This window comes from Lonchura striata, chromosome 5 (assembly GCF_050655825.1).
Source record: "Lonchura striata isolate lonStrDom1 chromosome 5, ASM5065582v1, whole genome shotgun sequence".
NCBI lineage: Eukaryota > Metazoa > Chordata > Aves > Passeriformes > Estrildidae > Lonchura > Lonchura striata.
Window position 1 is genome coordinate 23656237 of NC_140707.1, and position 121896 is coordinate 23778132.

The following is a 121896-nucleotide window of genomic DNA, read 5'->3' on the forward strand; positions in this document are numbered from 1 at the left end:
TCTGATGAGACAGTGCCAGAGCATTCGCGGAGATGAGAAGGGCAGGAGAGAGCAAATGCCAAGCAAGATTTTAAGCTGTGCCAAGGGAAGTGTGGGTTGGACATTAGGAAGAACTTTTGCCCAGAGAGGGGCATCATGGATGGGAATGGGCTGCCTGGGCCAGTGGTGGGGTCCCCATTGTGGGAGGGGTTCAAGGAAAGGCTGGGCGTGGCCCTCAGGGCTCTGCTGGGGTTGCCATGTTGGGGAAGGGTCCCCAGCTGGGCTCAGTGATGTCACAGGGCTCTCCCAAGGCAATTGATTCCACGGTTCTGTGACATCACAGCCTCTGGGGCCGGCAGGGTGGCGCGGAACTGTCCCCAGCCCAGAGCAGGATCCGCAGTTGCTGCGGAGACACGGCCAGAGTGGTGCTGCGGTGGCAGCTCAAGCTACAGCAGCACCATGGCTGGCTACGGCTCCTGCTGGCTCCTGGGCGCCTGCGTGCTCCTGATGCTGGTGCAGCCCCTCAGCCCTTCCAGCAAACCTGAGGGGGACCTGGGCACCTTGAAGGAGCTTCCCCAGGTCACGGAGCAGCAGGTCGCCAGCCCTGAGACGACCCCCTGGTGGGTCACGGCGGTGGCAAAGGCTTTGGTCGCCTCAGTGGTGGAGATGGTGCTGACAGCCATTGTCCACAGCCTGGGCGGAAGGCTCTGGAGATGGTGGAGAAAGGTGAGGGAGGGGTGTCAGGCAGCTGGGATTGGGGCAGGGCTAAGTATGAAAGATGGCCTTGAATCAAGGCTGCATCGGGTGAGGCACGAGAGCCTCCATGGAGGAGAAAAGCCGGTCAGATCCCAAGGGTCCTGGCCCTCTTGGGCAGCACTTTGCCCAAGGCCCCAGGGCAGAGGGGGACTTGCGGCCCAGGGAGGGAATCAGGGCCAGGGGCTGAGCCCCAGGCACACCAGGCTGAGCTGCTCAGAGCTCTTCCCCCTGCAGCCTCAGCCCTGGGCAGCCGGGCCAGGCCAGAGTGTCTTTTGGGGCGTCCAAAGTGATGGCAAGAGGGCTCAGCCTCACGCTCTCCCCGTTCTGTGTCTTGCAGGAGAAGCGCCAGAGCCCCTCGCTCTCTGCAGGGCGGTGCTGCTGCCAGGGACGCGGCTGCAGCAAGGAGCTGCTGCAGCTGCAGAGGCAGAGCCGTGCCCTGATGCGGCTGTGCCTGCACCTCAGCTCTCGGCAGAGGCGCCGGCAGGAGAGAGCGGCAAAATGAAGCTTTTGGAAGAGGAGGCGGCTGCACTTCTCCCCTCAGCTCGGAGGTCCCCAGCTCCAGCTCACCTCTGGGCTGGCAGAGCCGAGCAAGGGGATGTGAGAGCAGTGCTCAGCCTGGGCACTGCCACGTCCCCCACATTAGGTTTTAGATAAGATCCCGTTTTTTATTCATAGCCTCCCATAGTTTAGCCCTTAGTTCCCCAAAACCTTTTTCCTAAGATGTAGTTTTTCTTAGCATTCTAGTTGTTAGATGTTGTCAAGTTGTTTTAGGTATGAGGTTATCCCCATGTAGGTTTCCCAATCCATAGCTATAGATGTTTAGAGTAGTTCATTTGAATAAAGTTCAGCTTTTATTCCACATTGTTGTTTTATTTTCTTGATATTGCATCCACGTAGGGGCAGAGTGACTGATGGTCATACGTGGTAGTTCCAGCCAAGCTGGAATGGAAAGTCTGAGTGTCCCAGCAGGGCTTGAGAGAGTATGGAGGGCATCTGGAAAGAAAAGGGGGTGGGCAGGATCAACCTGCCTACAACTTCCAAAAAATCTTTGCTTATGCTGGGGGCCCCAAAAGGTGGAGGAAGGTGTGTGGGGTGGCCTGAGAAGGTGCTTGCAGGACCAGTGAATCTCTCTGGGCTGGCTTAAAAGTGGCTCCTGGCCAGGCTCAGGCTGTGCCAGACATTGGTGCTGCATCCCTCCTGTTGATGCCCCTGGGTGCAGGAAGTGTTTCCCAGGGATCAGTGCAGCAGGGCCCAGTCCTGTTGCATCTCTGTCCTGAGTGTGTGGTTGAGGGTCTGAGTATCCCATGAGGAAATGGGTGAGGGCACCAATTGGGCTGGGAGCGTGGCGTGCTGGAGGGTGGGAAGGCTCTGCAGGGGCACCTGGCCAGGCTGGCTGGGCCGAGAGCAGTGGCAGGACGTTCAAGAGAACCAAGGGCTGTCTCCTGCACTTGGGCCACAAGAACCCCTGCAGCTCCAGGCCAGTCCTTGCTTCCTGCTGGGCTCTGGGTGAGGCTCCAGCTCCCTCCTGTGCCAGGGTCACTTGCTCCACCTGGCGCTGCCACCAAGGCCTGGGGCTCACCCCTGGCATTGCTGGGCAGCCTCAAGCATTCACTGAGCACCATTGCCGTCTCTGGGCCTGCACTGTGCTCCAAGTGCCAAGATGCCAGAGACATCAAAGAAAAAGAAGAAGCAGCCCCTTGGGATGGTCAGAAAGTTAAGCAGCAACCATGGGCCAAGCCTCTTCTCCTGCCTAGAGGCAACTTTCTGATGAGACAGTGCCAGAGCATTCGCGGAGATGAGAAGGGCAGGAGAGAGCAAATGCCAAGCAAGATTTTAAGCTGTGCCAAGGGAAGTGTGGGTTGGACATTAGGAAGAACTTTTGCCCAGAGAGGGGCATCATGGATGGGAATGGGCTGCCTGGGGCAGTGGTGGGGTCCCCATTGTGGGAGGGGTTCAAGGAAAGGCTGGGCGTGGCCCTCAGGGCTCTGCTGGGGTTGCCATGTTGGGGAAGGGTCCCCAGCTGGGCTCAGTGATGTCACAGGGCTCTCCCAAGGCAATTGATTCCACGGTTCTGTGACATCTCAGCCTATTGCGCCAGCAGGGTGGCGCGGAACTGTCCCCAGCCCAGAGCAGGATCCGCAGTTGCTGCGGAGACACGGCCAGAGTGGTGCTGCGGTGGCAGCTCAAGCTACAGCAGCACCATGGCTGGCTACGGCTCCTGCTGGCTCCTGGGCGCCTGCATGCTCCTGATGCTGGTGCAGCCCCTCAGCCCTTCCAGCAAACCTGAGGGGGACCTGGGCACCTTGAAGGAGCTTCCCCAGGTCACGGAGCAGCAGGTCGCCAGCCCTGAGACGACCCCCTGGTGGGTCACGGCGGTGGCAAAGTCTTTGGTCGCCTCAGTGGTGGAGATGGTGCTGACGGCCATTGTCCACAGCCTGGGCGGAAGGCTCTGGAGATGGTGGAGAAAGGTGAGGGAGGGGTGTCAGGCAGCTGTGATTGGGGCAGGGCTAAGTATGAAAGATGGCCTTGAATCAAGGCTGCACCGGGTGAGGCACGAGAGCCTCCATGGAGGAGAAAAGCCGGTCAGATCCCAAGGGTCCTGGCCCTCTTGGGAAGCACTTTGCCCAAGGCCCCAGGGCAGAGGGGGACTTGCAGCCCAGGGAGGGAATCAGGGCCAGGGGCTGAGCCCCAGGCACACCAGGCTGAGCTGCTCAGTGCTCTTCCCCCTGCAGCCTCAGCCCGGGGCAGCCGGGCCAGGCCAGAGTGTCTTTTGGGGCGTCCAAAGTGATGGCAAGAGGGCTCAGCCTCACGCTCTCCCCGTTCTGTGTCTTGCAGGAGAAGCGCCAGAGCCCCTCGCTCTCTGCAGGGCGGTGCTGCTGCCAGGGACGCGGCTGCAGCAAGGAGCTGCTGCAGCTGCAGAGGCAGAGCCGTGCCCTGATGCGGCTGTGCCTGCGCCTCAGCTCTCAGCAGAGGCGCCGGCAGGAGTGAGCTTCAAAATGGGGCCTGTGGAAGAGGAGGCGGCTGCACTTCTCCCCTCAGCTCGGAGGTCCCCAGCTCCAGCTCACCTCTGGGCTGGCAGAGCCGAGCAAGGGGATGTGAGAGCAGTGCTCAGCCTGGGCACTGCCACGTCCCCCACATTAGGTTTTAGATAAGATCCCGTTTTTTATTCATAGCCTCCCATAGTTTAGCCCTTAGTTCCCCAAAACCTTTTTCCCAAGATGTAGTTTTTCTTAGCATTCTAGTTGTTAGATGTTGTCAAGTTGTTTTAGGTATGAGGTTATCCCCATGTAGGTTTCCCAATCCATAGCTATAGATGTTTAGAGTAGTTCATTTGAATAAAGTTCAGCTTTTTTTTCATCTTGTTGTTTTATTTTCTTGATATTGCATCCACGTAGAGGCAGCATGACTGATGGTAATAAATGGTAGTTCAAGCCAAACTGGAAAGGAAAGCCTGAGTGTCCCAGCAGGGCTTGAGAGAGTATGGAGGGCATCTGGAAAGAAAAGGGGGTGGGCAGGATCAACCTGCCTACAACTTCCAAAAAATCTTTGCTTATGCTGGGGGCCCCAAAAGGTGGAGGAAGGTGTGTGGGGTGGCCTGAGAAGGTGCTTGCAGGACCAGTGAATCTCTCTGGGCTGGCTTAAAAGTGGCTCCTGGCCAGGCTCAGGCTGTGCCAGACATTGGTGCTGCATCCCTCCTGTTGATGCCCCTGGGTGCAGGAAGTGTTTCCCAGGGATCAGTGCAGCAGGGCCCAGTCCTGTTGCATCTCTGTCCTGAGTGTGTGGTTGAGGGTCTGAGTATCCCATGAGGAAATGGGTGAGGGCACCAATTGGGCTGGGAGCGTGGCGTGCTGGAGGGTGGGAAGGCTCTGCAGGGGCACCTGGCCAGGCTGGCTGGGCCGAGAGCAGTGGCAGGACGTTCAAGAGAACCAAGGGCTGTCTCCTGCACTTGGGCCACAAGAACCCCTGCAGCTCCAGGCCAGTCCTTGCTTCCTGCTGGGCTCTGGGTGAGGCTCCAGCTCCCTCCTGTGCCAGGGTCACTTGCTCCACCTGGCGCTGCCACCAAGGCCTGGGGCTCACCCCTGGCATTGCTGGGCAGCCTCAAGCATTCACTGAGCACCATTGCCGTCTCTGGGCCTGCACTGTGCTCCAAGTGCCAAATTGCCAGAGACATCAAAGAAAAAGAAGAAGCAGCCCCTTGGGATGGTCAGAAAGTTAAGCAGCAACCATGGGCCAAGCCTCTTCTCCTGCCTAGAGGCAACTTTCTGATGAGACAGTGCCAGAGCATTCGCGGAGATGAGAAGGGCAGGAGAGAGCAAATGCCAAGCAAGATTTTAAGCTGTGCCAAGGGAAGTGTGGGTTGGACATTAGGAAGAACTTTTGCCCAGAGAGGGGCATCATGGATGGGAATGGGCTGCCTGGGCCAGTGGTGGGGTCCCCATTGTGGGAGGGGTTCAAGGAAAGGCTGGGCGTGGCCCTCAGGGCTCTGCTGGGGTTGCCATGTTGGGGAAGGGTCCCCAGCTGGGCTCAGTGATGTCACAGGGCTCTCCCAAGGCAATTGATTCCACGGTTCTGTGACATCACAGCCTCTGGGGCCGGCAGGGTGGCGCGGAACTGTCCCCAGCCCAGAGCAGGATCCGCAGTTGCTGCGGAGACACGGCCAGAGTGGTGCTGCGGTGGCAGCTCAAGCTACAGCAGCACCATGGCTGGCTACGGCTCCTGCTGGCTCCTGGGCGCCTGCGTGCTCCTGATGCTGGTGCAGCCCCTCAGCCCTTCCAGCAAACCTGAGGGGGACCTGGGCACCTTGAAGAAGCTTCCCCAGGTCACGGAGCAGCAGGTCGCCAGCCCTGAGACGACCCCTTGGTGGGTCACGGCGGTGGCAGAGGCTTTGGTGTCCACAGTGGTGCAGATGGTGCTGACGGCCATTGTCCACAGCCTGGGCGGAAGGCTCTGGAGATGGTGGAGAAAGGTGAGGGAGGGGTGTCAGGCAGCTGGGATTGGGGCAGGGCTAAGCATGAAAGATGGCCTTGAATCAAGGCTGCATCGGGTGAGGCACGAGAGCCTCCATGGAGGAGAAAAGCCGGTCAGATCCCAAGGGTCCTGGCCCTCTTGGGCAGCACTTTGCCCAAGGCCCCAGGGCAGAGGGGGACTTGCGGCCCAGGGAGGGAATCAGGGCCAGGGGCTGAGCCCCAGGCACACCAGGCTGAGCTGCTCAGAGCTCTTCCCCCTGCAGCCTCAGCCATGGGCAGCCTGGCCAGGCCAGAGTGTCTTTTGGGGCGTCCAAAGTGATGGCAAGAGGGCTCAGCCCCACGCTCTCCCCGTTCTGTGTCTTGCAGGAGAAGCGCCAGAGCCCCTCGCTCTCTGCAGGGCGGTGCTGCTGCCGGGGACGCGGCTGCAGCAAGGAGCTGCTGCAGCCGCAGAGGCAGAGCCGTGCCCTGATGCGGCTGTGCCTGCGCCTCAGCTCTCGGCAGAGGCGCCGGCAGGAGAGAGCAGCAAAATGGGGCCTTTGGAAGAGGAGGCGGCCGCACTTCTCCCCTCAGCTCGGAGGTCCCCAGCTCCAGCTCGCCTCTGGGCTGGCAGAGCCGAGCAAGGGGATGTGAGAGCAGTGCTCAGCCTGGGCACTGCCACGTCCCCCACTCTAGGTTTTAGATATGATCCCATTTTTTATCCATAGCCTCCCATATTTTAGCCCTTAGTTCCCCAAAACCTTTTTCCCAAGATGTAGTTTTTCTTAGCATTCTAGTTGTTAGATGTTGTCAAGTTGTTTTAGGTATAAGGTTATCCCCATGTAGGTTTCCCAATCCATAGCTATAGATGTTTAGAGTAGTTCATTTGAATAAAGTTCAGCTTTTTTTTCATCTTGTTGTTTTATTTTCTTGATATTCCATCCACGTAGAGGCAGCATGACTGATGGTAATAAATGGTAGTTCAAGCCAAGCTGGAATGGAAAGCCTGAGTGTCCCAGCAGGGCTTGAGAGAGTATGGATGGCATCTGGAAAGAAAGGGGGGTGGGTAGGATCCACCTGCCTACAACTTCCAAGGAATCTTGGCTTATGCTGGGGGCCGCAAAAGGTGGAGGAAGCTGTGTGGGGTCGCCTGAGAAGGTGCTTGCAGGACCAGTGAATCTCTCTGGGCCGGCTTAAAAGTGGCTCCTGGCCAGGCTCAGGCTGTGCCAGACATTGGTGCTGCATCCCTCCTGTTGATGCCCCTGGGTGCAGGAATTGTCCCCCAGGGATCAGTGCAGCAGGGCCCAGTCCTGTTGCATCTCTGTCCTGAGTGTGTGGTTGAGGGTCTGAGTATCCCATGAGGAAATGGGTGAGGGCACCAATTGGGCTGGGAGCGTGGCGTGCTGGAGGGTGGGAAGGCTCTGCAGGGGCACCTGGCCAGGCTGGCTGGGCCGAGAGCAGTGGCAGGACGTTCAAGAGAACCAAGGGCTGTCTCCTGCACTTGGACCACAAGAACCCCTGCAGCTCCAGGCCAGTCCTTGCTTCCTGCTGGGCTCTGGGTGAGGCTCCAGCTCCCTCCTGTGCCAGGGTCACTTGCTCCACCTGGCGCTGCCACCATGGCCTGGGGCTCACCCCTGGCATTGCTGGGCAGCCTCAAGCATTCACTGATCACCATTGCCGTCTCTGGGCCTGCACTGTGCTCCAAGTGCCAAATTGCCAGAGACATCAAAGAATAAGAAGAAGCAGCCCCTTGGGATGGTCAGAAAGTTGAGCAGCAACCATGGGCCAAGCCTCTTCTCCTGCCTAGAGGCAACTTTCGGATGAAGCAGTGCCTGAGCATTATCGGAGATGGTAAGGACAGGAGAGAGCAAATGCCAAGCAAGATTTTAAGCTGTGCCAAGGGAAGTGTGGGTTGGACATTAGGAAGAACTTTTGCCCAGAGAGGGGCATCATGGATGGGAATGGGCTGCCTGGGGCAGTGGTGGGGTCCCCATTGTGGGAGGGGTTCAAGGAAAGGCTGGGCGTGGCCCTCAGGGCTCTGCTGGGGTTGCCATGTTGGGGAAGGGTCCCCAGCTGGGCTCAGTGATGTCACAGGGCTCTCCCAAGGCAATTGATTCCACGGTTCTGTGACATCACAGCCTCTGGGGCCGGCAGGGTGGCGCAGAACTGTCCCCAGCCCAGAGCTGGATCCGCAGTTGCTGCGGAGACACGGCCAGAGTGGTGCTGCGGTGGCAGCTCAAGCTACAGCAGCACCATGGCTGGCTACGGCTCCTGCTGGCTCCTGGGCGCCTGCGTGCTCCTGATGCTGGTGCAGCCCCTCAGCCCTTCCAGCAAACCTGAGGGGGACCTGGGCACCTTGAAGGAGCTTCCCCAGGTCACGGAGCAGCAGGTCGCCAGCCTTGAGACGACCCCTTGGTGGGTCATGGCGGTGGGAAAGGCTTTGGTGGCCTCAGTGGTGGAGATGGTTCTGACGGCCATTGTCCACAGCCTGGGCGGAAGGCTCTGGAGATGGTGGAGAAAGGTGAGGGAGGGGTGTCAGGCAGCTGGGATTGGGGCAGGGCTAAGTATGAAAGATGGCCTTGAATCAAGGCTGCATCGGGTGAGGCACGAGAGCCACCATGAAGGAGGAAAGATGGTCAGATCCCAAGGGTCCTGGCCCTCTTGGGAAGCACTTTGCCCAAGGCCCCAGGGCAGAGGGGGACTTGCGGCCCAGGGAGGGAATCAGGGCCAGGGGCTGAGCCCCAGGCACACCAGGCTGAGCTGCTCAGAGCTCTTCCCCCTGCAGCCTCAGCCCTGGGCAGCCGGGCCAGGCCAGAGTGTCTTTTGGGGCGTCCAAAGTGATGGCAAGAGGGCTCAGCCCCACGCTCTCCCCGTTCTGTGTCTTGCAGGAGAAGTGCCAGAGCCCCTCGCTCTCTGCAGGGCGGTGCTGCTGCCAGGGACGCGGCTGCAGCAAGGAGCTGCTGCAGCTGCAGAGGCAGAGCCGTGCCCTGATGCGGCTGTGCCTGCGCCTCAGCTCTCAGCAGAGGCGCCGGTAGGAGAGAGCGGCAAAATGGGGCCTTTGGAAGAGGAGGCGGCTGCACTTCTCCCCTCAGCTCGGAGGTCCCCAGCTCCAGCTCACCTCTGGGCTGGCAGAGCCGAGCAAGGGGATGTGAGAGCAGTGCTCAGCCCGGGCACTGCCACATCCCCCACTGTATGTTTTAGATATGATCCCATTTTTTAGCCATAGCTTCCCATAGTTTAGCCCTTAGTTCCCCAAAACCTTTTTCCCAAGATGTAGTTTTTCTTAGCATTCTAGTTGTTAGATGTTGTCAAGTTGTTTTAGGTATGAGGTTATCCCCATGTAGGTTTCCCAATCCATAGCTATAGATGTTTAGAGTAGTTCATTTGAATAAATTTCAGCTTTTATTCCACCTTGTTGTTTTATTTTCTTGATATTGCATCCACGTAGGGGCAGAGTGACTGATGGTCATACGTGGTAGTTCCAGCCAAGCTGGAATGGAAAGCCTGAGTGTCCCAGCAGGGCTTGAGAGAGTATGGAGGGCATCTGGAAAGAAAAACGGGGTGGGTAGGATCCACCTGCCTACAACTTCCAAGGAATCTTTGCTTATGCTGGGGCCCCAAAAGGTGGAGGAAGGTGTGTGGGGTGGCCTGAGAAGGTGCTTGCAGGACCAGTGAATCTCTCTGGGCTGGCTTAGAAGTGGCTCCTGGCCAGGCTCAGGCTGTGCCGGACATTGGTGCTGCATCCCTCCTGTTGATGCCCCTGGGTGCAGGAAGTGTTTCCCAGGGATCAGTGCAGCAGGGCCCAGTCCTGTTGCATCTCTGTCCTGAGTGTGTGGTTGAGGGTCTGAGTATCCCATGAGGAAATGGGTGAGGGCACCAATTGGGCTGGGAGCGTGGCGTGCTGGAGGGTGGGAAGGCTCTGCAGGGCACCTGGCCAGGCTGGCTGGGCCGAGAGCAGTGGCAGGACGTTCAAGGGAACCAAGGGCTGTCTCCTGCATTTGGGCCACAAGAACCCCTGCAGCTCCAGGCCAGTCCTTGCTTCCTGCTGGGCTCTGGGTGAGGCTCCAGCTCCCTCCTGTGCCAGGGTCACTTGCTCCACCTGGCGCTGCCACCAAGGCCTGGGGCTCACCCCTGGCATTGCTGGGCAGCCTCAAGCATTCACTGAGCACCATTGCCGTCTCTGGGCCTGCACTGTGCTCCAAGTGCCAAGATGCCAGAGACATCAAAGAAAAAGAAGAAGCAGCCCCTTGGGATGGTCAGAAAGTTAAGCAGCAACCATGGGCCAAGCCTCTTCTCCTGCCTAGAGGCAACTTTCTGATGAGACAGTGCCAGAGCATTCGCGGAGATGAGAAGGGCAGGAGAGAGCAAATGCCAAGCAAGATTTTAAGCTGTGCCAAGGGAAGTGTGGGTTGGACATTAGGAAGAACTTTTGCCCAGAGAGGGGCATCATGGATGGGAATGGGCTGCCTGGGGCAGTGGTGGGGTCCCCATTGTGGGAGGGGTTCAAGGAAAGGCTGGGCGTGGCCCTCAGGGCTCTGCTGGGGTTGCCATGTTGGGGAAGGGTCCCCAGCTGGGCTCAGTGATGTCACAGGGCTCTCCCAAGGCAATTGATTCCACGGTTCTGTGACATCACAGCCTCTGGGGCCGGCAGGGTGGCGCGGAACTGTCCCCAGCCCAGAGCTGGATCCGCAGTTGCTGCGGAGACACGGCCAGAGTGGTGCTGCGGTGGCAGCTCAAGCTACAGCAGCACCATGGCTGGCTACGGCTCCTGCTGGCTCCTGGGCGCCTGCATGCTCCTGATGCTGGTGCAGCCCCTCAGCCCTTCCAGCAAACCTGAGGGGGACCTGGGCACCTTGAAGAAGCTTCCCCAGGTCACGGAGCAGCAGGTCGCCAGCCCTGAGACGACCACCTGGTGGGTCACGGCGGTGGCAAAGGCTTTGGTCGCCTCAGTGGTGGAGATGGTGCTGACGGCCATTGTCCACAGCCTGGGCGGAAGGCTCTGGAGATGGTGGAGAAAGGTGAGGGAGGGGTGTCAGGCAGCTGGGATTGGGGCAGGGCTAAGCATGAAAGATGGCCTTGAATCAAGGCTGCACCGGGTGAGGCACGAGAGCCTCCATGGAGGAGAAAAGCCGGTCAGATCCCAAGGGTCCTGGCCCTCTTGGGCAGCACTTTGCCCAAGGCCCCAGGGCAGAGGGGGACTTGCGGCCCAGGGAGGGAATCAGGGCCAGGGGCTGAGCCCCAGGCACACCAGGCTGAGCTGCTCAGAGCTCTTCCCCCTGCAGCCTCAGCCCGGGGCAGCCGGGCCAGGCCAGAGTGTCTCCTGGGGCGTCCAAAGTGATGACAAGAGGGCTCAGCCCCACGCTCTCCCCGTTCTGTGTCTTGCAGGAGAAGCGCCAGAGCCCCTCGCTCTCTGCAGGGCGGTGCTGCTGCCAGGGACGCGGCTGCAGCAAGGAGCTGCTGCAGCTGCAGAGGCAGAGCCGTGCCCTGATGCGGCTGTGCCTGCGCCTCAGCTCTCGGCAGAGGCGCCGGTAGGAGAGAGCGGCAAAATGGGGCCTTTGGAAGAGGAGGCGGCTGCACTTCTCCCCTCAGCTCGGAGGTCCCCAGCTCCAGCTCGCCTCTGGGCTGGCAGAGCCGAGCAAGGGGATGTGAGAGCAGTGCTCAGCCTGGGCACTGCCACGTCCCCCACATTAGGTTTTAGATAAGATCCCGTTTTTTATTCATAGCCTCCCATAGTTTAGCCCTTAGTTCCCCAAAACCTTTTTCCCAAGATGTAGTTTTTCTTAGCATTCTAGTTGTTAGATGTTGTCAAGTTGTTTTAGGTATGAGGTTATCCCCATGTAGGTTTCCCATCCATAGCTATAGATGTTTAGAGTAGTTCATTTGAATAAAGTTCAGCTTTTATTCCACCTTGTTGTTTTATTTTCTTGATATTGCATCCACGTAGGGGCAGAGTGACTGATGGTCATACGTGGTAGTTCCAGCCAAGCTGGAATGGAAAGCCTGAGTGTCCCAGCAGGTCTTGAGAGAGTATGGAGGGCATCTGGAAAGAAAAGGGGGTGGGCAGGATCCACCGCCTACTTCTTCCAAGGAGTCTTTGCTTATGCTGGGGCCCCAAAAGGTGGAGGAAGGTGTGTGGGGTGGCCTGAGAAGGTGCTTGCAGGACCAGTGAATCTCTCTGGGCTGGCTTAAAAGTGGCTCCTGGCCAGGCTCAGGCTGTGCCAGACATTGGTGCTGCATCCCTCCTGTTGATGCCCCTGGGTGCAGGAAGTGTTTCCCAGGGATCAGTGCAGCAGGGCCCAGTCCTGTTGCATCTCTGTCCTGAGTGTGTGGTTGAGGGTCTGAGTATCCCATGAGGAAATGGGTGAGGGCACCAATTGGGCTGGGAGCGTGGCGTGCTGGAGGGTGGGAAGGCTCTGCAGGGGCACCTGGCCAGGCTGGCTGGGCCGAGAGCAGTGGCAGGACGTTCAAGAGAACCAAGGGCTGTCTCCTGCACTTGGGCCACAAGAACCCCTGCAGCTCCAGGCCAGTCCTTGCTTCCTGCTGGGCTCTGGGTGAGGCTCCAGCTCCCTCCTGTGCCAGGGTCACTTGCTCCAGCTGGCGCTGCCACCAAGGCCTGGGGCTCACCCCTGGCATTGCTGGGCAGCCTCAAGCATTCACTGAGCACCATTGCCGTCTCTGGGCCTGCACTGTGCTCCAAGTGCCAAGATGCCAGAGACATCAAAGAAAAAGAAGAAGCAGCCCCTTGGGATGGTCAGAAAGTTAAGCAGCAACCATGGGCCAAGCCTCTTCTCCTGCCTAGAGGCAACTTTCTGATGAGACAGTGCCAGAGCATTCGCGGAGATGAGAAGGGCAGGAGAGAGCAAATGCCAAGCAAGATTTTAAGCTGTGCCAAGGGAAGTGTGGGTTGGACATTAGGAAGAACTTTTGCCCAGAGAGGGGCATCATGGATGGGAATGGGCTGCCTGGGCCAGTGGTGGGGTCCCCATTGTGGGAGGGGTTCAAGGAAAGGCTGGGCGTGGCCCTCAGGGCTCTGCTGGGGTTGCCATGTTGGGGAAGGGTCCCCAGATGGGCTCAGTGATGTCACAGGGCTCTCCCAAGGCAATTGATTCCACGGTTCTGTGACATCTCAGCCTATTGCGCCAGCAGGGTGGCACGGAACTGTCCCCAGCCCAGAGCTGGATCCGCAGTTGCTGCGGAGACACGGCCAGAGTGGTGCTGCGGTGGCAGCTCAAGCTACAGCAGCACCATGGCTGGCTACGGCTCCTGCTGGCTCCTGGGCGCCTGCGTGCTCCTGATGCTGGTGCAGCCCCTCAGCCCTTCCAGCAAACCTGAGGGGGACCTGGGCACCTTGAAGAAGCTTCCCCAGGTCACGGAGCAGCAGGTCGCCAGCCCTGAGACGACCCCTTGGTGGGTCACGGCGGTGGCAGAGGCTTTGGTGTCCACAGTGGTGCAGCTGGTGCTGACGGCCGTTGTCCACAGCCTTGGCGGAAGGCTCTGGAGATGGTGGAGAAAGGTGAGGGAGGGGTGTCAGGCAGCTGGGATTTAGGCAGGGCTAAGCATGAAAGATGGCCTTGAATCAAGGCTGCACCGGGTGAGGCACGAGAGCCTCCATGGAGGAGAAAAGCCGGTCAGATCCCAAGGGTCCTGGCCCTCTTGGGCAGCACTTTGCCCAAGGCCCCAGGGCAGAGGGGGACTTGCGGCCCAGGGAGGGAATCAGGGCCAGGGGCTGAGCCCCAGGCACACCAGGCTGAGCTGCTCAGAGCTCTTCCCCCTGCAGCCTCAGCCCGGGGCAGCCGGGCCAGGCCAGAGTGTCTCCTGGGGCGTCCAAAGTGATGGCAAGAGGGCTCAGCCCCACGCTCTCCCCGTTCTGTGTCTTGCAGGAGAAGCGCCAGAGCCCCTCGCTCTCTGCAGGGCGGTGCTGCTGCCAGGGACGCGGCTGCAGCAAGGAGCTGCTGCAGCTGCAGAGGCAGAGCCGTGCCCTGATGCGGCTGTGCCTGCGCCTCAGCTCTCGGCAGAGGCGCCGGTAGGAGAGAGCGGCAAAATGGGGCCTTTGGAAGAGGAGGCGGCTGCACTTCTCCCCTCAGCTCGGAGGTCCCCAGCTCCAGCTCGCCTCTGGGCTGGCAGAGCCGAGCAAGGGGATGTGAGAGCAGTGCTCAGCCTGGGCACTGCCACGTCCCCCACATTAGGTTTTAGATAAGATCCCGTTTTTTATTCATAGCCTCCCATAGTTTAGCCCTTAGTTCCCCAAAACCTTTTTCCCAAGATGTAGTTTTTCTTAGCATTCTAGTTGTTAGATGTTGTCAAGTTGTTTTAGGTATGAGGTTATCCCCATGTAGGTTTCCAAATGCATAGCTATAGATGTTTAGAGTAGTTCATTTGAATAAAGTTCAGCTTTTATTCCACCTTGTTGTTTTATTTTCTTGATATTGCATCCACGTAGGGGCAGAGTGACTGATGGTCATACGTGGTAGTTCCAGCCAAGCTGGAATGGAAAGCCTGAGTGTCCCAGCAGGTCTTGAGAGAGTATGGAGGGCATCTGGAAAGAAAAGGGGGTGGGCAGGATCCACCGCCTACTTCTTCCAAGGAGTCTTTGCTTATGCTGGGGCCCCAAAAGGTGGAGGAAGGTGTGTGGGGTGGCCTGAGAAGGTGCTTGCAGGACCAGTGAATCTCTCTGGGCTGGCTTAAAAGTGGCTCCTGGCCAGGCTCAGGCTGTGCCAGACATTGGTGCTGCATCCCTCCTGTTGATGCCCCTGGGTGCAGGAAGTGTTTCCCAGGGATCAGTGCAGCAGGGCCCAGTCCTGTTGCATCTCTGTCCTGAGTGTGTGGTTGAGGGTCTGAGTATCCCATGAGGAAATGGGTGAGGGCACCAATTGGGCTGGGAGCGTGGCGTGCTGGAGGGTGGGAAGGCTCTGCAGGGGCACCTGGCCAGGCTGGCTGGGCCGAGAGCAGTGGCAGGACGTTCAAGAGAACCAAGGGCTGTCTCCTGCACTTGGGCCACAAGAACCCCTGCAGCTCCAGGCCAGTCCTTGCTTCCTGCTGGGCTCTGGGTGAGGCTCCAGCTCCCTCCTGTGCCAGGGTCACTTGCTCCAGCTGGCGCTGCCACCAAGGCCTGGGGCTCACCCCTGGCATTGCTGGGCAGCCTCAAGCATTCACTGAGCACCATTGCCGTCTCTGGGCCTGCACTGTGCTCCAAGTGCCAAGATGCCAGAGACATCAAAGAAAAAGAAGAAGCAGCCCCTTGGGATGGTCAGAAAGTTAAGCAGCAACCATGGGCCAAGCCTCTTCTCCTGCCTAGAGGCAACTTTCTGATGAGACAGTGCCAGAGCATTCGCGGAGATGAGAAGGGCAGGAGAGAGCAAATGCCAAGCAAGATTTTAAGCTGTGCCAAGGGAAGTGTGGGTTGGACATTAGGAAGAACTTTTGCCCAGAGAGGGGCATCATGGATGGGAATGGGCTGCCTGGGGCAGTGGTGGGGTCCCCATTGTGGGAGGGGTTCAAGGAAAGGCTGGGCGTGGCCCTCAGGGCTCTGCTGGGGTTGCCATGTTGGGGAAGGGTCCCCAGCTGGGCTCAGTGATGTCACAGGGCTCTCCCAAGGCAATTGATTCCACGGTTCTGTGACATCTCAGCCTATTGCGCCAGCAGGGTGGCACGGAACTGTCCCCAGCCCAGAGCTGGATCCGCAGTTGCTGCGGAGACACGGCCAGAGTGGTGCTGCGGTGGCAGCTCAAGCTACAGCAGCACCATGGCTGGCTACGGCTCCTGCTGGCTCCTGGGCGCCTGCGTGCTCCTGATGCTGGTGCAGCCCCTCAGCCCTTCCAGCAAACCTGAGGGGGACCTGGGCACCTTGAAGAAGCTTCCCCAGGTCACGGAGCAGCAGGTCGCCAGCCCTGAGACGACCCCTTGGTGGGTCACGGCGGTGGCAGAGGCTTTGGTGTCCACAGTGGTGCAGCTGGTGCTGACGGCCGTTGTCCACAGCCTGGGCGGAAGGCTCTGGAGATGGTGGAGAAAGGTGAGGGAGGGGTGTCAGGCAGCTGGGATTTAGGCAGGGCTAAGCATGAAAGATGGCCTTGAATCAAGGCTGCACCGGGTGAGGCACGAGAGCCTCCATGGAGGAGAAAAGCCGGTCAGATCCCAAGGGTCCTGGCCCTCTTGGGCAGCACTTTGCCCAAGGCCCCAGGGCAGAGGGGGACTTGCGGCCCAGGGAGGGAATCAGGGCCAGGGGCTGAGCCCCAGGCACACCAGGCTGAGCTGCTCAGAGCTCTTCCCCCTGCAGCCTCAGCCCGGGGCAGCCGGGCCAGGCCAGAGTGTCTCCTGGGGCGTCCAAAGTGATGGCAAGAGGGCTCAGCCCCACGCTCTCCCCGTTCTGTGTCTTGCAGGAGAAGCGCCAGAGCCCCTCGCTCTCTGCAGGGCGGTGCTGCTGCCAGGGACGCGGCTGCAGCAAGGAGCTGCTGCAGCTGCAGAGGCAGAGCCGTGCCCTGATGCGGCTGTGCCTGCGCCTCAGCTCTCGGCAGAGGCGCCGGTAGGAGAGAGCGGCAAAATGGGGCCTTTGGAAGAGGAGGCGGCTGCACTTCTCCCCTCAGCTCGGAGGTCCCCAGCTCCAGCTCGCCTCTGGGCTGGCAGAGCCGAGCAAGGGGATGTGAGAGCAGTGCTCAGCCTGGGCACTGCCACGTCCCCCACATTAGGTTTTAGATAAGATCCCGTTTTTTATTCATAGCCTCCCATAGTTTAGCCCTTAGTTCCCCAAAACCTTTTTCCCAAGATGTAGTTTTTCTTAGCATTCTAGTTGTTAGATGTTGTCAAGTTGTTTTAGGTATGAGGTTATCCCCATGTAGGTTTCCAAATGCATAGCTATAGATGTTTAGAGTAGTTCATTTGAATAAAGTTCAGCTTTTATTCCACCTTGTTGTTTTATTTTCTTGATATTGCATCCACGTAGGGGCAGAGTGACTGATGGTCATACGTGGTAGTTCCAGCCAAGCTGGAATGGAAAGCCTGAGTGTCCCAGCAGGTCTTGAGAGAGTATGGAGGGCATCTGGAAAGAAAAGGGGGTGGGCAGGATCCACCGCCTACTTCTTCCAAGGAGTCTTTGCTTATGCTGGGGCCCCAAAAGGTGGAGGAAGGTGTGTGGGGTGGCCTGAGAAGGTGCTTGCAGGACCAGTGAATCTCTCTGGGCTGGCTTAAAAGTGGCTCCTGGCCAGGCTCAGGCTGTGCCAGACATTGGTGCTGCATCCCTCCTGTTGATGCCCCTGGGTGCAGGAAGTGTTTCCCAGGGATCAGTGCAGCAGGGCCCAGTCCTGTTGCATCTCTGTCCTGAGTGTGTGGTTGAGGGTCTGAGTATCCCATGAGGAAATGGGTGAGGGCACCAATTGGGCTGGGAGCGTGGCGTGCTGGAGGGTGGGAAGGCTCTGCAGGGGCACCTGGCCAGGCTGGCTGGGCCGAGAGCAGTGGCAGGACGTTCAAGAGAACCAAGGGCTGTCTCCTGCACTTGGGCCACAAGAACCCCTGCAGCTCCAGGCCAGTCCTTGCTTCCTGCTGGGCTCTGGGTGAGGCTCCAGCTCCCTCCTGTGCCAGGGTCACTTGCTCCAGCTGGCGCTGCCACCAAGGCCTGGGGCTCACCCCTGGCATTGCTGGGCAGCCTCAAGCATTCACTGAGCACCATTGCCGTCTCTGGGCCTGCACTGTGCTCCAAGTGCCAAGATGCCAGAGACATCAAAGAAAAAGAAGAAGCAGCCCCTTGGGATGGTCAGAAAGTTAAGCAGCAACCATGGGCCAAGCCTCTTCTCCTGCCTAGAGGCAACTTTCTGATGAGACAGTGCCAGAGCATTCGCGGAGATGAGAAGGGCAGGAGAGAGCAAATGCCAAGCAAGATTTTAAGCTGTGCCAAGGGAAGTGTGGGTTGGACATTAGGAAGAACTTTTGCCCAGAGAGGGGCATCATGGATGGGAATGGGCTGCCTGGGCCAGTGGTGGGGTCCCCATTGTGGGAGGGGTTCAAGGAAAGGCTGGGCGTGGCCCTCAGGGCTCTGCTGGGGTTGCCATGTTGGGGAAGGGTCCCCAGCTGGGCTCAGTGATGTCACAGGGCTCTCCCAAGGCAATTGATTCCACGGTTCTGTGACATCTCAGCCTATTGCGCCAGCAGGGTGGCACGGAACTGTCCCCAGCCCAGAGCAGGATCCGCAGTTGCTGCGGAGACACGGCCAGAGTGGTGCTGCGGTGGCAGCTCAAGCTACAGCAGCACCATGGCTGGCTACGGCTCCTGCTGGCTCCTGGGCGCCTGCGTGCTCCTGATGCTGGTGCAGCCCCTCAGCCCTTCCAGCAAACCTGAGGGGGACCTGGGCACCTTGAAGAAGCTTCCCCAGGTCACGGAGCAGCAGGTCGCCAGCCCTGAGACGACCCCTTGGTGGGTCACGGCGGTGGCAGAGGCTTTGGTGTCCACAGTGGTGCAGCTGGTGCTGACGGCCGTTGTCCACAGCCTTGGCGGAAGGCTCTGGAGATGGTGGAGAAAGGTGAGGGAGGGGTGTCAGGCAGCTGGGATTTAGGCAGGGCTAAGCATGAAAGATGGCCTTGAATCAAGGCTGCACCGGGTGAGGCACGAGAGCCTCCATGGAGGAGAAAAGCCGGTCAGATCCCAAGGGTCCTGGCCCTCTTGGGCAGCACTTTGCCCAAGGCCCCAGGGCAGAGGGGGACTTGCGGCCCAGGGAGGGAATCAGGGCCAGGGGCTGAGCCCCAGGCACACCAGGCTGAGCTGCTCAGAGCTCTTCCCCCTGCAGCCTCAGCCATGGGCAGCCTGGCCAGGCCAGAGTGTCTCCTGGGGCGTCCAAAGTGATGGCAAGAGGGCTCAGCCCCACGCTCTCCCCGTTCTGTGTCTTGCAGGAGAAGCGCCAGAGCCCCTCGCTCTCTGCAGGGCGGTGCTGCTGCCAGGGACGCGGCTGCAGCAAGGAGCTGCTGCAGCTGCAGAGGCAGAGCCGTGCCCTGATGCGGCTGTGCCTGCGCCTCAGCTCTCGGCAGAGGCGCCGGTAGGAGAGAGCGGCAAAATGGGGCCTTTGGAAGAGGAGGCGGCTGCACTTCTCCCCTCAGCTCGGAGGTCCCCAGCTCCAGCTCGCCTCTGGGCTGGCAGAGCCGAGCAAGGGGATGTGAGAGCAGTGCTCAGCCTGGGCACTGCCACGTCCCCCACATTAGGTTTTAGATAAGATCCCGTTTTTTATTCATAGCCTCCCATAGTTTAGCCCTTAGTTCCCCAAAACCTTTTTCCCAAGATGTAGTTTTTCTTAGCATTCTAGTTGTTAGATGTTGTCAAGTTGTTTTAGGTATGAGGTTATCCCCATGTAGGTTTCCAAATGCATAGCTATAGATGTTTAGAGTAGTTCATTTGAATAAAGTTCAGCTTTTATTCCACCTTGTTGTTTTATTTTCTTGATATTGCATCCACGTAGGGGCAGAGTGACTGATGGTCATACGTGGTAGTTCCAGCCAAGCTGGAATGGAAAGCCTGAGTGTCCCAGCAGGTCTTGAGAGAGTATGGAGGGCATCTGGAAAGAAAAGGGGGTGGGCAGGATCCACCGCCTACTTCTTCCAAGGAGTCTTTGCTTATGCTGGGGCCCCAAAAGGTGGAGGAAGGTGTGTGGGGTGGCCTGAGAAGGTGCTTGCAGGACCAGTGAATCTCTCTGGGCTGGCTTAAAAGTGGCTCCTGGCCAGGCTCAGGCTGTGCCAGACATTGGTGCTGCATCCCTCCTGTTGATGCCCCTGGGTGCAGGAAGTGTTTCCCAGGGATCAGTGCTGCAGGGCCCAGTCCTGTTGCATCTCTGTCCTGAGTGTGTGGTTGAGGGTCTGAGTATCCCATGAGGAAATGGGTGAGGGCACCAATTGGGCTGGGAGCGTGGCGTGCTGGAGGGTGGGAAGGCTCTGCAGGGGCACCTGGCCAGGCTGGCTGGGCCGAGAGCAGTGGCAGGACGTTCAAGAGAACCAAGGGCTGTCTCCTGCACTTGGGCCACAAGAACCCCTGCAGCTCCAGGCCAGTCCTTGCTTCCTGCTGGGCTCTGGGTGAGGCTCCAGCTCCCTCCTGTGCCAGGGTCACTTGCTCCAGCTGGCGCTGCCACCAAGGCCTGGGGCTCACCCCTGGCATTGCTGGGCAGCCTCAAGCATTCACTGAGCACCATTGCCGTCTCTGGGCCTGCACTGTGCTCCAAGTGCCAAGATGCCAGAGACATCAAAGAAAAAGAAGAAGCAGCCCCTTGGGATGGTCAGAAAGTTAAGCAGCAACCATGGGCCAAGCCTCTTCTCCTGCCTAGAGGCAACTTTCTGATGAGACAGTGCCAGAGCATTCGCGGAGATGAGAAGGGCAGGAGAGAGCAAATGCCAAGCAAGATTTTAAGCTGTGCCAAGGGAAGTGTGGGTTGGACATTAGGAAGAACTTTTGCCCAGAGAGGGGCATCATGGATGGGAATGGGCTGCCTGGGCCAGTGGTGGGGTCCCCATTGTGGGAGGGGTTCAAGGAAAGGCTGGGCGTGGCCCTCAGGGCTCTGCTGGGGTTGCCATGTTGGGGAAGGGTCCCCAGCTGGGCTCAGTGATGTCACAGGGCTCTCCCAAGGCAATTGATTCCACGGTTCTGTGACATCTCAGCCTATTGCGCCAGCAGGGTGGCACGGAACTGTCCCCAGCCCAGAGCAGGATCCGCAGTTGCTGCGGAGACACGGCCAGAGTGGTGCTGCGGTGGCAGCTCAAGCTACAGCAGCACCATGGCTGGCTACGGCTCCTGCTGGCTCCTGGGCGCCTGCGTGCTCCTGATGCTGGTGCAGCCCCTCAGCCCTTCCAGCAAACCTGAGGGGGACCTGGGCACCTTGAAGAAGCTTCCCCAGGTCACGGAGCAGCAGGTCGCCAGCCCTGAGACGACCCCTTGGTGGGTCACGGCGGTGGCAGAGGCTTTGGTGTCCACAGTGGTGCAGCTGGTGCTGACGGCCGTTGTCCACAGCCTTGGCGGAAGGCTCTGGAGATGGTGGAGAAAGGTGAGGGAGGGGTGTCAGGCAGCTGGGATTGGGGCAGGGCTAAGCATGAAAGATGGCCTTGAATCAAGGCTGCACCGGGTGAGGCACGAGAGCCTCCATGGAGGAGAAAAGCCGGTCAGATCCCAAGGGTCCTGGCCCTCTTGGGCAGCACTTTGCCCAAGGCCCCAGGGCAGAGGGGGACTTGCGGCCCAGGGAGGGAATCAGGGCCAGGGGCTGAGCCCCAGGCACACCAGGCTGAGCTGCTCAGAGCTCTTCCCCCTGCAGCCTCAGCCCGGGGCAGCCGGGCCAGGCCAGAGTGTCTCCTGGGGCGTCCAAAGTGATGGCAAGAGGGCTCAGCCCCACGCTCTCCCCGTTCTGTGTCTTGCAGGAGAAGCGCCAGAGCCCCTCGCTCTCTGCAGGGCGGTGCTGCTGCCAGGGACGCGGCTGCAGCAAGGAGCTGCTGCAGCTGCAGAGGCAGAGCCGTGCCCTGATGCGGCTGTGCCTGCGCCTCAGCTCTCGGCAGAGGCGCCGGTAGGAGAGAGCGGCAAAATGGGGCCTTTGGAAGAGGAGGCGGCTGCACTTCTCCCCTCAGCTCGGAGGTCCCCAGCTCCAGCTCGCCTCTGGGCTGGCAGAGCCGAGCAAGGGGATGTGAGAGCAGTGCTCAGCCTGAGCACTGCCACGTCCCCCACATTAGGTTTTAGATAAGATCCCGTTTTTTATTCATAGCCTCCCATAGTTTAGCCCTTAGTTCCCCAAAACCTTTTTCCCAAGATGTAGTTTTTCTTAGCATTCTAGTTGTTAGATGTTGTCAAGTTGTTTTAGGTATGAGGTTATCCCCATGTAGGTTTCCCAATCCATAGCTATAGATGTTTAGAGTAGTTCATTTGAATAAAGTTCAGCTTTTATTCCACCTTGTTGTTTTATTTTCTTGATATTGCATCCACGTAGGGGCAGAGTGACTGATGGTCATACGTGGTAGTTCCAGCCAAGCTGGAATGGAAAGCCTGAGTGTCCCAGCAGGTCTTGAGAGAGTATGGAGGGCATCTGGAAAGAAAAGGGGGTGGGCAGGATCCACCGCCTACTTCTTCCAAGGAGTCTTTGCTTATGCTGGGGCCCCAAAAGGTGGAGGAAGGTGTGTGGGGTGGCCTGAGAAGGTGCTTGCAGGACCAGTGAATCTCTCTGGGCTGGCTTAGAAGTGGCTCCTGGCCAGGCTCAGGCTGTGCCGGACATTGGTGCTGCATCCCTCCTGTTGATGCCCCTGGGTGCAGGAAGTGTTTCCCAGGGATCAGTGCAGCAGGGCCCAGTCCTGTTGCATCTCTGTCCTGAGTGTGTGGTTGAGGGTCTGAGTATCCCATGAGGAAATGGGTGAGGGCACCAATTGGGCTGGGAGCGTGGCGTGCTGGAGGGTGGGAAGGCTCTGCAGGGCACCTGGCCAGGCTGGCTGGGCCGAGAGCAGTGGCAGGACGTTCAAGGGAACCAAGGGCTGTCTCCTCCATTTGGGCCACAAGAACCCCTGCAGCTCCAGGCCAGTCCTTGCTTCCTGCTGGGCTCTGGGTGAGGCTCCAGCTCCCTCCTGTGCCAGGGTCACTTGCTCCAGCTGGCGCTGCCACCAAGGCCTGGGGCTCACCCCTGGCATTGCTGGGCAGCCTCAAGCATTCACTGAGCACCATTGCCGTCTCTGGGCCTGCACTGTGCTCCAAGTGCCAAGATGCCAGAGACATCAAAGAAAAAGAAGAAGCAGCCCCTTGGGATGGTCAGAAAGTTAAGCAGCAACCATGGGCCAAGCCTCTTCTCCTGCCTAGAGGCAACTTTCTGATGAGACAGTGCCAGAGCATTCGCGGAGATGAGAAGGGCAGGAGAGAGCAAATGCCAAGCAAGATTTTAAGCTGTGCCAAGGGAAGTGTGGGTTGGACATTAGGAAGAACTTTTGCCCAGAGAGGGGCATCATGGATGGGAATGGGCTGCCTGGGCCAGTGGTGGGGTCCCCATTGTGGGAGGGGTTCAAGGAAAGGCTGGGCGTGGCCCTCAGGGCTCTGCTGGGGTTGCCATGTTGGGGAAGGGTCCCCAGCTGGGCTCAGTGATGTCACAGGGCTCTCCCAAGGCAATTGATTCCACGGTTCTGTGACATCACAGCCTCTGGGGCCGGCAGGGTGGCGCGGAACTGTCCCCAGCCCAGAGCTGGATCCGCAGTTGCTGCGGAGACACGGCCAGAGTGGTGCTGCGGTGGCAGCTCAAGCTACAGCAGCACCATGGCTGGCTACGGCTCCTGCTGGCTCCTGGGCGCCTGCGTGCTCCTGATGCTGGTGCAGCCCCTCAGCCCTTCCAGCAAACCTGAGGGGGACCTGGGCACCTTGAAGAAGCTTCCCCAGGTCACGGAGCAGCAGGTCGCCAGCCCTGAGACGACCACCTGGTGGGTCACGGCGGTGGCAAAGGCTTTGGTCGCCTCAGTGGTGGAGATGGTGCTGACGGCCATTGTCCACAGCCTGGGCGGAAGGCTCTGGAGATGGTGGAGAAAGGTGAGGGAGGGGTGTCAGGCAGCTGGGATTGGGGCAGGGCTAAGCATGAAAGATGGCCTTGAATCAAGGCTGCACCGGGTGAGGCACGAGAGCCTCCATGGAGGAGAAAAGCCGGTCAGATCCCAAGGGTCCTGGCCCTCTTGGGCAGCACTTTGCCCAAGGCCCCAGGGCAGAGGGGGACTTGCGGCCCAGGGAGGGAATCAGGGCCAGGGGCTGAGCCCCAGGCACACCAGGCTGAGCTGCTCAGAGCTCTTCCCCCTGCAGCCTCAGCCCGGGGCAGCCGGGCCAGGCCAGAGTGTCTCCTGGGGCGTCCAAAGTGATGACAAGAGGGCTCAGCCCCACGCTCTCCCCGTTCTGTGTCTTGCAGGAGAAGCGCCAGAGCCCCTCGCTCTCTGCAGGGCGGTGCTGCTGCCAGGGACGCGGCTGCAGCAAGGAGCTGCTGCAGCTGCAGAGGCAGAGCCGTGCCCTGATGCGGCTGTGCCTGCGCCTCAGCTCTCGGCAGAGGCGCCGGTAGGAGAGAGCGGCAAAATGGGGCCTTTGGAAGAGGAGGCGGCTGCACTTCTCCCCTCAGCTCGGAGGTCCCCAGCTCCAGCTCGCCTCTGGGCTGGCAGAGCCGAGCAAGGGGATGTGAGAGCAGTGCTCAGCCTGGGCACTGCCACGTCCCCCACATTAGGTTTTAGATAAGATCCCGTTTTTTATTCATAGCCTCCCATAGTTTAGCCCTTAGTTCCCCAAAACCTTTTTCCCAAGATGTAGTTTTTCTTAGCATTCTAGTTGTTAGATGTTGTCAAGTTGTTTTAGGTATGAGGTTATCCCCATGTAGGTTTCCAAATGCATAGCTATAGATGTTTAGAGTAGTTCATTTGAATAAAGTTCAGCTTTTATTCCACCTTGTTGTTTTATTTTCTTGATATTGCATCCACGTAGGGGCAGAGTGACTGATGGTCATACGTGGTAGTTCCAGCCAAGCTGGAATGGAAAGCCTGAGTGTCCCAGCAGGTCTTGAGAGAGTATGGAGGGCATCTGGAAAGAAAAGGGGGTGGGCAGGATCCACCGCCTACTTCTTCCAAGGAGTCTTTGCTTATGCTGGGGCCCCAAAAGGTGGACGAAGGTGTGTGGGGTGGCCTGAGAAGGTGCTTGCAGGACCAGTGAATCTCTCTGGGCTGGCTTAAAAGTGGCTCCTGGCCAGGCTCAGGCTGTGCCAGACATTGGTGCTGCATCCCTCCTGTTGATGCCCCTGGGTGCAGGAAGTGTTTCCCAGGGATCAGTGCTGCAGGGCCCAGTCCTGTTGCATCTCTGTCCTGAGTGTGTGGTTGAGGGTCTGAGTATCCCATGAGGAAATGGGTGAGGGCACCAATTGGGCTGGGAGCGTGGCGTGCTGGAGGGTGGGAAGGCTCTGCAGGGGCACCTGGCCAGGCTGGCTGGGCCGAGAGCAGTGGCAGGACGTTCAAGAGAACCAAGGGCTGTCTCCTGCACTTGGGCCACAAGAACCCCTGCAGCTCCAGGCCAGTCCTTGCTTCCTGCTGGGCTCTGGGTGAGGCTCCAGCTCCCTCCTGTGCCAGGGTCACTTGCTCCAGCTGGCGCTGCCACCAAGGCCTGGGGCTCACCCCTGGCATTGCTGGGCAGCCTCAAGCATTCACTGAGCACCATTGCCGTCTCTGGGCCTGCACTGTGCTCCAAGTGCCAAGATGCCAGAGACATCAAAGAAAAAGAAGAAGCAGCCCCTTGGGATGGTCAGAAAGTTAAGCAGCAACCATGGGCCAAGCCTCTTCTCCTGCCTAGAGGCAACTTTCTGATGAGACAGTGCCAGAGCATTCGCGGAGATGAGAAGGGCAGGAGAGAGCAAATGCCAAGCAAGATTTTAAGCTGTGCCAAGGGAAGTGTGGGTTGGACATTAGGAAGAACTTTTGCCCAGAGAGGGGCATCATGGATGGGAATGGGCTGCCTGGGCCAGTGGTGGGGTCCCCATTGTGGGAGGGGTTCAAGGAAAGGCTGGGCGTGGCCCTCAGGGCTCTGCTGGGGTTGCCATGTTGGGGAAGGGTCCCCAGCTGGGCTCAGTGATGTCACAGGGCTCTCCCAAGGCAATTGATTCCACGGTTCTGTGACATCTCAGCCTATTGCGCCAGCAGGGTGGCACGGAACTGTCCCCAGCCCAGAGCAGGATCCGCAGTTGCTGCGGAGACACGGCCAGAGTGGTGCTGCGGTGGCAGCTCAAGCTACAGCAGCACCATGGCTGGCTACGGCTCCTGCTGGCTCCTGGGCGCCTGCGTGCTCCTGATGCTGGTGCAGCCCCTCAGCCCTTCCAGCAAACCTGAGGGGGACCTGGGCACCTTGAAGAAGCTTCCCCAGGTCACGGAGCAGCAGGTCGCCAGCCCTGAGACGACCCCTTGGTGGGTCACGGCGGTGGCAGAGGCTTTGGTGTCCACAGTGGTGCAGCTGGTGCTGACGGCCGTTGTCCACAGCCTTGGCGGAAGGCTCTGGAGATGGTGGAGAAAGGTGAGGGAGGGGTGTCAGGCAGCTGGGATTGGGGCAGGGCTAAGCATGAAAGATGGCCTTGAATCAAGGCTGCACCGGGTGAGGCACGAGAGCCTCCATGGAGGAGAAAAGCCGGTCAGATCCCAAGGGTCCTGGCCCTCTTGGGCAGCACTTTGCCCAAGGCCCCAGGGCAGAGGGGGACTTGCGGCCCAGGGAGGGAATCAGGGCCAGGGGCTGAGCCCCAGGCACACCAGGCTGAGCTGCTCAGAGCTCTTCCCCCTGCAGCCTCAGCCCGGGGCAGCCGGGCCAGGCCAGAGTGTCTCCTGGGGCGTCCAAAGTGATGGCAAGAGGGCTCAGCCCCACGCTCTCCCCGTTCTGTGTCTTGCAGGAGAAGCGCCAGAGCCCCTCGCTCTCTGCAGGGCGGTGCTGCTGCCAGGGACGCGGCTGCAGCAAGGAGCTGCTGCAGCTGCAGAGGCAGAGCCGTGCCCTGATGCGGCTGTGCCTGCGCCTCAGCTCTCGGCAGAGGCGCCGGTAGGAGAGAGCGGCAAAATGGGGCCTTTGGAAGAGGAGGCGGCTGCACTTCTCCCCTCAGCTCGGAGGTCCCCAGCTCCAGCTCGCCTCTGGGCTGGCAGAGCCGAGCAAGGGGATGTGAGAGCAGTGCTCAGCCTGGGCACTGCCACGTCCCCCACATTAGGTTTTAGATAAGATCCCGTTTTTTATTCATAGCCTCCCATAGTTTAGCCCTTAGTTCCCCAAAACCTTTTTCCCAAGATGTAGTTTTTCTTAGCATTCTAGTTGTTAGATGTTGTCAAGTTGTTTTAGGTATGAGGTTATCCCCATGTAGGTTTCCAAATGCATAGCTATAGATGTTTAGAGTAGTTCATTTGAATAAAGTTCAGCTTTTATTCCACCTTGTTGTTTTATTTTCTTGATATTGCATCCACGTAGGGGCAGAGTGACTGATGGTCATACGTGGTAGTTCCAGCCAAGCTGGAATGGAAAGCCTGAGTGTCCCAGCAGGTCTTGAGAGAGTATGGAGGGCATCTGGAAAGAAAAGGGGGTGGGCAGGATCCACCGCCTACTTCTTCCAAGGAGTCTTTGCTTATGCTGGGGCCCCAAAAGGTGGACGAAGGTGTGTGGGGTGGCCTGAGAAGGTGCTTGCAGGACCAGTGAATCTCTCTGGGCTGGCTTAAAAGTGGCTCCTGGCCAGGCTCAGGCTGTGCCAGACATTGGTGCTGCATCCCTCCTGTTGATGCCCCTGGGTGCAGGAAGTGTTTCCCAGGGATCAGTGCTGCAGGGCCCAGTCCTGTTGCATCTCTGTCCTGAGTGTGTGGTTGAGGGTCTGAGTATCCCATGAGGAAATGGGTGAGGGCACCAATTGGGCTGGGAGCGTGGCGTGCTGGAGGGTGGGAAGGCTCTGCAGGGGCACCTGGCCAGGCTGGCTGGGCCGAGAGCAGTGGCAGGACGTTCAAGAGAACCAAGGGCTGTCTCCTGCACTTGGGCCACAAGAACCCCTGCAGCTCCAGGCCAGTCCTTGCTTCCTGCTGGGCTCTGGGTGAGGCTCCAGCTCCCTCCTGTGCCAGGGTCACTTGCTCCAGCTGGCGCTGCCACCAAGGCCTGGGGCTCACCCCTGGCATTGCTGGGCAGCCTCAAGCATTCACTGAGCACCATTGCCGTCTCTGGGCCTGCACTGTGCTCCAGGTGCCAAGATGCCAGAGACATCAAAGAAAAAGAAGAAGCAGCCCCTTGGGATGGTCAGAAAGTTAAGCAGCAACCATGGGCCAAGCCTCTTCTCCTGCCTAGAGGCAACTTTCTGATGAGACAGTGCCAGAGCATTCGCGGAGATGAGAAGGGCAGGAGAGAGCAAATGCCAAGCAAGATTTTAAGCTGTGCCAAGGGAAGTGTGGGTTGGACATTAGGAAGAACTTTTGCCCAGAGAGGGGCATCATGGATGGGAATGGGCTGCCTGGGCCAGTGGTGGGGTCCCCATTGTGGGAGGGGTTCAAGGAAAGGCTGGGCGTGGCCCTCAGGGCTCTGCTGGGGTTGCCATGTTGGGGAAGGGTCCCCAGCTGGGCTCAGTGATGTCACAGGGCTCTCCCAAGGCAATTGATTCCACGGTTCTGTGACATCTCAGCCTATTGCGCCAGCAGGGTGGCACGGAACTGTCCCCAGCCCAGAGCAGGATCCGCAGTTGCTGCGGAGACACGGCCAGAGTGGTGCTGCGGTGGCAGCTCAAGCTACAGCAGCACCATGGCTGGCTACGGCTCCTGCTGGCTCCTGGGCGCCTGCGTGCTCCTGATGCTGGTGCAGCCCCTCAGCCCTTCCAGCAAACCTGAGGGGGACCTGGGCACCTTGAAGAAGCTTCCCCAGGTCACGGAGCAGCAGGTCGCCAGCCCTGAGACGACCCCTTGGTGGGTCACGGCGGTGGCAGAGGCTTTGGTGTCCACAGTGGTGCAGCTGGTGCTGACGGCCGTTGTCCACAGCCTTGGCGGAAGGCTCTGGAGATGGTGGAGAAAGGTGAGGGAGGGGTGTCAGGCAGCTGGGATTTAGGCAGGGCTAAGCATGAAAGATGGCCTTGAATCAAGGCTGCACCGGGTGAGGCACGAGAGCCTCCATGGAGGAGAAAAGCCGGTCAGATCCCAAGGGTCCTGGCCCTCTTGGGCAGCACTTTGCCCAAGGCCCCAGGGCAGAGGGGGACTTGCGGCCCAGGGAGGGAATCAGGGCCAGGGGCTGAGCCCCAGGCACACCAGGCTGAGCTGCTCAGAGCTCTTCCCCCTGCAGCCTCAGCCCGGGGCAGCCGGGCCAGGCCAGAGTGTCTCCTGGGGCGTCCAAAGTGATGGCAAGAGGGCTCAGCCCCACGCTCTCCCCGTTCTGTGTCTTGCAGGAGAAGCGCCAGAGCCCCTCGCTCTCTGCAGGGCGGTGCTGCTGCCAGGGACGCGGCTGCAGCAAGGAGCTGCTGCAGCTGCAGAGGCAGAGCCGTGCCCTGATGCGGCTGTGCCTGCGCCTCAGCTCTCGGCAGAGGCGCCGGCAGGAGAGAGCGGCAAAATGGGGCCTGTGGAACAGGAGGGGGCTGCACTTCTCCCCTCAGCTCGGAGGTCCCCAGCTCCAGCTCGCCTCTGGGCTGGCAGAGCCGAGCAAGGGGATGTGAGAGCAGTGCTCAGCCTGGGCACTGCCACGTCCCCCACATTAGGTTTTAGATAAGATCCCATTTTTTATTCATAGCCTCCCATAGTTTAGCCCTTAGTTCCCCAAAACCTTTTTCCCAAGATGTAGTTTTTCTTAGCATTATAGTTGTTAGATGTTGTCAAGTTGTTTTAGGTATGAGGTTATCCCCATGTAGGTTTCCCAATCCATAGCTATAGATGTTTAGAGTAGTTCATTTGAATAAAGTTCAGCTTTTATTCCACCTTGTTGTTTTATTTTCTTGATATTGCATCCACGTAGGGGCAGAGTGACTGATGGTCATACGTGGTAGTTCCAGCCAAGCTGGAATGGAAAGCCTGAGTGTCCCAGCAGGTCTTGAGAGAGTATGGAGGGCATCTGGAAAGAAAAGGGGGTGGGCAGGATCCACCGCCTACTTCTTCCAAGGAGTCTTTGCTTATGCTGGGGCCCCAAAAGGTGGAGGAAGGTGTGTGGGGTGGCCTGAGAAGGTGCTTGCAGGACCAGTGAATCTCTCTGGGCTGGCTTAAAAGTGGCTCCTGGCCAGGCTCAGGCTGTGCCAGACATTGGTGCTGCATCCCTCCTGTTGATGCCCCTGGGTGCAGGAAGTGTTTCCCAGGGATCAGTGCAGCAGGGCCCAGTCCTGTTGCATCTCTGTCCTGAGTGTGTGGTTGAGGGTCTGAGTATCCCATGAGGAAATGGGTGAGGGCACCAATTGGGCTGGGAGCGTGGCGTGCTGGAGGGTGGGAAGGCTCTGCAGGGGCACCTGGCCAGGCTGGCTGGGCCGAGAGCAGTGGCAGGACGTTCAAGAGAACCAAGGGCTGTCTCCTGCACTTGGGCCACAAGAACCCCTGCAGCTCCAGGCCAGTCCTTGCTTCCTGCTGGGCTCTGGGTGAGGCTCCAGCTCCCTCCTGTGCCAGGGTCACTTGCACCAGCTGGCGCTGCCACCAAGGCCTGGGGCTCACCCCTGGCATTGCTGGGCAGCCTCAAGCATTCACTGAGCACCATTGCCGTCTCTGGGCCTGCACTGTGCTCCAAGTGCCAAGATGCCAGAGACATCAAAGAAAAAGAAGAAGCAGCCCCTTGGGATGGTCAGAAAGTTAAGCAGCAACCATGGGCCAAGCCTCTTCTCCTGCCTAGAGGCAACTTTCTGATGAGACAGTGCCAGAGCATTCGCGGAGATGAGAAGGGCAGGAGAGAGCAAATGCCAAGCAAGATTTTAAGCTGTGCCAAGGGAAGTGTGGGTTGGACATTAGGAAGAACTTTTGCCCAGAGAGGGGCATCATGGATGGGAATGGGCTGCCTGGGGCAGTGGTGGGGTCCCCATTGTGGGAGGGGTTCAAGGAAAGGCTGGGCGTGGCCCTCAGGGCTCTGCTGGGGTTGCCATGTTGGGGAAGGGTCCCCAGCTGGGCTCAGTGATGTCACAGGGCTCTCCCAAGGCAATTGATTCCACGGTTCTGTGACATCTCAGCCTATTGCGCCAGCAGGGTGGCACGGAACTGTCCCCAGCCCAGAGCAGGATCCGCAGTTGCTGCGGAGACACGGCCAGAGTGGTGCTGCGGTGGCAGCTCAAGCTACAGCAGCACCATGGCTGGTTACGGCTCCTGCTGGCTCCTGGGCGCCTGCGTGCTCCTGATGCTGGTGCAGCCCCTCAGCCCTTCCAGCAAACCTGAGGGGGACCTGGGCACCTTGAAGGAGCTTCCCCAGGTCACGGAGCAGCAGGTCGCCAGCCCTGAGACGACCCCTTGGTGGGTCACGGCGGTGGCAGAGGCTTTGGTGTCCACAGTGGTGCAGATGGTGCTGACGGCCGTTGTCCACAGCCTGGGCGGAAGGCTCTGGAGATGGTGGAGAAAGGTGAGGGAGGGGTGTCAGGCAGCTGGGATTGGGGCAGGGCTAAGCATGAAAGATGGCCTTGAATCAAGGCTGCACCGGGTGAGGCACGAGAGCCTCCATGGAGGAGAAAAGCCGGTCAGATCCCAAGGGTCCTGGCCCTCTTGGGCAGCACTTTGCCCAAGGCCCCAGGGCAGAGGGGGACTTGCGGCCCAGGGAGGGAATCAGGGCCAGGGGCTGAGCCCCAGGCACACCAGGCTGAGCTGCTCAGAGCTCTTCCCCCTGCAGCCTCAGCCCGGGGCAGCCGGGCCAGGCCAGAGTGTCTCCTGGGGCGTCCAAAGTGATGGCAAGAGGGCTCAGCCCCACGCTCTCCCCGTTCTGTGTCTTGCAGGAGAAGCGCCAGAGCCCCTCGCTCTCTGCAGGGCGGTGCTGCTGCCAGGGACGCGGCTGCAGCAAGGAGCTGCTGCAGCTGCAGAGGCAGAGCCGTGCCCTGATGCGGCTGTGCCTGCGCCTCAGCTCTCGGCAGAGGCGCCGGTAGGAGAGAGCGGCAAAATGGGGCCTGTGGAAGAGGAGGCGGCTGCACTTCTCCCCTCAGCTCGGAGGTCCCCAGCTCCAGCTCGCCTCTGGGCTGGCAGAGCCGAGCAAGGGGATGTGAGAGCAGTGCTCAGCCCGGGCACTGCCACGTCCCCCACTGTAGGTTTTAGTGAAGATCCGGTTTGTTAACCTCAGGTTGCCATATGTTATCCAGGACTTTTTGAAAACTTTTTTCCCAATATGAAGTTTTTCTTAGACTTGGAATTCCAAGATGTTGTTAAGATTTTTTAGGTATAATGTTGTCCCCATATAGATTTCCCACCCCATAATTTTATATTTTTGGAGTAGTCAATTTGAATAAAGTTCAGCTTTTTTTTTTCCACCTTCTTTTTTCTCTTGATATTTCATCCTTTATTACAGCAAATTTTTTTCACTTTATGATAGAGCAATTTGTATGAAATGCTAATTTTGATAGCTTACCCTTTCCTACAAGTCTAATAGGAGAATGATTACAAATCAGCTTTATAATTTCAAAAATTACTCCTTCAGCTTTTACACTTTTATTTTATTATTGACAATGTTTTGAAGTGATATTAAAACAGCACAGAAAACATGGAGAAAAATAATCATCTGTTGACATCACTTGCTAATCTACATTTTAAATTTAGTTTAAGGTGTCTAGGTGGAAGTTTGAATGTTTAAATGGGGACATTGACACAGATGCACTACCATGTGATAGGTTTTTGAGTAGTTTCCTTTTGATTTTTTCTTTAACCAAATGAAGGAAAAGCCAAACAAAAGTGAGTTTTTAGGTGGGGAAAAGATATTGTTGGTTTTTAAGAAAGCATTTTATTCTGCCTGTATAATAAACTATTGGGGAAAATGTGGGCTTTTAGCAGAATGTCACTGTGCTGTTGCAGTTGTTCTACCACTGTGATGAATAATGGGCAGGTCTGTAAATCTCCTGTAGTTCATCCAATGTGAGGGTCATTGACCACTTATCACTGCAGGGATCACTGGGAATAATGACAGTGGAAAATGTGGAGGTAGCTGGAGAAATAAGTAGTTGCAATTTCCTTAGCCAGAAAAACCCCAAACCTTCAAAACAAAGCTATAAAAATAGTTATCCTCTGAAGTAGCAGAATTTAAATTAACTGTTTTATGACTGCTTTTAGTTCATATTCTTATGTTAACTATTATTATTTCTATCTGAAATATTAATCATTATTATGCTTTTCCAATGTGAATTACAAAGTAATATACACCCATCTTCCCAAAATCTGATTTTAAGTGTTTGCAAGTTTAATCATGTAGGAAGCAAAAGGAACTCCACGTGTCTCAGGATCAACAGAAACTAACAAACACAACTTGACAATGTATATTAAACTTTCAATAAAGTCAGTAAATATTTTCCACTGTAGAGATAGAACCAACCAGTTTATGAATTTTGCTAGTATAGATTTACTGAAGAAAAAATAAGTCTTTACTGCCAAATCATTTATGAGTTGTTCTGTTCTACTGTGAGTATGTTGTGGGTATAAACACCATATTTTAATAGTCTCATCCACAAAGAATTCCAGTTTAAAATTAAGTCTGGTTTTGAGTTTCACCAAACAAATGAAGATTCTCTATTAAAACACAGTGATGGCAGCAGGGTCAGTCTTTGCAATGACAATCTAAGATTTAACAGTATTTTCCTGATCAGATCTCCAGGGCTGAGTATACATGGTTGTTGTCATGGCTTGGCTCTTGTTGGCAGCTAAACTTCCACCCAGAGACATTGGCTCATTCCCTCCTCTCAGGAGGAAAAGGAGAAAATAAGAAAAGCAGGAATAAGAAAACTGCCTTAGCATAACGACAGGGAGGTCACCGATGAAACAGACTTAACTTGGAAAATCTTATTTATCACAATTTAAAATGAATATTTAATTACATTAGTATGTATTATTATTAGATAGTCAGAGACAGCCAACCTGACTCAAATCACTAAGCCACCCATCTTGTTTTGGTACTGAAACTGGAGGATGACAAAAACAAATATTACATTCCCCTGACATAAATGTCTTCAACTTTAATAAAACAAGATGTTTTTCTGTATTTGTTTAAGAAATAGCTAATAAAAAAGTTATTTCCTTATTCTAAAAATTATTCTCTTAAAAGGAGCAATTTACTTAATGCTCTTCTAATTTAGAACAGACATTGAAGTACTCAAACCAAGTTTTCTTTATATTGAAATTCATTATTAGATTGGAAACTCCTCAAGACAGCGTCCTGTAATGTGGTAGGAAGAGCATTGTTAGGCAATAGAGACATTACTAAAGAACAACTATATTCCCATTACATTTTGGAATGTATATATTTCTTCAGCACACACATCACTGAAATTGAAGCAAATTAATTAGTGATAAATGAACTGAAAAAAAGATAGGAATGTGGTAAAATATACTTAATACAACTTTGTTAATACAAAGTTACTGACTGAGGGAATGTGCTTATAGCCTCACAGCGCTGACTTCATAGGCAGGTGAAATTTACTGTAGGTAACTGTAATGTAAACACAGAAAAATCCCCTAATCTTACATATAAAATTCTCTAGTGGATGTAGATGTTAACAATCAGAGCACAGAGCCTGGAATCTATATACTTAACACTGTGAAAACAGTGTTCAATGTCCAACAGAACCACTTTCAACAATGCTTGGTTTATCTGCTGTCTCACTTCCCTAGCGAACCAAAGCAGACGAGAGACAAGAATTATAAGGAAAGAAAGCATTATTTAGACTGAACTTCTGTCTTGAATACTGGGTATAACTTCTGTTCTTCTCTGCTCCAAAAGCATGTAGTGGTGCTCAAAAAAAGAAAAAAAAATAGTAACATGAATCTGAAAAAAATGTGCCCAAACTCTTCAGCTTAGAAAATAAATGCAAGACTGAGGAAAGATATGAAATCATGAATTCAAGAAACAGGGCAACTAGAGTGCAACTGTTCATTGTTTCTATCAGAATGAGAAGAATATCAATTAAGACAGGTAGGACACTTTAAAAACACAACTATATTTCACACTTGCGTAGTCAAGCTGCATTGAGTAAGGACCTTTTCTTGTACTATTCTGCAGATGCTAAAAACGATTAAAAACCTAATAAGAACTCTCAGGAATAAGACACCACTTGTGATTCAGAACGTGCTAAAGCCACAGATGGTTGCATCCATGGTATTTAGGGATCATGTGATCTCCTGTCTCTGTAGTCTTCCTTAGGCACTTCCCAGTCTCCACTGCTACACATACTCAAAGGTGTTTAAATGAAGATTACACCAGCGAATTATTTCTGGAATGCATTTATTTACAGCTGAATTCAAGGGAATAAAAAAAAATAAAGACTTTGCATAAAAGCAAGGTATTTCTCAGCCTTAAAAGCATTTACAAGTATACTTGATTGTGGTCCAATTGATATCACTAACATATGAATACAAGAAAATGTAAGAATATAATCCCAAAGGAACTACAGATTCTCCTTTTTCAAAAACTTTTTGGAACCAAATATGATGGCACAGAATCTTTGCTACTTGTACCAAGTCAGTAGAGAATTTTTTTCTTTTTTTGTTGGAAAAAGAGTGTATGGGTATTTCTAACAGAGGAAGATGCACTATAGTATTAAAATTCCACCAGATTGATCTGCCTTTAAAAAAAAAAAATCACTACTTATTTCCCTCCCATGTACAGGAGTTACTCTATTTGCCATTGCATACTGCATTTTCTGTCAGGAATCACACTTGACAATTTCTGTTCATGGCCAGCTTTCAGGCCCGTGTCCTGCAGCAGCCCTTCCTGCCAACCCACAGCTTCCACAAACCAGCTGCTGCTCGGGGGTTGCTCAAAGGGAGGGAATTACAAGCAATGGCACCAAATAATTTCAAGAGTTCCTTGTTTCAATAAAAAAAGCAAAAAGGGCAACCACTGACTTACTCAAACTGATTTCTGAACCGGTGTAAGTAAAGCAGTACAATATTTTGTGGAAACGTGGCTCAAAGGACCTTTGTTCTAAGTAACAAGGTAAACATGCACAAGTATAATAAATTTAGAAGTGCTTAGCAGTTACTTTTCCAGAAAAAAACAAACAGAACAAATGAGCAAAGGCATTACTCAAAATCCCATTAGCTGCCTGTTTTCCCTTACAGCAGTCTAAACACTTCCAACGATCCGTTCCAAAATTATTATTTTGATCCATTCCAAAGGTATTAGCTGTGCAAATAAACCTGGTCGTGCAATGAGGTCCAGTCTGTAACTTAGTAAAAAAAAAAAAAAAAAGTAGATAATTACTCTGATCCATACTTACTTCTCGGGTGCTAAAAAAAAAATAAAAATAAAGGAATAAAAAAGGAAAAGTGATGCGCCTCAGAGGGAAAACACTTCGATACTCTGTGCCCGTACGAACAACTTTTCCGCGGCATCTCGAAGCTGGATGACAAGATAAAGCACAAAGTCGCGCCAGTTCAGCGTTCCTGCCCCTCCATCGCTTCCTCATCGTCCCTTGCTGCGGCGCCTGGCGGGGGCCGGCCCGAGCCCCGCACGCTGCCCCGGGGGGCGGCCGGGCAGACACAGCCACACAGATTTATATTTTAAAAAAGATCGCGGGAAGTGCGGCTCCCGGGGCCCGGGGGAGGCGGGACGGCGGGCGGGAGGCAGGGAGGGGAGGAGACGGGAGGGGAGGCAGGGGGGCGGGCGAGGGGCCGCTCCCGCCTCACTCCCACCCCGCCGGCTCGGCCGCGGCCGCTGCCGCCGCTGGGCGCTGGGAGGCGGCAGCGAGTGCGCGCCGCCGGAGCCGTTTGAGGAACGCGAGCGGGCGAGCCAGACTTTTACCTTTTCTCTCTTTTTCCCGTCCTCACCCACCATGCCGCGGACGCCGCTGCCCGCGGGGGACGAGCGGCGGCTCAGCCCGGCGCCCTTCTCTTGAGGGGATGCGGGAGGCGCGGCCGGGACGCAGCTAGCGCGACCCGCGCCTCTCCGCCGTCCTCCCCCTGCCGCGTCCCCGACCACCATGAGGGAAGAGCGAGAAGCTGCGGCGGCGGCCGCCTCCCCCGCCGGGGCCGGCAGAGCCCCGCAGCACTGCCCGCAGCCGGACGGCGGCGGGGCGGCCGCCCCCGCGGCGCTGCCCGGCAGCGCGGAGAGCCTGCGGAACGGATACGTGAAGAGCTGCGCGACCCCGCTGCGGCAGGACCCCCCGAAGAGCTTCCTCTCCTTGCTGCTCTTCCCTACCGCCTCCTCCTCCCGGGCTCGGCTCGCCCTGGGCGTCCTGGCCGCCGCCGCTGCCCTCTCGCTCCTGGCCTTTCCCGGCAGGGGCAGCGCCCGGGACCGGCTGGACGAGAGCAGCTGGCGGAGCCCGCGGCCGCTGCACGCCTTGCTGTGCCTGACCCGCTTCCTCAGCCCCCTCTTCAGCATCGCCTGTGCCTTCTTCTTCCTCACCTGCTACCTGGTCGGCGGCCGGCGCGGGGAGCACGGCGGCGGCACGACCCGCTGGTGGCTGCTGGCGCTGCCCCTGTGCTGCTACTCGGGGGACTTCGTGGCGCTGCAGTGGCTGCTGCCCGCGGAGGGGCATGAAGAGGAGCCGCAGATGTTCATAGGAAGGCTCCTGACGGTGCTTATCTCGGTGGCTGCGCTGACCCTGCCGCAGAGCTCCCTGAAGTTGCGCCGGAGCCTCCTCGTCTTGCTGTTCTGCAGCCTGGTGTGGCTGGTGTCGCTCAGCAGCCTCCAGGCGCTGCCCCCAGCGCTCGGCCCGCTGCTGGCCGGCACGGTCGGGGTGGCAGGCTGCCTCCTGGCACTCTGTGGCGGGGAGCACGGCATCTTCTCGGCGCAGAGCCGAGGAGCGCACCACCAGCATCACCGCCACCCGCGGCTCCCCAGCGTGGAGGAAAAAGTGCCTGTGATCAGACCCAGGAGGAGATCTAGCTGCGTGTCCCTAGGGGAAACTTCGGTCAGCTACTACGGCAGCTGCAAAATGTTTAGGAGACCCTCGTTGCCTTGCATTTCCAGAGAGCAGGTAGGTTTCTCCGAAACTTGAAGGAGAAACTTTGGGAGGAATGAGCGCCACTCCATAGCTTTTCCTGACTGCTGTGTGTGTCTGTGCTGGATGTCTGCTCACTAACAAACTCCTGCTAGAGGAATGGAGGAGAATGTTAGTCCCTTAGCGGGTTTCTCAGCTCGGTTCTGCAGAATCGATATAACCCTTTATTTCTGCGTGGGTGCTAAATCATAATAATGTATTTGTGTAGAGCAGAAGGCTCGCTCGCTTTTATGCATTCTCAATTATTAAACAGCCGTTCTTATTGATTAGAGCAAAACCTCAAACCAGTCAGCTTCAGCTATCAGTTACCGTGTTATTTTGGTTTTTTTTTTCCGAAGCCCCCCACCTTCTCGGCGTCTGGCAGCCTTTCCGAGAGAAACCACAGCTTTCTATGCTGCCCGGCACATCTGGTTCTTCCCGCTTTCTATCGACAAAACCATTACCAAGTGCTAAAGAAATAGCAGGTTTTGAGGGATATTATTTATCGAGTGCTGGCGTTGTTTGAGTGGCAGCTGTCCTTCTGCCCTGCAGATTACTGTCGTTTGTTCCCCTCTCTCCCTCTCTCACCCCCCGCTCCTCGCTCCGCCTAAGTTAACGTTACTTTGGGGTTGATGGGTTTTAAGAAACTTCTTTTTACTAAAGAGAGAGCTGTTCAGTAGGGGCTGGAGGGATGCCCGAAACGCTCAGTTTTCTTGAATGGAACTCTGTTGGTTTCTACCTCTCGGAAAACTTTTCAATGAGTCTTGTTTTTTGTAGCGTAAACCCCCGTGCGTGTGGAGGAGTTTGTTTTTATTTGGGCACTTGCACGTCAACTGCGGGAACATCGAGTTGTGTTGGAACTGGCCCGAGGCTGCTGCAAGTGGATTATCAGCCCGTTGTAGGAGGGAGAATGAGGGAAGTGTATTTAATAAACGCGCAAGTGAGCAGTTTCTGCGAAGTGATTGTTGCTGCAGAATCCCCCTTCTGTTACTGTCATCGGTGCCAAATGAAATTTTCTAGTTTTTCCTTGACATTTGTTCTATAATGCAGGTCTTGTGATTGAGTGTGAATTAGGTCTGAGGAAATACGAAGTGAATCTGAAGCGGTGGAGTAGTTTTCGAGCATTTCCCCCCCTGAGTTTGCCCAACAGAATTAATACAGTAATTTTTTGCAGTGATTAATACAGTAATTGTTTCTGCATAAAAGGTTAAAATGCAAGTATGCTGGGACAGTCTTCAGAAATAACTCATTCAGTACGTTGCAAATTATCTAATGCATACAATGAAAGAAACATTAAAATATTTTGCTAGCAGTTAAGATATGTAGGGACTATCATATAATAATTTATTTTCTCTGTTCCCTTCTGGATAGTAAATGCAATCCTTTGCTGTCACATTTGTCTGTAGCACAGAAATCTCAGAAAATGTGATTTAATTAACCTTTCTAGATGACAGAAGATATTTGTTCATATGCAAGTTACTAAAAGCTTCCTTTGACGTTCGGCTCACTTCTTAAAGGCATGTGCATATTTCAAGTTAGGGCATTCATTATTCTTCAAGCAATATCATAAATGTCAGCTATAACTAAATACATAGGATTTATTGGCAATGCTTAAATCATACATGTTCATAATAAGATGTAACTTTTTGGTAGACTTCCAGAATTTGATACCTTTGTTATCACTAGATGTGAACAACAAAGAGATATGAAGTTCTTAATTTTCCTAATAATCTGTTATGCTTTACAATATATATTTGTGCTTTGTTAAGCACAGTTTAAATGGAGATCCACAGATACATGTTCTCTGCTGTATTTTATATGCAATTTTACAAGGATAACACTGGTTAAATCCTCTGATCTCCTGTCTGACTTGGAGAGAGTTCAGACATTGCAGAGCTGATAAAACATCAATTGTTTGGGCAGGGGTAGGAAGAAGTAAACCCATAATGTGTGACTTTATTTGAATAAACAATACAAGGTTTTCATATTGCTTCCGTGAAACTGAAGGAATGTGTGTACTTAATGCTTTTCAGAGAGCATCTATTGTGTGGCTTTTCTTTAAGAGCTGGGTACACATTTTGCAAATCTTTATAAAGCAGTACAGTGGTTCTTTTCCAATACTAATATTTCAAGGAATTGAATGAACATAGTTAGGAAGATGCTGCTGGTCCACCATGACAGAAATACTTTAATGAATGAGAGATAAGTTATTATTGTGATTCTATTAGATGTATTTTGTGTGATTGTCACAAACCTCTTATATGTAGAAGAAGTTTATGTCAAATATAGAACAGCAGGTCAATGGGGTACCCCAAGGATCATCTGGGCCTACCTTTCTTGGCAAAATCACTGCCTAGACAGGTTGGCCCAGCACCCTGTCCAGCTAAATCTTGAACTTGTCCAATGTTGGGGAATCCATTACTTCTCTAGGGAGATTATTCCAGTGGCTGATTGTTCTTATTAAAAAAAAAAAAAAAAATCTAATTTTGTGTAGATTTTAGGTATTATTTGATGAAAATAAAGAATGTTAGTATTGATCTTAAATTTTCAGTAACGTGGATTTGAGGTTATATGTACTCTCTATCTACTTAAGTATACAAGAAAATAATTATATTTATTTGATTGGGTGTTGGGTTTTTTTTCAGCCAACAAGGGGTCTGTGTGCATGGAGGGGGTGGGAACAGGATGGAATACTAACACACAGGGGAATGTACAACCAGCAGCACATGCACACAGAAATTAGATGGAATGATCATCTTTTTTCTGGGGTACAAGTGGAAAGAGGCCCTGTAAGCATGGTCCTGAAAAAGCTTGCAAATTTGAGTAATCTTCATGGCAAATACTTAGATATTGCTTTCTGGACTTCAGTAGGTATGGAAACTATAAGGCTGGAAAGTTGATAAAATTAGATTATTCTTACAATTTCTATGAGTATCTATATCTACTTTAGCAATCAAAGTGTCTAAATTCATGCTGTGTGTGTCTCTTCTGCAGTATGTATGTCTAGCAACTTAGTTTGAGGTGGGAGGAAATAAACTTGAACAGATTATGTTTTTATGTAAGTATACTTAAATGTCAATATCAAAACATATGAATACACATTGTGGGAAACAATATGACTCAAATTACAGCTAAAAATTTTGCAAAGGCAGTGCCTTTTCTGAGCTCCACTACATTAACACTTTTGCCAATAGAAATTGATAGGATTTTAGCAGTAAACAGGCAGTATGTGCTCTTACTTCAATATTCATCTCAGACCCAGAGAGGAATTGCAGTAAGACTGCAGTATTAGTTGGTATTTCAAACTTTGTGTACATCATATTTTGACTGCAAGTATTAATTGGATGGTAATCTGTTAGTTCTACCTATTGCTACTGATATCAAAGGGTTTATCTTTATTGACTATTGCACATTTAGCACTTAATTTTATATATTTTTTTGGTCTGAAAGCCAAATCAGGGAATCTAAAAGGTGCTCGTCAGTATTGCAGATGTTGTAAACACTATGTCCTGAAAAATATGGTAGTAAGACTTTTTTTTTTCCCCTTAACTTGATAGTGGACATATATATGAGAGCAAACACCTATGTGTAGGAAATCTTATATAGGAGCTTCTCAGAATTAAGACAGAATATTCATATTTTTCCTTGAGTAAAGAATAGGCCTTCCTAATTAAATACACATGATACATGTCCAAAACAGTCTGCAAACAGAACTGACACACACTTTTTCTGGTTATCTGACTAGGTTCAAACACGCAGGAAAGCTGGAATATTTCATGGACAAAGACTGCTTTCATGTTGCACTCTGTTAATTACAGGAAGAATTGTCTTGTGGTTAGAATTGGATTGACCACCACCTCTCCCCAGTTTCTGTTCCAAGCTATATCATACCTTTGATGTATTACCTTAGGAACATCAGGACTTGATTTCAGGAGTCTGGAATATTTGTGTAACTTGAAATTAATGCAGTTCCTTATTTGCTCATGTCATGAAATTTACATCTGCGTCTGTTACCTATTTGTGAAACAAATTACACTTTGTCCTTAAGTTTTCAGGGCATAGACTTCCTAGTGTAGAAACTGTCTGTTAATGTGTACTTTATAATCTGATACTGAAACAGATTTTTAGTATCTGTTACACTCAGATGCTGTTTGCAACCCAGAAGCAGGTGAACCTTTACCTGTTGAGTGCAGCCAGTAACAAAATATAATTCTCCTTTCTGTGTGTTTGACAAAGTTCTTTGCTGTTTGGAGTTTCCCACTCATGAATCCAAGGACTGTTACCACAGCTGTACCTACATGGCAAGATGTGTTTCTGTTGTTCACCAAATCTTCCTGTCTCTGGGGTTTGTCTTATGGGGGAAAAAATCAAGGTAGCAGTGTGTGTTCAGCTGTGAATGGAATCAATCCAATGGGATGCAGCTGAGTATGAGGAATATGCAAAGACAAGGATTGCATGGCGAAAGAAACAGACTTGGAAAACTGTTTCTGCAACCATATTTTGGATGAGTGGGATTCTCTTTTTTCTGTCTGGTTCTCTCTGACATTGGCAAAATATATTGAGCTAGATGAAAGGTGAAATGAGAAGTAAAAGTTGGTAAAAGTTCCATCTCTCCCTCTCTCTCCCTCTCTCCCTTGTGGTATTACATCACAAAGACAGGATGATTGAATCATGGTTTGCCTGTAGAGAGGTCAGAGTTAAGATGTTATCCTCCAGCACAGTTTCACCTGGGACCACTGAGAATGACAAGAAGGGTTTTAGGAAGACTGAGTGCCCTTAATATCTCTGTTAGCTAAGTTGAGCTTAAGCTGGTTTTTAGATATCCAAGACTTGGTGGCAGTTTATATTCTGCATAAGTCAAAGCAGGCAAAAGCGTCTCTGAGCTGTCTGTGTAGCAAAGCAGTTTGATGTTGCTTCAGGTGCATTTTCCTGGAAAGAAAATATAACTGGAGAAAGGAAGGAGATCAAAGACCGCTGCTGGAGAAATTTGTTGGAAGGTGAGGGAAGCATGTTACAGAGCATTAGTAAGAAAGAAATGAAAGAAGCTGTGAGAGACAGTTCCAACAACTGCATGATTGACTGTGTTGAATTAAAATAGCAGAATAAATTGCATAAAGTACTAATATTCAGCCTGGACCAGGAAGATGTTTTAAATTTATGAAAGAAGCTTGTAGAGATGAGAAACAAAAGGTGCCCAGAAAAGTTTCTAGAATGAAAAAGAGGGCAACTTCCATGCTGGGGTTTGTGAACAGTGTATTCTGGAAGATTAAATATGAAAGGGAAGAGAATGGCAAGAAATTTGGTATATTTTCCTGAGAAAAATTCATATTTTGACACTATGTATGTCTGTGCATGTATTTGCCTGATAGTACTATTCTAATAATTGAACTTGAGCAATGGAATTGATTGTAGTAAATTGGCCTTACAAGATCAAATCCTCGCAAATTTTATGAAAAGAACATGAATGGGAAGTGAAGAAACCCTACAGAATATGCAGGGCAAGTCTGCAGTGTGAGCTCAACTCTCAGAATCCTCATGACAGTGTCTCATGTCATGAGTGAACACCAGAATGATGCAGGTGGTGTGGGGAGTCTGTCACAGCCTGGACCTTATGTGACATTTGTTTGGAAATTTATATTTCTTAAAAAAGCTTTTTTATTCCTGGCTTTTCTGATACTATAAAATGAAGACTTCATGCAGCCTTACCACCCTCAAAACAAATCACTCAACAAAACCAAATATAACTATTAGATACCAGTTGCTGAAGATGGGAAAGAGTAAATCTTGTTTTTTTTTGTACAAAGATTGGGGATTATAGGCAGGGAAATTGGGGGATGTAGTCTGTTCTATTGTTGATGTGAAAAGTTCTGTCTGCCAAAAAAGAAAAGAGAGGACAGACCACAGGAGGCTACAGACATAGAATATTTTCCTGGAATCTCACTGATTTTTCAGGATAAAACTGTGTGGAGAACAAGCTGAAAGAATAGTTGAAGATGAGAATAAAAGAGGGTGAAAGGAAGTGTTGAATTTCCACATGCCTTTTCCTGTGGCTGAAAACAATGCTTAACAAGATGCAACGACACTACAGAATAAAGTTTAATGATGGGAAAATAAAAAAAAAAGGGGGGGATTTCCTGCAACTCAGTAGCAGAAATGAAAATTTAAGGTTGAAGCTAAGGCTTGGATTAGTCAGGGCAGACTGTGCAATATCTGAATTATGGTTGCTGAAGCATAAAAAGGATCAATGACTTTAGGAATCCAGTGGCAGTAAAATTGTGCTAGAGCCTTCGAAACAGACAGGAGCCATGGATGTTAATAAATGAGAGTTCACAGGGTAACAAGTAAACTGGCAGATGATGATATTTGGGGAAGGGAAGTGTTACAGATATTTGTGAAAGAAATAGGTCAGGGAACTCTGTGCTTAAGGAAGACGGGAGAAGTGAATGGCCTTATTGATGAGTGTGGCAAAACAAACTGTTCTAGGAACTGGAAGGGCCATAACAAGGCATGACTGCGGAAACAAAATGTCAGCTTCCAGAGCAGTGTTCTATTTGAAAATGGATCATTCAGCTGGAGAAGGACATCATTGATATCAATATGGGCAGCTGGTGAGGAGTAAGTTTTGATGTGTTGGGCCATCCTCACTTTTTCAGACAGAGCTTTTGTATGTAGCACATTCCTTTGAAACAAGTGCAAATTTATTGGGAGTGGGCCAGACCAGGGCACAGATACCCAAGTAGTTTTTTAATATCCTTCTATTTGTTTGATAGTTCAATATTTATGAATAACAGTGCTGTTATGCAGAACATTTGTGACCATCAGTGTTCACTTCAGTTTGTACAGGGGTGTGTGAAAAAAACTGGCATATTTCCAATTCAATGCCTGATCAAATGGTAATGTTGACAAGTTTTGTTACTCAGTATTGGGTTGCCAACCTTAGTGTCCCTTTATGCAAACCCAAATACCTTCACTAAATTAAAGGCATGTTTGCAGCAAATGTTCCATTTGTTGTTCATTTGAGAAATAAAAGTTTGTTTTATGAAGTATGAAAATGACATTTTCCCTCTATAATTTCCTATTTTTAAGCTATTCAAGATACTGTAGAAAGGGTACCATATGAGGCTGTATTTGAGTGCTTTGGATTTGGTTTTGAGAGGTCTTCCCTCTTTTATAAGGAAAGTCCCAGGCTTTTTGGTGTGAAATGGCATTACAGGTATGTTGGATACAGCTGTATCCATGCTGATGATGGTTACAGAAATAGGAATGGGGTTTAATTTGGGGTGAGTTCATTCATTTTGCCAAAGCAGGCAGTGCTGCTCCCCCACCCCAGGAGAACTGTATCTCTCAGGGGTGGTGATACAGCAAGCCTGTGCCACACCTGCCTGTTAATATCTACTGTCAGGATGCTTTTGTCAGCAAAGCTCATAATATAGAGTGAACGTCTCTAAAAGTGTGTGAAAGCTTAAGTTATCAGAGGGAAATTTCTTGAGTTTTATTGAAATAACAGCTTAATTATGACTCCCTGCATAGGCACTATGGTATTAGCATGTCTCAACCTTCATGACTGGTCATGCTTCATTTGTTTTTGATTAATAAATGCCCTTTAAGAAGATAGGAGCTAAATTAAAGGGTAAAAAATACATACTTTTACTGGGTTTACTGCCTGCATGACTTTTTTTCTACTTTGACTTAAAACTAAAGGCTTGTGTTTCCATTTAGGGTCTTTTTATTTTTCTTAGAATCAGTTGATATCGCATGTTCAATCACAACATATTTATTTTTTTCTCCTAAGTATTGTTGTGTGATACCTGTTTGCCACTTCAAGAATATAATTTTGTTCATACTGCCTAGTTGATTCTTTAAAAAGAATTCTAAATTTCAGAGTACTCTAAAGTTACTAATTTAAGAAGCACAGTTTTTAAAGGAGTTTTTTTTCTAGTACCTTCTGGCTATCCAGCAGAGTTTCCATCCTTGACACACCTTCTGTTTTTCAGTATGCGATGACTGCTCAACAGTGGCTCTCAGATACCTCATTATCTCCTGTGTGAAGCCTGTGGGGTGGCCAAGGCTTGTACTTCTAGAACTTTGTGTGCTTTCTCTGAGGCAGGGATACATCTCTGTTTTCATAGGATGTCATTAGTAGTTAATAAAACCCAGTGTCAGTGTGGTTTAATGATGCTAACTTTAAAAAAACGATTGTGTTTTGAGAGAACTCTTAAGTGATTATGTTGATTACTGCTCACAGTGGTCTTAATTTCATTTGATTTGCCACCTAGACAGTGTGATGTGCAAATACACCCACAGGCTCTTCCATACCTGCTCTTGCAATTCCCTAGTTCCTATGGATTCTCCCTCCCTTGTTACATAGTATAGAATGAAATTTCAGTTTATTTATACTGCATTTCTGCAGGTACAAGCAGTTATGTTCCGATGTGTGAGTAGAAAGGAAGGGAAGTTTGTGGTGAAACCTGAAGGTGTGATTAGCAGGCTGGAAAAGTTTAGATCCTGCTGTGCCTCTGAAACACCATCTGCTCTGGCAGCGAGTGCCCTGAAGGAATTGGCTGAGACTGGAAGGAGCAAAGGCACGCTAGCACAGCTTTCCTCTTGGCCAGTTGGATCTGCAAGAAGCAGACTTTCATTTGCTCAGGGAAAGATGAATATTGGTCCAGGTTTTACTGTTTCCACTGAAATTGTCCATACAAAAGGGCACTGAGACACAGATGTAAAGATATCGTTAATGATGACATGATTATTCCTAACATAATAGTATAGGGTAGAGCAAGGATAGTTAGTATAGGATGGAGCAGTATATATCATATCTTAACTAAAAAACACAAACAAACTTGTCTTATCCACCCTGCATGCGTCCTCATTCTCTCCTTGTTTCAGCTAACTGCATTTTTGGGGCAGCCAAATATCCTTTTGGGGATCACTTTTGGGAATATGCTCACAAAGCAGATTTCAAACGAACCTTGCAGTGAAGGAATTTCCAGAGATTATTCACACACAGACGTTTAGGCATCTTCTAGTTTTAATTTTTTTTTTTTTTGTTTTTGTTTAAATTATAAAAAAGCTGTGGAATGTTACTTAGGATCTTTCTAATGATTAAAGAACTGTAATATATCTGTCTGAAATTAAAATGAATTATTACACGATGTAAATGACAGCTTTTTGCTGTTATGGCAAAGCACAGTTGAAAGTATTTTGATTGTAAGTATTTGTTAGCTTATTTTTAGGCAGTTGTAGAAAGCATTAATTACAATTTTTATCAGCATTTCTTGCTAGTTTTTATTCAGCACAGCAGAATATTTCCAGCTCTTATAATACAGAAACTCTAGTTTTTCCTTTTATTTGGAGTCTCTGCTTGAGCAAGTTGGATTGAGAAGGAAGAGTTTGGAACAGCTTTTGTGTTAATGGCCAGTCTTTTTCTTTGTCATTGCTGTTACTTCATTTATTTTTCATAACTGGCAGCCTGTTCATTATATGACAGAGAATTTCAAAGAAGTTTGAAAATAATAAGTTTGCAAGTGATTTTCTATGATGTCAAGATGAAAATAAGAAAATGGGACTAGATGAGCAGAGGCAGATGTGATGCTGGCTATTGCGTTAAGTGTGGTCTTTGTTTTCAAACCCTCTGAGGCAATGACTGTCAGAGACATCTGCAGAATGTTCTGATGAAAAAAACAGTACTTATATCCTATATGTGATGGATAAGAATTTTTTTATGAAGAGCAAAAATCAGAACTAGATAAGAGACCCTAAGCTTCAAACAGTCTTATTAAAACTGAGTAAAACTCAGTGCTTACATGTAAAATTTACATAACTCATTTTTAGGCATAACATTTCAGGACAAATTGAGTTAGAAACTGGTACTACATCTGTAAACATGAAATGGATATATTTTTAGGAAAGTGTCTCACAACATTAGAAAATATTTGAACTGTGTTGCATGTAATAAAGAGGTGCCAATTCTGGTATCTGCAAAAGTCAGTACAGCTTCAATAATGGACCTCTAAAGGTACATTTAGTCCTGTGTAATTTGTCTTTTATGAGAGTAGTTAATGTTAAGATCTCCTTTCTAAAGATTTGTAAGTCTTCCATGCTTGCCTTTACACTTGTTCTAGTAGGAAGCTCCCTAGAGTCAGCAGAGCACTTAAGCTTTCAAGTGGAAAAGAACATGTGTTTTGCAGTGTTTAAGGATTGAGATTATAGTCCTTACTTGTTTAAAAATTCACAGAGCTTAATGTAATTTATAACATTAACAAGTGTTAACAGTCTTGAATACACTCCTAGAGCTATGTTTCTTTCACCTGTCTGCTGATGGATAGGTTTGGTGTGCCTTTAGAAGCCACATTTTTATTTTTTATTATTTGGGCCTCAAAAGTACAAGGAGTATAATTTTACTTTTGAGCATAATAATGTTCAGAAGTAAATTGCTTATTTGTTTGTCATTTTTTAAAATATAATTTTTCTTTCTTTTTCCTTGTTTTTACCTTTTCTTCATTTACAATAATTTGAACACCTCTTCTTACCAGGGTTCTCTTTCTTTGTTATAAAATCAGTACCATAATTTGGTACAAAATTGCAAGTGTCTTTTTCAGCAGAGATATGAAAGTGTTCTGTCTCAAAATACTTTACTTTTAGAAACCTAGCAATCAAATTATTGTTTAAAAATTTATAGAACATTTTGTAGCATATTACTTTTAACACAAAGGAATTAAATATTTATTTGTAGTTACAGTATTAAAATGTTTCTAGAATCTGTTGCTTGTAACTGTCTATTATTGAAAAATTATACACAATTCAACTGCATTCAAGTTGCTGCATACATTTGTTTTTTACAGTTATGCATACCTTCTCTTTTACCTTGATATTGTATTTTGTTGTGGAGTTCTTTGTTCATTTTACTCTTTTAGTTCTGCAGGTTAGATGCAAGGCACTCACTGATCTGCTTCCTTCTCCGTAAGTGCAACTGAAAATTTGTCAGATCTGAGCTCTTAAGATGTGAGCTTTGGTGGCTGGGAGCTTATTCTTTGCTGCCCAAAGAGTATCTGCATGTGTTCAGTAGTTTCAAAACTCAAAACAATCCCCTGTTTGTTTATTTCCTGGATGGTGGGGACAAAGGTTTTCTAGGTTGGTTTGGTGTTTTTGGGTGGCTTTTTTTTTTTTAAGAAGACTAAACCAAACATCTTGTTTATGTTTTGCCTTGCTCTCTCCTGTTGTAAGCAAGCGAGGAGGGAGAAATAGGAATAGTATTGACTCAAGGGCTGCAGTTGTAGCAAGAGGAGCTGGCTGATAAATGATACTATGGAATGAGCTGTGCCTCAAAAAATAAATACTGAACATCTTCCTCCCTTCACGTCACTGTTGAAAATGGAGATGAAGACTCAGAGGATTTGTATTTGTCATTGTACTTTCCTGCAGTGTTTGAGAGCTACAGGAAAGCTTTTCCTGACCTGTATAGTACTGACAATGAATTTGGCTGAGGTGTTTCGTCCTGATTACAGCTTGTGCTGTGACAGCATCAGTAGGAGCAGAGGAATATTTTTTATCCTGATGCCTTGAGCTTTATTTACCTCCCTTAGGTTTGCACATTTAAGTGGATTTTCACAGAACTTTTCTTTCTTTTAAAAGGAATTTCAAACTTTATCTCCAGTATCTGAATAATACTTTGGTTCAGACTATCTGTTAGATTCCCAGCTGTGTTCCAAGTCTGTCTTGTACTTCCCATCAACTCTGATTCACTCTCTGAGATGTTCTGCAGTGGTACCCCTGCAGATTTCTGTAGGAGGGGTAAGCCAAGAAAAAAATTAGTGTTAAAAAGGACAGCTAGTTCCCTACCTTGTTCTTGTCATGGGCATTATTTGGGGTGTCACCTAGCTCGGTGGTCAGAGCTGTATTTTTCTTCTTGTGTCCCAGAGTGTAGCAGGAGACAGAGCTGGAGAAAACTACACTGTGATGGTAGGTTCCAGTCAGTGGATTGTGATAAGGCAGACAATAATTCTGGGGATTGTAAAAGTGCTAAGTCAATAGTATCTGGGTAGATTTCCAACCCTTTCAGAGGCTTTTGTTGGTATTTGTATATAAATATATTTTAGTGCCCTCTGACAAAACTTGTATGTAGGTATTCTTCCACCTGGTTCTAATCCACTCACCTAAAACTTCATTTTATCAAAGATATCCTTGGCAACCACTTTATGTTTTAGTTTTGGAGAACTTGTCTGAACCTTGAATCCCATAAGCTAAAGCCATCAAGTGGATCATCACTTTCCTCAGGGCTCCCTAATCCCCTGCTGGATGCATTTAGAGTGGGAATCTTCTGTATCTTGCTAGACTGTGCTGGTTTGCTTCTCTCCCCTATAGGGACATTAAGGTTCCTCAGCATGCCTTATGCCGTCCCTGGTTTTCTGCTCCTCATCCCTGAACCTGCTCGATCTCATTCTGGAATTTCCATAATCACATACCAGACTACTTCCTTTATTTTTTTCCTGAGCTGGCTTTCCATTCAGTTGAGGAAAATTATCTATGGGTGAAGAAAACATTTATTTCTGTTTTTCTTCTGCCTTCCTACAAATTATGTCGGTACTGTAGCGCATAGGAATAACATAAGAGGAATGCAAGTGAATGGGAAGAAGCTAAGCGATGCAGACAAAAATCTATATTAATAGAAAAGCCTACTGATGGAAGCATCTGTATTTTGAGAAATACACCACTGAGATGTTAGCAAATAGTTAATTGCTGACTAAGCCAGAGCATTGATCCTGTTGTGTTAACTTTTTGGTTTCTTTTTTTTTAACAGAAGTACAGGTGACAGTGCATAACTGTTCTCAGGAGTTTTATTTCAGGCTGCTCTTTTCTCTGTACCCCTGGACTTTTTAGCATAAAACTTGTTCTTTTATGCTTTGGAATATTGTTACAATATGATGCTAGATTTGAGCAGGAAGGCTTCCCAAGAAAAAGGAGAAACACAGTGCATTAGAAAGAATGAGAGTGCCAGTTAGTGGAAAATCAAGAGGTTTTCTTGCAGAGCAGTTCTGGCGTGATGCAGACCGGCCCCTGAGTGAGTAAGCTTTGGGGAAAGGAATTCTGAAAAGTCCCTGCCACTGCCTCCTGCCTGCACCTTCACATTTTCGGTACCCAGTTCTCTTTGGTGGTCAGGAAGCTGCTGTGACAGGTTGTTCTGGCTGGCTTCACCCATTTCAGAATGCTCGAGGGGGATTTCCCATTTGAAAGTGCACTCAGGAGATCACTCTGTGAAGAGGGGAGCCTTTTTCACCAGTAAATTTTATGTGCATTTTTCCTCGGTGAAGAATTGCCCAGAATTTTTAACAACAGCAACAACAAATAATTAATTTTTTCTCACCTTTTTGCTTTCTTTGTGGCCCACAACTATTCCCATAGTACAGAAAAACAGTCGTGTTTTACACCGGATAAGCACTGATGTCAGCACAGAAAAGCTCTGTGCTGAAAATAGTTTGTTTCATGTTTATTCATGTCCTGAAGTGACCAAATTCAAATTCACATATAAGAAGTAAACTGTAAAATAATCTATTTTTTTGTGTGTGAAATATATTGCCAGAAAGGCCTGCATTTGTTCTTTTTTATAATTTTTTTTCCTCCGGGATCTGCAGTTTCCCGGCATGCTGATGAGATCCATGCTCTCTACATTTCTTTAGATCAAAATGTGATTTTTGTTTTATTCCTATTTTTTTTTTAGATCAAAATGTATTTTTGTTTTATTTTTGTATATACTGGTTTTGATACATTTTAAAAATATGTTTGCTACTTATGAATTAGTCTACAGCTACTTATAAATGACTCTACATCTATTTGAATTGAATGAGAGGCAGTTTGATAGATAATTTGGATATTTGTATTTAAGTATAGTATAAAACAAGGAAAATTCTGTAGCTGTAAAGCTATGATCAGAAATACATATAACTCATTGTTTTATGTAAAGTCTGCAGGCGACTAATTGAAATTTAAAATTTTAAAATTTAATTTGCAGCCAAAACTTTCAGTAGTGCAAATACAAATTAGAAGATGCTTTTTTTAAAAAAAATAAATTAATTTTAAATTGTTTTCTTTCTCATCTTTTCCTTCTCAATTAAAAGTAGAAAAGGCAGCTGCTGCCAGGTTGTGAGAAGATGCAAACGCCTGCGCGGAGCCTGGCTGGAAGGAGTTGGTTGGAGCTGGGCTGAGTGGAAAGCTGTCACTGAAGGGTTAAGCTGAGCGTTTCTCTGGCTGCTGAGTGAAACAGGATGCAGTGACTACATTGTCAGACTGCTGGTGTGAGTGCAAACAGATGAGGAAATGCTGGATCAGGCACTTCAGCAACTTGGGCTGTTCCCTAGGAAACCGCTTGCGTCATACTTGCCAGCAATTAGCTTACAGTTCTTTTATTTTTGATAGTGTTGCAAGCTGAACTCGCCTGTTACAAAGGCAAAGACTGGCTCCATCTCAAGCCCTCTGCTTGTGACTGCGGCCACGGCGCTCGAGAGAATTCGCAAAGCGCTGCTTGAAAAAAAAAAATTCAATTTATTTAAACTTTCCGTGCTGTTTCTGTAAAGGGTCTTATAGCTGTGCTTGGTTCTCGAAAATGTACAGTCACATTTTTGTGATGAAAATGACCTTCCCTAGTTGCCAAAATTAAATTTCACCAACATTTTGGATATCACCACCTATTCCAGTAATTAATCTGAAGTTTTTTTGTGTGCTACATACTAAAACATAGTTTTCAAAATTAATGTTACCTGAGGCTTAATCTCTAAAGCAAGGGAATTTTTTTCCAAATCATTTTTTTTTTGTTGATTTAAATTCAATTATCTCTGGTGGTTACCTAGCCACTAATATAAACCAGTTAGTGTTGAAAGCAGTACATGTTTTATCTTCGAAAATCTTCATATCTCCTGTATTTCACTTAAAAACTGTAAACAAATTTACACTAACTGGCTTAATATTGATGTACATTGTTAGCATGGCTATTGTCTCATGGCTAGCTATAGTTGGGTTTTTTAGGGAAAAATCACAGGGTGACCAACAGGTTAAACCAGAATTGTTCGGTTTTTTTATTTCTCCATGGATTTATTACGTAGGCAAACACACAAATAAACTTAGGTTTTAATAAACTAGAATTATAGTACGTAGCTGAAGGCCAGAGTTGTTAAAACATCAAGGTTAATACAGAATACACATGTTCCTCAGTTTGTGCAATGCTTAAAAAGTCAGTATAAGTTAAATGCTTGAATACTTGGGTTTTCCAATATTTTAATTCTTATTAAAAGCATAAAGCATATTAAAAGCATAAAAGCATTCCCCTCCATTTCCCCCCAAACCCTCGGATACAAGGCTCAGAAAGATTGAGTACCCTCATTTCTGCACACTTATGATAAATTGCCTTGGCTGTAGGAGTCTGGCAGCCCATATTCTTAGGGCATTTTTTGGACTGCAAGCCAGTGTCATTTATGGTTAGCTGGTCACTGAGGTTGCATTCCAAATGGTGATCACTGTCTGTGTGGCCTGGGACCTTTGTCCAGGTTTCTTTCCAACTGTATTTTACGTAAATTAAAAAAAAAAATAATTGTGGAAGTGGTTAAAACACCAGGGGTTTATTGGCCATTAAAAAGGAAGAGCTCCAGTTTTTGCTGATATTTCAGAGTCGTTTGGCTGCCTTGCCCAGCCTCACTAAGACATTGCATGTGGCCACTGCTTGGTAAGGGCTGTATTTGGTGTGGATTTGTGTTGGCTCAGCTGCAAGATATGAAGTTTTACTGTTGAAGTCAATGGGTGTTGGGACTTAAATCTGGGTGATCAGTAAAGAGCTAGTGTAGATGTTAACAAAGCAAGATGTGGAAATCACAATTTTGAATTTTGTCCTTCGTTTTCTTTACCCCTTCAATTCTTGACAGTCAAATGGAGGCTATGGTGTCATCAGGTCCATGTTGGGTTTGGTTATGTCCTGTAATTCTGCCCATTTTTTAGGGCAATTCCTGCAAGTTATGCAGTACATCAGGCATATTGGATATTTTGGTTTATCCTTGTTTAGTATTTTAGCCCTGTAAGCCTTGTCAGTTTTCTTTCAATGAAGGAAATGGGAATTACATTATTACATACTTATGTTTCTGCATAACTTTTAATATTTCTAATTATCTGTATTTGATCTTCATTCTGGCACTTGTTAGCTATTTTCAAAGTGCTTTTATGAGCTGAAAATACTCAGTTGTTGTTTTGTGGATTCTCAGCCAGACTATTTGGTATACATGCATGTTTCAAAAGATAAGTCTGTAAGAACAGATGGAACGGGATGCTACTTGGCTATTTCATCTTTCAAGAATTACAGTAAGGGACTGCATGTTTTTCAGCAAAATCAGTGATGTTTTGTCCAGTTCCTGGGGAAACATTTGGTTTATATCTGTCAGTGTCATGACAAGTCCACTTGTCTTATACTGTTTATTCTGTAACAGAACCAGTCAAATAGGTGGGTGCTATGAAAGAAAAGGGATTAAGGTCTCTACCATCTCTTTCTGATTGTGATTTTTACAAATCAGCAGAATGTTTCTGCAACTCTTATTAATGTTTTGCAGAAAATTCCACTGAAAACATGAAGAAAATGACTGACAAATTTTTTTTTTTTTAAAGTGTGCGAAGTTAACATGGCCAGCAGTTAGACTGCCTTGCATGGAAAGTTTTGTACATCAGGAATGTTTCCATACCTTTTTGAGCAGCACAAAGGGGTGTTTTCTTTGTTTTGTGTCTTCATCATATTCCTAAATGACAATTAGAATCCCTTAAATGGGCAGCCTTTTAGAAATTATTATTATTATTATTCCCATTGTCTAATTTGAATAACTTTCTTCCAGGTCTTTTTATTTTCAAACTATCTTTGCCGGGAATGGTTTTTTTTTTTTTTTATTTCCATGTAATCATTAAGATCAACAGAGGAAATTACGTAGATATATTTCTGTTCTCCAGTCCCTTTCTCCTGATAATAAAATCTTCCTCTTTCTTATGAATAGGAAGTTTCTCTACATCTCCACCCTAGAACATCACAACTTCAGCCTGTGGTAAACCTGTCATTGGGCTTCTTTGTTTGTTTTGGATTTTCAGAGGATAAAAGCTAGGGAGAATAACAGAGAGGCATGCCATAGCCATCTCTAAATTTTCCTGGCATGTCAAAAGTTTTCCTTTATTATTTTGTGATTTTCATAGTTTATTTATTTGCTGTGTCCAAGTAACTAACTTGTTCCCAGTTTCTTCACTGCTAAGCTTCCTCCCAATGTGTTTGGTGTCCACACAGAATTTGAGTCCTTAACTAATCAATAGAATGTAACAGTTTGCTAAAATCCTGTGGAGCAGAGACCTTGTTTCTTCTTCTCTTTCTTTTAGATTACAGTTGCAGGTGATTTTTTTCAGTCTTCATATTCCACTACAGTTTCCTTCTGGGATAGTAATTTTATAAGCATTTTTTTACTTAAAGTGTTATCCTCTGTATACTGTACCTATTTAGATGAAATAAGATGCATGCTGGACTGCAATGACCTTTAAAATCAAGTGATTTAATGCCGTCAATAACTTTTCTATACCACCTTCCTTTCTTCCCACCCTCCTTTATTTATTTACTTTTTAAAAATTGGAATGCTGACCTCTTGCATTTGTCTCTGCTATACTCTATTTTTCCCCCCAGTCTTCCTCATTGTTCCTTCACATAGTGGTGAGCTTTTTCTTTAGGTGGTTTTTTTGGCCTCTTTTTTTTTGCTTATAATACCAGCAACAGAACCAAGTAAAGTGTATGGTGCAACAGCAGGATTTGTTGGCTGGGAGGTACAATTGCAGTGCAAGTCTTGATTAAAATTATGAGTTCTGAGGTCAGAGCATAAGTTTTTGCTGCAAAGAATTATGTCAAATCTAGATTATTTTCTCTGTAGTCACGAAAAGTTTTTTTTTTTTTTTTAATTGACCTTTGGACATAAAGTTACAAATCTGAACACCTCTACTCAAATATTCCCTTGAACGCTTTATGGCACTTACACTGAGAGGAGTGGTCCTTCGCAGCCCTGTCTGCTCATTCCTGCCCTGGCACCATCCCCCATTGTGCTGACACAAGCATTCATGAGACTACACAGTGAACTAAATTGGGGAACTAATCCGTGTTAAAAGTAATCAGTTCTTTTTTGTAGCTCCTTGCCACGTGTCTGCATAAAGGCTTTTGCTGCAGAAGGGGGGAAGTCACCCGGGGTGGGAATGAGCAGCAGAGGGAGGGCAGGGCTGCAGCTTTATTGTGGCCATGCCAAGTGGTGCTGATTTAAGAGAACTAATGGCACCGATGTGTAAAGAATGGATGTGTTTAAAACTTTCCAATAAATCAGTCAAAAGAGCATCCCATCATGCTCAAAAACCTCTATATTTTTTTTTTCCATGTCTTAAGTGAGCCATGTATTCTGCATTGTCTTTTTGATGTAAAGGAACAAAACGTTTTGGCATTGGATGCTGAAATATGGCAAACAGGTATTTAAAATTAAGCAGTTGCAGGCAAATGTGGTACCATGCTTGCAACATACAACGTTTTACACAAAGTTTTCACAAAGGCTTTGAATGGAAAGGTGCAATTTAGATATTTAAGCGAGACTTGTGCACAAATGGAGCAGAGGGTTTGTTTGAAGAACAATTAGAGACTGTGTGGTCACAAACAGAATCATACTGCACTGATATGTCAGTACAGAATGAACAGGTAAAGAGCACATGTGAATTAGTCTCTTCCAAACACCAGAATATTTGGCACTCTTTTACAGCAGTGCCTTAATACTGTTCTGTTTATGTGAAAATTCTTCATAATTCCTGGAGCGAAATAAAACGAAAACTTTATGAAACTGTAACAACACTTCTGTGAGTCACCTTCTGAGTCTTGGACTCTCATCAATTCATCATGCTTCCATCTACAGGACTGAATGTGTAATGTGGTAGTGAAGAAAAACTATTACCTGGGAGTGCAAAAGTGGAAATCCTCTCATACTGAGCAAACATCTGTCCCTCTGATGCTGCTATGTGATGATTTTTCTGACTTTTGTGGGTACCTAAGATCCAGATAAGTAAGTTGCTACAGTCAAGAAGCTTCTATCCAGCTCATTGTAGTAATCCTCCTTGGCTCTTAATTTTCACATTGCCAAAAATTTGCATATGCGGCAGCAAGAAATAGGAAAATATGATAAAAAAAGTCAGTTTCTCATTAATATTTCAAGCCCAGGCTGAATGTCGTGGGAAAAATAGGTCCTATGACTTTGTTCCTGCCAGTTCCTTTGTTCCATCCAGTTTGCAATTTTCTATAATGTGGAACTGAGCAATCCAACTGTGTATTGCTTGCTGCTGTTATAATAACTCCTAATCTGTGGTATGTTCATTTTGTAGAGCTATCTGCTTATCTATTCTGTCTGTCACCCCTTCAGTAGAATCACCACTGTAAGACACATTAAGCCACCAAGGCAATTTTTTGCAGAAGGGATTGGGAGTGGAGACAGAAGCAGGAGCACCACGTGTCTCGTTTCAGCTTTTGAACAAGTCCAGCTGCTGAGGAATAGACAGAAATGGCTTTAGGTATCTGTTTCTTTTGTGAACTTTTTTGTGTTTTCTTCTACTGTTTGCTCAAGGTTTGTGATCAAAGAGAAAATTGTGTGAAAACATCTGTGGCCTTGCTGTTTGGAGTTGTTAGCTCTATTCCTTTCTGAAATCTGAAATATTAAATTTTACACTGTGCAACTAATTATGCATTCTTAACACAAGGACCATTATTTATCACTTAATTATTATTATTACTTTTTAACATAATGTCCAGGAAGATAAGGAGGAAATTTGCTCTTGATTAAGTTCACATTTTTTAAATGAAAACATTAACAAAAATGTTTGTTACATAGATGAAGACAAACTCAAACATGGGAGAACTGAGAGGGAAGTGAAAAGTAAACTGGAGAGAAAGCTTTAATCACACAAAGAGGAAACTTTAGAAGCCTGAAGTTTGTAGGTAAAGCCTAATGTCAAGCAGAATTCACTCAATCATTTTTGATCTTCTATATCAATTATTCCTAGCCAGAAGATGGAGTTATAACACTTTAATTTTAGAATGTCAAATAAGCAGTTTTTAGGGCTTTGTCTATTTGGTAGTGATTGTACATATTAATGTGTTCTAGACAATGTGCTGTGAAGTATGAAGGATGTGCAGGGTCCTCTGTCAGTGGAATTCCCAAAATATCAGAGAATCATGGAATAGAATGGAAGATCATCTTCTTCTGTCTCCTTGCCATGGGCAGGGACACCTTCCACTAGACCAGGGTACTCAGAGCCCCATCCAGCCTGGCCTTGAACACTGCCAGGGATGTGCTGTGTAAGGTCTTCAGTAAGTATGGCTTGTTGGCAGAAATACACTGAGGAGCTGAAATAGGACAAAGACTTTTCAATTGAAAACATGATTAGAAATATTTTGTAAGAAATAGTTGAGGAGAATTGTTCATTGACTGAGTCAGTTTGGCAAGAACTTTGAGGAGTGTGCCTCTTAGCAGTCATCCACTATAATCCCTGTAAAGAGCTATAAGTGACCCTTTTCTCAAGAAAAGGGGCACAGTGACTCTTCTTTGTGGTGGCCCTAAACCCAGCTCTATGTAATGCTGCTAATAGTACAGAATACTGTGAAATCTCCTCAGGAAGTTGGGTGGCAATGGGTGGATATTTTGTGCTGAATTCCATTCTGCTATTAATCTTTCTGATAAATTAAATATTTAGAAAAGTTGCCCAGAAGACTTTAAATATTTTGCCAAATCTCCTTGTTGTGGCTGACAAACTGTCAAAAGTTGAGTGCTCTGTGAATTTAGCCAATGTTTCCTGTAAATGCTCAGTGCCATCAGGGATAAAACCCCAGGCCAGACCAGGCAATTCTAATCTGATTTCCCTACTTTATTTTTTAAACCTCACTGTCTAGAGGCCTCCAGTCAAAAATCTGTCTTTCCTATACATTACAGGCTTGGTTCTCAATGCAAATGTCCTCTGTGCAGATTTTAATTAATGAATTAGCTTGGTTACAGCCCTTTGAGTCAAGGAAAAGTAAAGGTCACCTTTTTATCTATTGCTCAGAAGCATACATCAAAACAGAAGTGACTTCAGAATCTCTTAAGTGTTTGCTTTGGTATTTAATATATAGCTTGGTTCATGATAACCTTACAGATTTTTGTTGCTTTGTTAAAATGCTAAAAACATTGATTTGCATTTCTTAGGTTCATTATGTAAAAGAGAATTTTAGTTTCTCTTTTCTTGGAACACTCTGAAAGGTTTCTTATTTTGACACAATGCTTAAAGACAATACTTTCAGAAGACAATATTTTGTCAGAAAATTTCAACCAAGTATTCAAAATGTTTCAAATTTTCAATATGAAAATTAGGAATATTGGCATGATAATTAATGCCATTCATTCTGCAGCTTCTTGTCAGTTCTTTGTGTAGCTTTATTGGTTTTATTTGACTGAAGAATTGTTGCATTCTGCTGTGCTGGTTACTTGGTAATGATTGCTACATTTACTTTGAAGCTTGAATTAAAAAAACTCATGCCCCAAAATTAAAAAAATTTGTAAAAGGAAAAAAAAAAATTAGAGTGTCCAGCATTCACAGAAGATACCTGCCTTCCTCATCCCATTTTCAGATCTGTTTATTTAGTGACTGAACTATTTTGATGACTGAATATAGTAATGTTTCCTGTATATTCACAGTGAAGTATTATAACTTCAAGAGAGCTACACAAGCTTTTATATTATTAAACTTGCCAATGTCAAAAATATAATCCAAAATTATTGAAATTAAATAACAGCTTTTGCATTTTGACATTTAAACCATACTGCTTAGTATTCTGACTAGTTTGATAACCAATGTGAACTGCACAGAATGTCTTTGTTTAAGCAGTTGTAATCATTTTTAATAACCATTTATACATGCTGGGAAACTGCATTTTCTAGTTTGCAAAGTAGTAGCTCATTTTCTGTGGCCTGAGGCAGTTAATTAAAACGGTTTCAGTGTGAAAGTGGGAGTCAACATTGTTTAAACATGGTAATGTGACTCAGTCTTATGGTGTTAGTAAGTTTGAAGTTTCTACATCAATGTTTTCAAGTACTAATATAGATTTTTTTCATTGAAGAGAAATTAATTGAACTGTTTGTTTCAGCATTTCTTTTATAAGTAGCTTTTTCTAGTCTAACCAGCTTGTTTTTGTGAACTCTCAAGTTGAGTTTCCTCTGAACATCTTTCATGATTGAAGCTTTAGTTCTGAACTTGCACTGATTATTGAAATCATAGCCCTTTCAAGAAGCTAAGCCATAAATATATCCCTCAAGTTTATGATACAAGACAAAAAGTCTTGAAAAAATAATTTCCTGTTCCCTATTTTATTTTCCTGTTAAATTCTAATATAAGGCATTGTCCTGTCAGGTCACAACAACCCCCTGCAACACCATAGGCTGGGAGAAGAGTGGCTGGAAAAGTGTCTGTCAGAAAAAGACCTGGAAGTGCTGGTTGACAGCAGCTGGACAGGAGCCAGCAGTGCCCAGGTGGCCAAGAAGGCCAAGAGCATCCTGGCCTGGATCAGCAACGGTGTGACCAGCAGGACCAGGCTGGGATTGTCCCTCTGCACTGGGCACTGGTGAGGCCACATCCTGAGTGCTGTGTCCAGTTCTGGACCTCTCTATCTGGGAAGGACATCGAGGGGTTGGAGAGAGTCCAGAGAACAGATCTGGGGAAGGGTCTGGACCACAGATCCTGTGAGGAGCAGCTGAGGGAGCTGGGGGTGTTTAGCCTGGAGAAAACAAAGATCAGGAGACACCTTATTACTCTCTACATCTGCCTAAAAGGAGGTGGTAGCCAGGTGTGGGTCCACCTCTTCTTCCAGGCAGCTAACAATAAGATGAGAGGAGATGGCCTCAAGTTGCCCCAGGAGAGGTTTAGATTGGATTAAGAAAAATACTGTCATGGAGAGGGTTGTAAAGCATTGGAACAGGCTGCCCAGGGGCGCAGTGTAGTCATCATCCCTGTAAGTGTTCAAAAAACATGTGGTTAGGGTACTTGAGGACATGGTTTAACGGTGAACATGGTGGTAGTGCTAAACCTAGTTGGACTTGATGCATCTTGAAGTTCTTTCCCAACCTTAAAATTTCTGTGATTCTATAAATGTACCTGAATTTTTGTTCCCTTACCACAGATGTCTGTTTTCCAGGTTGTCTCTGAAGTGGCTGTTCTGACCTTCTTTTCTGATATACTAGGGTAATTTATTTGGGATATAACCCTCTATTTAATGCTGACCTTAATGTAAATGTAGACAAATTTATATATCAACACATAGTTTATGTGCACATGCATTGTGATTTAATTCAAATACCTTTCTGTCATGCAATCATTTGTAAAATCATAGAATGGTTTGGGTTGTTCAGGGACCTTAATGTTCCAGTTCCACCCCCCTGCCATGGGCAGGGGCACCTTCCACTAGACCAGGTTGTTCAGGGCCCCATCCAGTGTGGCCTTGAACAGTTCCAGTTTCTCTGGGTAACCTGTTCCAGTGCCTCATCATCCTCGCAGTAAAGAATTTCTTCCAAATATCTAATAGAAACCTACTCTCTCTGTTTGAAGCCATTTTTCCCTGTCCTGTCTCTACATGGACAGGGTAGTGTCCTAAGCCTGATGGAGTCCCTCCCTGGTTTTCCAGGCCCTTTTCAGATACTGGAAGGTTGCTCTGAGGTCTCCATGCAGCCTGCTCTTCTCCAGGCTGATCAGCCTCAGCTTTGTCAGCCTGAAGTGTTCATCCTTAGTATCTTTGAAATCGTTGCTTATTTCAGTGAAATTTGACACAGGATAAACATCCAACTCCAACCTGCCAGGTAATCCAGTCATAAGATGAAATTTCTAAGGATTTCATCATTTGTTCTCCTCACAGAGGCACTTATCCTTTTACTGGAAAAGTGTGTTTATTTTCCTCATACTCCTTGTTGAGATGGTTATTCAAATTTTGGGAAGATGCTCTTCTATGTAGTGAAACATGACAGTGTATTTATTTCCTGCAATGTTATAAGGACTTAATTTGTTGCTCCTCAGTCTTTACCAGTTATGGAAATGAGCTGTCTAGCAATGACAGCACCAATATAAATGAAATACTGACTTATTTATTGGCTGATTTTTTTTTTATTTTTTTTTTGTGCCCTGTGCTTTTGTTCTGGTCTACAACTTCTTTTTCAGTGTAGTAGGCTACTAGATAGAAGTGGCAATGGCCATTCTTTGGAGGATGAGCTTCAACAAGTTTTGATCTGGCATGATTCACTGCTGCTGCTGTGAGGTAAAAGTAAGTTGTCTCACTGGTATTTTATTTTGTGTTGTATTTATTCAGAAATAAAATAAGAGGTCACAGTCTATTCTTGTGGAGCCCTGAGTAGTAAAATGTACAGCAGATAAAAGGATGAAGCAAAGAAGCTTGCTTTTCAAGCAAAAGAGGAGTTTTCATAGAATTTCTCTTCACTAAGTGGCTAGAAACCATGAAGATTTATTAACATTGCTTACCACTCATTTTCTTCAGTCTTTTCTGATGCTCAAAATTACTTTTGCCCCGCTCTAAGAAATGGAACTTGTGTTGGTGAAGAATGTTTCTCATTGTATCTCCAAGTTCACATTTTGCTTGCATATAAGATGGTTTTTATGTTTATACTTTATTACAGTGCTCATAGGCATGTGTCATCCGTTTAGGCAGTGAGGTGATGTTTTTGTTTGTTTTAAAATTAACTAGCTAACATTTACGAAGGAGAGGGTGAAGAAGGGAAAAGACACTTGCTTAAAACTTGGCCACTTCCAAGACCAGTTATTAGAAAAACAAAATAATTCCTCCAGTAAGCCTTACCTCTTTGTGGGTCACAAAGCTGTCATTGTGGGAGTGTAATTCTGACTAGAATTCTGTGTGGTGTGTGCTTAGTGCACAGGCACAGTTGTGTTTTGGTAACAACTGGACATTTGTTTCTCACTCTTTCCTTCCTATCTCAAATCCTATTGAAAAGATTATCCAGGTGGCTTCTGGAAGTCTCTGTTTGGGAGGTTTACCAGCAGTGGGACATGGGAGAACAGGCTCTCCTGCTGCTGCTGCCCATGGAAGCAGGGTTGAATTGTGCTCGAGCCCCTTAAAATTCTCAATTTGAACAGCAGGTTGTTCTCTTCAACACCTTGATTGGTTCCAGATACAGTGGCAGAAAAGCAATGCTTTGTTTTCTGAGGGTGGTAGAAGATTGACAACTCAGTTTTCAGCTGTCATGATGAGAGGTGTGATGGGAAGTAAATATAGAATTCTGGAAAAGTTGACTTAGAGCCCAGATACAGGCAAATAAATCAGAAAGCAAGCTGAGGCAATTTCAGAACTCTATCTGGATCAGTAAGTAAGGTAGCAAGTAAACTTGTAAGTAAACTTCTAAGCAAGTAAACTTGCTGAGTTCAGTAGAGCCATTTTTTTGTCAGATCTTTCTGCTTTACTTCCAGATAAACTACTTAGACTTTTGGGTGGTGTTGAAATGCTTCAGTTTGGGATCCTATAGGTATTCTTGGCCCAAATTACCTCTGGGCTTTATCCAGAGACAATATTCTTTAGGGGTGCATTGGAATTGCCCCTAACTTGGAATCAGAGCTTTCTCCCACTATTGATAGAAGACCAAAAAATACTGAGATGAATAAAATCAATCATTATCTGCTTGAGATCCTGTTGGTTTTACTTGCTTCTTTTGCTTGTTTTCATTTTAGAGAATTGGTAAAATTCTTTATGTGTTAAGAACTAGGTATTTTAAAAGAGAGGTTTACCCCTGTTTACTGCCTTTTCTATAGTTTTTTCACTTTGCATATGGATGGTGGGGTTTTTTTTGGTGAAGTGAAGGGAGAATGTTCCTGATTTTGATTACTTCCATTTGATGTAATATATATTCCAGTTAGCCTTCCTAAATTTATGGTAATGGTTATATCAGGCAGACTGTGTTCTCTTTCTGTGCAGTTTTTTTTGTTGTTGTTGTTTATTTTTTTTAATTTTGTTTTTTTGATTGGAGATGTGTGTAGCAAAAAACTGATAACTGCACAAAACACCTCTCAGGTCTGAGTAAATAATTACAGTTCAGGGTTTGAGAGGGACTGTTCATATTGAATATCTGTCAAAAGAATACGAAAATAAGCATTCTGGGTTTTATAATATTAACTCAAATTATTCCGTGTTCTTCTCTGCAGTGTCCTTTTTTTGGCCACTTGAGTTTTAGCTTCTTCCTTCATGTTTTCTCAGAGCCAGCAGGAGGAATGTGAGCACACAGGATACAGACTCCCTCTGTTATGATGTCTAACATTACAGTGCATTCCTAATAGGGCCAGCTCTGATGAGAAAACTGCTTCATTTCCATAGACTGGAGCTAAAAGTGCTTACTGGAGGTATAATACTTGTATCTGGCACTTTAAATGCCATTTCTTAAACTTGTATATCTTATGTAGTTTGGTTTTTTTTCATTCAATTGATTTCCAGAAGTGGTTAGAAACTTTATAGAATGAGAAGTATCTGGTTACTTAGAATTTGAGCTTTACTTGTAAATCACGCTGGACTAGTAAGAAAGCCTGTTCATAGTGTTTCCACACCCATTTTTTCAAAATTAAAATTCTGTAATTGTAAATTCAGGTTATTTGGGAAGTTGTCTCAAACAGCTTTGCATCTGTGTAGTTTTATGTTGTTTATTCATCAGGGTCTTCTAAATAATTTTTCTACTGACTTATTTAAAATACAGCACTTCTAAGTTCCTTAAATACTAGACTTCCTAAACAGTTGACTCCTTGGAAAATAGCAACGGGATGATTTTTCCTATTGGTGCAGGTTGTTTTGTGCCATCTTTTGTTTTCTCGCTGTGGGAACAACAGGGCTTTGTCCCTGTAAACAGTTACCCAATAAAGTTGTTACTGGATTTGAATTTTCATTTACAGATTATACAGAAGTGAAAGAAGCTCGAAGCTTGCATTCCAAACTGACAAAACTGACAACTACTATTTTTTTTTTTTCTGGGCAGAGTGAAAATTTTACCATTGAAAATATAAAAAGTAAATCTATTCCTCTAGGTATTCACTAAAAGGTATTTAAGCAGATAAAATTTCTCTAAAAGCCCCGTGAATTTTTCAAGGAGCTCTTTTGTAGTTTGCATTTATAAATTTGTGCCTCTTTTCCCAAGGCTCTGGTGAGCCTTGCATACTTCATTCTTTTTCAATTGTAAACATAGTTTCGGTACTACCACTTTTGCACCAAACGCGGTTCCTAAGCGACTGCTGACGTCAGTCGGTGCAGCACAAGAAGGTTTGTGTGTTTATCTGCTGTGGGCAGACTCTTAGAAAAGACGAAAGTATGTAACTAGATTAGACCAAAGAGATTACTGCTTTAAATAAGCATACGTACTGTTTGCAATGCCTTGCTCCTTTTTTTTTTCTTTTTTTTTTTAGAATATATTTTATTTTGATTAGCAGTTGTATCTTCTGTTGCATATGCCACAGTATCTCGTTTGCAGGGGGTGATAAGGAGGGGGTATATATTCTCTTTGCTCTTGCTTTAAAGGGGCAGCTGCTTTGCTGCTTTTCTGCAGCACAGTTAGAATGAGAATTTAAAAGAAGCATGTGTCATAGCGTGAAGCTTTTGCATACCTGATCTCAAGGTTAGAAGTAGAACTGTTAGAAACAAAAGTAGGCTTACAATTTCCAGTTTAAGTTAAACATATTTACTTAGAGATTTTTGGCCAGAGTCTATACGTTTGGAAAACCTGGAATGATACTCTTGGAATATTTTACTGCATGCCTTTGTGTCAAATAGAGTTGGAGTGGGGCTGGCTAAAATACCTTCGCGATTTTTTTTTTGTACTTGAATATACTTGCAGCACACCCACAATGAATAGAAATTACCTATAGCAAAACCTCTCTGTATGAAAATCTTTTTATTAAAGTAGTTGGACTGCAGTCATGGTAGGCCAAAAAGTGAAGCTTTTGTAGTAGTAGTAGTACTGAATGGCATAATAGGACAGGAAGAAAAACAAAAAGCATGGAATCTCCTCTTCAGGCTGAAGAATAGAAGCAGCAACTTTCAGAGCTAAATAAAAGGGCAAGTGCTCCAAATAAATCAGATTAAAACAAAAAAAAGTGCGTGTGGGATGTAGGAGGATATTAGCAAGAATAAAGGTGAAAAGGTCGAGGTAAATAAGGTCCAGTTTGAATGTGGCTGATGTAGTGATCTTGCCAATCTTGAAGGCCCCATCCACCTTTCACATATCCTGTACTCTTATATTGTGCCATCCACTCTTGCCATGAAGACCTCCATGGCTGGAGACCGCTCGGCTTCTCTGGGCACTCTGCTTCACCTTGTCTCCCTGCTTGTGTGCCCCGACAGTGAGACATTTTTTCCTTGCCTCTAGACTGAACTCCTTGGTTCAACATTGCCTCACATCTCCACACTCTGCACCACAGAGTACAGCCTGGCTTTGTTGTTGTGATGGCCTCCTGTTAGACACTAGCAGGGCTTTTGCCCCAAAGCCATAAATCCATTGCTTCTCCAGCCTGGATGAGCCAAGCTCACCCAGCCTCTCCTCACAGGGTGGCTTCACCACTCCCTTTAACCACATTCTTACTACAAGATGTTTTTCCAGCTTTCAATAGGAATGGCAGACTTAGGAAATGACATTTAATTCAGTAAACCACTCTTAAACAAATGGTGAAGTTACTTCTGAGTTTTATTAGTATTAAAACATAAAACAGCTCAGATTAAGAGTTAATTTGTCTTAATATTCTGTCTCTAATCTCTGATCTTTGTATAAAGTCAAGTTTAACATCTGTTTATAACAGTTAAATAACTTCCACCTCCTTGGCTTGAAGATGTCATATTAAAGACTTTTGGGGCCAAAGAGTGTGTTAGAACTTTTTCTGTCTGTCCAGTGCATCTGCCTGCTACTGCAGTGTCTCTAGAAGCGGCACACCAAGGGAAAAATCAATAAAAACTGTAATCACAAGTTGCTGCTTATCATCTTCCCGTCCATTGCAAGGGCTAATGTGCAATTAAGTGCATTAAAGGTCATGAGGGAAAAGAAAGTAGCTGTAATCAGAAGCCAATGGAAGGATAAAAATATGATCACATATGATACTCTTCTTTCTTTTCTCCCATACCACCTTCCCACACTCTCCTAACTTCCACCTGTTTTCACCTTGGGGGACTTTCTGATGTGGTTTAGTTACTCAGTTGTGAGTGCTGTTCTGTTGAACATACTTGAACTCCTTGCATCCTTTGATAAAGCAGGCTACTTCCTACTTGTTAGGGAAGAACTGTCTCTTTCTGGTTTGGACTGGCTTGTCCTTAGCCCATGCCGATGGCATCTGGTTTTTGTGCTGTAAAAAAGAACTCTAAGGTGTTGAACTTTCTGCTGACCAGTTCCTTGGGCAGAATTTGCAAAAATCATGAGTTCGCCATAGCCATGTGCATAACATCTAGCAATGATAATAAATGATTGATTAAAAAATTATTTTAAGGTGCTTCAGAAATTCTCTTGGCACAGCAAACTTTATGAGATTTTATATTCTGAATATATTGCAGTAATACACAGATTTTCTGTTTCCTGAAGGTTAATAACTATTTGCCATTAGGATTTTTTTGTTGCAGGCTGATGCAACTCAAAGTTCTGCCCAGTGATAGCAGATGTTCCTATGGAAAAACTCTGGAGACAAAAGAAAAGCAGAGAAATCCACCCACTGAGTTAAGATACCATGCTATTACACTGGTTTCCTTTTGCAGGGGAACGATGTTGATTTGGTGTTGGGAGATCATGGACAGAAAAGGTCACTGTTTCCTTGTTCATTTTTTATGACTTGGGATCTTATAACAGTCCAATTTCAAAATGCTGCCCTGGGATAATGTACAAAATAAATTTAAATTCTATAATGATTTTTTAAATGAAGCTCTTTAATTTGTTAAACATTCCAGGCAGTTGCTGTAACTCCTTCTTGAATTAAGGGTATAAAATAGTAAAATTTTTAAGAACACTTGTGACTTAACCATAATTATTTTAAATCCAGACAAAGCAACAGGCTTTTATTATATTTCTTAATTACGGTACAGCCTATAACAACCTTCTGGTCTCAGGTTTCTTAGTTACCATCCTCTGTGTTCTGTTGGTTTGTGAAACTGTAACTGGGCTCCAATCCATAACTTGCTCTCTGTAGATTTATAGACAAACTGAGAAGTATTTGTCTCTAGATTTGCAAGAATACCCATGCTGACTTTTTGATGACTTATTTGCTGGATTTTTTAAAATAAGGAAATATAAAAATTAGTGAACATGTGTATGTTAGTATGAGATGCTGGAACTTAAATGATATCCCACTGATAATTGGCTATCAGTGAGATTTTTTTTTTTTGTTGTTTATACAGAGATTAGGAAAATATATATTTGATCTTTGATCCTGTAAATGTCTTCTTCCTAGATTTCATATGACTTTTGCTTTTATTCCAGATACAAAGTTGGGCAGTTACAAAGATTTTGTCTTCAGAAACACCTTGAAAGGCCAGGAGACTTCAACAGATACACCTTGGGTTTGGTTAGCATGTGTTAGACAATTAACAGAAAAGTTGGCACATAAAAAAGTGTGCATTTATGAAGTTACAAATCAAATGTATTTGTAAATAAGCACTGAAGATGATTTTTGTCTCTGCAGCCCAGAATAAACACTTCTGTGAGGGATAGTTGACATATGGCTGCCAAAAACAGGGAAAGGTTTGTATCTAAGCTAGGTATGACTGAAAGAATTTGTTTCAGCTCAGTATGTTAGTTCCTAGTGTAGTCTTTGGAGGCAATCTGGACATGTAGGCTTTATTTTGTGATTTCCTTTTGCTGTGTGCTTTTTTGGATCCAGCTGTTTTATGTGGTGTTCCTAGAGTGGATTCACAGCATATTTTCTGAAATATTAGTTATTCCCTCTCTCTGCTCTTGGTAGCTTTGCCTTGCTGCCTTATTCCAGAAACTGACTGTTCATCTTGGCCAAAAAATATTGATTGTCTTATGTGGTGTACATAATTTCTTCCTGAACTACTTCAGATGACCAATGGTTGTCATCCTACTTTGGGTAACAGCAGTTGCGAAGGGAATTCCATCCCTGGTGTAAAAGCTTAACTGCTCATTAACATTTGGAGTTCTAACCCTGAGAGAAATGAGGCTTGAAATTGAACTTATCACAAGGGAAATAAAATTGGCAGCTACTCCAAGGTGAGACTGGAATACGGGATAACATTTATTCTTTCACAGAAAACGTCTGCTATTGACACACTATGACTCTGTGACCCCTTGAGGCTCCTTTCAAGCAGAATCATCCTGGAAGACTGTACCTGCTAGTGTGAAGTTTTGTGTAGATACAGCTAACTAGTGCAGGTACTGCTGAGGGCATGTTTGCAGTAGCACATAATTCTTCTCAGACTGTGAATCCTGGGAAAGGAGCTGAGCAAATATTTAAATATTGAGTCAATGCTGAACTCCAGCCACTCAGTGGCTACTGAGCTAGTACTGCCTGAGCTTTTTAGCTTATAGGTCTCTAGTTTTCTAGCATGCTCCTTGCTAGCTTTATGAATGAACTGGAAGCATCTCAGCACCTTTGATGACTGCTCATAACTCTCCTGTCATTGTAGAAATAGGCCACATTTCATTCCATATCCCATCTTTCTGTTCATGGGATTAAACTTGCAAAAAACCAGACTCTTATTGCTATAACCAGGAACCTGGAACAGTCTGTTAGCTCATGGTGTTAGTGTAAACTTATCAGCACATATTAAATCTGTGTTTCAGAAAGTGGTGGGAGCAGAATAAATCTTTAGTGTTCTGAAAGAGGCATTTAAGATGCCTTTAACATTTTCTCATTCTGTAGCTCAACAGAGCAACTTTGTGTTCAAATCACATTCTGCCTTTAAATATCATTAAAACCTGAATACTTCTGATAACACAGCACAAACTTCTAGTTGCTCTGATATTTACCTCAGCATCTTGATTAAAACTTGTGAGTTTTGGAGGAAAATGTTCATATGCTTTAACTCTGTGTTGCAATGCCCTCTAACTGCAGTATTATTTGTATTTAATGTCAATGACTGAATTCTTCCAAAAATTAAACCTCTTGTGGATATTTTTAATTCAGTTCTTTTAGTCCCATCCTGATGTGAAACTTTTGTTGATTTTGGAAGTCATGATAAAATGAGCTTTGCAGTATATTTTGCTGAACAGCATAAACTTGTGCCTTCCTTTAAATGTTCCATGTAGAACTATCAGGAATTTGCAACTCTTAAACTGGAGAAAGAAGTGAGACCATGTGATTATTGTCCTTCACTATAGAGTATGTAATATAGGATGAACAAACTGCACACATGCAGCTTTTCACAGAACCCACCCCTGTGGCCCCCAGCTACCAAAACTTGACCACACAAGCAAAGGTCCTTGCTAGATGTCATTCTCCTCCATCAGAGGAGGGTACTGACATCATTTTTGAGGCTTGGGTTTTTGATGCTTGTTAATATTTTCATTATTATAAGGGTTGAAGCAGCTGTTTGATGGACTGGACCACTAAGAGATCATTACTAAACACTCTGTAACAGAATAATATGCTTCTAAGGTCTGTAAGAATTCCTCATTAGATCAGTAGTAACTAGATTTATGGTATAGGATTTAAGAAGTTGCATAGTCCCTTACACCAGGCTTTATTTAAAAAGTTAGAAATGAAGAGTGATATTATGGGCAAAAATAACACACTAGCATAGTTTGAATCTGAACAAAATAAAGAGCACTGCCCTTTTTTTACAAGTTGCCTTTCACGTTGAATTAAGAATAGTGAAAAATCTCACAATCTAAAGAATCCGGATAATTATAAAATGATTGGAGGTTGAAAGAGTCGGAGGTAATATCAATATTAATTTGAACTGAAGATTTTTCTCCCCTCTGAGGTCTTGCATTTTGTGGTACCTTAAAAATCCTAAAGCTACATGAATCAAACATATCTTTATGTAGATAGTGGAGATTTTGCATGAAGATGGGGACCTAGGATGAAATGTTTAGATAACATCAGTGATTGTTTATTGGAGCAGCCAGCTGGGAAAGGAAACATAAGTGTTAACTTCTTCCTGAGGAAGACATTTAGGATCTCCTTCAAAATAGCAATCAGAGAACATTTCTACAATAATGATGGCAGTGTCAATGATCATTCAGAATTCATGTTGGAGCAGTGAAATGCAAAATATATGTTGCACCTGGGCTCAGAAAAAACTTCTAAAATAAAAGGGGAAAGTAAATGAAGTAGAATACCTGTAGGCAAGGCATCACAGTGGAAACTTGAGGCAAATGCATGCCATTTATCAGAACAAGATGTAAAGATAAAAAGAAAAATGCCATGATTAAAGAGGATGCTAAAAAGGGGTTATAGGAACAGTAAGTATTCTTAAAATAATTGTATTTAAAACAGACAGAATAAATGCAATAATTCAAGGCAGATCAAAAATAATCTATCAACTTGCAGAAAATGTACAAAAAAATTAATAGTATTTGTACAAATGGATTAGAAGCTGGAAGCCTCCTAGAATGCCTGTAGGACTAGCAGGGTCTCAAAAACAGGAGGAACCATCCAGTGAAGAGGCCACAGCAGGTAAATAAAATATTCTTTTTGAGGAAGTTCATTGTGGGAGAATCTGGAGAAAATGCCTATGCTGGAAGTTTACAGGCAATGTTTCAGAGGCTTTAAGTCAAATTTAAGTGTTGCAAAATACATTTGCTAACAGAAGAACAGCAAACTCTCAGGACCAGATGATGCATGCCCAAGGTTCTCAAGACACTTAAGGAAAAACCACCCAAACTGATGAATGTAATGTTCAGCTTTTTACTTAAATTTGATTAGGTCCCTGCTGACTGCAAGTTGGCCAATGCAAGTCATGTAATGAAAGTTTCCAAGAAAGCTCTAAAGAACTGCTGGCCAATAATTACGACTTTCATAGCAGGCAAATTGGTAGAAATCATAACAAATGTTAAATGACTCACTTCAGAGAAAGATGTTTTGGGGAGGAATCAACACTGCTACTTTGAGTCTTACATCAAACCAGCTTGTGAGAATTTTTTGAAGGAACTGCAAGTTTGTTTTGATCCATCTTCTACAGTCTGCTTGGATTTCTAAAAGATTGTGCACCCTCTGCTTTGTCACCTGAATTACCAGTTATTAGGAATTTAAGGAGCTGGAAGAACGTGGTTTGATTGAAATGCCAAAGACAGGGGCAGCTGGTGTGTGACAGCAAGAATTACAGGATATACAGTAGGTCCACAAGTTGCTTTTACTTTATGTACTTTTTTAGTATGAATGCATGGAGTCTCTCTTGAGCAACTCAAAATACAAACATGTAAAGCTCATTTTTACATAATGCCATGGATCATGAAAATGTAAAACCCGGGCTGAACATAGATGTATGTGAGTAAATGTTTGTATGGTTTGTTTTTTAGCTCTGCACATAGGACATCACATTTGTTAGGTTAGATAAAGGATTCTGAAGTGAAGTCAAGCTTCTGTTAAGCCTGTCTAGCCAAAATTGATTAGTAAATTGATTTCTAAATTATAATCTAATTTGTTTTTGCCTCCCTTTTCCAAACTGAAAGCTGCTAAATTGCCACATAGACTAAACTTACCTTTTTATTTCTTTCTTTTTCCATCATTAGTTGAATATTGTCTCAAAGTCCTCTGTTGTAGGACAAAACTGGAAGAGAAATGGCCTTTATGGCAAGGATGTGTGGGGTGTTGTCTTTCTGAAGTTCTGCTCTCAGAGTAGCTGTGTTTTTAAAAAATGTTTTTTTTCCATATGCTCCGTTTACTTTTATCTTTATAACAGAGTACCTGGGGACTTAATGTGTATGATCTGATCTGAAATGGACTTGGCCTGTAGTTTCTTCTCTGAGCTTGGGCTGTGCCCCAGAACTGAACAGGAGGACAGTTTCCTCTGTGCTTTGTCTCTCCCTTGCCTTGTCTTGCCTGGTTTGATTGCAGAAGGGATAAGAATGGGATGTGGGTGTGGAGAAGAAAATAAGTCCAACACTTTGGCAAGCAGAGGGGAAGAAGTTGGGACTGAAGGAGAGGAGACTCAAATGGTGGTTTGAGCTTGAATGAGAGTGTGATAATTTTATGTCTGGAGTAATGAGTTTGACATGCCAGACAAGGAGGTTTTGGTGAGAAGGTCGGGAAGTAAACATAGCTGGAGATACCTGAAGAATGAAACTGGAATAAGGAGGGATGGGGTGTGTCTGGATTAATGCTGAAGGGATGAGGCTATAAATCTTGTATTTGAGAGAACATGCTGAAGATTGTGTCTCTTGAGGAACATCAGGAACCTGGATGACACCATCTCCTTCTGCTGCAAGAGCTCCTGAGAAAGGCTCTTGGTGCTATCTAATACCTAACCTGACTTCTGCCATTCCCTGCTCCAATGGGACAGATCTGTTGGCTTGTCATTCCACCAGTGTGATGACAAATGGTAGTATTTGGGAGTTTTGGTGTGCCTTGAGAACAATTAGGAATTAGCAGCAAGAAAGTTAAGATGGACTGTGTTTCTGAAAGATTTAAAAAAATAAATAATACTGGAAATAAAAACGTTTATGATTTTGCCACTTCTAAATATATAATTCCACACAACTCTTCTGTCCCCCTTTTCCCTCCAAATCCTCCAAATTTGTACATCATAGTGAGCAATGAGAGATTTGTTTTATTTTGTTTCCTTACTGTAGTTCCTAGTTCTGTGACCTAAGTGTGAACAATTGAGTTGGAGATCAGAAAAAAAAAAAGAATAGATGGACTTAGGCTTGAGACAGTTGAGCATTACATTGGAGAACTGAATTTTATTCTGACTTTGTCACGAAAATTTCTTTGTGTGTGTGAGATCCTTGGCGCTTCACTAAAATCTTGTTATTCCCAAGTGGTTCCTAACTGCCTGTGTGTGCTTCAGTTTTGTTATTTGTTAGCTTTGTGTTTTGTGAATGTGGATCTGTTTTGCAGTAACAGGAACCATCAGCTGTAACTGAAGTCCATCAATCCTACTTTGAGTGGCTGAAGTCTAAGTTGTGATGAAAGAAACGGAATATTCAGTTAGGCATCCAAATTTGGGAAGATCATTTATTTATTTATTTATTTTAAATGTGAGGTACTGATCAGTAAAGTATTGCAATATTTTGTAGGCATTTTGTTACTATTTTTGTAAGAATGTGTGTGAATATTCAGGTGTTATCATGGGAGGCACTATACCAAAAGCAGAGGAAGTGAAAAGAAAAATGGTTGAGTAGTTTCCAACTGTAGTCAGCAAGTTTGAGGCTGTACCCTGAACAATAAAGCAGCAGAGTACTCTGCTCTTTCTGTAGGCCTGATCTGTTGTTTTTCAAGTGTGACAGCTCACACTTGCTGTAATCCTTGCTGGCAGACAAAATTTCTACCTCATTTGCCCTTCTGCAAGTCCCTTAGAACTAAGTCTTAGTGTTTTGACACTGGGAGAGTTTGTTTTTTTTTTCTATTTAGACACACACTTTTGGGTGATGTTTCCCAAACATAATCATTGCATCAAACTCGAGGCTGCCTTATGTGACTGAGAACTTCAGAGATACATTATCTCCATGGAATTTTGACAAACGCTTTCCGGTTGCTGGAGTGATGACGAACTACTCAAACACATCACCAAAAAGGAATGTGACAGCTCATCAATTGTTCTGGTGCAATAGAACCAGTTCTGCCAGTCATGAATTGAAATCTTTGTTAATAATGCAGCAGCACGTGGCAGTGGTACTGTGATTCTAAAACAAAAAACTGGAATGTTTTTAGTGTCTAGAACAATGTTCAGTGCTGCTTATATACTATAATTTTTTAAAAAATATAAGCACACACATATATATAGACGTATTTTATGCAATCTAGATTATACTGTATAGCGGATTTTCATTTATTTCAATTCAAATATTGGCGTTTTAAGTGGAGTAAAGCATGTCATGCATTTATGCTTTGCAGCTTTGCCTGAAATGCTACCATACTAACAGCCCTCAAATCCCTTCCATTGCAAAGGATTATCATAAAACCTTTCCTTTTCCAGCTATCATTTTTGTCTTTTCCAGGTACAACCAGGATTCGTTCAGTGAAAATAATCAGTGTTGGTAATTAGAGATATGCAATAAATTCTATAGTTGATGAGACTTTTAAGAGCTATGCCTTGTTTTGTTTGAGTTGAAAATATGGTGACAGAGGGTTCATTTTGTGGTTGTAAAAATGAATGACAAAGAATCTTTGCCTGATACAGCATTGTTATGCTGCTACCAGTCTATTTCAATTGTCTTTCTGTCTTTGTCTTTAAAGTATTTATCATAATGCTTTCATCTGTCTTGGAGAAAATGTTGTTTTAAACATCATAATAAAAAACACATTAGAAAATTAATCTTCATCACCGTTTGGAAGGCTTACAGTAAGGAACGTATGAGGTCACACTGAAAGTGTGGAATAGAAAGAAATACTAAATTGTTTCCTTACTCTAAAATGGTCTAAGTTAACCTTTTATCCCGTGGTGGTGTAGCTGTGTGGGTGGGTGTGTTGCCATGGCTTGGCTGGTTTATGGTACATCAGCTGTTCTGCAGTAATTGCCCGTGGATTTGCTTTTATTTCCAGTGCAGTTAGACATTCCCTGTGTATTATCTTGGAGGGGTGATAACTTGAAGTATTTTGGTTTTTAAAAAGACTAAGGTGCTCCTGTTAGAGCATTTGTAAAGTAGCAGCTCTGCCACTCTGTTTTGCTAATGGTTGTGTCTGAGGGGCCCTAATGCTTAGGAAAATGTCCCAGGGAGCTGGGGCAGAGTCACCTCCATGTGAACTGCAGCAATTGAGTCAGGCATTAGCACCCTGCTTCTGCCATTTGAGAAACCTGCTAACTCCCATTTCCTAGAATTAAGAGGGGTATATATTGAGAGTTTGGGATTCATCCTGTTGCTTCAAGAGTTTATTTTGGTTTTAGGGCTTTAATTACTTATAACTTCCAAGTGTTTACTTTGCACTTTATTTATAATACTTCAAAAAAAATTTGGAATACTTCTTGCACAGCAAATATAAGAAAGTTAAATGTGTTGATTGAATTTATTACAACATTAATGTGAGGAATCTCAGCATTTCTGTTTTGTTTTATTAAAGGTTGAGTTAACAATTTCTATCTAATAGTTTCACAGTGTCACAGGTGACTGACAGTTTTGCATAGATGATAAAAGTCTCCTGAGGTATGTAGATATTTTTAAGATTCCATCATATGACATACATTCTGAAGATTTAGGTTTAAACCAATGAAGTCAAATGAATATCTAGTTGAAAAGCTGTCTCTACTTCTGTGACAGGCAATTTCTGTCATTTACTCCACTGTCCTCTTAAGTTTTTTTAAACTGTGAGAAGCCATCTCACAGCTTTTCCTGCCCACATCAGTGCAAACTGCTCTTCAGAATGACAGCTTGTGTCTGCTCACTATATAAAATGCTGATTTCTCAGCAGTTTGACTTCTTTTCCTTTCCTACCAGCCTGTAGCAATTTGGTTCAACATTTGTGTGTTAATACTATCAGAAAAGTCAAATTTGCATCTTTTACCCCCAGAAATCATTTTGTATACAGACTGATGATGCAGTGATAAACCAGTTCTGAGAGGGCAACTCGTGAATATAAATAGTCCCATTTTACAAGTATTTTGCCAAGGTCAGTGGGAGAGAGGAGGGGGGTCAGAAGTAGCTCCTTAGCCACAATCACATCTGGAGCTGAAACAGACTCTTTCTTTGTCTGTAGAAATTTGGCAATGTCTTAGGGCTGCCAGAGTTAAGATGCTAAAAACTGGGACGATGTCAGAGAACTAAAGTGTGCCTACATAGATTAGCTGTGCATGGAAAGTACAGTTTATCTGCATAATAACCACTTCTTCTGGATGCCTTGATTTCTGTGTGTTTGGAAAAACAACAGTTACTTCAGAAATGCAGGAAAAGCCATCTCATAAAGGCTTTTCATAAGGCTATAGGTTTGGCAATGAGAACAGAACTTCTTAATTATAGAGGACATCTGGCAATCCTATGAGGTCCAGTCTGCATTTTTCCTTCATCACAGAAGAAATATTAATGCAGCAGCAAAGGCATTCTTTGGATACAGTGATTATTGTTCAAGATAGCAAAACTGGCACTAGGTTTTGACCTCTAAACTTGTTTCTCCTTGGCAGAGGCTTTTGGTATTGTCCAAGTGCAGACTGGTGTCTTCTCGAAGGAAAAATATTTTTGTTTTCTCTTATCTGTCAATCTGTCCACTTAAGTAGCCTTTGCTCTATAATAATGTTATAAAATGCAACTCACAAGTTATCTCTGAGTGGAAAGAAAAAAAGCCTGTCTGAAAGTTCCAAAAAAGGGTGGTGCTTATGTGATTATTTTTGCACTTTCTCAGTTTAATCCTGGATTTTAAGGAAGATGTTTTGGGAATTTAAACTCTTCAGGGGAAGAAGGCACAAGTTGTCTTAAAAAATAAAATTAGAAAACCAAGATGACCATGAGTTCATATTATTGTCACAAAAACCACCACAAGTCAAGGGTGGCACTCCATAGAAAGTATCTTCCAGACAAAATAGTCTCCTTTTAAAAAAGCTTTTCTTCCATATGCAATGTGCCAAACTGATGGAGTACATAAACTTTTTCTGTAATTATGGGCCAATCTTGTAGTTGCACTGAGCACATATTTTGTGTTTGACAGTCATTGTACATAATCAGGCTGGAGTGATGCCATAAAGAGGAATCGCTGAGGAGCAAGATCATCAGCCCTTGGTTATCAGGTGCTCAGTAATCCAAGCACATTGTCCTCCTGTTGTCATACCCCTGAAACATTTCCACAGGTTGTGTGGATCTAGGGATCCTACAGATCTAGGATCTTACTGCTTTCCAAACTCAGGGCCTTCTATGCTACAGCTCAGCACAAAACCATGGCACCGTGTAGATATGGGCAACTTGAAGCTCTCTGAAATTCCCTATTGGCCATGATGACGTGTGTGTATGGAATGACAGAGCTGTGGTAAAAGGTTTTAAATGAGTTTAGTTCTCTCTGCTGCAGCAGGGCTGTTACCTGAGCTGACTGAAGGCAGGAGCTGCTTTAGCATCCTCTGTTCAGTGCCTCAGCACCCTGCTGGGGAGCTCAGAGAGAGCATTAAGCCTCTTGAGTTGTTTGATTTGTGGTGTCTGATATTTGTCAGAGTGGTAACTTGAAAATAGGCTGCATCCTTAATCCTTTCAAAGTTTCAAATGACACTGTTTGAATTCACAGTAGTTGTGTATAAAATTATGACCAGCATGGTGTTATCTTTGGTCTTATCAGAAGCTCTGACTGTTTGGAAATAAGAAAGTTTTTCAGGAGCTTTTTTGGGAAAGACATGTATTAGCCTGCTACCAGAAAGGCTCATTCAAGGATAAAAAAGCCATAGTGTGAACCATGTAGATCTAATAACTATAAGCTGTTAAGCTGTTTTTTAAACCCCTTCTACTTTATATCATTGCCACAAAGGAAGAGGAATGGTGGCAGGAGGAGGTACTGAAATTTTAAACTAAAATTAGGAAATTGATGATGCAGAATTCAGCCTGTGTGAATTTTCTGTTTACTTTCATACCCCTGGAAATTTCTACTGATTGTATTTGGTGTGTGTTTTGACAGTGAGTATTTATATAGTCTCATTTTTTGTTTCAAAATGTAATAACTAGTATAGAAAAGCAAACAAGGTAAAAAGCTCCAATTTAAGCATAATTAAGAAATCAACTTCTATCCCAATTCTAAAGTTATTCAGTGTATCTAGACATGAGCATACAAGCAAATTTTTGTTTTCTTTCACAAAGTGATACGATGATGGGAAAAAATATTAGCATTTTCTTGAAATGTTAAAAATACGATTTACCTCATTTGGGACTCTAGACTTGCTATGTGCCCATCACAGTGGTTGAAGTTGAAGAGGACCCTGGAGGTCTGTAGATTTTTAAAAACTATCAGGTATTACACTGAAAAACTAACTGGTAAAATATATTCAAGTGGTGTGTTGAAATGTGATAGTGAGGTGTAAAAGGTGTCATTGTAGAGTAAAGTTCAGTTCTGACGTCACACTTTTGACCTTCCTCAGTTTGTAGCACTTTGATTTGCCTGCAAATGTCTTTGTCGTTGTTTTAACTTCTTTAAACACACAAGTGCTTATGGCAGAGGAGGGGGAATAAAGAGAAAAAATATAACTAAGAAAAAAAGAGTTTGGTATTATTATGGATAAAAAAATTAAGTAAACAATTTTTTAGCCATTTTATACATTTTAGTCTTATTGTTATGTGGTAATCATGTAACTTTTGTTTCACTTTTCAAGTTAAATTTGGTCCTTGCTCAAACAGACTGCATTACAAAAACTGAAGTCTTTCTCTTTTTACAGATTACACAAACCACATTTATATTGCATAAAGATGCATTTTCTTTTCTTTACTTATTCTGCAAAATGATTGTTTATGGGTTTAAACTTCCCATAAAATCAGGAGTATTGTGCAGTGGAATGGAAAATTTCACAACTGTGCCCTGGTATGGCTGACTGGAGATGCTGGTCAGGCCCTTGGAGCACTTGCAGGATGTTGGTGTGTGACAGATGCCTCCTGGATTTTAGAAGTGGTCAATCCTTGCCTTGTACCTCATGTCATGACTTTATTAAGTAAATGGCAGGCCCCAGATAGGCAGTTCTGTCCTGTCAGTTTTATCCTCTGTGTATAAATACTGAGGTAATAGGAAGCCTTTTTTTTTTTTTTTTTAAACCAGTTATTAGTTGGGTAAATGCTGTGTCATAAAAGTTTGTGGAGTTATTATCTAGCTAAATATTTTTGTAAAGGTTTTGATTGTTTTTGTTTCACTCCTTAAAGGTGACAAAGGCATTTGTAAGTATTGACAGTGCACTTTGTATTGAGGCTTACAAAGCTAAATTTAGGGTGGTGCAAGTAACAAAACTATGCCAGGGCTGAGGTCAGAGATAAATATTGACCTTATCTAAGTCTGAGGAGCAACCCCATGGCCTCAGCATTTCTGTGTGATGTGGGAATGGAGAGATTGTGCAGTGGCCGGAGAGACACAGCTCCTTTGCATCCCTTCAATGTTCTGGAGAGGTTGCCTGGCACTTTTTTGCCCTTCACAATTTTGTCATTCTAGATTCATGCAACCGATAGATTTGAACTATTGTATTTTCTTTTTTAGAAGTTAGTGGAGCAGAAAGAACAATTCCTTTGGAGGAAGAGGTATGTTTATTCAGTAAATAGTATTGGGAATATAATATGTGTTTTAGCTCAGTTTCCAAAGGAAATGAAGCTCATGTGATTCTGCCTTGCAGGCAGAAGGGTGCAGGACAGTGTCTGTGCTGTCTGCATTTACCTGTACACCTGTCCCCTCCTGCTTGCCAGCTTTTGGATGTGTTACATCATTTAAAGAAACTGATGAAGGAGTAGATATTTGACTGATGATCCAGTTCCTTTAAGTTTTGGGATTTGTATTAATGATTTCATGACAAGCTCCTGTCTGTGTTTTACCAGATAGGGATTACTGTGGGAGAAAGACCTCATGAGCATTGTGAATGCATGGCAATCTTAATTTTGATTCAATATTTTGGTGCATTATTTTTGACTGTCCCCTTTTGCTCTTTTTCCATGCAATATTTCATTACATGAATTTTGAGACATCAGTCTTGAATTTTTGATTCTTGATTTTCTCCCTTGAAGTGAGACCCTTCCAAGAGATTTGCTAAAATTACAAGGAACAGAGTTTCTTTCAGTAAATCTTTAACTACATTGCAGGTGTCAGGTAATCAAGCAGGAGTTTCCCTGTTGCCTCACTGTCCTGAGGTTTCTAGAGATAATTTTTTTATGGTTCAGTCTTCCCCCTGCTGCTCCCTGTCTACTCTAAAAGTGTCTTGTTGAACCAAGTAGCTTGGTTGAGTAAGCATTTGACTGCTATGTACCTCTTAGAAGATGTTTACAATTTTGGAGTTAAAATTTGCCAAATTGATTTTGATCTTATGATTTCTAATGTTCTGCTTAATTGAACATGATGGATAATTTTTGATTTTTGCACGAGTGTGAACAAATTGCTATGTTTTATGATTAATTTGGCATGTTTTGCAGGGGGGAGAGAGAAAGTAAGAGAGATGGGCGATTTAGGTATCTTCTCAGTTTGTCTATATTTCAGACTAATTTAATTTATACTCTTATTTGGGGAAGTAATGTTGGGATAGGGCTCATAGCAGAGGTATAATTGTATTCTTCATTTTAGCCTGTCTCCTTTTGTAGTGATGGTGGCCAAGCAGTGGTACTGCAATAATATTTTGACAAACAAGTATCCCTGCTATGTCAGGAAACAAAACAGGACACTGCTACCAAACAAGGCATATTTACATATTTAATCACATTTCTGGTTTGATTCTTACATTATGCATATGGATCAGTCTGTGTTCTTTTTAATAAACCTGGAGATAGCCTCACAATACACAGCTCCTCCAGTTAATCTGGACAAACACAAAGCTCTAACATAGCCTGACTTCTTCCTGTTGAGGGCCCCCAGAGACTGAAACATGTGTAGACCTTAATTTTCCTATATTTTTACAATTAGTGAAACTTGCTGTGAACAAAGGAGCACTGAAAAATTAATTTGAAATGACACAACTGTCAAAACTTGCTCAGATGTACTCAGCTTGAATCTTGCTTTCTACCTGCCAAAAAATAACCCTGGCTGCATTTCAGTTCGTGTCTGGAGAAGACTTGTTTATTCAATTTTAAATTATTAATTCTTTTAAAAAACAAAATATACAAAACTCAGATGGTGATATTTGGAAGAAGACAATAGAAATAATGTTCTAATTTGCTCACATAAGTAGGGTAAAATAATGTCACTTGTGTAAATCATTATTGACTCATTTTTCATGAATAAGTACCCTGTGCTTTTTGAATGAAAAGTAGCATTATGCAGGTCTTAGGGTTTAAGCAATTATTTAAGATATTTCCTGCAATTTAAATATTGGCATCTGGGTTCATTTCTTTGAAGAAAGCTATTAGGAAGGGAAGATCAGGTGGTGCTGGAGCATCCATAGAGTGGAGTTGAATGCTGAGGGTTCTTTCAGGCTGTCTCATACTTTCTCAACCCTGTTCTGAGCCCCAAGATGCAGAAATTCTTGCATAATTGGGCACTGTTTTGTGACTTATTAATTGCTCTATTGGGTATATAGTTGCACGTGAGCCAGGTTGGCCACTTTCCCAGCTTGCATCACTGGCAGCTGTTTTGCTCGGGGCAGATGGCTTGTGAGAGAAGCACCCATAAATTAGGCCATTGCTACTTTTTTCAAACTATTCTGCGAGAGCAAACCTGATGAGATGATGTTTCAAAGTGGGTTTTGCACACCCTGCCACATTTCTTTGGAAGTGTCTAAATAGCACCTTTTACAGTCATCTCTATTTTTTAGTAAGAATTATAGGACCGTGCAGGCACTACAATGTAAGCAGCATGAAAATGTTAAATTATATTAAAAAAACATTGGTGATGCTATCTATATGAATGAAGGTAGTGAAAAAAAGAAGTTATATCAGAAAGAGGAAATAGCCTTTATATAATGAGAGTAAGAGCACTTTTAAGGTTGTAGCAAGAGAAGAAATGGAATAGCATACAGTAGGAAAACTTCAGTGCTCTACTCAAGTGCTTTAGATATTTTTCTAACATTTTTCTTCTGGAGTTCATGCTCACAGGTAGAATTTTAATAGCCAGAATCCTAGAAAACTCCTTCTAAAGAGTAGTAGGAGACTTGTGCAGCTTCCTTCTAGTTAAGAGTTCTGTTATCATGCTTATTCATCCATAGTTAAATTCCATAGTTGCACATATATTACTGCTTTGGAGACTGGAAAAATTCTTGCCCTATCAGGACCTATGGACAGTCACACAAACCTTGCCTTTCTTTGTGTCTTCTCACTGGCATAAACCAGTCTAATCCTAAAGTTTAATCCTAGAATCACCATTTCTTAAAACTGCACACCAATTTTAAGCCCGAGCAAATCACTACTTTTGCTGTCTGATTAATCTTTTGTTCCCATGCAGTAAGATATGTTAAAACAAATTGTTTTTGGTCTTTTCTAGTTTGTAACTCAAAGATTCTCATTTACCCTTAACCATGCCTTAGAACCACATTTATTATGGAGGCTGCTCCGGAGTTGGATGTCTCTGTGTGCACCTTTGCAATTAGGCTTGTGTGAAATGTGATATTTGTCTATCAAATGTGATATTTGATCTGGACTCGTCCCCAGGAATTGAAGGATTTTTTTGGGAAACACCAATAATTTCCTCCAGTGAAGTCCTAAACTTTCATAATCTGGTGGCAAATTGGAAAGGTTTCTAAATCTACTTCAGGCTCAGTTAGGACCTGCTCTAAATGAGGGGGAAACACATTCTGAGCAAGAACTGCTCTCTATCCAAATTCAACTTGAAGAAAATAGTTCTTGCTTCTTCCTTGAGGAAGCAAGTCTCTTAAGTTGAGCTGTGTCAAAGTTTTTGATCTGTACTATTGGTCCAGTCTGCCTTTGTACATAGACTGCTGTCAAATGTGTGCTTTACTGCCTGACTGCGAAGCACCTGGGAGCAGTTCTGATCACAAACTGCCCACAGAACCAAAGTCTGTCTGTCTTTATCATTATGTGTTTTATAAATTGCTTTCTAGTTGTTTAAGCATTTAAATAGTTTAGCTTTTGTGGTTATGGCAGATGTTGATCCCTCAGCCCCCCAGTATTTGTGATGGTCTTGAAATGCAAGATTTGTTTGTTTTACTCCTGAGAGGGAAAGCTGAAGTGTAACACTGACCTTCCTGCTCTGCTGAGCTTGTCACAGGACTCCTCCTTGTACATGCAAAAGATACTGTAGGAGGTTGGAATCTGAAGAGAGATATAAACTCTCTCTTGCTGTAATTGTTCAACACAGAATTAGATTTTAAACTAACAGTAATTTTTGGGGATGAGTTTTCCCTGCTACCATGTAATCTGGAGAGGTGAGGTGATTTAATGCAATAATGCTGCATATGACATAATCTAGAATAAATATTTAAATTCATTCACACATATTCTCACATTCACACATACTCTCTTTCAACTAAAATTAACTTCTGTGATAAGACCCAGACATTATCATTAAAAATAGGTTCTAGAGCAGACCAGTTGGTAGTTACGGGATGGGTGCAGAAATTACTATGTTCTGCTCTGTTTTATGTAATTAAAGAATAAAATCAGTCCCTCTGGGCTTAATATTTCGTAAGTGTTTGTGTATCCTGCTTTGTCATCTGCTGTTAAAGCTGCTGTGGCTGCTTTTCCTCAGTGTTAAAAGATACTTTCAGCAATCAATGGCATAATTGAAGCACAAGGGAGCAGAGGCAACTGCCAGCACAGAGCTCCAAAGGAAGAAGTGTCCTCCCTGTTCCAATTTAACCTGGAATTAGTAATGGGTCTTTAATGAGCATTTCTGACTGATAACTGTGTAACAGAGAAGAGGAGACAGGGCAGACCTTGTTGAAATCTGCAGCTTGTTCTCGAGGGCAAGCACAGGAGCGGGCACTGATCTCTTCTCTGTGGTGACCAGTGACAGGACTCAGGGGAATGGCTTGAAACTCTGCCAGGGGACATTTAGGCTGGATATTTGGAGAAGGTTTGGATTTCACCAGAGGGTTTTTGGGCACTGGAACAGCTCCCCAGGGCAGTGATCACAGCACCAGCGTGGCAGAGCTTGAGAAGATTTTGGACAATGCTCTCAGGCACAGGCTGTGACTCCTGGGGTGTCCTGGGCAGGGCCAGGAGCTGGACTTGGATCCTTGTGGGTCCCTTCCAATTTAGGGGGTTCTGTGATTCCATGGTAACTGTCTTCTCTGACCAGGAGAGAACCACTGCCCATGTGGGCCTGGAAGGATTGAAATCTTAATGGCCTGATGGAGAGAAGGGGTTGAAAGAAGGGCAAACCCTAATGGGGTTTTATTGTAAAAGTATGAAAGCAGGGGAAAAAAAATAAGCAGTAAATGCAGTGGATAATTTTCAGGTGAAATGGATTAGGGGTTTTTTTTAATTTTTTATTAAGTCTGTCTTCTTTAAAATTTGAGAGTTTTTTTGTTTTTTTTTTTTTTTTTTTCCCCCATCAACTTCATCCTGACTGATATTTGGGTCAAAATCCCTGGCAATATGCATGGCAGTTGTGTGATGTCTTGCTGATCTAATTGACCTTATTGGCCAGCTGACAGAAACAAATACAAAAAGTTAGGCAGCATAAAAAGGCAGATTGAAAAGAAAGAATTAAAAAAAAAAAAATACGAAGGAAAGTAGAAAAGGCGCTATAGACTAAATAATTCTGTGTTTCCATATATTTCAGACAAGGTTTTGTACATCTGTTTTTACATTTCTGAATTTATGGCTGTCTAATTTTAACCTTTTGTCTGCAAAAGGTCTTTATTTACAGTGGTGTCTATGGTGTATAAAATTATAAGTCAGTGATTTTTTGTGATTTTTCTTTCCAATTTCATTAGCATAAATTTAACTTTTTCCATATACAGTTTGTTATTTTTCTCTTCTTTCTTATGGATCATGTGGTCATCAGCCATCACCATCAAATAAAAAAATAATCACTTGTGTAGATAGAGAAGTTCATGGACCTTTGTGTGACAGTCTGAGAAGACTGTAAAATACTACTAAAATATTAAGTAATCCTTTTGAAATAAAATAGCAAGTTAAGGAATAGTAATTTAAGATCTCACAAAAATATTTTCCTTCCTTATTTCTTTTTTGCCCTCCTTTTCTCCCTTTGCTGCTGTTCATCTAATTTCTTTCCAAGCAGTAATAGTAAAATTATTAGAGGATAAAGAATGGGGAAAGAACTGAACTTGTTGTGATTTAGAAATGTAATTATAATGAACACATTCAAATTTCAAATGCAGCTTCTGAAGGTCTCTAGCTAGTTTTAAGGAAAGTGCTAATCTCCTAAAGGATTCTTACGCATCTTTTCCAAATTTAGTCCTTTTAAGCTGTTCAGTGATGATGTTCAGAGATTTGTACCCTGTGCCTTTTACAGTGGCTATAGTTACAGTTGTGACAGTGCCTGTCATCTTCGGATTAGACTGCAATTTCCTCTGATCTCCAAAAAGGAGATTCTAATTGGATGTGTGAAAACAGATTGATCAATGTGTTTGATTAGTTCAGTATCATTGTAAGCAAGTTCTCATCTCTATTCCCTTGTTGTCTGCACTTGGTTCAGTTTTGTGTTTAATATTTGGTGCTGGGTAAGATTTTCTTAGCTGAAATCTCTGCTGCTGCAAGTGCTGATCTTCCCCCTATTTGTGTCTATTGAACTTTCCTGATTATTTTTAGTTGCCTGCCAGATGTTCACATTTTGAAAGTGTAATGAAAAATAAAAGAGATGAGATGCATTGCATGAAAAAGCAAAAGTTCTGTAGCATACTTCTCCCATGCATTTTCTGACCATTGTGCAGGGTGATGGTTTAATGTTTCTTCATTTATTGTGTTACTGAGTTTGCTGATGCTCTAGTGTGACAGAGATGATAATACTCTTAGTGCAATTATATTTTTAAAGAGCTTTTTAATGTGATTAGATAATTAATATACCCTTTTTTGTAGAGTTTGTGTACACATACATGTGTACATATACATACATATACATATATGCATATGTGTATATAAAAATATGGACAGCCTGAAAAGGAATGTAATTAGGCTTTCCCAAGCTGTTTGATCTGTTTTATATTTAAGTTTTGAAGAAGCGACATACTTAGTTATTGCTGGAGGAAGGCTAGATCATTAGTGTCACTTATTCTGCAAAAGGAACAAATGGACAAATGGTTTAAATAATATCTGAGCCATAATATAAACAAATCAGGTGGATAATATATATTTTATAAAAGTATATTTCTTTTACAGTGAATGACTGGGTCATGTGGAACTCTCTGGGTGGAGCAGGAGACTGCTGCTGCCTTTGGCAGCATATTGGGTGGGGAGAAGGGAAGAATATTCCAAACTACAAGAGTGGAGGAACAGTGCTGTGCCTATTTAGTCAGGAGAAGAGGATACTAAGAGGGGATCACATCAATGTGTACAAATATCTCCAAGGTGGATGTCAAGAGGATGGTGCCAGACCCTTTTTGTTGTGCCCAGCGACAGGATGAGGAGCAATGGCCATAAACTGAAACAAAGGCAGTTCCACCTCAAAATGAAGAACTTCTTCACACTGAGGTTACAGAGCACTGGGAGTGCTGCCCAGGGGGGCCATGGAGTCTCCATCTCTGGAGACATTCAAACCCACCTGGATGAGCTCCTTGTCACTGCTCCTGTGACCCTGCCTTGGTAGGGTTGGCCTGGACATTCTCCAGAGGTCCCTTCCAACCCAACTATTCTGTGAGTCTGGGAGATTTACAGAAAGAGGCTGGAGACCTCTATTGCAGACAGAAATGGATGAGAGGAGCAATTCTATCAGCAGACCTCAGTAGGAAACTTCCCAAGGATATAAAGAACAGTCCAGTTTCATGCAACTAGGAAGATTTCTAACATGGGCCTATTTTTATAATTAATTTATTTACATTACATTTACATTTTACATTATATTTAATCACTTTACATTATAATTAATTTCTTTGCATTTACATTGGAGATAATAGCAAACTGGCCTGCTCAGCCCAGGCTTTTTATCTTTAGCAATAGTCAGTAGTGGCACTTCTTTCTGAAGTGGCCCTTTCCCTTCTTGGGTTCTCTGCCATGTTCTGTCAAATCACAGTTTGGGCCATCTTTAGCTAGAGGATACATCTGGGCCGTGGTGAGTAGCCATGGATTGATGAGTATGTGTGAAATTTTTTAACATCTTTGGTTACATTTTTTTCTGTAAAAACCAGCAGCAATTAGTGCAATAATTTATTTATGTAGTGTGTGAGAAATACCTCCTTAGGCTTGTTTTAAGCCTGCTGCCAGATGGTCTAATTACATGGCCCCCATTCTAGTGCCTGTGAACAGCACAGACCAACCATTCCATGCCACTGGTAACTAGAGAGCATTGTAATAATCCCTGTTTTCCTCACGCTTCAGGGATCCCAGTCTCACAGCCTCTGCAGCTCCTCACAGTAGAAACTGCTCCATCCCTTTGATTTCTCTCATTATTAGCCTGCCCTCTTTTATTTCTTCAGTACTTCTGTCTCTCTGCAGCTCGGACTGTGGGCGTTGCTCAGATCTGTGCAGTGGCGTTGTTTTGACTGTATTGTCTGATGTTCCTTTTCTAATATCTCATTTAGCATCTTTGAGGATTGGGCTGAAGCAATTGACTCAAAGATCTCTTTTCTGGTTGTTATTGCTGTAATATAAGCCCAGCTTTTTATATAAATATTTTTAAATTAATTTTTGTTCTTAACATTTACTCATTAGTGCAGAATTTTAGCAATGTTTTATTGCTATTTAATCACTATATTAAGGCATATTGCTGTTTTTTCACAATCAACTCTATTTCTGAATATCCTAAGGAATTTTGTGTTGTCAATGCATATTGACACTTTAGACATCTATTGCTCTTTAAATTCATTTTGAGTGGGCTCATAGGATAGATCCCAGCTTGAATCTTGGAGGAAGTACCTATTGGGAATTTATTTGTATTTTTTGTGAACATTCTACTTTCATTCTTTATTTTTTATGTTTTAACAAATCACTCATCCTGAGGAGACCCATTCCTTTCTTCCCATGTAAATGTCATTTCTTTAGGATCATTAAAGGGAGACCATATCAAAGTTGTTCATTGTGGGTTTTTTGTGTTTGTGTTTTTTAAATCAAACCACACTGACTGGCTGGTCCACTTTTATTGGGGTCTGCAGTCTGTTTAAAAAAGTCCAGTAGTTTTGTTTGGCAAGGTATTAGTGTAGAAAACCCTACTGATTTTTGTCAATATTACATTTACATGGTGTAGCTAGAAATTAATTTTGTAGGGTTCTGTCCCTATCTCACCTCCCCAGTTTCTATCCAGTTTTTCTGACCTTTTCATCACATTTCTCTGGATCCTTTTAAAAGCTGATGGTGTAGCTGCCATTTTCTGCTGCTATGATACAAGACATAGTCTGTGATTGATTTTGACACAATGTACAGATTTTATTCCTTTGAAGGTTCCTAGAAAATATCTAATCTTACTTGAATGACTAAATACCTGATTATTTGTTTTGTCCAGACATTCTCCTACTTTAATTTGTATGTGTTTTGCAAGAATATTTGATTAACATATGTATTTTGGACATCATAAATTAACTCATATGTTGAAACATCAAATAGAGAAAAAATTCTAATTGCTTATATCAGTTTAAATTTAGTAATGAAATCCTGTAGAAGATATTTGTATATGTATTAATTTGAGAGCAAAATTATAATTCCTGAAATGAAAAAAATAATTTGTTTATAAATCATGAGGTGCACAGCTTTCAGTTAAAAAACCCCAAGCTACGTAAATATTTGCCTTTTTAATAAAGAATATGAGGGTTTGGGGATTTTTTTTTTATTTTTTTTTTTTTTTTGGGTGGAATGGCAAATTAGAATGGTCTGATAAGTTTTGTCAAAGCTTTCCTGCTTTTCTCACTGGGACAGTATTTTTCTAGTCAGATATTGCTGGGAGTCTTGGCATCCCATTGTTTTTCTATGGTTACAGTTCTTGGTATTTTCCCCTTTTCTGCTTTTGAGAAAATAAGTCAAAACATATGCAAGTTCTATGAGATGCTGGTTGAGAGATGAAATTGTTGATAAGAACATAGAATTAGTCACAGATGAGTATAGACTTCTTTTTTTGTAGGTTAATCTTGTTAGTAAGTATTTTGAAAACACAGTCTGAAAGAGATTTCAGAGCAAACACATTAAACACTGTTGAAAAAAAGGCTGAGAAATGAAAAAATTAATGTTGTTCCCCAAGGAGGAGTTCCTTTGCATGCATTTATAAAATTTGATAGATTTATTGGGCATGCTACACTGCAACTTTATTGTAAGTAATACTTGTCCCAAATGGCAAATTATATTCTCACTGCCAATGTTGTTCTCTGTAGATGTTTATGTAACTTTCACTGTTGTGATGATTTTGCTAAAAATGTCTTGCAGTTTAAAAGAAGATTCCAATGCCTTTCTGCTTGTATAGAAAAAACTGGCAAGCTTTCCTCATTATCTTACAGTCACTGGAAGACACTTGACCCATCTTGACCTCTTCCTTTTATATTAGTTTCTCCATCTGAGTCATGCTACCAAAATGAAAGGGAAAAAAAAAAAGATTCATTGAGTCTGGGCATTTATAAAATGTTTATTTTTTTGGAGGGGAGTGGGAGGTTTGGGTAATGATTTTACTTACTAAAATCCTAAGTAAGATATGTTATAGAGACAAAAGTTTGATTTAAAAAAAAAATATTTTAATGGAGAGGAGACTGGATTAGGATTTTACTCATCAAAATTGTGGGAAAACATATAAACAAAACTAGGGAATGAGCCAGCATCACTTTTTTTTTTTTTTTTAACTTGTGCTCTACAAATAGGGTAGCAAAGTAGCTTGGAGAGTAAATCAAAACAATGGACTGGAAACAGGCTTTTGGATGCAATTTTCCACTACCTTTTTGTTTAGTAGGTTGCACAGCTGTGTCTTCTTCAAATGTGTGAGAGTCCTGTGATACAGGAGAATGTGAAACAGCAGAATGGAACATAATATGTAAAAAGCCAGCAAAGAAAAGAATGCCTGATTTAGGAAATAAAAATTGTGGAAGGCACCTTTAGTTACCACTTTAGCCGAATGTGAAATTCAGTTTACATCTATGGAAAGGGGATTGCAGTAAGAAGGATGTGCTACTAAACCTTATTAAACTCACAGTATTTCACAATGACTTCTGGAGTTTGAGGCTGGTTGGGATTCTTTTTCCCTCTTTTAGCTGAAATCTGAGCCCATTCATCCCTCAGTATTTTCACAGAGAACTCTTTCACCATGTGAGTAAATGGGAACCACTACCAGAGCAGTCTGACTGCATATTTTCTTCGATGAATTGATCATGAGGCAAGGTGCAATGATGTTTGTGACCCTCCCATACTGCTGGTGGTAATTCCTTTGTTCACATTGCACGTGCAAGATAAACAAATGTCTATGCAAGATTTGCATTTTGGGCACAAAGTGGATCTTCCCAAGTCATTTTGTTTAAGTTACTCACCAATGCTACAACAAGTGGGAAGGCGTCATTGTTATTTTTCATTTAGAACAGCATCACAATGTTACTATGTGGGGAAAAAGAATCTGCTTTCTTTCAAATCTGCTGTCATTTGATTCTTTTCTCAGCTGCTTACGAAGCTGCCAACTAAAGTACTACTTACCATGAATACATTAGAGAAAAGTAAATTGGCACTTTCTGTAGAATGCAGCAATTTGCATTCCCCTCTCTTTCAGAGTGCAATCTGTATTACATTCTTCAGAGTTTCAATATTTTTCTCCCGCTAAGAGATATCATCTTGTATTTCCTGGCACTTCAGCCAGAAACTTGTCCATTAAGATATTTTTCTTAATACTGATTTAACTTTCACTAACGTATTTGCTCTTGTAATCAGCCTCATAATTATATTCTCATCTGGCTTTAAATTATTGCTTTTAAGTCTTTAGCTTCAGCAACTGAAGATGGAGTCAGTTCAGCTCCAGTGTATAACTTCCAACCAAAGCACTGCAGCAATATTTGCTTTCCTTTATGACATAATATCTTCTTTGGCATCTTGACCAGCTTCTTTCAGCTTACTTCTCTAACTCCAGTCCCTGTAATATTTCTTTTTGGGTCACCCTCAAATCATTGAAAGAAAATACTCATTTGTGTAAAGCCTGTACCCTGTGGCAATTTTGCCAAAAAAAAAAAAAACCAAAAAAACCAACCCTAAAACTGCAATTAACACAATCAAATGAAAAGTGTTCGGTGATTTAGAGGTTTGTCCTGCTGAAGGTGCTGTGTCTCTGAAGTAGCCTGAGGGATATGAAAATGCAGCCTCATAGTCTGAAAAAATTTGTCTTGTGCCTGAGCTCAGCTGGAGAACAACTCAGAGCTTTTGCAAAAACAAATTGTTCAGTGGGTGAACTGCATGAAAGTGCTGCTGGTTGGTTGCTTCCTCACTGTACGACGGATCCAGAAGGAAAGGGGACTTTGCACAGTCTGTGTTTAACTTCTGAAATGCCTTTGTCTGTGATGCTGGAATGTTATGTTAGATCTCAGAAAGACAAAGGTGAACAATTCAGTGACTTCTGCAATATACATGCAATATACGTTGTAATTTATGGCTTCTTGGCCTGTGTTACTGTTTACTTAAGAATATCCTTATCTTGAGGTGGCTGCTGTTGCTTATGACAAGATACTGGACTAGGTGATCATTTGGTCTAATTAATTTGATGCTAACCGTTCTCAGATTCATGGTAATTTTTGACTAAGAGAGTTGTAAGTTTTATTTTATGCTTCTTGTTTTAGAGAGGGAAAGATGAAAATATAAGTATTTTTATACATGTGTGAGATTTTAAAGAGAAAAAATTCAGTATCCCCATTTTCCAGCTCATTTCTGAAAACCCCACTGGTGTTCATATGGAATAGTTTCTCTTTGCTGATAAGAAAAATTCCAAGATCCATACCTGCATTTCAGGGTAATAGGTGGAAAGACATGAATTGATTGAAAAATGTAAGTAATAAGAAGGAGAAATTGTACAATCTCTAAGTGTTTCTAGTTACTGCATTAAGAATGCATCAGCATACAGTGAAACATTTCAGCATAAGATTTTTGCACATCCTTCTATTGAAGGAAGATAAAAGGTAAGGTTGTTCCCTCTGTCTGTTCCAACATGATGCATTAACAGTGTCAACACAGCAGTAAAGGCTTTTACTGTGTATAATTGTAAAATAATGCCAATAGGTAAATGGGAAAAGGATGTTTGGGGAGCAATTTCTAGATCTTGCTTTCTGCAAAATAAACACCACTTTAAAAAAAAAAAAGGGCTTTGGGTTTTGGATGACAGTAAAAGTGGTGCAGGATGCCAGAACACCAAAGCAACTGCACCGGAGCAGAGCAGTAATCCACCTAGCACTATTGCTTTCCTTTGATGGTGATTAGAACCACATGCTCCAAAGGAAAATGCTTATAATGGGCAATTAAAGGATCTGCACATAGCAGGCTTTTTTTCTCCCCTCTGCTTTCCCTCCCCCAGTTGTCATAAATTACTGGTTGGCCTTTACTCTGACGTGCAAGTCTGACAAAACCTAGAAGGAACAGGAAATGATCTAAGTGTGGTTTTAGACAGTTTTTTTTCATTACCTACATAATAAGAAAAAAAACTCTCTACTTTCTACCTTTTAGAACCTTTTGGAAACATTTAAAGATCTTAAAAAAAAACCATATCTAAAAGGAAGATCATATCAAATAAAACAAGCAATAAGAACTGAGAACTTTCTCCAGCAGACAAAGTAGACACTGTCGTGCTGATACTCCTGGGTACAAAAGCAGAAGTAACATGTCTTTTTAAAAAACAACCAAATGAAACAAACATGTAAAAAAAGAAACAAAACCCCAGCCAAACAAAAAAAAAAAAAAAAAAAAAAAAAAAATTCTGCTTGCAGGGAGTAGTATTAGCTGTAAGAATGAGCTTGCTGAAGGCTTTTTTTAAACTTTAGCATACACTAGAGCATTTTTGCTCTGTTTTTGTATCTGTGCTGAGGGCAAAGTTACTGAAAATAGTAACTAAGCTTGTGAAACTCTAAAGTGACTTATTAAAGCTTACTTAGGTGCAGCTCTTGTCAAAGATGTGTATTTGCAGGGGAGATCAGGATACTTGGAGTCTGCTGGAAATGTTATGGTGGCGAGACACCTGCATGATCCAGTGTTGTTCTTACATGTCCAGCCAAATATATTGCAGGTCCTACTTAGTGAATAGAAAAGTGTTAATTAGAGCAATTAAGGAGAAATTAATCTCTTTTCATTGAAGGAAGATTTTAGGGCTCTTGAAAGAGCAAAAGTAGTGTCTTTCATAAAAGAGTGCAGCAGAGTCAACAAGCGAGTCGTTGGATACGGGATGTGACTGTTTCCGTCAGGATATGTGTCCAAACCTCAGAACCATGAAAGCACACATAGCTTCTGTTCAAAGATTGTGGCTATCTGCAGGCTTCACAACCCATTGACCATTTTACACCCTTGGATAAATAAATTGTGCATAGAGTCAGGAAGTGATAAGTATTAGGGTTCCAAAAATACCATAGTTTTTTTTTCCCCTCTTCCGTTTATTTTCATGGGAAGGTTTAGGGAGTGGAGAAATACCATGATGATTCTAAATGCCCAGGGTATGGTACTGAGGGCTGTATTTTGTCTTGATCACAACAATCTACACAAGTGGCTGCTGTTTTGGCCTGCAAGATTTCACAACAGAACGTTGCCTTTGTTATCTAAATAATGCTGCCTCTACTTTGAGAGTCATTCTTTGGTTGCATCACCTTTAGTTCGTACTGAATAAAATTCAACTACTTAATAACATACTGTTTTTCAAAATCTACCTTTTCTACAGAGAGGGAAAAGACCTCTAATAATAATAAGACCCTAAAACTTCAAGATCATATAGTGCTCTAGGATTTTTTTGGTTTTTTTTGTGTTATTAAATTACATGGAGAAAAACAGTAATTGATTGTAAGCTGCTACAGAAGACTAACCTAGAAATAAAAATAATGGATCAGTCTTGTTTGAAAGACAGCCATGAGAAGAAATGGGTATGTAACGCATCCTTTTTCATATTTTGCAATAAATTTATTTCTCATCTAGTTGTAGAATTTGGCTTTTGAATGAGGTGATTTTTCTTAGAGTTGATTTCTGAATCAAGTTGCTGTGGTGTTCGTTTCATTGTTTAGTTAATTCTATGCTTGGTTGCTATGGAAATACTTATTTACGGAGCTAATGCTTAATGGTGTCAAACAGATGCTACTGGCAACTAAGAATCCTTTCTATTTGATCAATGAAAGACTCAGAAGTAGAAACTCAATTTTGTGCTCATTTTTCTCCATTAAAATTTTGGAGCATGGAATGGAATGGATGTTCTCAAATAGGACAAGTTTCTTTTCTTTATAAGCATTAAAGCACACATTGAATCTCCCAAAAAGTGTAATCAGTGAAACAAAATCCTATTTTAGGTTTAGGGAATCATACAGCAATGATACAAATTTTAACACTGTGTGTGGCCTTAGACAGTGTGCATGCTTCAGCTTGGGAAAAGAAGAATAGTGTTGGTTTTATTCAGCTTTTAAAATTGATTTTTAGATTTCTAAAGCTCTGAAACACTTTTTTTTTCTTGCAGCTGTGTATTTTAAATCTCTGCATAAGCATTAGTATTGTTCTTACTATAACTTTTTACTAGCAAATAATTCTAGAGTAACTAAACTGATATGTTTTTGTATTTTATAAGTTAAACTATTAAGAAAAATCACTGTACAATTGTCTAGTCAAATATATTTTAAGATTAAAATTTTTTAGAAAGGGTTTAAAAATGCTTAGTGTACAGCAATTTCAGTGGTTTATAGCTTGACAAAAGTAAAATCCATACTCTTTTATCATGCTTAAGCCTTTGGAAGTTGAAAATACTCCTCAAACAGGTCTTTAGACAAATGGAGTTGTGGTATTTGTACAAAGAAGATCTAAAAAGCCTCCGCCCTCCATGGCATCAACTATTCTGACAGACACATCTATTCCTGGCCCTGGAACCACTGGGTGCACTGCCACAGGAAAGATAACCTTTCCTATGGAAAAGGAATTAAAACCCAAACCACCCCCTGAAGCCCTGCTGGTTCGCCTTGATTGTCTTCTCCCATTTCTCATCTGTTTTTACTTTACTTAGACTATAAACTTCTCAGAGGAGCACTTACTGCCTTTTATTCTGTGAAGAACAGTGTTGCCTTGCTGCTGCTGTTGTAGCTCAAAGCTGGTTTAGGGAAGGCCTCTGTTACCATTTTTTATTTTTTTTAGCGTGTTTCTGATGTTGCTAACAATGTGTGCTTTGCCAAAGTTCTGTCCTTAAGCGTTGGTGATGGTTAGGTTGATATCCTTGTGTTCAGCTAGCATGGGATCTCTTCTGAACTACATGGGAATATTGCTTTTATTGTCTGAGAAAACATAGGCCTGATGCCTACTGTCAATTTTTCTGCATATATGTAGTGTTCATTGTTCAAAACAGCAACTTTGGGAAGAATTTGTTGAGCTTTAACAACCTTTTTAGCCTTAAAAAACTTATTTTCAGAGATGCAAATTCATTCTCTTGAGGCTCTTAGCCTGTTTTGAGTGACGAGTTTCAGTTTGACCTACACTGGCTGATGATGGCCAAAAAAGTCACTTGTACTTAAAGGGGTTCTGTAAGCTGGCTTGTCTTCTTTTAACCACCTTGACATTTATTTCAGAGACCAAATAGATTCAATTGTTATAGTTCAAAGTAATACAGACCCTGATGTTACAGAACAAGGCACGGTGTATGTGTGTGTTTTTGTTTGGTTCGTTTTTTTTCTATTTGAAGCTATTTTTTATCGAAGTTGTCCTTCAAACCCCTGATCAGCTTGTCAGGCAATTATACAAGACCAGGAAAGAGGTTCATGGCTCTCTGGGTGAACTGAGAAAACTCTGGGGTTGGAGTCAGGCTGATAGGAGAACTTCTCCAGTCTGACTGGTAATGTCCTACACACATTTCTGGAGGGAATGGCTGTAGATTTGCCACTTTTCAGAAGTTCATCTGCAATATCAGAACCCACTGAAGTTGGATTTTCAGAGGAGCTCCGATATGGGAGATTGCTGTGCTGTTGCTGCTGTCCATGGACGCTCAAAGCTGAAGCATGTGGGTTACTAAGCAGAAGTCTAAGTTGAAGCTTGGAACTTTTATGACTCAAGTCCATCCTAGATAAGGTGTTTCTTGATGCAGGAGGTGAGGGAAGAACGTTATGTGCAATGGATTACAAAATCTTAGTATTACAGAGTACAGATCTTTCTGCAACAAGTCTCATGGTTGCAAAATCAGAAATTGCTGAGGCTGTGCCTAAGACCTATTTTAAGTTTTCTTGGTCTGTTCACAGTAGGTCAAAATAAATGGTGTCTTTTCACTCCTGTTGTAAGATTAGTGTGACTCTGGGAATATTTTGTAAGTTTTTTTGATGCACAGTAACGAAATAAAACTTTAACTACTAAGCTCTCAACAAAAAATCATGCCAGAAATGCTGCTTGTTTAGTATTCCAGATTTAACTTGCAAAACAAGGAGTTAGGCTAATTAAGTCTGGTAGGTAGTGAGAGAAAGAATAGAATTTTCTTGGTGCAAAGGAGAAAATTTTTCTTTAAAGGGAGAAATAGAATTTATCAGCTGTTAACCTTTAAAATCATCACCCTGCTTGTCTTTCAAGCCCTGGCCATTCTGCAGAAGGTGTGTTAAGGAATATCCTGCTGCTTTCTCCAGAAATTGTTTTTGTAGGAGAGGCTTTCTGGATTTTGAGTGCCATCTTGTGGTGCATTCTAAGCACCTAAGGAAAGGTAATCCCCCTTTCACTTCTAACCTGCGAGGATTTACTTAGTGCAGAGCTGTACCAAGTTGGATTTACCATAGAAAAATAGTAATTGTTCATAGAGATGTAATTTTTTTCCCCCAGTGGTGCTTAGCAGCAGAAATTGCTACTTTGTACCTAAAATTATCATCAGTTCATTTTAATTATTTTGATGTGTGGCACAGGGAATGACCCCTGAAAATGTGACAGACTGTGGTAGCCTGCTGGCTGTGTTAATATATTGCCTTGTCTTCTCTCAGGAGATATGGTTTCTAATTCATTGTGATTTATAATGAATTAAAGAAAAATCTGATAGCAAAGTACATGTAAACTGAAGTTCTATTCCTTTCAAAACTGTTTGTTTCACTGCTGTAAAATTGGTATCAGTGGAGAAGCTTAAATCTTCTGGTTTAAATGACAACAGAAAATTTTCAGTGATAAGTTCAAGCTGTGAAATTTTTAATTTAAATAAAACGCTGCATAAAATGATGCTCCACCATTTAAAATATCAAACAATTATGAAAATAGTTAGGAAGATTTTTCTGCCTTGTGCTTACTGGGTGAGCATGGGTCACTAGAACCTATTTATTTACCATAGCACGGCTAAAACCAAAAGGACGGTTTTGAACCTTTTCAGTCACCAAGATTGAGCCCCAAAATTGTAGCTCATGTGAGCATGTGTACGTGTACATGTGGCTTAAAGGATGAATAAAGAAGTTGCAGTAAATAGTTTGGTTCAGAAATTTTCTGGAGTAAGCAAGATGTTTATGGGTTTGGTATTTCGTTTGTTAGTTGTGTGTTTTTTTTTAAATTATCATTGTGAGCTCATTTGTAGCAAATACATAAAATCAGTTAACATACCACATATTCAAAAGAAAAATAAATTACTCTGAGAGAAAAACCTCTTTTGTGTCCCCTAATGGAGGCTGCAAGATTACGAGCGAGCTGACGCAACTCTGTGGCCCATTAGTATCAAAGGTTACTAATACAACTAACAAAACCCATGTGGACAGCTGATCTTTGCTGCTGATTGAAGCAAAAGTTAATGAAGCAGATTAATGCAGTCCCTGTGTGCAGGGACAGAATGAAACCAAAAGATTTACTGATGTTCAATACAGTAAGGAAACGTCAATCTAGAAAGAGATGCTTCACAATGAAGAAAATTTAATCAAACCACTCAAACAAACAAACAAATGAAAAGAAGCAGCCCGGTTGGGCAAGATGTTGCTAAAACTAAACACATCATGGCAAAATGGGTATGGGCACAGAATGTTGGTCATTATCTTACTGTTTGTCAGTGATAGTTAAAAAAAAAAAAAAATACATGGTAGCTAGATTACTCACTTTAAAAAATCCCCCAAACTCTCAAATACCTAAATTCTTAATTCTTGATTTTGATCTGCTTGCTTTGCCCAGTATTACCCAGTACAATTTTCTGATAGAGCACAACTTACTCCCAGTTCAAGCACATGCTTCATGGTAGATCTCTTCATTTTTCCTAGCAAGTAGATGTCATAACTATTAACTTTAAACAGGGTTAAGTGGCATCTCTGTGAAGACAACTGAAGAGAAAAAGAGCCTTTAAGTGCCTCCCTTGCCTAGGCACTGCTGACACGTCCCCACCTGTGATTTTTTTTGACATTTCTGCACTTTCCTCTGGACAAGCACCAGACTGGAACATTTTGTTTTCTCTATGGAAGTGCTGTTAGTCCCAGAGGAACAAAAACATACCTAGTTCTCACCTAAAAAATAAGAAGAGCAGCTCCCAGGATTGCAAAATATTAATTGCCAAGTGGGGTATTGGCATGTTAACTGTGCTCTGTAACGATGTAAAAGAGTGAAAAGCTATGTTTAATTTGTGAATACACATTTTGCAAATGGATTAATTTATCAGAGAATAATTAGAATCTGTTGAGAAGTCACGAAGACTGAAAGCTTTTGAAACAGAACAGACATCTGAATTTCATTTCTTGTATGTTGTTTTCAGTTTTTGTCAGTATAGAAGACAAATTAAGTGAGTGCTGTTGACGTACTTGAAGCTGATAGCATCTTCAGATTGTGTTGCTGACGTTCTTTTGTGGGTTTGGTGGGTTTAGTGAGCTTATTCAGAATATGGGGCTTTGTAGCCATGTTCAAGCAAAGCCTAACAAAACCTCCTGAAGGAAATCTTTTTAAAAATACCAAATTTTAACCTCTCTTTGGAGAGATTTTTGCCCCCTTTAAAAGTACGTGATTTAATGTAATGTTTTCTTCACAAAAATTGCTTCTGTTTGCATAATTCTGAAAGAAAAAATATTTTGGAGGTTTTAGGCTAGATTTGCTTTTGTATGTTGAAGTGAATAGGAGCAGGAAAGCAGCATCACCATCAGAGTGTATGTTGAATGATTTATAAGCAATCCTAAAATATTGAAATAAGGCCATATTATTCTGTTGTCATGCTATCTCTGTTGCATGCAATTTATTTAAACTTTTCTTTAGGGCTCTTGCTGGGTAGCATTAACTGAGAATATGGCCCAAAGTACATTTGAAAAAACAAAGGGATTTGATTATGTGATGCATTTTTCATTGCATCACATAATCAAAATTTATGTCACTGCTGTTTTTCAACATGAACATATTACCTTTTATTAATTACCTTTAGACATTAATTACCATTAACACATTACCTTTTATTAATATTTTATTCTTTTTTTGTCTTTACAGATGATACTTTGGGATTGGGATTTGAAGCAATGGTACAAGCCCTATTACCAGGTCAGTATTTTGTGAATTTAATTGTCTTTTTTTTTTTTTTTTTTTGTGAAATGTGATTGAGTACAGATTTCAAAACTGTTCAAACGATAAAATTTCAGTTCTTCTGTTGATGCTGTATTTGTCTATTTTTCCCTCTGTCTCTTATATTGTAGTACAGAGAATTATGCAAAATGAAAACTAATCACTTTTGTTTGGACAAATTTTTTATAATTTCTTTCAGTAGAATAAGGGTTAATAAAAATTATGAGGTTGTGGAAATGGTACCTCTGTAAGGGGCTCTAACAATTTGACTGCCAAAATTTGTTGATATTGTTGGAAGAGAAAGAATAGTAAGTTTAATGCTGAGACAAAGTAATGAAAATAGAAATTTAAAAATTGCCAACAGATTTTAAATAGAGAAATAGACTGAAAGTTAATGTTGAATTGTGAATTACTTGTTATTGTGTGACAAAAACCTGCAGACATCGCTGTCTGAACACCTATATATATTTTCTTTCAAAGAAATCATGTTGCCTTGATTTTTTAAAATTTATTTTTGTTAAATTTGCAATGCGTAGGGTACTTACTTGAAACAGAGAACACCATGAAGTGTTTTGACGTGTTAATAGTTTGCAACATTTCCATCTATTCCAGAGTGCCGGCAGTGGGAGCGGAGTTGATCTCTCCGTGCTGAACGAGGCTCGGAACATGCTGACGGAGCTCCTGAGTGATCCATGTCTCCCACCACATGTGATCTCTTCCCTTCGAAGCATTAACAGCCTCATTGGTGCTTTCTCAGGAGCCTGCAGGCCAAAGGCCAGCCCATTCACACCCTTCCCTGGTTTCTTCCCCTGTCCTGAAATTGAGGATCCTGCTGAAAAAGATCGGAAGCTGCTCAAGGTCTAATGGCTTTTCTTTGCATTTGCGTGTGTGCTGCAGTTAAAAAAAAATAAAGGATAAATTCTCCTAGATAAGGAATGCTCCTGTGTGCATAGCAGGTTCTCTAGTGAGTACCTGTGGACAATGTTTAAGGTCAAAAGGGAGCAGCTGTGAAAAAACATTGAATTAAATGGAGATAGATACTAAAATGCAAATTCAAGTGGTTGATGGATAGACAGATACAAGTACTGGTCTGCACCCTGACCACAACATTCCTGAAAATAACAGCAAATATAAACTGAAGGTTTTATAGTATCATGATATGGGACGAGCAGGGCTGTTCTTGATTCACAGAATCACAGAATAAGGAGGTTGGAAGTGACCTCTAAGATCATCAAGTCCAACCTGTGCCCTAACACCACAACTAGACTATAGCACCAAGTGCCAATCCAGTCTTTTTTTTAAACATATCCAGAGATGGTGATTCCACCACCTCCCTAGGAAGACAATTCCAGTATTTTATTATTCTTTCAGTGAAAATTTTTTTCCTAATATCCAACCTAAACCTTCCCTGATGTAGCTTGAGACTGTGTCCTCTTGTTCTGCCAGTTGCTGTAGATAAAGAATTCTAGAGGATTCTTCCATATTCTTTATCTAACTATTACTGTCAGTGTGGCTTTTTAATTGACTTTTTTTCCCCATGAAATTTACTTTTGTGGACAGGAAACCAGCCATCACAAAGAAGCAAATCAGCTATGTAAAAGGAAAAATATCCCTTCTTTTTCTTCAGCAAATCACTTTATGAGACCAGTTATCATTTCTCCATTACTCAGGGTTAATAGGTGAAAGCAAGAGTGTAGTTACTATATGAAATGCTAAGGAATGTACTGGGAAAAAAATTACAGTATAGAAACTCAGCTGCACTAATAATAATTCCAGACCAGTATTTACAGCTTGAGGCTGATTATTGTGGAGGCTACTCTGGGACGTGCCCTGTAGGTGTTTACATTTCCAGGAAGTGGGCAACTTGTCCCAAACTGATCATCTGGTTAGCTTAGTATTTTGGAGCCTCATTCAGCTTATGAAATCTCTGTTTTGAACCATATTTTTGGGGGAAAAACTCAGTGTCTACTAACCAGGTTACTCTGTGGATGATCCTGCAGAACCACTGCAGTATGAAATTGCTTGTAATGTCACATTGGATACCTGCAGAAATCAGATGGGCAGGGATCACAGTCATTCAGCATGTTTTTCTTTGTGGATTTCTTTAAAAGCTTCTAAGGATTGGCATACCTTTGGGTTTTTAAATTTTCTTTATAGGCAATCAAAATAGTATGAAATGACAAATACTCATTGCTGGAGACCAGTTATAAAGAGTATGTGAGATTGAAATATGGTTTTTCACAGCTGATCTCTTTTTCTCCTTTCTAAAAAGTAACTTTTTCCTCAAATTTTGGAGATTTTCTGTATAGAAATTTCCCCAGTGCTTGCCACTAGCATTCAGTAATGCTTTGGCTTTGGTATGTTTAAGAGTAAGGCCAAATATTTGCCTCTATGTATGTTACTGCAAGAGAATTCTTTTGCTTTTAAAAACCAGGTAAGTGAGCAAAAATTCCAGGTTATAACACAGCAAAAAAAATATTATGAAAGTATTTCTTCAAAAAGGATGATTTAAAAAGGTTCCCACACTCTCTTTCCCTGACTTGGAATATAAAATATAAAAGATCTCCTCTGTATTTTTTTGCTGTGGATTATGTACATTTTAATTTCTCTTCCCTAACTGGCTTCCAAAGTGTGTTCAGTTATAATTTTCAAGTTGATTAGGGGGTCATCAAGTTGATTAGAGGGTTAAAGCACCTCTCCTACAGTGATTGTTCAGCCTGGAGAAGAGAATGCCTTAGAGTTACCTAATTGTGGTCTCCCAGTACCTGAAGGGAGCCTGTAGGAAAGGTGGAGAGGGATTATTTACACAAGGATGTGGTGACAGGACAGGGGGGAATGGCTTCAAAGTGAATGAGGCCAGGGTTAGGTTGGGTATTAGGCCAGGCTGGATGAGGCTGTGACCAGTCTGGTCTAGGGAAAGGTGTCCCTCTCCACTGCAGGGTGGGTTGGAACTAGAGGATCTTTAAGGTCCCTTCCAACCCAGACCATTCCATGATTCAGTGGTGAAGCTGCCTGCTCTCCTCTATAGGAAAGGAATTAAAAACAGGGAAAAGAATGAAACTGGGCTTCAGACCTTGGGCTAGTCGTAACTGCCTATCTAATGCTAGCCCTTCCACCTGGGTTTCTTGGAAGTGCGAACTTCCCAGTATTCAGAAAAAAAAAATTAAATATGAGACAAAAAGCATTGCAAGGCTACTCTGCAACAGAAACACTTTCCACTTCCATCAGGACTGTCCCTAGGACTGTCCCCAGATCTCCCAGTGTCTGACAGTAGAATGCTTGCCAGATGGGTGGATTTCTGCTGTTATTAACAGTCATGATTTTAAAAGATTTCACAGTTGAGGCAAGTAAAAGTTGTCTAGGCAAACCCCTGTGTGTGCACATCTCTTATGTCCTGGCCTTCTTGCCTTGGGAGACCTCCACTTGGAGAAAGAGACCATACCCGTGGTAAGGTACCACATCAACTGTTTATCTATGAAGATTAGCAATAAATAGCCCTTAAAAACCATAAATAAAATTTTAACATCTGCTTTTCCTTCCATGGACTTTAACCATGGTCAAATTACTCAACAGGGATTAAGTAGCAGGAGCAGCCTGCCAACCCCACAGCTGAGACGATCCTCAGGAGTTTCTGGCTTGTCACCCATGGAATCAACATCATCTAGATGGGAAAGGAGTAGCATTAGCAAGAGATCCCATCAGGAATATAACACAGCAAGGTAAGCACTAAACAGAGTTTTAAGGACAATAATAATGCTGGAACTTGGCGGCAGAAGTATTGGATGTAAAGTCTTGGGAATTAAGTCTCCAAATTCTGCCAGCATAAACTGGAAAAGTTAATTATGTACTATGCTGTGTAACTCAGGTTGATCTTAAGTAGAAATCAGGTCATTCTGAGGTTAAATAATGTGCTCTGTCATAATAAGTAGGCCTCGATACAAGCTTGAGTAGGAAATGAAAAAAAAGTCCAGCATACATGATTGCAAAACAAACTAGTTTAGTCTCTAGACTTGTACTGGCTGCCTCTTTATTTTTGTTTAATATATGTATCACTTGCCAACTTCCATATACCCATGCATAACTAAAAAGGTGAGACAATTTTCTTGTGGTTGGTAGCTGCTCTTGTGGGTATTATAATGTTTATTATTCCTCCAGTCATCAAGCAAGTTTTAAGTTACATTGAGGTAGTAATCTCTTCTCTGCTTGTTAGTAAATATGATGCAAATAGAGCTTTTATTTCCAGAATTAAGATGATAACATCCTGAATTAAGATTAAAACTAATGTTTTTTTTCCTTTTGTATAATGTTGTATATTAGTGAAAATTCACACATTTAATTTTATTTAAATGTATAGATGAGTATGCCTTTGCTTCTGAAATCTGTAAAAATGTTTGTGGTTTTGCTCTTCTTGTTTTGTTGGTTTTGTTTGTTTAGGTTTTTGTCTGGTTCTTTGGTTTTTTGTTTGTTTTTTTTCTTTAAGTGGTTCTAACATAGGTCAAAGGAAAGTATAACAGATGCATTCTTAAAAAAGAAAACATGAGTTATGCTGATAAGTGGTAATTATTAATAGTAGTTGGAAATTTATATACACATGTCCAGTAATTTACTTATCAGTATTATATTGAATAAATTAACTACTTGAATAATTTTGCCCTTTCAGTGATTTTCCCCCCTTGGATAAAACATGATCTTTAAGTTTCTACATTGTAAAACTTAATTGTGGTTTATTAATTACAATTACAATGAATTACAATTGAAGATTCTGATATGAGCAGTAGTAATCATTAAAAGATTATATTTTCATGCTGACCTGGTTGCTGGTGTCCAGATGAACCTCCCCAGTTGTATCCACTGGAAATAACCAGGGACCAGAGAAATTGCTTTAACCTTACCAACCTTGGGATTCCAATTTGAGGCTCAGCCCTCCTGCTGCAGTCTCAGTATACATTTAAAGAGGGTTTCCTCACTTTCCTTACTATTCAAAAGCAGCTCTGGGGAACTTCTGTTCTAGGTGTATGCAGATTTTTAATTTGGTTTCTCATTCCAACGCTAGCTCAAAACGTAAAGTTCTTCCTCATGTTGAAGTGAAGTTTCTCATGTTTCTCAAGTTTATGGCCATTGCTCCTTCTCCTCTTGCAGGGCACCACTGAAAAGGGTCTGGCACCATCCTCTTAGCCCACCTTGGGAGTTATTTATATACATTGATGAGATCCCCTCTCAGCCTTCTCTCAACTAACCAGGCCCAGCTCCTGCAGCCCCTCCTTATATGGGAGATGCTCCAGATCCCTCATCATTTTTATGGCCTCCACTGGACCCTTTCCAGTAGCTGGAGATACACAGAAATAAATCCATGTTTATTCTTGAACTCGTTTTTCATATTCATGTATTTAAACTAGAGATAGGAGATCAAGTATTATTTCTGTATTAGTCTTTTGTTGCCATCAGCTTAAGATGTTTTGGTAAATACTACTTTCCCCTCCTGAAGCAAAATAGTTTTACATTAACTATTTTCACTCTGAAGTAAACGCATACAGTTATTTTTAATTGCATTTCATTTTTGTTCCCTAAAGGAAATATAATTTTAAATCATGGAGTGAAATTTTGTCTCTGGAACAGCAGATGGCAGGATTGAGCAATTGAGTTTAAGGACTTGGCCACTGAAGCAAAACACGCTTTGATGTCCAAAACAGCTTTAGTTTTAAGTTTATATTAAATAAAGCATTTGTAAATAATTACATAATAAATTATTTATATGTATATATTAAAAAGTGTAAATAGGTTAAATTTATGTGGCTGTGTAAGGTTTTAATTTTATTTTAATTAATTGTATTTCTAAAGTAATAAATCCTCACATCTGTTAGGAAACAGCCTGCCTCAAATGCTCAAGGAAAGTAGCATGTTAAAAAGTAAACCTATCATACCTAGTCTGACTATATTTACTGCATCATTTTAGGATTGTGTTAAGTATTGTTGCTTTCAATCAGTACACAGCAGTTTTTATTTCACTTAATTAACATATATTTTCTAGCTGGTTTTGCATTCAGTGGTTAAGTAGTATTTTTCTTGAATTGTGGTGGACCTGTCACAGGGCTGTGTAGTTATTTTAAAAGCATTTTATTTAATACAAGTGGAAGACAAACTAGGAAACTAACAAAAAGAAATCCTTACTGTTTTCTTTTCAGCCAAGGATCTCACTCAAATGGATCTTTTGGTGCAAACTTGCTGACAATACCAAAGCAAAGATCATCCTCTGTGACCTTGGCTCATCACATGGCTCCCAGACGAGCAGGTAGGATCCTGCAATTTGTACAGTAACACGATGGCACATCATGCCAGAGCTCACCCTAGGTCAGGGGTGGCTCCATGTGGTGGAAAAGTCTCTCCTCCAACCCGAGCTTCCAAAGAAAGGTTCAGTTGTTCTGTTGTCCGGTCTCAGGGTAGTTTATTGCAAATTATCTAAAAGATTCTCTTCTTGAGCTGCTCTGGTTTGCTCAGCAGCTCAGGCAGAGGCACACACACACCCTGACATCCTCTCTGACTCCTGACTTCTTCTTCTCTCTCCCTGCCAAGGGCTGCTGCTGTCTTTTATATGGTACATTACGTGTTACATGTTTATAGTTTTTCCCCAATGCCTACCACCTATATTAAATGGTGCCTTTCTACTCTAAACCAATCTGTGAGTGCCAACATCATCAAGAACATGGAGGTAAGGAAGAAGAGAGGGAGGACAGGGCAGGTCCAAATCCCTCCATCTTAAAACTTCTGACCCCCATGTACAAGACCTAAAATCCCCCTGTACAGCCCTCAAAAATTCTTCCCTTTTTTTGGGACTACTTCTACTCTAATATCTAAACTTTTGTGACTTCTTGTTCTTCCTGCAAGGTTGGTAAATCATTCCATGGTTCAAATCCAAAATCACAGCTGTTTCCAGCTGCCTGCCAGGGTCTCAAATGCTTCTGACCTGGGCCCGGAACCTCCAAAAATGTCTGAGGGACATTTTGAGTTCTGACAACATCACAGTGCTTTCCATGTAAACATAGAACTAAAATAACATCAGCATGTCCCTCGTTGTTTAAATCCTCTCTTTGTAAACAGCAAAGACATTATTGTCATCTGAGCCCCATGTCATGTTTGTTTTGGAAGGTGCTTCTCCTGGCCTGAGTCCCGTGGGTTCACCAAGCCATGGATCTGTGTCCAGCGGGGCTTTCAGCAACTGGTCACCTGTAGAGTTCCCTGACACTGCTGATTTCCTCACAAAACCAAGCATTAATATACACAAGCCTCCAGGACACACACCTAGCTCTCCAGATTTCCAGCAGCCAGTTAAAACATCTGTAGGCTATATGTGTAGCAGGTACTGTAAACTCTGTTATAATTTTGGTTGCTTCATATGGGATGAAAAGAATGCAATTAAAATAAAAACAACGACAACAACAACAAAAAATCAAGTCCTGTTCCCCTACTAGGATGGAAAAAGGGCATAAATCTCATCTGTAACTGTGTTACTCAGGGCAGAATAAAGAATGCTGAATGTATGTCACTAGTTTGACATGGTCCATCTTTCTCACCAGCTGTTATTGTAGAGGAGCAATATTTTGTGGAATTTTAGAAAAGGAGGGTTTCTTACTTGGGAATTGGATTCTGTCTTTCTGAATACTTTCTCAGCTATGAGCCCTACTTTAATAATTCAGGGGTCTAACTTTGGGGGGAGGTGATGGTTGATTATTATCTAAGGACAGACTAAATCTATGTGTGCCAAATTTAGGAGAAAATACTCAGGTCAGTTGCTGGAGGAACCTTTACGAGCCTTTTTAAAAAAAGTAATCTACAGATATTTTTCAGTAGAAGACAGCAGTAGCAAAAGAAGAAAGTTACTGAATGTTGTCAATATTTTTCATGTATTCTGTAAGCTGTGGACGTCAGATACTCAAGCCTGTTCCAATACCAGAACCAGACATTGCAGAATACAGAGACAGAAAATCAGGTGGGATTTCAAAATAGACAAATACTTGATATCAACTTACTGCTCTTTTTTCAAGCCGGTTTAATTAAAATTTCACTATTTCTACATAATTTTTCCTATATTTTAACCTATGTATGTATTTTACTTTGTTTTGTGTTTTAGAATAATCAAAATTAGATTAAATATTTCCTGCTTCATAGTAAGGAAACAGGCTTCCACTAATACATTTCTAGTTCTGTACTCCATGCACTAAACAAGTGCTCTACCAACTAAGCTAAACTAATCACTGAACCTTTTATTTTTCCTAATAAAAACTATGCTTTTAGCTTCTCTTAATCTTCAAATAGGTCTTCTCTAATAAATTTTTTCCTCTATGAGTTTTTGCATATTTCTTAAATAAAATGTGTTAGAAACAAGCTATTACTTGTATTTCTGTGACAAATATGTATGATCAGTTAAAAAATTATTAGACAGTAGTAATTTACAAATCAGTTACTGATATAGTATTTCTCTGTGTGTTTTCTTTAAGGTGAAATTGCAAGTGCTAATGTCTCCAAAGAATCTTTCCATCATACAGAGAAGAGGAAAGATGAAAGGAAGGAAATGATTGATCAAACACAAAATACACTGCTTGTAAGCATGTAATTGCAAAAAAAAAAAAAAAGAAAAAAAGAAAAAACCAAACCTGCAATAACTTTTCTCAATTCAGTATTTCTCTATCATTTCTAACTTGCTGTGAAGAGGTCTTTATGTTGCTAAAACAGTAATTTCTAAAGGGTCATGGTGCATGGTTGGAATTCAAATTTTCTTTTAACAATTGTTTGTCTTGCATAAATGTCAGCAGCAAATGACAGGAAAGGTTGTGGTTGTATTGATTTTGTTGATCAATATTGATTTGTGTAGATTTAATGTTGAAGAGGGTATGCTCAAACACTGACTATTATTTTCTTTTGGAACTTCATGAAAGACGCAGCAGTGGCAGGGAGACAGACGAATGTTCAGTACAGTGCTATTAAAATTTTGGGTTTATGCATCAGGTGTTTTTAAAACTTGTCCAATTAGCCTGTTCTTAAAGCTCAGTAAATCTTTGGTTTTAGCCTATGCATATTTTAGCTTTGTTTTATTAACTCATCTTGTCTAAAAATAAATGAGAAGGAAAATTTAGCACCATCTTAGACAGCCCTGGAATCTGCTGCCCAAAACAGGAAAACTCAAGACTTTAAGTGTGCTATTTGTGATATTGATTTATGATTTTCTCATAGCCATAGTTGCAACACCATTCAATAAATTCATTAATGATTTATCATTTTCAAGGCTTTTTTTGCCAACACAACTGATAAATTAATTTTCATTGTTATTTTAGAGATGATAAAGTATCTTAATCTCATACAGGTGGAACAGAGTTCTACATTAGAAACAATGTTATTAGACCATGATTCACTAATGGAGAAGATGAACAATTGGAATTTCCAAGTTTTTGACCTTGTAAAAGAAATGGGAGATCAGTCTGGAAGGATCCTCAGCCAGGTTTGTTGTCCTTTATTATAGGAGAGACAGTAGGTAAAGCTGTCCTTTATTTAAACCATGAAGAAGTTTTGCAATCAACATTCATGTGAATACTTGAAATTACATTTATGTGAATATTTTCAAAAGCAGAAGTATGACTTCTCATGAACTCCATGTCATTGTTAACCATAAAAATGGTTTATCTATAGAGAACATGCTCCAGATTTTCTGAATATTTTTCTCAATATAAATAGGTTAAACCCACACTGACTAACTAGGTTTTGCCATAATCTACCATTTCCTTTGCAGAATGATCTCCTGCTTTCAGAATTACTACTCTGTTAGACAACCATTGCTTTTTTCTTTATTTCAGTAAAATATTTCTACTCCACCTATGGGGGCAGAGATCTTTTAGGCAGTGTTTTCCCCCTTGATCCTACAAACAGTGGGATTTTTTTTCCATGATGCTTTCTGCACACAGTGTCCCTTTTATCTCTTTCTGACTAATTTCCGTGCAGTTTCATGTTTGCTGAAGCCAAACCTGCTGGCAGGTGCAAGAGTAGGATTCTGTTTGTTCTTCCCCAGCTTCTCCCATTTATCAAGGTCGTCCGGAAGCTTCTGCCTCCTTCTTTAGAGTGGATTTAGCAATCATGGATCTTCTGATCTGACCGCTAAACAGTTTTATTTCCAGTATCTTAGTTTTCCACCCTGGAGTGATGCCCCCTAATTTTGCAGCTCCTGTTCCTCTGAGCACCTCCCACGCTTCAGAACTTCTTGTTCCTCTCTTGTGTCTAGGAAAAAAAGTTATAAAAATGACTAGAAATGACTTGTTTTAAATTATTTTTTTAATATCTGCAGCCTTGGGTGGGGGCGATTAGGCCTTGAAGTACACTAAGTTCTACATATAAACCATAATATATGGTTTATATACATATATGGAAGTTCTCAGTATCTTTTTGAGATACTTCTTCATTTAGCAGCTCGTTTTGTTAAAACACTCAGGAGAAATCATAATAAATATGAGAAACAGCATCTTTTTGCCAAAGTCTCAGAAACAACTTGGGGAGCTGGTGTTGTTTGTTTGTGTTTGTTTTGTTTTGTTATTAATGGCTTTGCTGTTATAAGTAAATAACTTGAAGTTTTGAATAATGAGTCTGAAAATAAATTTCTACTTTTTAGGTCACTAATGGAATAGATTACTTATTTAGCCTTATAAAAAATTTGGGGGTATATTACTAAAAATCAGTTGTGCATAGAATTAGCTGTAATGAAATAAAAGCTTTTATTATCATAAAAATCCACATTTTTGTGCTAAAATGGTATTAAATATATCTCTATGACAATACCATTCCAATAATTATTTTGTGGAATTTCAGTGGTTTCCCTGTCTGTCGGCAAGTAAAATTTTAAAAAGCAAGAATATTTTTAAAGTTGAAAAAACAGAACATACAAACTAGTATGTCTTTCAGTTTTAAATTAATTTTAATCTTTTTTTAGGTTACTTATGCCTTGTTTCAAGACACTGGCTTGTTTGAAATTTTCAAAATCCCCACTCAAGAATTCATGAATTACTTCCGTGTGCTAGAAAACGGCTACCGGGATATTCCCTGTAAGTGCTCCATGGTTACATCTGGAATTTTGATGTCAGTGGCTCTCCTTTGGTGTGGGCTTTTGTGTTTGTGGGCAGCTTAGTGTGTTTTTAGTGAATGCACTTGGCAGAGCTTAGAACAGGGCTGATGAATTGCAGGACAAAGTGGGTGGTCTCTAAGACTGAATTTGTTAATTTGGAGTTTGAAGATAATCTTAGAGAATTTGAATTAGTGGTTGAATCAAACACTCTGATCAAATAGTTGTTGATTTAACAGAATTTTGGGTCAGGTCCTTAAAAAAATGAGAAGAAAATAGAGCATTTTGATAGTAGTTATTCACCTCGCTGTGCGGGCCAGCCAAGTTTATTGGAAAACAAAACAAAAACCACACTTCCCCACTCCACAGCTGTTTGCCCAACCCGGGTGCTTGTAGGTATCAGATTGCAGGCCATGCTTGTTTCTCCCCATTATTGATTTAAAAGGCCATTTAATCCCTTCCTGAGGCCCAGGTAGGATGAAGTGTACATAGACACTGTTTGATGTTTATCTAACTGCCTTCTTAAAAATGTTCAGTGATACATACACCTACCACTAAAATTTTAAATTCTATTTTTCCTTTTATATTTAATCAAGATCTCACTTACAATACATTTTGTACATTTCTTTTTTTGTTGTTGTTTTTTATTATTCCTTTTTATGCCACTTCAGATAACAACTTTTTTCTTGTATCTTGCCTGATTTTCAGATCACAATCGTATCCATGCCACGGATGTTCTCCATGCAGTGTGGTACCTGACCACACGGCCCATTCCTGGATTTCAGCAAATCCGTACTGAGCACCTGATGGAGAGTGATATAGGTGTGTATTCAGCCAGGTTATTTTTGTTTTGCTGAAGAATGTTATAATGAACCTACAGCAGGTAAAACAAATTACTCTGGAAGAAAATATCTAATTATTCTTATGACTAATTTTTTTTTTTTTTTTACTTTAATATAAGGCAGTACAGAAATATCACAAAGCACATAACGTTCAGAAATATCATGCAACTGACTTTTAGAAAAATTAGTAGATGAGTAATGGTTAGTTTGTTAGCCAAGAAAACCGGTTCACTTAATAAATTTTCTGTGCTGAATGAAACCTCTGTATTCTGCCATAGTCAGGCTATTTTTAGCATTTGAAGTACATTAGGATAATATTTCTTAACTTTATTGGAAAGTTAAATAGACCAAAGAAAAAATACCAAAGTATTTAACTTAATTGAAGTTCTCCTTAATGGCTTTAGTATAAAAATTAATATTTTAGAATTTTCAGTTAGGTATTACATGCAGACTTTCAAACAGTGAAGTGACCACCCCAACAATAACTGCATAAGAGCATCTCTGAAAAGGAAATAATACCTCCAAATTAATTATACCTCCTGTGTGAAGCTCCTTGCAGTGAAGCTTGCTTTTGTGTTGTCTGTGACTTCATAGAACTAACTTTTAAATTTAGAATTTGTAATTTTTACCAAATTGTATCCTGCAAGTAAAGAATAAAAAAAAATATTGTAAACATAAACTTAGATGCTAAATGGTTTGTATTTCAGAAAAATGAAAATGGGTATCAAGGACTCTCCAAGAACTCTGTTTTTTATGTGTAGAAGAAAAAGACAAGACACAAGTCATGGGGCTTTTAAAGGGCTGGAATTTTCTCTTTTTTCCAAGTTTGTCCCTATCTCTTGATTGTACCCTATTGTCTTTTCTTTCTCCAAGTGTTAAATGGGTTGGGACTGGAGACTTAACTGGAGAAAAGCGATAACAATAATTTTATTCTCCTCTACAAAAAAAAAGAAAAATTAAAATAAGAAATTATAATCTTATTGCTTGGAAACTCTCCCAGTATAAATACTTTCAGGCTTTTAATCCTTGCTTATTCTATTAAGGCAAAGGAGTTCACTTTATATTATGCAAGGATGAAATAAGTGCTATTCCTTTCCCTTATTTTTAAAAGTAGTGACTTTGTCCATGGAAAAGAGGATAATAAAACTGTGAATCTTCTTATCATGCAAATATTTCTAAATTAATGGAGTTAATTCCTTTTGCAGTAGTTTCCACTGGCCCCCTCCAGGTTGTCCTGTAGGTTTGCAAGTTCAAGAAAGGGGAAAATTATAGAAATACTAAGGAAGGTGCTGATTAATCTTTTCTTATACAAATTCATTTTGGAGCCAAACAGTAGAATGCTCTGTTAGTGCTACAAATTTGCAACTCAACGGCACTACAACTTTTCTTCAAAATTGTTAATCTGTAAAAATTACCATTGATTTGTCTTTTTTAAAATATAAGTCCTTGACAATTATTCAGCTTCATGACAGCATAACTATACTGTGTTTGCAACAGTGTTTGGCTGTTTATACATATTTATAATGCATTACAAATATGAATGAAATGTTCTAAAAAAATATTCTGGTTTTGTACTTTGAATTTTTTTTTTTTGTTTTTTAGATGAAGCCAGTGCTATTGCCCCAGTTCAAGTCAGCTACACCTCTTCAAAAAGCTGTCCTATTACAGATGACAGTTATGGTTGTCTGGCATCAAACATTCCTGCTTTGGAATTGATGGCTTTGTATGTAGCAGCTGCCATGCACGACTATGATCATCCTGGACGTACAAATGCTTTTCTAGTGGCCACAAATGCACCTCAGGTACAAACCTCTTCACACAGAAAATCACTTCTTTCTGTCTGAAATCAGTATAAAGAATTTTTTTATGTTCTAGATCCATAAAGTAAGTTGTTTAGGATTGAAGTATTTAAGGCCTGATTTAAGAAATGGGGAAATGGACATGTACTATACTTGTGTAATATTCTTGGGTTTTTTACCTGTCAAATTCTGATGTGTTTTGTATGTACTGGTTGTGTATGCATGCAGAAACAACTTTCAATTTGCAAAACTGAAAACAGCACCATTAACCAGTGCAGGATAGGGCAAAGGATTATTTCACAGAAAGCTGGCCCTAGGTCTTTCTAATCAACTATGATGGCTGTTTGGATCTCGCAGTAAGCTGCAGAAGAAAAACTTAAATAATAAAAACAACATCAACAACAACAACTGGTACAGCTTGTTAGGAGATAAAGACTTTGCAAATAAACTTTCTAATCAGTTTTCAACAATTCCTTATGTCCTTATTACAAAGGGAGTTTAGTATGTAGGCACTCACATATTTCTGCTGAAAACAGCATACAAGGAGGAAGAAAACCAAACTACACAGACATCCATCACTAAGTTTCAAAAATAATCATTCTTCAAAAAACTGCAAAAACATTGGCAAAATGGAGTTTTTTCAGGTTCTGTTTAATCTATATTGGACTAATTATTTTCTAGGGTGTTTTTTATAATCATGGAAGCTGAGAGTAAAATCTGCTACTGTTTTTTTATTTAGTTAGCTCATTTACAGTTAAAATTTCTGATCAGCATTAAACATAGCCCTTTGAAAACCAGCAATATTTTGCAGCATTAGCCATTATAACAGTTCTTATGTGTTTTGGAGTCTTTTTTGTGATGGTTTTTTTTATTTGTTATGGGGATTTTGTTTATTTCTTTGTTTTTGTTTGGTTGGGGGTTTTGTTGTTTTTGCTTTTCCAACACAATTAAGAGTAATTAAAAACATATACTTAGATTTATTTTATTTCTTGCTTTCTTTTTTACATAACTGTGTGACATAAAACACACAGTGCTCCACACATACACTGTGCAAAGTCTTAAGTGGTTTTTATGTGTGTGCCTATGGTCTGAATGTAGCTTCACTAAGACATCATTAAGGACTTTTAAAGAAAAAAAGAACCTTGCTAATTGTTAGCTTTGGGGGCGATTTCCCTCATCTGTAATTTTTATGTCACTTTAACCCCAAAACTAAAAGACAAAACTTATTTTGTTTTATTTTTACCTAGTGTTGTTTCTGACTAACCCTTAAACTTGAGAATATTTAATGATAACTTTAAAACTTCCCTGTGTCATTTACGATTCTTTACTTGGCTTTTTTTTTTTCCTGTAGGCTGTTCTCTACAATGACAGATCAGTCCTAGAAAATCACCATGCTGCATCTGCCTGGAATCTTTTTTTATCACGACCAGAATACAACTTTTTATCAAACCTTGATCACGTGGAATTCAAGCGCTTTCGTTTCTTAGTGATTGAAGCAATCCTTGCCACAGACCTCAAGAAACATTTTGATTTCCTTGCAGAATTTAATGCCAAGGTTTGTTCCATCCAGTTTCATGTCTGCACTGATCTGATCTTGACATACCGATTTTATCATTGTTTCTCAGTAATTGTTAGTTTTAATGACTTGCATTTAAAGTTTTATATTATTAAAATTTAAGCTATTAAAAATGCAAATAGAGTATTTTCTTTGTACAAATCAGCTGTAGATGGTTTGTAGGTTGCCTAATGAACCCATGGCTGAAGAGTTTGAACTGGATGTCTGTGCCTACCCCAGGTCAATGACATGAACAGCAATGGCATAGAATGGAGCAATGAGAACGATCGCCTGCTGGCCTGTCAAATATGCATCAAACTGGCTGATATCAATGGCCCAGCCAAAGTCAGAGACCTGCATCTGAAATGGACTGAAGGCATTGTCAACGAATTTTATGAGCAGGTGGGTATGGAAAGAGCAATTTTCTTTTTGTTTAATGATGGGCAGATGATTGATTCTTTGTTTTGCCAGTGGTTTAACTAAATTAAGCTTTATTCCTTGTTTTAAATATTCAGGTAAGGTATTTCCATCTTCTCATTCTGAATACTGAAATGTAACTTATTAGCATGATCTTTTAGTTTCTAATAACTGTGTTAGAAAACAAACGCCCAGCCAGTGTTATCAATTTTTCAGATATCAGGGGATTCTTGACCAGGAGAACTTCTTTCTTTAGGATGATGCTGACAAATCAAAATAACTTCTTTCCCTTTCAGAAGTTGAGTTCACAGATGTGTTTCTAGGTGAAAGAATATGTACAAAATCCACAAGACTGAAAGTGTATGCTCAGCTCTAAAGCTCTCAGGTCCATGGAAGTGCTGAGATAAGTAATTACAGCTCAGATTTTTCAATGAGCAACTGTTCAATGTTTATCTTCTCCAGTTTATAAAATGATAAAATGGTGGGAAAAAAAAAAACCCAACAAAACAGCAAAACAAACTACTGTACTCTGTATGTCATAGTTCATTCTTCTGTGGCCTTGCAGGGGATGCCATTACCAGCATGCCTTGCTATGGCTGATTACTGTGCCACTTTCCCTGTTCATCATCTCAGCAATTGAAGTTGAGTCTCTGCCTGCTCTGAATCTGTCCTGTAAAGGCAGAGGACCAGAAGCTCCAGTAGTACTAGTTCTCCATCCAGACACAAGCAAAGCTGGAGGGAGGATTATGGACTGTGCAAGTCTGAGCCATTATGTGTCTTTATTTTAAATCAGCCTAATTACATTTTCATTCACTTAGTCCATACAATTATTCTCCCCAATAAAAATATACAATCCATGTAATGGTTCATGGAATCACAGAATATCCTGAGTTGGAAGGAACCAGAGGGCTCATCAAAGTGTAACCCCTAGCCTTTCACAGGACACCCCAAAAATCACATCATGTGCCTCAGAGCATTGTCCAAAAGCTTCCTGGGCTCTGTCAGGCTGGTGCTGTGACCACTGCCCTGGGGAACTGTTTGAGTGCCCAAACGCTCTCTGGGTAAAGAACCTTTTCCTGATATCCAACCTAAACCTCCCCTGACAGAGTTTTATGTCATTCCATTGGATTTTCTCACTGCTCACTGGAGGGAAGAAATCAGTGCCTTGCCATGTGCTTCCCCTGGTGAGGAAGCTGGAGGTTACTTGTTCATTAAAAGTAATTTTAAAAATAAGAATTTAAAGTTAATGTTGTGAGAAATTCTGATAAGTTTTTTCATTTTTTTTTCAGGGCGATGAGGAAGCAAGTCTTGGATTGCCTATAAGCCCCTTCATGGATCGTTCTTCTCCCCAGCTTGCAAAACTGCAGGAATCTTTCATCACTCACATAGTTGGCCCCCTTTGTAATTCCTATAATGCAGCTGGGTTGCTACCAGGGCAGTGGGTTGATGAAGAGGAGGAGGATGCAGAAAGCACTGAAGATGATGATGGTGCACAGTTAGAGAGTGATGATGAAGAAATGGAAGATGATCTTATTTTAAGTAAGTTTCTGTGTTTCAGCTGGTGCTTAGTTATCCTTCAGTAGCTTCAGACGTAGCAGTGAGAGTTGAAATTGTGCAGTACAAATCTTGTAGATTTTGCTATTATGCTGCTTCATAACTTTTCCCTCTTTTAACAAAAATTTTGTTTCTACCAGAAAACTTGCAATTTAAAACAGAAACTTGCTGATATTCTTTGCCATGTCACTGTTTAAACATTCAGAATAATCATCCATGTGCCTTGCTGGAATTTACATCTCGCTTGCAGTGTGCCATTGGTTTTGTACCTGTAAAATACAATTACTCAGAATGCCAAACAATCCAATGTGCTTATAATTTCACAGAAACTCAAAGAAAAAAAGGTAGACGGATATTTTGCCAGCTAATACACCACCTCAGTGAAAATCACAAAATATGGAAGAAAGTGATCGAAGAGGAAGAGAAGAGCAAAGCAGAAGGAGCCAAACTGCTGACTGAAATCTCATCTTTACCTCAAGCAGATGACATTCAGGTTATTGAGGAAGCTGATGAAGATGATGAACGACAACTGGGAGAAGAGAAGGCGTGCTAAGGGAATTCCAGTGGTGTCCAGTGTGATGACAGCCTATGTTTTCTTTCCACTGTGCTGACTTCAGCTCACATAAAATCGAAAGGCCTTAATACTGTGAGAGGATTCTTTTTGCTCTGGTGGAATCCCACTCCTATGCACTTTTGCCACACAGAATACGGAACTTTATTCAGAGATTGAGTATATTGTATACCCTGATGCAAAGTTCTTTATGCCTTAGTTGGTATAAAATATCCTGATATAATGCTGCCTTGCTGAATATGGAACTCTTCTTTTCCTTGAGGTACCTGCAGTTTTTAAAAAAAACATTCAGTGACTTTGATTACCAAAGTGGCAAGAACTTTTTGCTAACAAGGAACCGCGGGATGAATCCTAATGTCGTCTTGAGTTGCTTATTTCATGTTGTTTTTGAACATGAATGAGAAAAAAGTCTGTGCCTACATGAAAGCTATGTTACTGCTGCAGTACAAGCCTGTTGTGGGGTGTCTACTTAGTGCAGTAGTGTGCTTCATGTAGTCATCTCAGAGCAACTGTTCGAGGACTGTGACATAAATGCTGAATTCTGATATTTGTGGTTTAAAAAGAGGAAAGAAAATCCAGGTGCATCTATTTCTGATGCTTTTTATTATTGTGCATAATCTGATGTTTTATTTTTGCAGAAAATATTCAGGTTTGCAGTGGATGTTCATTATAATTCATTGAATACAAGGCCATTCTCATCTGTTGCCTTGCTGTTTTGTGGTAGAACATTAAAAACCTGTTCAGCTACTTAAATTATGAAGGAATTTTATTCTTTTAGTCATAAGTAATGTTATATTTCCTGCCCTTACTCAGGTTCACTTTAAAAACAAGTCAACCACATCACAGATTTTTATCTTGCACCCATTTCCCATATTAAATTTTAAGGAAATAAGATCATATCTCATTTATTCTTTGTATGTAAATCTTTAGGAGAATTAAAGATTTTTTTTAAAGACATAAACTGCTGTTGCAAAGTGGCTATTTTAATTTGCCCCACACATTTTTTTTTTCATCACAGACACAGCTTTTTTTGCCCTCAAGTTTGATGTACATCCTGAAATACAAATACGGAAACCAGAAGGTGTAAACTTGGTGTAAAACCTGATATAAGATAAAAATCACTGTACTGTACCACATTATAGATTGTTGAGTTTTAAAATAACAAACTTACACATTCCACCCCAATGTATTTTTAGAAACACTACCATTGTAGGTCTAATTTTTAAACAAACAAACAAAAAAGTCATAAATCAGGCTACAGGTAAGCAAGACAGATAAGCCTAGTTTTAAAAGTGCTCCTTTTAGTACTAAACCTTTAAATGCTGTGTAGTTGAACTGAATAAAACCTAAATGCACGTGTGCTATTTCTAAATGTGTCTCAGCATATTTGTGTTTGCATCAATTGACTTGAAAAAAAAAAAAGATAACCCTGTGTAAACTGTATTACACAATTTTACACAGATTTTCATTCGGCTATTTCATTGGCCAGTTTAAATAACTGAAAGGTTTGGTTTTTTTTTTCTTTTTGCTTTTTTCACTAATAAGCCTTTTGTTGATGCACTTAAAAGACCACTGAAATGAGCTTTTGCTATATCTTCAGTGACAAATTCCCCTTTGCTGCCATTCTCACTGTCACTGCAGTTTTTTTGTAACATGAGCAGTGTTAAACCAGATATTTCTGTCATTAATAAAATGTTGCACTATTGAAGCTGGCACTCACTGGTCATACACCTGTATTTGACATTTCTTTGGTCATATATTCTTCTTACACATAATGTGAAGACTAGAAAAATTCTGATTCTTTCCGCTTGCTGTATTCTCAGCATTCTGTGTTTAGTGTGTTTGTGTACATAAAATATCATTTTAATATTGTTTAATATCATTTTGCTTTGTCTGAAAAATGATACTAATTAGTTTGTCTAAAGTTACTGTTCTGTATTTTACATGACAAGTTTCCATTTCTAGTTTCCCTAAAAATGTCATTATTTAAAAAATAACAAATGTATAACAAGGTAAAAATTAGAGCACTGGCAGGATTTATATGTGGTGACATCTTTGCCAGTAACTTTCTAATCTCAGGTTTCTTTTGAACTCTTTAGGAATACTGAAGCAATTTTAAAATCCAGTAACAAGCAGCAAACCCCAGTGTTTAATAAACTATAATGTTAAGATGTATTTCCAGTTAGACATTTCCAAGTTACAATTGCTTGCTTCAAAGACATGTTTAATTATGAATGTGTCCTAAATCCACTTAAAAGTGCCTTTTTAAAAATGTGTGTGCAGTATGTGACTAATTGTTACTCTAAGAGCAAAGGGAAAAGACTGGGGAAAAGTTAACAGGTTCAGGGAATGTTTGCAGAAGTGGATGTGGCTGTAACTGAAGGTGTCTTAAATCTTCCAAAAATGGGAATGGAGGGTTCTCTGAATGTTGATTGAGGTGTTGTCCAAAATAACATCCCTCCATATAAGGCATATCACTCTTAAATCTGTGATCACACTTCAGGAATTCACAACTACCAGGGGATACTAAGTAGTTCTGAAAACCACACAAAGGAATGCATTTAAAACACTTTCTACTGCAATACTACCTCTTTTTTTCTTTTTCCTTTTTTTTTTTTTCCCAAGAAGTGGATGAAATTAACCTGCACTGAAGTTTATGCCACTCAGAAATACAATTTTTATGTATAATATTCTCAGGTTTGAGTCTCCCATGTTCTCAGTGCCTTCTTTTCCAACATGTGTTGGATTACTTGCACACAGAACTAGACCTACCAAGTTTTCTATAAGGACAAAATTCTCTCTGTGCTTTCTGGAGTCCTCTGGATGTGAAGGAGGTGCTAAACCAGTCAAAATTAATAACTTGGAATCTCTTCCTGTGAGTTCTTCCTCCATGACAAAGTTAAATGGTGAGTGTAAGGTTCAACATGAAAGGAACGGTGTAGCATTGCTCAAGGTAAGTCCAGACTAACAAAGTTTGTGTAAGACTTCATTTGTGCTGTGCATAGAAACATTTCTTGTTGTTTGCATCCAGTTTTAACCACAGCCAGGGACAGGTGAATCGGCAAAAGGAGTTAGCAGAATTCAAGAGCTCAGAGTTTTAGCTTTGGTGTTTGCTCCTGGTGTAGATGTAGTTGAATCTTAGCTTCTGGATCCTTTGAAAGCACAGACAGAGTTTGAGGTAATCCAGAGTGTGTTATTGCCCATAGAGGGTGTGGGGTCCCTCTCACTGGAGATATTCCAGAACCACCTGGACACAATCCTGTGCCATGTGCTCTGGGATGGCCCTGCTGGAGCACAGCAATGACCCCTATGGTCCCTCCCAGCCTGACCCATCCCGTAATTCCTACACTCCCTTGGCAGCACTTCCCCTTTTGTCCAAACAACCATTTGAGATGTGCAGAATTTTAAGTGTCTCATACACTGGTGAGTGTGAGAGCAGGAATTCCAGCCTGAGAGATGTTTTAGACTAAAAGGATGGAATTAGCTTGGAAAATGAGAACTAGAAAGAAGAGGTAAGGATGGCACAGACCTAAAAATATACCAAAATATTCAGAAGAGAGATACTGTTTATTGTCTCAGGCCAGTTTGTGTTCAAAATATTATAGAAACAGTATGTCTTTATCAAGTAAAAATACTTGGATTTTTAGAAATTAAATGAAAATAATAATGGAAATAATGATGCAATTATCACGGCTGTGGTACAAGTTTTAGGAAATTGATCCTTTAGTGGCCAATAAGGATTAGATGAGAGAAAACAAATATACAAAGTTGATTAAATGAGGTACAAGAAACATGATCAAGACAGTATTTGTTTTGCCTTTTTTCTTCCAGCTTTCTTCAGAATTGTGACTCTGGACAATGTGCTACTTCTGACATGTCTATGTTAAGGTAAATGAGGTAATTAATTACTTTCACTTTTCCAATGAGGAATTTTCCTTTCAATATCTTCCAAAGTAAGTCTTTAACTTGCTATAAAATTATACTGTGGATTCTCAGGAATGAAGCTGAGAAAAGGACACAATTTTTAACTGCTCTCTATCTGATCTTAGTTTAATAGGGCTATAAGCAATGAGTTTATTTGTCCTCTGCTTAATGAGAAGGAATAACACAATTTTAGAGGAAAGAAAGCTGGTGGACTAAGCTGTTACAGGGTGAACATTGCATTGCACTTGTCTTTAGGTATGTGACTGACACTTACTTGGTTCTGTGTGACACTTCAGACACCCTTTAAAAAGGGCACAACACAACCAGAAATGTTTGACAGGAAGGTTTCTTTTGGTATCTGTATACCATGAGTCATCTTCTGATTTCTGGACTTCAGGAGATCACAGGTGGCAGCTGCTGGTGTCTGTGGTAGGTTGTGCTACCTGGCAGAATGTTGCCATCTGTGGA

General features: G+C 43.1%; 1 protein-coding gene across 1 annotated transcript; it reads left to right on the top strand.

Moving 5' to 3' along the window:
* Positions 1-35992: 35992 nt before the first annotated feature.
* PDE3B (phosphodiesterase 3B) lies at positions 35993-119212 on the top strand. Its single transcript, XM_021525581.4, has 16 exons — positions 35993-37206; positions 99600-99650; positions 100284-100529; positions 103245-103390; positions 105854-105960; positions 106815-107025; positions 107582-107655; positions 108164-108267; positions 109027-109161; positions 110638-110749; positions 111475-111588; positions 113211-113410; positions 114759-114962; positions 115203-115364; positions 116669-116918; positions 117260-119212. The coding sequence occupies exons 1-16, from the start codon at positions 36208-36210 to the stop codon at positions 117484-117486; spliced, it is 3342 nt and encodes a 1113-aa protein (XP_021381256.3). The 5' UTR covers positions 35993-36207; the 3' UTR covers positions 117487-119212.
* The last annotated feature ends 2684 nt before the right edge of the window (positions 119213-121896 follow it).

Excerpts from the sequence above, each read along its gene's own strand:
- PDE3B (XM_021525581.4), top strand. The coding sequence starts at position 36,208 with ATGAGGGAAGAGCGAGAAGCTGCGGCGGCGGCCGCCTCCCCCGCCGGG. Across the intron at positions 109,162-110,637 it reads CTGGAAGGATCCTCAGCCAG|GTTACTTATGCCTTGTTTCA; the intron begins GTTTGTTGTCCT and ends ATCTTTTTTTAG. Across the intron at positions 110,750-111,474 it reads CGGCTACCGGGATATTCCCT|ATCACAATCGTATCCATGCC; the intron begins GTAAGTGCTCCA and ends CCTGATTTTCAG.